Source organism: Arachis ipaensis, chromosome B2, assembly GCF_059453495.1.
Source record: "Arachis ipaensis isolate K30076 ecotype BB chromosome B2, ASM5945349v1, whole genome shotgun sequence".
NCBI lineage: Eukaryota > Viridiplantae > Streptophyta > Magnoliopsida > Fabales > Fabaceae > Arachis > Arachis ipaensis.
This window is the reverse complement of record NC_142437.1, coordinates 8,740,188-8,884,366: the sequence shown is the minus strand read 5'-3', so window position 1 is coordinate 8,884,366 and position 144,179 is coordinate 8,740,188. Positions and strand designations below refer to the sequence as shown.

At 34.0% G+C, this 144,179-nt stretch overlaps 8 protein-coding genes, 2 long non-coding RNA genes, 1 other non-coding gene and 4 pseudogenes across 16 annotated transcripts; 5 read left to right on the top strand and 10 right to left on the bottom strand.

The window, feature by feature from the left end:
• The first annotated feature begins 6,011 nt into the window (after positions 1-6,011).
• Positions 6,012-9,029, top strand: LOC107628156 (GDSL esterase/lipase 5-like). The gene is made up of 5 exons (XM_016330951.3): positions 6,012-6,401; positions 6,483-6,604; positions 7,271-7,507; positions 7,597-7,849; positions 8,624-9,029. The coding sequence occupies exons 1-5, from the start codon at positions 6,146-6,148 to the stop codon at positions 8,857-8,859; spliced, it is 1,104 nt and encodes a 367-aa protein (XP_016186437.2). The 5' UTR covers positions 6,012-6,145; the 3' UTR covers positions 8,860-9,029.
• Positions 9,030-19,603: 10,574 nt separating this feature from the next.
• LOC107624784 (glucose-6-phosphate 1-dehydrogenase, cytoplasmic isoform) lies at positions 19,604-24,627 on the bottom strand. Of its 2 annotated transcripts, none has more exons than XM_088504735.1 (17): positions 24,353-24,627; positions 24,146-24,249; positions 23,920-24,055; positions 23,700-23,785; positions 23,371-23,437; positions 23,063-23,249; positions 22,715-22,872; positions 22,556-22,624; positions 22,357-22,415; positions 22,073-22,109; positions 21,852-21,923; positions 21,429-21,576; positions 21,210-21,338; positions 20,914-20,984; positions 20,432-20,544; positions 20,176-20,221; positions 19,604-20,097 (listed from the first exon to the last, which is right to left on the bottom strand). In XM_088504735.1, the coding sequence occupies exons 3-17, from the start codon at positions 24,043-24,045 to the stop codon at positions 19,936-19,938; spliced, it is 1,530 nt and encodes a 509-aa protein (XP_088360861.1). In that variant the 5' UTR covers positions 24,046-24,055; positions 24,146-24,249; positions 24,353-24,627; the 3' UTR covers positions 19,604-19,935. The 2 variants fall into 2 exon arrangements, with proteins under 2 accessions (XP_088360861.1, XP_088360862.1); XM_088504736.1 differs by having other exon boundaries at positions 24,146-24,252; positions 24,353-24,610.
• A 5,639-nt stretch (positions 24,628-30,266) lies between these two features.
• On the top strand, positions 30,267-34,694 carry LOC110269157 (glucose-6-phosphate 1-dehydrogenase, cytoplasmic isoform-like; annotated as a pseudogene).
• A 23,410-nt stretch (positions 34,695-58,104) lies between these two features.
• Positions 58,105-60,632, bottom strand: LOC110268680 (uncharacterized). 2 transcript variants are annotated; one of them, XR_015905292.1, is made up of 5 exons: positions 60,260-60,632; positions 59,745-59,858; positions 59,025-59,108; positions 58,562-58,744; positions 58,105-58,432 (listed from the first exon to the last, which is right to left on the bottom strand). It is a non-coding gene; the product is annotated as an uncharacterized LOC110268680 (long non-coding RNA). The 2 variants fall into 2 exon arrangements; XR_015905291.1 differs by having other exon boundaries at positions 58,594-58,744.
• A 763-nt stretch (positions 60,633-61,395) lies between these two features.
• Positions 61,396-62,190, top strand: LOC107626754 (uncharacterized). The gene has a single exon (XM_016329658.1). It carries the CDS (start codon positions 61,396-61,398, stop codon positions 62,188-62,190), a length of 795 nt encoding a protein of 264 aa, XP_016185144.1.
• An 8,886-nt stretch (positions 62,191-71,076) lies between these two features.
• On the bottom strand, positions 71,077-72,684 carry LOC107626753 (putative disease resistance protein At3g14460). The gene has a single exon (XM_016329657.1). It carries the CDS (start codon positions 72,682-72,684, stop codon positions 71,077-71,079), a length of 1,608 nt encoding a protein of 535 aa, XP_016185143.1.
• A 7,402-nt stretch (positions 72,685-80,086) lies between these two features.
• Positions 80,087-82,515, bottom strand: LOC110268679 (uncharacterized). Its single transcript, XR_015905305.1, has 4 exons — positions 82,142-82,515; positions 81,627-81,740; positions 80,909-80,990; positions 80,087-80,335 (listed from the first exon to the last, which is right to left on the bottom strand). It is a non-coding gene; the product is annotated as an uncharacterized LOC110268679 (long non-coding RNA).
• A 5,230-nt stretch (positions 82,516-87,745) lies between these two features.
• LOC107626752 (putative disease resistance RPP13-like protein 1) lies at positions 87,746-102,080 on the bottom strand. The gene is made up of 4 exons (XM_088503728.1): positions 101,665-102,080; positions 100,269-100,277; positions 88,278-91,702; positions 87,746-87,847 (listed from the first exon to the last, which is right to left on the bottom strand). The coding sequence occupies exons 1-3, from the start codon at positions 101,882-101,884 to the stop codon at positions 88,296-88,298; spliced, it is 3,636 nt and encodes a 1,211-aa protein (XP_088359854.1). The 5' UTR covers positions 101,885-102,080; the 3' UTR covers positions 87,746-87,847; positions 88,278-88,295.
• On the top strand, positions 97,764-97,871 carry LOC148572981 (small nucleolar RNA R71). The gene has a single exon (XR_015906200.1). It is a non-coding gene; the product is annotated as a small nucleolar RNA R71 (small nucleolar RNA).
• Positions 102,081-105,261: 3,181 nt separating the features above from the next.
• Positions 105,262-106,376, bottom strand: LOC148572980 (putative disease resistance protein At3g14460). Its single transcript, XM_088505610.1, has 2 exons — positions 106,370-106,376; positions 105,262-106,322 (listed from the first exon to the last, which is right to left on the bottom strand). Exons 1-2 carry the CDS (start codon positions 106,374-106,376, stop codon positions 105,262-105,264), a joined length of 1,068 nt encoding a protein of 355 aa, XP_088361736.1.
• Positions 106,377-106,447: 71 nt separating this feature from the next.
• On the bottom strand, positions 106,448-108,659 carry LOC148572979 (putative disease resistance RPP13-like protein 1; annotated as a pseudogene).
• A 1,544-nt stretch (positions 108,660-110,203) lies between these two features.
• On the bottom strand, positions 110,204-115,572 carry LOC107624780 (putative disease resistance RPP13-like protein 1). The gene is made up of 4 exons (XM_016327233.3): positions 111,963-115,572; positions 111,332-111,545; positions 110,801-110,979; positions 110,204-110,361 (listed from the first exon to the last, which is right to left on the bottom strand). The coding sequence occupies exon 1, from the start codon at positions 115,570-115,572 to the stop codon at positions 112,147-112,149; it is 3,426 nt and encodes a 1,141-aa protein (XP_016182719.2). The 3' UTR covers positions 110,204-110,361; positions 110,801-110,979; positions 111,332-111,545; positions 111,963-112,146.
• Positions 115,573-119,859: 4,287 nt separating this feature from the next.
• Positions 119,860-122,886, top strand: LOC148572978 (TMV resistance protein N-like; annotated as a pseudogene).
• A 1,983-nt stretch (positions 122,887-124,869) lies between these two features.
• Positions 124,870-133,054, bottom strand: LOC107624781 (putative disease resistance protein At3g14460 pseudogene; annotated as a pseudogene). Of its 3 annotated transcripts, none has more exons than XR_015905171.1 (4): positions 129,222-133,054; positions 128,576-128,788; positions 127,912-128,129; positions 124,870-125,636 (listed from the first exon to the last, which is right to left on the bottom strand). The product of XR_015905171.1 is annotated as a putative disease resistance protein At3g14460 pseudogene, transcript variant X2 (transcript). The 3 variants fall into 3 exon arrangements; XR_015905172.1 differs by lacking the exon at positions 124,870-125,636 and adding an exon at positions 127,092-127,394 and having other exon boundaries at positions 129,222-132,924; XR_015905170.1 differs by lacking the exons at positions 124,870-125,636; positions 127,912-128,129 and having other exon boundaries at positions 128,655-128,788; positions 129,222-133,051.
• A 957-nt stretch (positions 133,055-134,011) lies between these two features.
• LOC107626750 (cyclin-dependent kinase F-1) lies at positions 134,012-136,247 on the bottom strand. The gene is made up of 2 exons (XM_016329654.3): positions 135,475-136,247; positions 134,012-135,144 (listed from the first exon to the last, which is right to left on the bottom strand). The coding sequence occupies exons 1-2, from the start codon at positions 135,595-135,597 to the stop codon at positions 134,263-134,265; spliced, it is 1,005 nt and encodes a 334-aa protein (XP_016185140.3). The 5' UTR covers positions 135,598-136,247; the 3' UTR covers positions 134,012-134,262.
• Positions 136,248-144,179: the final 7,932 nt, after the last annotated feature.

The window sequence follows — 144,179 nt, the reverse complement described above, 5'->3', positions numbered from 1 at the left end:
TAAGGGAGACGACAAAGATTGATCTCCCAAAGTCAAAGGAGTTCAAGGGCGTGAGGGATGCTCGAGAAGTGGAGAACTTCCTATAAAAAATGGAGAGGTACTTTGAAGGCCAAGGGGTGGTCGAAGAAGCAATAAAGGTACACAGTGTAACTCTCTACCTTTCTGATAATGCTACTTTGTGATGGAGGAGAAAGTGCGCAGATATAGAAAATGGTACTTGCAACATAGCCACATGGAAAGATTTTAAAAGGGAGTTGAAAAGACAATTCTTCCCTAAAAATGTGGTATATGAAGCAAGGAAGAAGTTGAGGGAGTTGAAGCACAAGAGTACGATTGGTGACTACGTAAGGGAGTTCACTACTCTTATGCTTCAAATCCCCAACTTAGCATCAGAGGATGCATTGTTCCTCTTCATTGATGGACTCCAATCTTGAACAAAGCAAGAACTACAAAGAATAAATGTTGAGGATGTCGACGAGTAGACCATTGTGATGGCCGAATCACTTACTGAGTATCATATGGGAGACTCTAAACCCAAGTTTTCCTCTAAGTCTAGTTCTACTAAAGGTAGGGAAGACAAGGGAAAGAGTTTCTCCACCAAGAAGAAAGGAAAATACTATTCAAAGAAAGAGTACGAGGAAAAGAAGAAGGCTTTCGTACCCAAAGGAGGATGCTTCGTGTGCAAAGGACCACACCAAATGAAGGACTGTTCCAACCTAGGGACTCTGGCATTTATCATCGAGGAACGAGATGCTCAATATCAAGTAATTGAGTGTGTTGGACCTATCCAACTCATGAATGCTGTGAAGAAAAAAGAGGCAAGTACTACAGAAAAGAAAGGCTTGATGTATGTCAAAATCTTTATCAATAAAAAATCCGTCATGGCTATGATCGACAGTGGTGCTATACACAACTTCATCACGCCTGATGAAGCAAAGAGGCTTAGGTTGAAGATTACCGAAAAGAATGGCTGGTTCAAACTCGTGAATACCAAGAGTTAACCCCTTAAGAGAGTAATAAAAGGGGTTGACATGACTCTTGATTGTTGAAAGGGCCTTATGGATTTCTCAGTAGCACCCATGGATAATTTCAAAATAGTCATCGGGCTCGATTTGCAAAGGAAGGCAAATATAATACATATACCATACTACGACATAATATGCATCATGGAGAAAGGGTCTCCATGCATGGTCCCTACCGTCTCTAAAGTTAGAGGACTACCGATGCTTTCTGCTATGCAACTCAAGAAAGAGTTCAAGAAGGAAGATATTACATATTTAACTATACTACAAGAGGAGTCAATATCCGAAAGAGAAGCCGTTCCCCCTAGAATCAAGGAAGTCCTTGAAAAGAATAAGGATGTGATGCTTCACGAGTTGCCAAAACAACTACCACCTAAGAAGAAGGTGGACCACAAGATTGAATTGGGGTTAAGGGCGGAACTGCCTGCCTTAGCACCATACAAGATGGCAGCCATTTCCATGGTCAAAGGAGATATGTTTCATACCATCAAGGAAGAGTTGCATCATGATCCATTAGCCAAGAAATTGGTAGAATTGGCTAGAGAGGGTAAGAATAAACAATTTTGCCTAGAAGACGACCTTCTCTACACCAAAGGGAGAAGACTATACGTCCCTAAGTGAAAAAATCTAAAGAGAAAGCTAGTGAAGGAATCCCACGACACTAAATGGGCTGGTCATCAAGGCCAACAAAGGACCTTGACACTTATTGAATCTTTCTATTATTGACCTCAAATGAGGGATGAAATAGAGAGTTATGTGAATACTTGTCTTGTGTGCCAACAAGATAAGATTGAAAATAAGACACCAAATGGATTGTTGAAACCTCTGCCGCCGCCAGAGCGACCGTGAAAAGTATATCTTTAGATTTCATCTTTGCCTTACCGAAGTTCGAGCTATTCTTGTGGTAGTGGATCGATTTTTGAAGTATGCTACTTTATACCTGCCCCTACTGACTGCACTGCAGAGGAAGCAGCACAACTATTCTTCAAGAATGTGGTGAAATACTAGGGATTGCCTAAGAGTATCATTAATATGGTTCTAAAAACTGAACCGGACTGGCCGGTTCAACCAGGTTAACTGGAAACCGGTCCCCTAGCCGGTTCTGTTGAAGTGAAAAATCATCTGGTAAAAAACCGGTGAAAAACCAGTCAAATCGGCGGTTAATCGGTAAACCGCTTGAGCCAAACGGTTTTTTACCATTTTTAGTTAAAATATATATATATAAACCCCTCCCTTCTCTCTCGCACACACCCACAACCCACTAACTCAGTCACCACTCACCATCCAGCCCCTCTCTCTCTCTGTCTATGATCTCCACACGAAACCCTAGCCGCTCTCTTTTTCCCAGACCGCCAGCAACAGCAGCCAGCGACAGCGCCGCCGTCACCAACGAACTCTTCTCCTCAGCCAGCGTTGAGCCCCGCCATCGCGATTCTCTTCTCCTGGATCGCTTCACCTTGCGTCGCCAGGTATGCTCGCTATTGATGTCACCGCCTCTGTCTTCGTCGTCGTTGGCCACCTTGAAATCGTGTCTCCATCGGTCCATCCTCATCGTCGATCCCTCTCTCTCGCGCGTCAAGCCTGTGTTCAATCCCCTCTGTGCCCGAGCTCACTTCCCCTCTTCCATCGCCGTCACTTGGATTCCTCCTTCGCCGCCAATCTTCAATTTACTTTTGCTTGCTTTTGTACTTTTATTTGGTTTCTGATTTCTGATTCTGAGTCTGCTAATTTCTACTTAGCTTGAGTTTCTGAATTTCTGAGTTTGTAAGCAGATCCCTACCCTGCTTCAGTTTTCATTTTTGGGAGTTAATTGTTGTTTTTGAATTTGATTATGTTGATTGTTGTTTGTTTGTCTAGGTTAATTGTTGTTTTTTCATTGCTGTCTTCTGCATTTGATTTCTGTTGAGTGCTGCTGTCTTCTGCTTTTTTTTTTCCTCCAAATGTACTTGATACCCTAACAATTCTTGGATCCTTCAACCTTAGCCATTGTGATGATGATGATGAAAAAGCCTTCGCTGCTGTTGATGATGCTTTATCTTCTGCTTTTTAGCTTTTTTTTTATTTTGTTAATTAAATGAATTAATCAGATTTTTGTGATTCTATTTTTGTAAGTTTTAAATTATGTTTTTGTTCTGTTTTTAATTTGTTACTGTAATTTGATTTCATATGTTTTTGTAATTCTGTTTGTTTGTTCCAAATTATGATTATGTTTGTTCCAAATTTAAATTATGATTATGTTTGCAAATTCAATGGTTAGTGGTTATTAGTATTACTGATTTGTTTGTTATTTTTTATTATTAGGTTATAAATTAAAATTTTAAATTTTAAATTTTAAATTTTATGAGGTTAAATTTTTTATTGAAATTTAAATATTTAAAATTATATATTAAATTTTTAATAATTTTATTTAATATTTAATTAAACCTGTCGAATTCCGGTTGAACCTCGGTTGAACCATTGAACCAGTGAACCAGTGAACCAGTCACTTCACCGGTTTATTGATCGGTCCGGTTCTCGCAACCTTGATTATTAGTGATCAAGATCCACACTTCACAGGACGATTTGGAAAGAGTCCATTCGAGATTGTGACCAGACAACATCCGCTTATACCATACTCTATTTCTTCCTCTTACTCAGGAAGAACCCTGGAGCTTATCATATGATTAAGTCATAGGAAGAACAAGCAAATGCCACTCATTCTTACCTCGACAAAGCTACAAAGAAGATGAAGAAATAGACAGATAAGAAGAGGAGACTTGCAAGCTATCAAGTGGGAGATAAAGTAATGATTAAATTTCTTCCACAACAATTCAAAATCTTTCGCAAGGTTCATAAGGGCTTAATCCACAAATACGAAGGGCCATTTGAGATCATTGGACATGTTGAGGAAGTTGCTTACAAAGTACAACTCCCTCCCTCTATGAAGATCCACCTGGTATTCCATATGAGTATGCTTAAACCATATCATGAAAATCAAGATGAACCGAGTAGAGATGACTCGAGTCGTGCTCCGCCTGTGGTGATTAGATCCTTTGATAAAGAAATCGAAGAGATCTTAGCTAATCGCGTCGTGCGACGAAGAGGAGTATCACCAAGTATCCAATACTTGATCAAGTGGAAAGGACTCCCGATAACCGAAGCTAGCTGGAAAGCTCGTGAAGATTCGTGGTAATTTCAAGAACACCTAGATCGCTATCATGAACAGAATGCGACGAGGACGTCTGCCATTAGGTGGGAGAGAATGTCACGGTAAATTTTAGAAGGTTAGATTTAACGGTGTTTGTATAGTTTTCTAGAGTGTTTGAGAATGTTCTAGATGGTTCTGGAACGTTCTATAATGTCCTAGAAGATTTCGAAATATCTTAGAAAGTTCTAGAAGACTCTAGGAGGTCATAGAGTATTCTAGAAGAGTCTTGATGTATATAGAAGTATGAAGAGTAGTACGAAATAATCTAAAAGTATTTAGAAAGCTATGGTAGGATAGATATTTATAATGAAGATTCTGGATGATTAATCTGAATATTTATTTAGTGAGATCTAAAAAATTAAAACATTTAAAAAATAAATATAGTTATTTCAAAAAAAAAACTATATTAAAATATTAAGATTCAAGAAGTGATCCCACAAATCGATTTTTAATTATTGAGTTATATCATATAAATTAAACAATAATAAAAATTATAATTTTAAAAATTTAAAAAATTTAAATTTTAAAATAATTACTATATTATTTAGTGAGATTTAAAATATTAAATTTTTAAATATATAATCAACAATAATTTGATAAACTCGTTTAAATAAAAAAAATTCATTATAAAAAATTATAATTTGAAAATATAAAATTTTAAAATACAAATGACAAATTAACTTTATAATAATTTAATTATTTTTATTATTTTATATTAAAAAAATTTTGTTTATTAAGGTCTAAAAAATAATATTAAAATTAGTACTATCAAAAAATATTTTAAATTTAATATTATGAAGAAAAATAAAATAAATTTATATAAGGACTAATTTAATTAATTTTTAAAATTTTAGGAATGAAAATAACTTATGTATGAACTTTTAAGGAGTATTTTGATTATAAATAACTTTTTTACATGTCAAGTAACACGTGGTATGTTAGATGTCACCGACCTAACATGTCAATCAATCATCTTGTGACATGTGGCATTATGCCACGTGGCACTTAACGTAACAAGTTATCATCTAACTAATAGAAGGACCAATTTGACTTATGTTTTATCTTTCAAGGACTAATATGACTAAAAAAATTATTTGAGGACTAATTTAAAGAATGAATAATCTTTCAGGAACGAATTTGACTATTAACCATTGATTAATTGAAATGGGGTATTTTAAGTATAAAATATTATTAAAATTTCAGTCTCCATCCTCAAAAATTTTAGTCTCCTATATCCCTATTTTTTAAAAGTATTAAAATATTAAAATTTTAAAGACAAAAACTAAAATTTTAGTGTAGATCAACAAATATAATACTGAATTCTAGTCTCCCAATTTCTGTCTCAGAACTTCAAAACAAACGCTACCAAAATATAAATTTTGATACGTCTAAATGCAATGATATATAGACACTATAAAAATTATTATAGGGATAATAATTTAGACACATAATTAACGTAAAAAAAAATCTAAAAATCGAATAAAAATCATAGGTCAAAGTTTAAAAAGAAAATTTACTATATTCAAAATAATCACACAGTATATTTATACCACATTTTCTGGTACAAAAACTTGTATATAGTGTTTTCTAATAAAATACTACAATAATGACTAAAAAATAATAGGGATGATACTAAAAAAATATCTTTGAAGTATAAATAATTCACACCACACAATCCTTGTCATTTATAGAAATGTTCAACTTTGTTCCGAAATTGTTATTGTATACTTTTCAATTTTCGCTAGTATTCACCTGGACACCTGGTACCATATATATTTATATGTTTGCCGCCTTTGAAAAGTTCTCAGCATTTGAAAAGTTCTCAGCATGCAAGATCATGAATGTAATTAACTTTACAACAATGACTATGCCTCTATATCTATCTATCTATATAAAGCTACTTAGATCATGGTTAATACAAACATCATAGGATAATATGGATGGTTTAATGTTTTTGTTGGTGCTGTCTTTGAGTAGTGTTCTTATTATCCAAACAAGTGAGGCTCAGATATGCTTACCCAAGAAACATTCATCCTTATTCATATTTGGGGATTCATTGTTTGACAATGGAAACAACAATTATATCAATACAACAACTTCGTATCAAGCAAATTACCCTCCCTATGGAAAAACCCTTTTCAAGTATCCAAGTGGAAGATTCTCTGATGGACGTATGATTCCAGATATCATTGGTGAGATCTCTCATTATTAATTGTTTTACATAATTATTCATAAATGATTTGAGTAATTAGGAGTTAATTATTTATGTGTAGCTGAGCTTGCAAAGTTACCTCTGCTTCCACCATATCTTCATCCTGAAAATCCTGACTTCACCAATGGAGTCAATTTTGCCTCTGGAGGCTCTGGTGCTCTGCTTCAAACTGCTCAAGGATATGTAATAACCTCATATTCCCACAAATAAATAATATCATTTTTTAAGGATACTTTAATTATATAGAAGTTAACTTTATTTTGATATATTTTTTTAAATGAGATTTATTTTTGTCTCTGATGTTTGTGATTTTTTAAAAATATTTTTAATATTTTTTTATTTAATTTTATCGGTAACGTTTTCAATTTATTTATTTTTTTTTTACTATTTTTAATTTGTATCAAAATTACTCTAAGATACTTTTAATTTTGTCTTTAACGTTTTAGATTAAATTTACGTTTAGAGATAATTTTAACTCAAAAAAATATTAAAAATATATATTATAAATATTATATATTATAATAATTATATTATATGCATATTAAAAATCAGTGATCAAATTAATTATTATATCAAATATATGTTAAAATTTGAAATATATATTAACAATATTAAAATAATATATATATATATATATATATATATATATATATATATATTAGTGACTAATTTTTTTATTTTTTTATATTCTAATATCTTGACTTGTAAATTAAATTTTTAAACATAGAATTATAGAATGTAAAGGTACAAGTGGTGATATGGACCATATACCATGCATGATTGGAATAGAACATTATATTGATCAAGCTAAGGTTTTTAATTAATTTATTTGTTGACATATATATATAGGTGATAGACCTTCACACTCAGGTGAAATATTTCAAAAATGTAAAGAAAATTTTAAGGGAGAAAATAGGAGAAGAAGAAGCAGAGGCACTTCTCAAAAGATCTGTGTACTTTCTGAGTGTTGGAAGCAATGATTATGGTGAACTTTTGAATGTTACAAACTCCACTGTGAGCCTATTGCCGGTTGATAAACAACAATTTGTTGGTTTTGTCATTGGAAACCTTACAAATGCCATTAAAGTATGTAAGCATATATTTTCATTATTGCTAGGTAGATATATCTTTAGTTATAAACTTATTCATAATTCTACACTTTATTTAATTTATAGGAAATTTATGAGCAAGGTGGAAGAAAGTTTGGTTTTGTAAATGTGGGTCCTATAGGGTGTTCTCCAAGCGTAAGGATTCTGAAAAACAATGGAAGCACATGCTTTGATGAGATTTCAGCAGTTGCAAGGTTACATAATATTCAACTTTCAAAGATGACTCTGAAGCTTAAGAAACAGCTCAATGGGTTCAAATATTCAGTCCATGATTTCTATGCTTCACTTTCTCAAGTTGTCACATATCCTTCGAAATATGGTATTATTATTCATCCATTCAGTCCTTTTAATTTGATTCAATAATAATGCACAATTATTAAAAACATTAAAATTTTTATACTATTTTCTAATAATACATTTTTTTTTTTTTGAGAATTGATGACGATTAAAAATATCTTATCGAAATAACTATTTCTAGTCACCGTGAAAATTGCTTGTTTTTCTTAACACGAGGGTGTGCTAGTAATTGGATAAGTCAAAATTAGCTTAATTACTAAGCAAATTCACTAATTCAGCCACATGTGCATAATGCCAAAATCTAAAATATCATGATTATCTATTAGTATATGTCATTAATTATGTTGGAAACGAAAAAAAAAGATTTAGAAAAGAAGATATGTATTTTTTAAGTGTCAAATAAATGAAATAATACAAGCTATAATTTCTTCATAGGTATTAGTTAAGTCAAAAAAAAAAATTAATAAAAAATATCTATTAAGTTAAATTCTGTCGTAAAATTATTTTTTCTTAATTTAAAGAATATCTTTTGAATTTGTGTAAAATTTTTTGTATAGATTTTTTTTATGTTTTTTTTAAATAACAAAAATTAAATTTTAAGTTTTTCGGTTATAGAAATTTTAATATTATATTATAAAGTTATTTTTTAAAAAATTCAAATTTATAATAGAAGAGATTTGAATGAAGAGTTAATCTTTATCAAATTCAAACACGAATTGAAGTATCTAAACATACTATTGTAATTAACATTTAAATAATCTAACAAATAGAAATGCATGTTGGAATTGAATTGAAGGTTTCAAAGGAGGGAGTGGGGGATGCTGTGGAAGTGGACCATACAGAGGAGAAGACACGTGTGGGGGGAACAAAGGGATCAAAGAATATGAATTATGTCACAATCCAAATGACTATGTTTTCTTTGACTCCCATCATCCTTCCGATAAAGCTTGCCAGCATTTTGCTCACCTCATATGGAATGGCAACTACACTTTCAATAAGCCTTACAATCTCAGCAAACTCTTTCAACTCTAATCTCAATAATAATAATAATTTTCAATATATATATATATCGTCATTATTTGCTTTACCAAGTTATTTTGTTATTGTTGTGTTTTGGTCATTATATCGTCATTAATTGTCATTATATGAATAATTATTATTTAAAGCTTGAAATTTGAGAACGACTTGAATTTGTTGTGGTATGAGAGTGATACAATAACAATTTTTAACTTTGTTCTTATATCATATGAGAAATTAAATCGGTCTAACTTATTTCTAAATGAACTTGTCTGCCACTTATAAGAATTATTAGACTTTTAATTTTAAATAATGTGAGACTTAATAATTTTTTAACTATCACATCCCTGCCTTAAAAACTTTGGAAAGATGTATTTATCACGTAAGTTTTTCTAATGAATAGACTTCTTATTAACGTTTTTTAATCAATAATTCATCATTCACCTCTGGAACTTCAACTACTAGTCTATCTAATTCTATTCCTACAAGAGATTAGGAGATTGGTTGTGGTTTTATTAATTAGTTGGTTAGTGATAATAGTTATCCTCTGTAATTATATTCTATTATATATATATGTGTGTGTGATTTGAGCTATAATTTGTTGGTTTGTAAAAATTAAATTTTGATATGTTATAAAAATATTATCTTTATTTAAAATATAGTCAAATAAATAAATTATACTTTTATATAAAATATATTCATAAAAAAGTAGATGGTGCGTACACGTGCATGATGCGCAGACAAGCGACGCGTACGCGTGCATGATGCGTACACGTGCATGTCGCGTACGCGTGCATGAGCCACGTGCTAGACGTATCAAAAATCGATGGGGGTGATTTTTGGGCTATTTTTGACCCAGTTTTTGACCCAGAAAACACAGATTAGAGGCTGCAGAGTAGAGGAATCAGGGAGACACTTCTCATTCACATAATTTTAGGTTTTAGATGTAGTTTTTAGAGAGAGAGGCTCTCTCCTCTCTCTACGTTATAGGATTTAGGATTTCTCTTCTACTTTTATTTGTCTTAGCATTCTAGTTTATTGATCTCCCTTGTTGATTACTTTATTTTATGAATTCTCATATTAGACTTGATTTTCTATTCAATACAATTTGAGGTATTTCATGTTTATTGCTTGCTTCTTCATTTGTTGTTATTGAATCCTTGCTATTGGTTGTTTAGATCTAATACTCTCTTATCAATTTCCTATGTTTTTATCATATGCACTCCAAGTGTTTGATGAAATACTTGGGAGAGTTTTAGTTTAGACTTTTATGTTCTTGGCTTGGGATAGTAACTTTGGAACTCTTGAGTTACTAATGTCCAAGTAATTGATGATTGGAAGCCATTGACTCTAGTCATCACTAATTGATTTAGTGGATAGCTAGGACTTATGGACTTGGATTAATATAGCTCATTTAACTTTTCTTTACTACTAGTTAGAGGATGATTTAATGGGATTGATCCTTGCCAATTCTCACGTTGTGGTTAGTGATAAGTATAGAGATCCTTGACCACCAAACCTTGCCAAGACCTCTTTATATCATTTAAATTTCTCTGCAATTTACTTTCCTTGTTCTTAACCCAAAACCCCAAAAACATACTTTTTCCATAACCAATTATAAGCACACCTCCCTGCAATTCCTTGAGAGACGACCCGAAGTTTAAATACTTCGGTTATCAATTTTATTAGGGGTTTGTTACTTGTGATAACTAAATTTTTGCATAAAAGGATTCTTTATTGGTTTATAAGCTATACTTTGAACGAGGACTTATTTGTGAATTCTAGACCATGCGAGGAATCCGTTCATCAGGCGGCGATGACAGAGCTTGAAGAAGAAAGTAGCGTTGGAGGCTAGGTTTTTTTGAGAGAGGGAAGTAGATGCGTAAGTGAGTGAGAGAGACAGACAGAGGCTTCTTTTTATTTTTTTGGTTGAAAAGTGAAAACCGGTTCGGTCCGATTGGCCAGTTTTCCGCTGGATCAGTGGTTCGTCACCGGTTTTTGGATCAATGGTTTCAGGAGGCTAATCGGACTGTGATTGTTGCTAGTTCACAGTTAGACAGGTCGGATTGGTCGAATCGGTCCAGTTTTTAGAACTATGATTATTTCAATATATCCGTAGTTGTCAAAATCGAAAAATCGAACCGGTAATTGAATCGTTTAGGCTACTGATTCACTAATTTATTAATTTAATCGGTGGGTCACTAGTTGAACTGTATAAATTACAATTAATATATATAATTTAATTTATATATATCTATTCTATTATATAAAAATCAGGTTTTGCACTTAATAATAAAGCTGGCGTGGCATGCTTCTATGGGTGTTTCTTAATTTATTTTTTTAACTCATTAAATACAATTCATTACGATGGCTTAATTATATCAACTAATTGATTTGATTAGATATTTAAGTATCACACAATTTAACATTATGTATACCAATTAGTTGAATATAGTTGTTAGAGTATAATTATGGTCAATTAGATCATTTAACATTATTCAACATATCTGAATATTTATTATAAGATATTACGTCGTTATTATTTCGATTCTCTTATCACCTATAAATACCCTTCTATATTGTATCATTCTAAACAACTTGAATACTTACAAATATTTTTTCTATTGCTCCCTCTTCCCTTTCTAACATGGTATCAGAGCCATGGTATCTTCCTTGAAGAGGATAAGTTGACTTTCTTCTGGTGAAATCATCATACTTTTCATACTTTTTTTTGTGTCATTTTTTCCTTTCTCTTTTGTCAATGCTTTGATGTTTTTTTGACCTCACCGATTAGCTCATCCACTACTTACTTATTCTCATGGAGAAACCATATATCTTTTGTCACCTTCCGATAGTTTGTCATCTCTTTGCACTTTGTCACTTTTCAACAGTTTTCCACCAGTTCACCATCTTTTCATCAGTTTTTCGATAGTTGGCCACTCTTGCGGCAGTTCCGTCTACGTTCTCTTCTGGCAGTTCCGTCTGTGTTCTCTTCTGGCAGTTCCGTCTGCGTTCCCTTCCGGAAGTTCCGTCTGCACTTCCTTCCGACGGTTCCGTCTACGTTTTCTTGTGGCAGTTCCGTATGCGTTTCTTTGTGGCAGTTCCGCGCTTCCTTCCGGCAGTTTCGTCTACGCTTTCTTCCGGCAGTTTCGTCTGCACTTTCTTTCGATAATTCTGTCTGTGCTTTTATCAGGCAGTTCTGTCTGCACTTGTTCTATTAGTTTATGCTTTTTTTATTTAGTTATTTCAAATAAGTTTCAAACTCAAGTTGTCACTTGAGTTTGAGGAGGAATGTTAGAGTATAATTAGGATCTATTTGCATTATTTAACATATCTGAATATTTATTATAGGATATTATGTCTTTATTATTTGGGTTAAGTATGATTTTGACCCTAATGTAGAGACCGAAAATTTATTTCGTCCCCAGCCCTTTTTTTGCTACAAAATGGTCCCAAAGGTTTCAGTTTATTTTAAAATCATCCTTCGGACGAAAATACCCTTCCCCTTCTTCCCCTAAAATCAACCAAATGCAGGAACAGAAGCAGAATGTAGAAACAGAAGCAGGCAGAAGTAGAATGCAGAAGCAGACAGCTGAAGCAGTGAAACAACAACAATGAAACAATAACAACTAGAAGACCAACACCAACAACAACAATGGATAATGAAGCAACAACAAAAACAAAACCAGAAGAAGCAAAAACAGAAACAAAAATAGAGGCAAAAACGGCGAGCGGCGACACTGAACGCAGTTTCCCCTTCTCCATCACAGGCGGTGCGGGCACAGCGGCGCGGGGATCAGGGCGTGGGGCACAGCGGCGCGGGGAGCGGGGAGCGGGGTGCGGGGCACAGATCGTAGGGCGCAAAGAGCGGCGGCGCTACCTTCCCTTCTGGATTCTCTTTCTTCCCTCCCCCCACCCACCTTCTCTTCTCGATTCTCTATCTTCCCTCCCCCCAATTCTCTTTCTTCCCTCACCCCCTTCTCTTTCTCCCCCCTTCTCGTGTTCCCTTTCTTTCTTTCTTTTTTTAATTTTATTTTATAATTTTTTTAGGAAAAGGTAATTTGGTAATAAAAAAAATTTTGGTAAAAAAGACGATTTTAAAATAAATTGAAACCTTTGGGGCCATTTTATAGCAAAAAAAAGTCTGGAGATGAAATAAATTTTTGACCTCTACGTTAGGGACCAAAATTGTACTTAACCCTTATTATTTCGATCTCTTAGCACCTATAAATTCCTTTTTATATTGTATCATTTTACACAACGTGAATACACACAAACTTTTTTTCTACTGCTCTCTCTCTTACCCTTTCTAATAATAATAAATACAATTTAATTTAGTTAGAAGTTCATTGTTTTATAGTCCTATATATATATATATAAACATGATAGAATAAAATTGTAAAAATAATATTTTTATCACTTTGGATATTTTAACTCTTTTTTTTCTCTTTACGTGTAATTTTGTTTTGCGCTAACTTTGTTTATTTAATGATAAAATATACTCATATTAATTCTATCATATAATAGTTTATTTTTCTCCTATGTATTTTGATTTGCATAGTTACTATTGATCTTGCTGTTTTAGTTTTCTTGAATTGTTCTTTATTTTTTTATAACTTGATAATTTAAATAAAAAAGCAAAGAAAGAAAAAAAAACAATGGCCGAGGGCAGAGACTAGAAGCCTAAAGTAGCAACATCATTCCTCGGCATTATTATTATTAATACGAACTTTGTTATTTCTTTTCTAACATTCTTTAATATGAACTTCATTTCTTTTTCTTTATTATTATTAATATTTTTATTATTTTATTCTCTAATTATAAATCTCCTTATAGTTATAATCATTCTTTGATAGAATATTTTTTTGATCTAATAAAATTTTTTCCTATTTTTTGTCAAAAATAATTTATATTAAAAAAAATAAGATACAAATTAAAATTTAAAATTTAAATTTAAATAAAATGTGCAAAAAGGGTAACTATCGAATTCATTTGGTAGATTTAAACTCTTCGTATTTTTTTCATTGAAAATTTAAAATACTATTATAAAATTTTAGATATTTTTTATCTTATTGTTCTTAAATTATACATTATACTGTGTATTTGAAGAGTTTCATCTTTTTTGAAATAATAAGTGTGACATTATATAATTTTTGGAAACAAAGGAATAATGAAGTTGAAGTGAGTAACAAAATTGATTATATAATAAGATACAAATTTTTTGAATTTCTAGCATAATTGACAAATTTTTAGTTTCAAAATAAATTTTTACTTTATTTTTTTATCTTTTATTTGATTTTTTATAATTTTTTATTTTCTTAATTAATTATGATTGTAATAATTCATTATAGATTTGTGTTTCGTAGAAAAAATTTATCAATCATAAAATACAGAAGACTAAACCAAAAAATTTAAAAAATGTTGATTAATCACAAAATAAAAATGTATGAATTATACTTTAATTATGTTGTAAAATACAAATTGGGGCTATTTAAAATTAATTTTTTTACCATTAATGTTAACTTAAATTATAATAAGGTAATAAATAAAAATTGTATATAATAATTTAATTTAATTATTTATACTATCAAAATTATTCTTTATTATATCTCATTTATTTTTGTTCATTGGTGATATTTAATTGTCTATTTTAAATAAAAATTTGAATGGATTGAATTAATTTTTTTTAAATTAGTAATATAATTATTGTGACATTTGCTTTGCTCAGTAATATTTTTTAATTCATTTAATCTGATTAATCATCTCTTTCTTATTTTATGCTAATTTAAGTAATTAAAGTTAATAAATTTCAGTTATTTTAATTCTTGTAACTTTTTATTCTAATAATGTATTTCAATTAATGCAACAATTTTAATATTTATATGTCATTAATAATAATAATCTCATTTTAAAATGACGTTTTATCCCCAATATATATATAATATGTTTAATTGTAGAAAATTTACTTTTTTTTATACGATTAGATTAGACATATTTATATTCAATTTATTTGATTACTTAATTAGAATTAATTATATTAAAAGATTAGATTAAGATTATAGTAGACTAATTATATTGTTATTAATTAATTATATTAAAAGATTAAGATTATAATAGATTATTATTATTTTTTTACTTTTTATTTAGATATTAATTCAGATATTAATTTTATTATTATTTTTTTTATTCTCTTATTCTATGTGTTTATTTTTATAAATCTTACTAAATTAAATAATGTATATCTTCTTTTTATTCCTCTTTTATATACACATAAAATTTATTAAATTATTTTTCTTCTGTCTAATAATTTGTTTCTCTTTCTATTTATATTTCTTTCTTTCAATATTTTATTGGTTCTTATTTTTCTAAATTTTACGTTAATAAATGTATTTGTTCTTATTACACCTAACATTTTTTATTTATGTGTAATATGCATTCTTATATATATTATAGAAATATGATTTGATTCTATTAACTTGCCAAAATTTTTTGAAAAATCTAAAGCTAAAGCACAAAAATATATTTATAGATATTTTATTTTTTAACTAAAAAATATAATATTTTTTGCTATATTTGTTGAAATCTTAAGTTAAATATGAATATTAATTGTTGAAATAGAATAAATATATTTTAAATTTTTTTCATCTAAAAAGAATTTTCTATCGATGTTAAAATAGATAGAAGTAAGTACATCTTTATATTGAAAATACGAATTTAAAAATATTATATTCAATTCTCAATAGTCAACCTCTCATTTAATCATTGTATGTTCAAAATTTTTTTGAAGAACTGAAATAATTTTAGGTATATAATTTTTTGTAAAAATTTAATTAATTCAAGATATTTATTGTCGTTGATTAAAAAAATAAATTGAAATGACAATTTGATATTTTTATACTCTTAAAATATAATTTATTTATTTTTATAACATTCTTTATCATCCAATAATCACATTAATATAATTTAATTCAATAAAATTATTTATCATAATTTGATTGAATAAAAATTCTGTTTTATTTGAAAATTTTAGGATTTCTCAATCTCAAGTTCATCCATGTTAAATCATTAAAAAATATAATTGAGAGCGCAGAAGCATCCCTTCATTCGAGAGCATAATTGAGATCAGAGAGCTTAACTCTTGTGGTTATTTGATCTTTGTCAACCAAAATCTTCTGTATCCCTAATAGGGATGAATCACAACTACTCCACTGTGAAAAAAGAACTACGGAAGCGGGTTTGATGTGTTGGAGACCAAAATTCTGAAGTTATTATTTATATTTGAGTGTGACAATCATTAAACCCTAAAACTCAAATAAAATAGTATATATGATTTTAATCTCATTTATCCAAATAAAAAGTAATAATAACTTATTTAATTCAACATTTATAACAATAAATGAGATCACCGTTATATAAGTCATTTAATGTGAAATTACTTAATTTGTGATTATAATTAATATATGTATTGCTCATAAATATATTAAGAAATAATAATTTCCTAACAATTTTTTACTTGGGCTATACACATATATTTTCCTGAGATAATTACATATTATAAATTTATGCGCAAATCTGAATGTTATTTCTTAGATTAGTTTAATAATCTGGTCTGTCTCATATATTAGTTAGGGTTAAGTACGATTTTGATCCCTAATGTAGAGACCTATAATTTATTTCGTCCTCGGCCTTTTTTGAGCTACAAAATGGTCCCAAATATTTAATTTAGTTTTAAAATCGTCCTTCAGACGGAAATACCCCTCCCCTATGCTTCCCAAAAGCAACCAAAAGCAAGGCGCAGAAGAACCAGCAAATAAAGCAGAAACAAAAGTAGCAAGCAGGAGCAGAATCAATAACAATCAAACAACAACAACAACTAGAAGAAGAACAACAACAATAACAATGAATTATGAAATCAGAGCAAAAACAAATGGGAAGAATGAAACTGAAGGAAAAAGATTTTGCAGTGAACCAAATGGGAAGAGTGATCATAATCCCTGAAGAACGACTTATGGATCCTCTACAACATCATCAACCCCAGCGATTATGTGACGGCCGATACCTCCCGAAAGGTCGACCACCAACTCAACGACGGCAAGAACACCACCGCCTCACGTGTCAGGCTCTCCATCCACCTCAAGGTCACCTGCCGCGACTTCCACAAGGACTCTTCCACCCTTCGCATCTACGGGCGCAACCTCGAGCCCAACGGTTACGTCGCCGTCCGATCCTTCCACACCCTCACGTTGGAGTGCAACAAACCCTTCGAGCTCCACAAGAAGCTCTGGAATCACGACGTCGTCGATGTTCTCTTTCTCTCTCCCTCTGCTCTCTCCTCTCTTGCCGTTAGTGTGAATATGTGTTGAAGAAGAAAGGAGCAGTGACAAGGAAGCAGCAGTGGCGGCAACGGCGTGGAGGTTTCCCACTCTCCATCACAGGCGACGTCGCGACGGCCACCTTTCCCACACCCCCTCCCCCCGCGACTCTCTTCCCTCCCCTTTCTCTTTCTCCCCGGCCCCCATTCTCTTTCTTCCCCCACCCCGTCGTTCCCTTTCTTTCTTTCTTTTTTATTTTATTTTATAATTTTTTAGTTAGGGATAAAATAGTAATAAAAATAAAAAATTAGGTGAAAAGGACGATTTTAAAACAAACTAAAATTTTTGGGACCATTTTATAGTGAAAAAAATGCCGAGGACAAAATAAATTTTTTGCCTCTACGTTAGGGACCAAAATCGTACTTAACCCTATTAGTTATGAAATGACCGCAACTTTTATCACATTAGTGTCGCAACAAAACCACGATGATCGTCATACTAAAATACTCAACCACATAGATCAAATTTGGATGAGAAAATTCAGAAATTACATGCAAAAATGATATCATGCATGCCTATTTTCAACTAGTCCAGTTTGAATAAAAATTCTATTTTATTAGGTGATAGACTCAGAAGAAAATGCAACGACAACACCCGGGCTCATAGCGATGACAACTAAGTGATGAGTCTGCGGAAGAAGAAGAGAAGAATTTAACAGACTCACAATGTGTGTGTGTGAGAGAGAGAGAGAGATGGGGGGAGATTTACCTAGAGAAAAGGGATTTGGTAGGAGAAAGGTGGCGACGGACTCAACAACGACGGTAATGGGATAAGCAGCGATGGCGACATGTGCTGTGAAGGAAGATGAGAGTTGTGAAAGGGTAGGTGGCGATGGGCTCAGCAACGACGATGACGGGACCTATAGGGTTCTTTGTGAAGAAGCTGAGAAGAAGAAGACTCTGGGTGAGAACGACTGGGTTTCTCTTGCATGGCTACAGAGTATGATTGAAGTTGTGAATCACTAAATCCGTGATGTGAGGCAAATCCTAATCCCTAAAAAATGTTTATATGTATATATCCGGGACGGGTACACTCTAAACCTGACCATGCCCTATCCTAAGCAATATCTACCCCGACTTAGGTCAAGTTATTACCCTCCCCAACCGGGTATGAATGGGTTGGGTACCCGTGTATTCGGGTACTTCTGTTAAGTCTAATCACGTATTAATACTCCATTTATTAAGGTTCTACCGCTAGCCAATAGATTGGTAGACGCACAAAGCGAGATTCTAATTTCTAATAGTTGTTTAAGCAGACGAATGAAATAATTACTTAACAAACTCAAATTAATTAAGACAAATACTAATTATTTTTAATATTTTAATATTAAAAATCTTAAAAATTTAATTTTAATTATAACTTTATAAAATATTTATAATAATAATTACTAAATATTTTTTATTTAATTTTTTAATAAAATTTTTTATATAATTTTATGTATTATCCCGTATAGAGTACGGAAACATATACGGATTATATATTAAAAAAAGACAAATGTAATGAAAAGAAGTTGCCAGCCACTATACATGCAAGAAGACCCAAGTTTGAACCTAAAGATTAGTTTTTTTTTGTTAATTGTTGATTTGCGGGTCTAATTGATTCACGCTGGTTTTGGTCGGGTTTTTTTCTTAGTCAGTTAGAATATTAAATCAGACCGATTTAAAACTCCGTTCACCAATTTTTCGATCAAATTGCCAAATTCAATCTGATTTTAATAACTATAGTTATATCTGTTTTTATATTTTATTCTTATTATTCTTGATATCTTGTTTTATTATCATTAAATCACTAGTTAAGTGATTACTTAATAATTATACCTTAAACATTCTTCCTTCTTTTACTTTAATTATTCGAATATTATTTATAAAAATTAATATCTTTTGAATATTTTTTTCGACAAAAAATAAGTATAATTTTTGTTACGAATTTTAATATGATTATCTTTTCTATTTTTATTATTATATAAATATATACACTAGAGATTTAAATTTTTCTAAAGTGAAAAATTAAAAACTTAATTACCCTTAAATTAAGATAATAAAATTTACACGGATCACACCTAATCAAATTTACGAATACAACATGAATTAGTGATTAATTATCTATTTTGTCATTTTACAATTTTTTTTTTCATATATTAGTATTAGGACAACTATTTTGTTGTGATTTCGTTCTTCCATCATAATACCTTTTGTGGACATTTTATTCCTCAAATTGGATAGTAATTTTCAAAAGTAATTTATTAAAAGTAGTTTTTAAAAATAACATTTTAAATATTATAATGGAATGAAGATGAATGGATTAACTTGCCCCACATTACACTAAAGACAAACATAAACATGCGTATGCAAACCAAATCCAAAAAAAAAAAAAAACAATAAATAACATACCCAAGCAACTCGACTTTGAAGATAGTACAGTTCTTAGAAAATCCATAAACTAGTACCCACCCAAGTCTTAGAAATAGGACATGATAAATTAAATCGTACCTTTATTTCTTGCAACTACTAACATATAACAAGCTGAGAACACCTAGTAAATATCATCTTTCTCCTTCAATTCTTTGGCACTCACAAGGTTTACACATTTAAACTTCTTCCTAAGAACCCTAGCCAAACACACCGCATCAACTTTTCCAGTCACCACCAATTTGTCTCTATCATCACCTTCCAATGCCACTGAGCTTACACCTGAATAATAATAATAATGTTGATGATGATTAGTGGTCGTCAACTAAAAACCCGGGTGTTTCAGCATAGCCCGCTTTTCGCAGCAATTCAAAGGCCTCTTTCGGGCCATAACCGTATGCCTCATAAGGGAGTGGCTTGAACTCCCCTCTATCAATTCTGTGCAATAACGGGGTGAAGATCTTCCATGATGCCTGATATAGTTAAGCACATTACATTAGTCTTTCAAGGATATATGAAACATTGTATCAAACCATGTAACAATTTGTTACCTCTAATTCATCTCTACGAATGAATTGTTGCTGATCGCCTCTAATCCTGCAAAACGTGATACAATTGCCATTATTATTCAACTCAAATCTGTTTCTTTCGAACTATCGAACTGATTGGTAAGTCATCCGTTAGTGTTATTATGTGGCTTCGATGTATAATAAAAGAATGCTAGAAAAAATTGATAATTCATAAAATAAGAACTGGGAAAGTGAATATTGATAATTCATAAAATAAGAACCGGGAAAGTGAATATACGTGTCGAGAATGAGATTCTCATAAGCATCCTCAATGGTAACCCCTTCCTTCCGCCAGTAGAGCAATTCCTGTTCACTTTGATGTGTGGACATATCCAAATTACCTAGCTTGTACTGCAACAACAGCAGATATCATGGATTTGTAAAAGTCTTATGCAGCAAATGCATAATCTAAAATTCTAATATATAATGGTTTTAAAATACACTACATTAAATTATCAAGAGAATGAATACAAGAAATCAATAGATGGAGTGCACTTCTTCAGTGATTCGGCAAGAAGATTTAGTCTGATTATTACAAGTTGAGATAAAAATAAAATAATTTTGGATTTAACCGTGCCAATTCCGCATTTAGATATCCCGAAATTTGATTCCAAACAGTGTATTGGGAGATCTATATTTGCTATATGAACATCAAACTTCCAATCTCAATAAATGTATCTGACAATATAGAGAATCGTCGAAACGTAGGCGATCATATACCACAAGCTTCGTGTAAATAGTTTCTAAAGGCTGTAGGCAGATACGAAACCCATTTCTCCGATGCTTCTGACCTAGACATGCACAAGTTTACAGTGAGGATTCGTTTTGCAGACATCAATATTTTGATGAATGAGGTAAAGTATTTACTAGAAAACATTTATATTCACTTTCAAAGCCGATAAAGAACATGTATCTATGCTTGTCATGTTTGCGATTATGGATTATTGAGATGATCAACATCTCAATACTTTTTATGTATGAAGAGATAACACCCAAAAATGAAAAAGGTACGGTACCAGGAAATATCAGGAGAATTTCATGAGGAACATCCTTGAAAATATCATCAGGAACATCCTTGAATTGAACTCGTATCTCTGTTTTTCTAGAATCTAAGGCCTTCCCTGCTCTTAGTATGAAAGGAACACCTGATGCCAAAAAGAAAATCATGGAATGCATGACGACATAATTATGTTTATTTTCCTTTGGGAAGAAAAATGCTAAAGATTTTATCATACCTTCCCATCTTTCGTTGTGTATGCGCAGAATAACAGATGCAAAAGTTGGAGTGTTCGACTCATCAGGTACGGCTGGGTCATCTCTATAGCCCTCATATTGTCCAAGAACAACCTCATCGTCACTAATGGGTACTACTGATTCAAGAACCTGCATTTTTTGTGACCAATAGAAAACACTTTAGACTTTGATTGCATGCTATGGAACATCTCAAAATCTACATAAATATTGAAGTGCAACAACGAAAGGTTCCGGTTATGAAAATATCTCATTGATTCAATTGAAATTTGCAAGTATGAGAACCCGATTTAAAAGGAGAACAAGGATTTTCTGTCTGATATTGATGGCCTCATATCAGAAAAGTCAAATGAAATAGCAGCATAACATGATAATTTTGGCATAAATTGAAGGGAAAATGCGCACACCTTCACTCTCTCATCCCGAATGTGCTCAGGATTGAGAGAAACAGGCCTTTCCATAGCAACCAAGCAGAGAACCTAAACGGTAGAAAAGTGATGAGAAAAATTCAACATATTCGCTATCTTATGAGCTATGATTTAACAGAAGCGTCCACTTGACAAGACAAAATAATTATAACAATGTCAAAGTATATTATTCTATATCATTATGAAAATAAAGAGCTCACCTGAAGCAGATGGTTTTGAATAATGTCTCGGATAATTCTGCCAAATTAAAAGTTGTACACTAATGATTTATACTTCCACAGGCGTAATAAGAGAAATTCTATACAAAACGAATAATAGATATTCAATATTGATGCATATAAAAAAAATGAAAAATCAAAGTTCAACTTTCAATATCATCAGTGAAAGTAAAATTGCTATACAGAAATTCTTTTCATTAGTATCTCTCACTCATCATTTGAAAGCATCATTGAATAATTTGACTAAAGCAAAATTCTACACATACCCATATTGATCAAAATATCCACCATGGACTTCAACTTTAAAATCCTCTTTGAAAATTATCTGCAATGAAATCAGCAGCCAAATGTTCATTTGGTGTGCACATCCAAAAAAATGTTGACAAGATTAACCCTTAAAAGTTACAACCTTGGGTGAAACCATTAAGCCAATTCCGTAACTTTGACTTAAAAAAAGAATCTCACCTGTACATTGTCGATGTTGTCACGGTTCCAAAGAGACGAAAACAATTGATTTGCGAAACGAAGTACCAACTGCCGATATGAATAAAATGAAAAGGGTTAGATAGAGCTCATGGAGCAAACAATAAGTATTAAGTACATCATCATGTAACCACTTTTTACCATTTTCTGCACTAGTTCTTTTCCCAAGTAGTGACCAATACGGTAGATTTGTGGCTCCTCAAACAACTCTCCAATCTGAGTACTTAGTTCTTCTGCAGATTCTAGGTCCTTTCCAAAAGGCTTCTCAACAACAATGCGTGTCCACCCACCAAGATTGGCTAAGAAAAGGCAGCAAATGTAACATCAATAGAAACAAAAGTTAGACATTATTCTTTCCTTTTTAATCGATACATAATAAATAATAACGCATGCAGTCACCCTGTAAATCCAAAATCTACACCGGCAGCAGCTGTATTTATAGCATTTAAACATAAAATATATGTTAGAACCATAGATTATAACTCTTACATTTATTCATGCAACAAGCCTTGATCATCTTGCAAACAGATGGATATACTGAAGGAGGAAGTTCAAGATAGAAAAGCCGCCGAGACGAACCCCCTCTGCTGTTTTTCGAATATTCATGCTCTGAAATCTCTTTCTCCAACAAGCGAAAACCTTCCTCAGAATCGTAAGAGCCACTTATGTATTTGATCTAAATGGAAGAGAAAAAATGAGACAGAATGAACATTTTAGGCTGATCAGAAGTGTTTTTTAGTGAGACTAAAATGAAATTTATATACAAGTACAACAACGCAAACAAGGGAAATGCTAACCAGATTCAGAAAATCCCATACATCTTCCACCTGTTCCGGGGAATCATCTTCGTCAGGAATAAGATACCTGCACGAGTCATGTTTGTTATGCTTATAAACAGTTTAGATACTATAAATTAAAATCTATGAACTAATAGGATAACGCAGTTTCTATAGAACAACTTGGTGAAACAACCCGCGAACAAGAATTCATGAAATGTTGACCATAGAAAAAAGTGTATAGTAAAGATTTCTTGGCTAATTCAAAGGAAACAATTGCAACCATAAACTCGTCTCCATAAATATTTGGAAAAAGGAAGATGCACTTTTCTCTCTGGAAAAAGCCTCACTCTCGCAATTGATCTCTCAGTTCGTCATCAGAGACTTCTGTCCTTGCATAACCAAAAATTTGAACTTCTGTTGGCGGTAGTAATCCCTAAAAATAAATTCACCAAGTGTAAGAAACAAATCCTTCAAGAAAAAGGAAACAACTATTAGAAAATATCCCATCTACAAAAAGAACAATAGCAAAGACTTTGATATATTGCTCTATAAACAGAAGGCACCAACCTTCTCATACAGGTGGAAAAGTGCCAGAAACAACGACTTCTTCTCAGCCAGATCACCAGAAGCACAAATCAAAACAATGGAGAATGAGCCAGTTTCAGATACATTTGAAGACTCTCTTGTTCCCATCCTTTAGCAACTATTTATCACGTATCAAATCAGAAGAAGAACTTAGAATCTCTTCCCCAGAATCTCCCTCATCTTTTTACAAAAAGCCCACTCTACTTACTCAAGAATTAGGGAAGTGCTTTTCGTACGATTCGCTTGCCCAAGTTCAAACTTTTCCCGTGGAAGGACAGGAAAGGGGAAAGCTCAGAGGAGAGAGTGATTCAGCTGCTAACAAGCGCACCAAAGAAAAATGAAAACACCCCTTTTAACTACCAAATTTATCAAAATTGATCCAGATAGAAACAAAAATAAAAAGCTACAAACTTACTTTTATCAAGCAAAGAATATTAGGATCCAAGTGTGAATCCAGAGCAGAACTGCAGAAGAGAGTAGCAAAGTCAAGTCATCAAGATGAACACTACCTTCTTCTTCTTCTTCTTGCAAAAGCCTAAACCTCGATTGATTCTTGGTTAATTATACCGTAAAGATCAAAGATTACAGATATTCCTTTTCAAGTAATGATATATATCGAGTATCGACATGTATCTAGAAGGTGATTGTCAAGCTTTGCATTAGTGTCATTCAGGATTGGATGTGATGGAAGGGCCGGCTTGTAATGAGCCATGGCTGGAGTTGTACCGCGGATCAGGCCTAAAATGGGTATGGGCCTATGGGTGAGTGGCTATGCTCTTTTTGGACCTTGTAGTTTTTTATCCCGAACTGATTGACTGTATTTTTATAAAGCTGTATTTATTGTAATATTAGAGTTAAACAAAATTATAATTTTAAATTATTTTATTAAAATTAATTTGAATTGTAATAATTTAATTAATAAATAAGTAATATGATATGTATTGTTCGTATTTTTTTAGATATGGTATTAAATGATGAGAAAAGAACAAAAAGGTCCTTAACTTTTTGCCTTGCAGACATTTTTGTCCCTGACCATTGAAAAATACTTTTAAGTCCCTGACCTTCACAAAATTTGGACAGATCAGTTCCTAACGAAGGCATTTGGACGGATCAGTCCCTGGCGGAGGCATTTGAACGAAAATGTCTGCGGAGCAAAAAGTTAGGGACCTATTTGTCCTTTTCTCTAAATGTATTAACTCGAATGTAGGTATTAAGTATATAAGAATTATGTTTGAATTAAGAATTCTTTAAATGAAATTATCCCGTTTAAAATATTTAAATTATGATTTCAATCATAAATTACAATTATGATTTAAAAAAATTTCTTTGATATGATATTACATTTTTTTGCACTTTACTATTAATATATTGATATTGCAAGTCTAAATTACAATATTTTACTAAATCTTGACTGAAAAAGAAAATAGTTACGTGTTTCTATCATCTAATTTATCTATCTATTCTATCTATTCTTCTATTCTATTATATAAAAATCAGATTTCTGACACTTAATGATGGAGCTGACGTGTCATGCTTCTGAGAGTGTTTCTCGATTTATTTCTTTTAACTCATTAAATACAAGTTATTACGATAAACTAACTATATCAACTAATTGATTTGATTAGATATTTAAATATCATATAATTTATTATAATTTATATCAATTTAATTTAGTAGTATTTTTTAATTTATTTGTTTTAATATTTTGTTAGTATTTTTTAATTTATTAAACTAAATTTATTGTGTGTACTAATTAATTAATTTGATTAATTTATTAGTCATTAAAATAATAAATCTATAAATAAAATAGGCAACTGAGATATTTTCAACTAATAATCAAATCAAATTAAATCAAATATATTAAGCTAAATTTAAATCATGTGAATTAAGGACTAAATTAAAATAAGATAATTTCCTACTTATTCAAGTTGATTGCAATAAATACAAATTAATTTTGTTAAATAATCATAGTTGTCGGGTTTACTATATATAGATGGCCACACAAAATTATAAGAATCGTGATTTTTATCATTCTTGCTATTTCAATTCTTTTTTTCTTCTTCTTTTTTTTTCCTATATGTATAATTTCTTTTATATATAAATGTACCCAAAATGAGAAAATACGGATGAGTATTTTATTGATTATTTGTTTGATGAATATATCTCAATTTAAGCATTTTACTACTATAGATGGAAGTTGACCTGTAGCAATTCAAAGTAGCCAATGTATTTTTTTATAGTATTAGATAGCAATTCAAAGGTATTTAAAGGTATTTTTATAGCAATTCAAAGGTATTTAAATTATTTTCATATAATAAAAGTGATACGCTTCAAAAAATATTTATATATAATTTATTAACAAATATATGAGATATTTATTATAATTTTTTTTTTAATAAAAATATCATTGTATTAAAGTGATGCATTTTAAAGATGTATAAATGAGATTTTTATTAAAAAAATTACAAGATAGCAAATGCTATTTTATTTTAATTTTATCCTTAATATTTAGTTTTAATTTTACCTTTACGGTTTTAATATGTTTCAATTATATCATTAGTGTGAACAATATTAGTTATAACTAATCAATTATATTATTTGATTTGACCAAAATTAAATAAACATCAAATTATTTAATAAATTATAAATAAAAAATAAAATAAATGAATTTTATTTAAATTATTCTCTTATTATTTTTTATATCTAAAAATCAGAATGTACTTTTACGTATTTTGATTAATAGTTCTTAAAGGAGTTATTATTTTATTTACTAATATTTTAAATTTTTTATAATATTTTCATAAAACTTGATTAATAAGTTCTTTTTCACAATTCTTTTCTTGAATTTTTTAACAAAAATATAACTTAATTTTTGTCTTTCATCTTTTATATTCATTGATTATACAAATTTTTTTGTAGTGTTTTTTTACAACTACATGTATTATTTTTCTGTCTTTTTTTACTTTTTTAAAATTATTTTATTACCTTATTTTTAATTATTTATTTTACTTTCACTCCTCGTATGTTTATTGTATTTCACTTTATTTTTAATTTTATAGTTAACTTTTAATTATATAAAATTTAATAGTTTCTTTTAAAACATGCTTAAATATATTATCTATTATATACAATCATTAGGATAAACAATGAAATATAAATTGAATATATAATTTAATTTTAATTTAAACTAAAAACTAAATGAATTGTCCGAAAAATAGCAACCAATTTTGTTTTTAATTTCTCTATAATTTATTTAAAGGTAAAAATCTCTCTATAACCATTAACATCGCCGATACAAAATTATAAGTCTTTATAAAATAAATAACATATATATAGTTTTAAAGTTATTAATTATAGATTATGGAAAAATTTTTTTAAAAATTATGGATTAACATGTAATTTTTTTATATATATTTTTTAAATTTTCAGACTTATCAATATTTAAGTTGTCTATACATCACTTTTCAAAATATTATGATTTCACAAGTTATAATATGTGGGGTAAATCACCTTTATAAATCATTTGCAAACCAATTTTACGTATATTCCCCAAAGTAAAAAAGGCTATGCGCATGTCTCAATTTACATATCTATGTAAATTAAATTTATGGAGTTTGAATTATGTGTTTTCGTAGTAAATCGAATCTATAAGATTTGAATTACTTGAATACTATCTATGCTACTAAGTGAGTATAAATCGAACCTTATTACTTCAATTTAGTATGCACTATATAAATCGAAATTTATAGATTCGATTTAGTAGGGATGACATCATTCGAATTCTTTGAATTCAATTTACTCTCAAATCACAATGTCAAGTAATTCAAATCCTATAGATTCGATTTACTACTTATTTCCCTAATTTGAATTCATTGAATTCGATTTATGTAAAAATATAAATGGATACAATTAGTTAACGTTTTTGGATTTGGGGGATTTAGGTAATTTTGGGGCGGTTTTGATTTATCAACGTAAATTAATCTAATATGTTATATTAGTTATTGTTATATATATGAAAAATGTGACTTATTTATGCATTATCTAAATTAGAAGAATTTGTAGGAAAATAAAATGTTGTAGAAGAAAATGAATGGAAAAATCAAATTTTCATTATTTGGATCAACAAAAAATTGAATGGAAAACATACAAGTGTATGTGGAGCTCATGTAAATTTTTTCTCTTTGAGAAGAAAACTTACGAAGAAGTGTATACATGGATAAAAATATAGAGTTACCATTTGAATTATAATTTATATATAATATATAAAAACATTAATATAATTTTAGTCTATTTTTTTTTTCTCTTCTTACTTTTCCTTTCCATCCAAGCAAAAGAAAATTTTTCTTCTATTTTCTTTCCATTCATTTTTTCTTCATCTAAACAGCACACAAAAAAATATACTTTTCTTTCCTCATTTTTTTTCTTTCCTTTTATTTTCCATCTTATATCCAAACAATAGCTCAGTGTTTATCCATTTATCTTCTATTAATATTGTTATAACAAGGATACATGTAACTTTATAAAAATGATATAACCTAAACTTTGATTATCTGAGAATTTATTAAGTGGCTAGAATAGCTCCACGTCACGAACCAATGAATGCTAGCAATGGGGATGATCACAAAAACAGTCAAAACAGGTATTTGCAGAGATTACTCCCATTTTGGAGCTAGATTGAGACTCGTGAAATCTTCAAGACCTGCCACGCGAAAATGGATGGGGACTAGGGATGGCAAATGGATCGAAATCCGTTGGGCTGACTTGCATAACCCGCCAAAAAGGCGAGTTGGGCTGGAAATTTGAGACCGTCAAACTTAAAAAGCCTGCCTACCTCGCACTGCCTAATCCCGCTGGGCCAATCTTTTATTTTGTCAAGGTCATTTTTTTACAAACTTCTATGATGTTATTGATCTACAAGAGGATGAAGATGATAATTGAAGATGTTCTAAGTTATATTTTGGATTATGTTTTATGTTTGATTGATTATAAACTTGAAGATGTTTAATTATATATTTTGGACAATATTTGTTTTGCTTTGAACAATGTTGATTTTATTATTTTGTTTCAAAAAATTTGGTTTATAATTATAAAAACTTTAATGTGTGTGAATTTAAAAATTATAATTTTTTTATATCTTTAGAAATTATTATATGTATTGTTTAATATTTAATGGTTTATAAAAAAAAGGAGAGCCCGCCAGCTTACTATTAGGCGAGGTGGGGCGGGCCAATCCGTCAGATAGCAAGCTTTTGGCAAGACAGGGCGGACTTTTCCGTTTGCCACCCCTAATGGGGACACGAACATAAGTACCCATCCCATGGAACCTATTAAATATACGCGAATATAAAATTATTAATTTATCCTAGTTTATATATACATCAATCAATTTATTGAATTTAGTAACCCTAATTTCTGCCTTCAATTCGAATTCTTCCTTTTTCTTTCGGACTCATTTTTTAGTCTCGATCCTCTCTCTCTCTCTAACTCATTTTCTCTGCCTCTCAAGTCCGTCACTACGTCGCTCAGTATCGTTCCAAAAATTATGTTATGTTATTATGTTGGAATATATTTTTATGTTTTCTCTTTTTGAAATGTTATTTTTCATGTCGAATATGTTATAAATTGTGTTGAATTATATTGAATTGATTATTTTATGATTATTATATTATGTCTTTTTGTATTAATTTTTTTCAAAAGTTTTCAAAGAATATTCGTAGATAACTGAGGAGATCTGCATATTAAACAAGAACTTACAATGATGGAAAAGGAACCAGGACATTTTTTCTTAAATAGGAGTGAGGGATGAGAAGGGGACTTCTCACGCTCCGCTGAGTACTCATTACCATATCTAACTAACAACGGAGATCCAACTTGAACCGATTTAAGAGGGGATGCATGGACTTCATCTGCATTGGGCCTTAAGGTAATAAACCTAAGTCGGATTTAGGAACCTAACAATATATTTTAGTTGATCTTGCTTGCATTGAATTCTTACTAGATCAAAATATATCTTGGATTAATATTTTGAGTCATTGTGATAGCAAATACTATACTATTTAATATTATAACACTTAGTATATGTAAAAGTTGGATATATTTACAATACATTTTTTAATTCAAATTAAAAAATTAATTATCTCTTTTTTAGTTTTAAATATTATTTTTTACTGTAACGAAAAAGTGAAAATAACAATAATCACTCACGCAATTAAATTAGATAATCTTAATATATACATGACACTATATATATCAAGAATTATTATATATGATATATAATTTTTTTTCTTTTCTGTAATGACTATTTATATAATTTATTGAATACTTTTTTTATCTTAATATTTAATAAATTTAACATACAAAATATTATTTAACATACAAAATAAATAACTAAAGTCATTATCTAAGACAATAAGTATAATAGTACAAATATTTATTTATTTATTAGTAGTGAAAAATATGTAAATAATATAAATTGATATTTTTTTAGTATAAAAGTAATAATAAAGGTTATTAATTAAGTTAATTACATAATTAAAAAATTATGAAAAATTTCTTAAATAATAATAAAAAATAAGATCACTATTTTTACATATTACAAATTTTATGAAAAAAAAATTTTGGATAATAAATCAATCCTCAATAGATTATACATTAATTCTGTCAAAAAAATTAAATAATTAATATATTGGATATTATTATTTACGTACTAATATAATATATATTATCGATTACTAAGTTTATAATTAATTTTTAATCCAATTTTCGGTAATTAAAATTTAAATGATTGAAATTATTAAATACTAAATATTTTGTATCTAATTAATTTATTTTTTATTAAAATTAAAAAAAAACTTGTTAATTAAATTTAAATTTAAATTTAAATTTAAGTAAGAAAATAAAAAAATATTTTAAATTTTATCTCACTAACCAAAATTAATTTCATAATAAAAAATTACTTTGTACATCATATATATTATAAAATAATATAGTCATTTGCTATTTTTTAATGGTAAATATTATCATACATCTTGTGCTATTCTTGATCATGATGCAGAATCTGTCCCTGAAAAGTTAGTTAGAGGGATTTACAGGCGATTGGACCTGTGGATACTCAGGCTAGAAGGAGTGTACCTTGATGTCATCCTTTTCGAGGACACCCCTTTCAAGATTATCGATGGTAGAGAGCTGGTGGCTAACCCATGGGACATGCCTGCTCCTTATCCAACAAATTTCGCAATCCTCTCGTCTTCCTCTTCATCCTCGTCACATATTCTGACATTGCCTTTGAAGAAGAGTGAGCCCTTGGACCTCTACCAGTCCTTGCGCAATTACTTTGTCCTCAAATACTCCGAGAGTGTGGCAAAGCGACTAGAAGGCCTTCTTGAAAATGGTAAACAAATTGCGTAGTGAAATGCTGCGTGATGACCTCCCTCTACCCATGCGCCGGGACTGCCTCATCCGCTATTTCAAATGCCTTTGCATGATTGAGCCTTTGTTCCCCATGACTACCTCACCCAACCCACCTATCTTTGTTTGGTACAATGCCTTCAACCCACATCAGGACTCCTCTCAGCACAACATCCATTTGGAGAAGGCCTCTGTTCTCTTCAACCTGGGAGCCTTTGGCTCCCACATTGCTCTCTCCTGCGATCTCACCACCCTCCAAGGCCAGCGCATTGCCATAAACGCTTTACATGATGCTGCATATTGGTTCTTAATACTAACGCATGAGGCTGAGAAGGCATCTGCCACCATTGACTTGACAATAAGCTGCGCCCAGATTCTGCGCTAGATAATAACAGCTACGATTGCTGACTTGGAATGCAAGTTTCCTCAACCTCGTTTTGTATCACATTCTGTTGGATGTCCTGTATGAATCGTCATCTACCTTTTCAATTGATCTTTTCTTAGCACATTTGATTTTTGTCAATCTTGATTTGTTAAATTGTTTGATTGCGATGATGTAGGTTTCTCTGCTTTATTGGAAAGCTTTTGAACTGTCGCCATTGGGGCCTTTAGCTGAGACTTGTCTTGTTAAATCCTTGATACCTAATTATCTTGGGTCTAATTTGAGAACCTGCCATAATGAATTTATACCCAAGGTTGTAACTTTTAAGGGTTAATCTTGTCAACATTTTTTTTTATGTGCACACCAAATGAACATTTGGCTGCTGATTTCATTGCAGATAATTTTCAAAGAGGATTTTAGAACTAAAGTCCATGGTGGATATTTTGACCAATATGGGTATGTGTAGAATTTTGCTTTGGTCAAATTATTCAATGATGCTTTCAAATGATGAGTGAGAGATACTAATGAAAAGAATTTCTGTATAGCAATTTTACTTTCACTGATGATATTGAAAGTTGAACTTTGATTTTTCATTTTTTTTATATGCATCAATATTGAACATCTATTATTCGTTTTGTATAGGATTTCTCTTATTACGCCTGTGTAAGTATAAATCATTAGTGTACAACTTTTAATTTGGCAGAATTATCCGAGACATTATTCAAAACCATCTGCTTCAGGTGAGCTCTTCATTTTCATAATGATATAGAATAATATACTTTGACATTGTTATAATTATTTTGTCTTGTCAAGTGGATGCTTCTGTTAAATCATAGCTCATTAGATATCCAATATGTTGAATTTTTCTCATCACTTTTCTACCGTTTAGGTTCTTTGCTTGGTTGCTATGGAAAGGCCTGTTTCTCTCAATCCTGAGCACATTCAGGATGAGAGAGTGAAGGTATGCGCATTTTCCCTTCCATTTATGCCAAAATTATCATGTTATGCTGATATGAGGCCATCAATATCAGCAGAAAATCCTTGTTCTCCTTTTAAATCGGGTTCTCATACTTGCAAATATCAATTGAATCAGTGAGATATTTTCATAACGGGAACCTTTCATTGTTGCACTTCAATATTTATCTAGATTTTGAGATGTTGCATAGCTTGCAGTCAAAGTCTAAAGTGTTTTCTATTGGTCACAAAAAATGCAGGTTCTTGAATCAGTAGTACCTATCGGCGACAATAAGGTTGTTCTTGGACAATATGAAGGCTATAGAGATGACCCAACCGTACCTAATGACTCAAACACTCCAACTTTTGCAGCTGTTATTCTGTGCATACACAACGAAAAATGGAAAGGTATGATAAAATCTTTAGCATTTTCTTTCCAAAGGAAAATAAGCATAATTATCTTGTCATGCATTCCATGATTTTCTTTTTGGCATCAGGTGTTCCTTTCATACTAAAAGCAGGGATGGCCTTAAATTCTAGGAAAACAGAGATACGAGTTCAATTCAAGGATGTTCCTGATGATATTTTCAAGGATGTTCCTCATGAAATTTTCCTGAAATTTTCTGGTACCGTACCTTTTTCATTTTTGGGTGTTATCTCTTCATACATAAAAAGTATTGAGATGTTGATCATCTCAATAATCCATAATCGCAAACATGACAAACATAGATACATGTTCTTTATCGGCTTTGAAAGTGAATATAAATGTTTTCTAGTAAATATTTTTGGGAATAGATCCTCTCAATTGTTAAAAAAAATTGAGGGAGTAAAGTATGATCTCTAACCCTTCATTGCTCTCTCTCTCATTCTTTTTCTTGGTCTCACTTATAAAATTAATGGGGAGATATCACACTTTACTCCCTTAATTGTTAAAAAAATTGAGAGGATCCATTCCCAATATTTTTTCCTCATTCATCAAAATATCGATGTCTGCAAAACGAAACCTCACTGCAAACTTGTGCATGTCTAAGTCAGAAGCATCGGAGAAATGGGTTTCGTATCTGCCTACAGCCTTTAGAAACTATTTACATGAAGCTTATGGTATATGATCGCCTATGTTTCGACGATTCTCTATATTGTCAGATGCATTCACTGAGATTGGAAGTTTGATGTTCATATAGCAAATATAGATCTCCCAATACACTGTTTGGAATCAAATTCCGTGATATCTAAATGCGGAATTGGCACGGTTAAATCCAAAATTATTTTATTTTTATCTCAACTTGTAATAATTAGACTAAATCTTCTTGCCGAATCACTGAAGAAGTGCACTCTATCTATTGATTTCTTGTATTCATTCACTTGATAATTTAATGTTAAGTGTATTTAAAAACCATTATATGTTAGATTTAGATTATGCATTTGCTGCATAAGTCTTTTACAAATCCATGATATCTGCTGTTGTTGCAGTACAAGCTAGGTAATTTGAAGATGTCCACATATCAAAGTGAACAGGAATTGTCCTACCGGCGCGGAAAGAAGGGGTTACCATTCAGGATGCTTATGAGAATCTCATTCTCCACACGTATGTTCACTTTCCCAGTTCATGTTTTATGAATTATCAATTTTTTCTAGCCTTCTTTTATTATACATCCATGCCACATAATAACACTAACGGTAGAGTTACCAATCAGTTCGATAGTACGAAAGAAACAGATTTGAGTTGAATAATAATGGCAATTGTATCGTGTTTTGCAGGATTGGAGGCGATCAGCAACAATTCCTTCGTAGAGATGAATTAGAGGTAACAAATTGTTACATGGTTTGATACAATGTTTCATATATCCTTGAAAGACTAATGTAATGTGCTTAACTATATCAGGCATCATGGAAGATCTTCACCCCGATACTGCACAGAATTGATAGAGGGGAGTTCAAGCCACTCCTTTATGAGGCATACGGTAAAGATAATTGCTGCGAAAAGCGGGCTATGTTGAAACACCCGTTGTTGTAAAGAGCCCGCGATATTAGAGCCCGCGATATTAGTTGCTTATATAATGTATATACAATAAAAACCTTATATGGAGCCCTCCTATATATAATGGGTGGTACTAGTTTATGGATTTTCTAAGAAATGTACTCTTCAAAGTTGAGTTGGTTGGGTATGTTACGAATTTGGTTTGCATACACTTGTTTATGTTTGTCTTTAATGTTGAGCAAGTTAATTCATTCATCTTTGATGGTTTCAGTGGCTAAGAGAAGGGGGGTTGAATCTTAACCCCTTTTTCGCTTGCTAACACTTGCTGGACTTTGAAGAAACTTTTCTGTTTTTAGCTCGTCCCTAGCCACGAGACATTTTCATTTTGTCTCGTCACTTGACACGAGACATTTTTGATTTTTTATCTGAACAGTAAAAACAGAATTGAAGTAGGAAGAGAGAGAGAAGATTACACCCAGATATATCCTGGTTCAGCTGCTAAGTGCAGTGCAGCCTACATCCAGTCTCCATCACAACAATGATGGAATTTCACTATAATCATTCAGATTACAAATTGTAAAGTGCTAACCCAACTTACAAGGGGATTCCCACAGAATCATGAAACACAACATAGACGTACAAAGGAACTCTAAGACATCTATGGCTTTTTCTTTTAATTTTGCACTCTCTGCCTTTTTCCGCTTATGGCTTTTTCATACAAACCTTACTGTTTGCCTTTTTTCATGAGACTCAAGACATGACAAAATTAAACAGAAAAATACAAAACAGAAAATATTGAAGGAGAAGAAGAACTGCTAGCTTAGGTAGCTCTGAGAACTCTGTGCCTTGCACTCTCAAATCTTACTCCTTGCTTCAAACCATGACTGTTCACCTCTTTTATAGAGAAGTGAAGCCTTCACAGTTGAAACACAAACCCGAGCTCAGCTTCTTTTCCTTCACAACAAAACCGGTTCGGCCACAAAGAGAGAAGAGGTAACTCATGCAAAAACCAACATGCAAATACCTCTAGTCCTTCCTTGGTCATCACTCTTCATCAATCCGAGCACTCCATCCTTGGCTTCCTCTCCAAGATGGATTTCTGGCCCTTGATGCTTCATGATGATGATGACTTCATCTGCTTCAATCTCTGCCTTCAACCATCACTTCGCCACTCTAGCTACTCCCTGTGGTGGTTGAGCAGAATCAAAGACAAGCCACGCCTCCAAGATCTTCCTTGCTGGCCGAATCTTCTTCTTCCTTTTTGAGCATGAAGAGCTCGAGATTACCTCACCAAATCTAACCATTCTTGGTGAAAATCTCAGCCACAGCTCATTTTTATTTTAGTATGTTTTCTTGCCATCATTAGCTTGATGGTCTTGATGCATGCTTTCCTTTCCTTTCGGTAGCTCCAAGTAGCTTCCATGGATTCCTGGTTAATAACCGAGGAAGGAAGAAGAAAGAGATGAGAGATAAGAGAGAAAATATTCAATGGATTTGAACAATAATCAATGAACAAAGAGAGAGAATAAAAGTGAATTAAAGTTTCCCACTTCCCTTTGTTGAGTAGCGTGAAGTGTCATAATAGCCATCAAATCAATCTTCTCTCTTTTTCTTATGTTTCCAATGCATTAATTAAGTTTGAATTCCATTCAAAGAAAAGAGATGGGATCCGTTGAGAAGCATGAAAGCACTTCATTTGCTTCATGGATTCGAATAAGGCATGGAAACATTCATCAACATTGGGCTTGGTAGCAATACATTTCATTTTTGGCCCAATATCATTTTCTTCTCAGACCAAAGCATGCTTTAAAACACATTGGGCTTACTGGATTTTAGCCCACTAAAAGCATTTGCTTTCCTGGTAAGTTTGGTTTCGGATCAAACAAGTTGGTTATACACCAACAATATATTTGGGCTTGCATATTCAAGTCTGGTCCAAACCAATTCAGCCTCAATGATTAAAACCATTTGTATGAATGCTGAATAAATTTTTAATCAAACTGGGCTTGCTGTAGATTTCCTTTATTTTCGGCCAACAAAAATCTGCACAACAAAATTATTGATTAAGCAAGTGTGAATTAAGATCAAACTAATAATTTTGTAATTAATTATTTTTAATAATATTTGTTCATCACAAATATTAATTTGAAGTTTTCCAAACTCATCAATCTTCATTCCATTATAATATTTAAAATGTTATATTTTGAAAACTACTTTTAATAAATTACTTTTGAAAATTACTATTCAATCTGAGGAATAAAATATCCACAAAAGGTATTATGATGGAGAAATGAAATCTCAACAAATAGTTGTCCTGGTACTAATATATGGTTATTTTAAATTGTTGATTAAAAAAAAACGAATAATGTGGAGAGCCCACAAAAAGAGCATTTAAAACAAAGTGTTTTTTATTTTTATACCGCATAACAAATATATTAGCACCAAGAAAAATTAAATTAACAAATATTAGTATACAATGTGTACAATAGAATTAAAAAATAAGATAAAATTAAAATGTGCACAATTGAATTAAAAAAGAGCATTACTAGGTGGCCAATGGTCTAACGGAAATTTAAGTTGATTTTGGAATTCACCAAGGATTGAACTCTTAACCTTTTGAATCTAAAACTCTAATACCATGTTCTGAAACCACTCATCCCAAAAGCTTAACTTGGTAGGAAAATGTAACACTAATAGTTATATCTCTAATACTTCCTAAACCTCCATTATACACATTGTACAAAATTTCCATTGGCTCCCTATACTTCTTCATTAAAAAATGAAGATAAAATTAAAATTTTGAAAAATTAGGATTAGCATTTAAATTCATTTAATTATTTACTGTTATTTCTAATCTCACCATAACCTCCAATACACGTCTAAAACTCGCTGCCATCTTCTCTAGTTCTCACATCACGGTGCTGCACTACCTGTCGGCCATACCGACGCCGCCACAGCCTCCCATCGACACCGCCTCCACCTCCGCTGGTCAGCCCGACGCCCCTCGCCCTCTGCTGCTGTTTTCGCGCCACTCTCCCGGCAGCCATCATCGCGGACAGTAAGTCCTACCTCCCGGTTGCGCGTTTGTTGGGCTAGGCTCGTCTTTCTCACCTGCGCCGTTGCAACCCTCGGCCGACCATGCCGCCGACGCCGCCACAGACTCCGGTCGACGCCGCCACGGGTTCCCGCATATGCCGCCAAAAGCTCAATGACGCCACTGTTTGAATTAATCGTGTGGATGATTATTTTAATTTTTATGTAGATGATTATTTTGATTGGATTGAATTTAGTTATATATAATTAAAATATATTGGATGTTCAATTTATTAGGTATGCGGATGATTATTTTTATTTTAAAGTGGATGGTTATTTTTACTAGGGTGAGTGGCGTGTGGCAAGCCAAGCAGTAATGATGAAGTGATGGGATAATTATTGATGAAGGTGGGATGGCTAAATAAGAGAGTTTTGGAGTGAAATGTTTTGGTAAATTAAGATTTTGGATGGTTATTTTTTTTGAAATAACTAATTGGATTTTTTTTTAATTTAAAATTTGTAATTGGGAGATTTAAAATTTAAAATTTGATGTGAAATAATTGAATAAAAATTTTTGAATTTAGGTAATTTGTGGGTGATTTTTATTATTTATCCTTAGTGAGATTCATATATAAATCATATATACACGGTCTGTAGGAGACGCTCCATTAACCTAAAACGCACCGTTGGAGAGACTGCAACGGACAATTCCATTATACTAAGAGGATGCTTTGTTGCAATTACACGTAGAGTGCAGCTAGATTTTTGAATGAGTGAGCAAATGGGTTTGTATTTTTTAATCAATTCAACTAGGCATTCTTTAAAAATGGTACAATATTTAGCATTTTATTACAATAATTTAAAAAAATTAAAACAAACACATCTAAAAATTATAAATAAATTTACTGTCTTTTTAAAATTAAATACACATTCAAAATACAATCTAAAAAAACTAAAATTTAAAATTTAAATTTTAAATTTCTATTTCAGATTTAATATATTTAATTATTAATATATTATAATTTAAATACATATCTAAAAATCAAATTATTCAAAATTCAAAATTTTGATTTTAAAATTATAAAATAAATCTTAAACCATCAAATTATTAACTAAACCCGTACAAATCACTCAAAGAAGCAGAGAGAAGTCACGTTTGCCCCCACATCGAAAACCCAGAGGCGCACATTGAGAAGTCATCCTCCGCCATCGTTCATCCGCGCCATCTTCCTCTTCTGCGCTCATCCTCAACGCTGCCTTCCTCCTTCTCGGCGTTCATTCGCAACGCCACATTTCCCTTCGTCAACACTCATCTTCGTCACCGTCTTCCTCCTTCTCGTCACCGTTCGTCCACGCCGAAAACTTACCTAAGGTAGTAAGGTTTGAATGGGTCTCTGATACCATTACTTTTTTTTATTATTCTGTGTAAATTTTGATTTTTTCTGAAATAAAAAATCGAATAAAATGGCCTAAAGAGATTTTCATATATATTGCAATGTTAAATTATTTTTGCACGTGCAATTTTTGTATTTTGGGAGTGTTTTTTAGTGTTTAAATTTAAATTTTAGATTTATGATTTTGGATGTGTTTCAAAAATATTTTCTTTATAACTTCATAATTTTACATGTGTTATAATTATTTTTTAATGTTTAAATTTAAACTTTAGATTTATGATTTTGGATGTGTTTTAAAAACATTTTTTGTATAACTTAATCATTTTAGATGTGTTACGATTGAAAAAGAGACTACAATTGAAAATATTTTAGTTTGTGTATATAATTATATTCGACTATTCATCACTAGAAAGTCGTAAAATAGATCCTATATTTTATCAAAGGTACAATAAGTAAGGGATTAATATTTTTCTAAATGCACTGACTTTGAATTCTTTTTTTTTTGCAGATACAAATTGGAATATTAAAAAAGAAAACCGTGTTACATAGAGAGAAGAAACGTAAAAGAAGAAAATAATAACTAACTACAAAGTAGGTAGGAAGTTAGAGAAATTTTAGTTTTTAAAATTTAAATTAATCTTAATTATAAATGTGTATTCTAAAAAATAAGAATATGTTTTAATTAAAAAATAATTAAATAATATTAAAGGCTGATCAAAGGCTGAATTTTGTTGTACAAGTAGTATTTTTCTTTTTTAATTTGGATAACACACTTTTTTTATTTTGTAGGAACTCTAAATTCAAAAGAAAGAAATATTGGAAAAAAGTTGACATGTTAGACGGTAGCGTGGATCACAATAGGAAGATTGTTGAAAAAAAAAACAGGAACAAAATTTTAATTCAATCTCATTTTCTTTCACACACACAATTTTTTAAAAATATATAATTATAAAAATTTGATAAAAATAATAAAAAAATTTATTTTATTAATATTTTTATATCTTTTCTATTAAAAAGACATAAATACACTAGTTTAATATCCCAAAACAAAATCTTTACGTTCATATTCTATCCGTTAAAATCTCAATGTCTGGTACTAGTAAACAACCACAACCTTATATCCAATTTTCTACGTTAAATACAAAGGGTCAAAATAAGAGTAGCAAGATATGAAAAGTCTTGCAATATACACCAAAATTTGGAGAAACAATTATATGAGTAAATCACACAAGATCCAAAGTCCGAACAGAAGAATGGCCTTTGACACGCCACAATGCAATATACAAAATGCATAGCCTTTATGATTAATCATGTGAAGGCAAATATATCACAAGATGATTTAAATAGAGTTATATCCTTTAATTTGGTCAGGTATGGTTAGAGGAGTGCAAGTCCTACATGGCTGACAAGTATGGTTATAGGGACCTGTTGCTCCGTCGGGCCAGCATTTCATTCCACCTTAGAAAATCTGATTAAAAGTTAAGCATGTTAGAACATCTTTATGCTAAGCCAATGGAAATATACAAGAACCACAATTATAGGGAGAGTCAACGGCACTAAGAAGCAGTAATACCTGTTGACTGTTGTAGTAGTCAAACAGAAATGGAAAGCATGAGTTTTCAATAACACTCGCACTCCTTTGCCAAAGGCAGAGGTAACGATAATAGCAATATCGATAATGATTGTTGACTAAAGAAATCAAAACAAGGATAATAGCATTGTTTTGAATGTTTGTGGTGTCCAAAATAGATCATTGGTTAGATATGCTGAAGAACCAAGGAGCTAGCCATAGGAAATACAAAGAAGCTACAAAAAGTTCATGTCTCTACACAAAATTGAAGAATAACACACCGTCAAACATTAAAAAGTAATCAATAAAAAAAAGATCAAATTGTATCTCCCACTTTCATGATATATTTCTCTGTACAACTATCTCATCAATCAGAAATGAGTTTGGAGGGTCATATACCCTTACATGTGTTTAAAAATTTTGGTTTAGAGGATGAAAGGGCATACTCTTTTATGTATTTTACAATAACATATTAAGGGCATGAAATTTATAAACAAGATCTATTGTGAAACATAATGCAATGCCAATCCTTTCCATAGATCAATAAATATGCTAAAAATAATTTAAATTATAAAGTAGAACTTAAGAGTTGTGAAGATTACCAATCATTTTGCATGGCAGATATCACTGCAATATTTGACGGAGGCAAAACCTTGGAAATAATTGCGATAAAGAAGTACACGATAAAGTAAAGAAAGCCAATTGACACGAATAACCATCCCCAAACTTTTCTCTCGTCATATGCAGCCATGTGGCATAACCTCCAAGAACTGAAACTCAAGGAACCAAGTACATGCCAACCTTGACCAGAATCAATGCACCTAAATTATAAAGCAAAATAATTAGTGCATCAAATTATAAATCAATAATATCAATTTATCAATTGCAAATTCACTTCTTTTTATATAATACTTTGAACACTATAGATATAAAACCAAACCAAACAAAATTCTGCGGACCTTGTCAAAATCATCCTAGACAAGTCACAATTGAATTTCAAAAGCAAAATCCTAGAATCACCACCATTTTTTAACAAAGAATTAAAAACACTTTTGAAAACAATGACTCTGACAACAACATTCACTCTATGAATCTGTCCATTCCCAAAGGACGAAAAAATTAATCAAATATCAGCATTTCAAAAAAATCAATAGGACATTATTCTGCATTACACTGTTCAGGTTTCAATAAAAAATTACAAATTTTCAGATCACAAAATTCTGTAAACCCGTGCCTGTGCATGAAGTTAAACTTTAACTTAACGGAAAGAGGGTAAAATCATTTGATTTTAATAGTGAAAAATGGTGTGACTTTCTTTTGAAACTTGAAAGGAACTGGAATTGTGTGATTTTGAACTTTTTTTTGCTGAAGTTACACATTCAAAAGCAAGTGCTTCCAAAGACGAAATATTACACAGTACAAATATTGCCTTTTAAAGAAACTAATACTAACCAAGAATGAATTTAAATCTTGGATGTGAGTAAACCTGTTATCTAAAGAAAAAGATAATGCAGAATTTTGATTTTTCACACATTTATGAATAAAATGTGTCCTGCCAAATGTAACATGAGATGTATGACTCACCTAAACCAAAAAATCACCCAAGTAGTGAACATGCCAGCAATAACCTGAAGAGAACTTCTAAATTCAAAGCCAAATATAAAATCCAATCCAAGATTAACAAAATCACTTACTCTAAATGCAAAATAAGTTAACACAATTTAATTAACCACACATGTGATTTATTTGAGAATGTTGGGATATACTCTGTAATTATTTAGTGTTAGAGAGGGTGCATTATTGCCTGCGCCTGTCTAATTGGGTTTAAGGGAACACCTGGTAGGGACTGATATAGTCTGATATAGGTTTATTGGTTTATCATGAAATTGCGTTGGAGCCATGAAAGTTTCACATTTTGGAAAAGGCACATTATAGTATTTCCTAATAATTTAATAAATGATTGGACTCGCCCCCAAATATGTAATTTATCATTAGGATCGGTCCAATTTATTGTTATTAAGAATGTTTGTTGAACTTTTTTTTAAATATTTGATAAAAAAAACGAATGTTGTGCAGAGCCCACAGAAAGACCATTTAAAACAGTTTATTTATTTTTATACCGCATAACAAATATATTGACACCAACAAAAATTAAATTAACAAATATATAAATCATATATACACCGTCCGTATGAAGCGCTCCATTAACCTAAAACGCACTGTTGGAGAGACTGCAACCTGCAGTTCCCTTATACCAAAATGGGTGAACAAAATTTTATTGGCACTCGTTTAAAAAAAATAATCTATTGAGTGATGATGTTATAAATCTATATACAGTTATATATTAACAATAGAGAAGCTAAGCTATTTTCTTGTTAAATTGAATTAATTTTATTTGACTTATTGTATATTAAAGTATACAACTAATATCTTTTGGTTAACAATACTAACTAATGGATATACATGTTAGAGAATCATTCGAAAATTATTTTAGATTAGTTAGTATCGTTTATATTTATATAGTATATCTGTATATTAATTGTAGGATTCTATACTTTTATTACTTTAATTCTTCTGGCACCTATATATACCCCTTATACATTATACTTTTGATCAACCTGAATAATACACAAAACACGTTTCTCAAATTTTTCTCTTGTTTCTAACATGGTATCAAGAGTTTAGGTTTTTTTTTTTTTTTTCAGAAACACTTGGTTTCTAGCTCCTTTATCTTGTTTCACCAGCAGTATTTTGTGCTCAGTTTTCGACTTCCTCCCGACGCCTTGGTTTGTCATTGCCGCCACCCTCGCCTTCTCCTCGTTGCAAGCTTTCCAATGCTGCCACACTCGCTGCCTGTTGCCGCCAGACGCTCCTTCACGCGCCGCCAGAAGGCCGATCACCGCTTCAGTCAATTTTTCGTTCATAAGTTTTTGTTTCTTTTCCTTCTCCAGACAGCCTCTTTCGTCCTATTTTGCTCGCCTTCCCAATTTTTTTATTTGTCATAGACCATATCATTGTATTCATCTCATCTTCACAAGTACAAAGAGCTCTGCCACGCCGCCAGAAACATCAGCATGCCCCTCCACGCGCCGCCGGAACATCGCTGGCCGCACCCATTCTTCTCTACCCAAAAGCTTCAGCAGCCGTTGGATCTTCGCACAGATCGCACGCTCCGCAAGCCTCCACGTGTCACGCCGTTAGCCTCCAGCAACCCGCCCCGCATTCTACCCGGCCCAACCCGCATCCAGCTCAGCGCCAGCGTGCCTCCTCTCTCCAGTCAGACGCTGCCACGTGTCATCGTTTTGCTGATGTGGAGCCGACGTGGAACTGATGTGTCGCTGATGTGGCAGACAATTGGGACCCTCTCTAAGGTTTTTTGGTGAGCTGTTTCCGATTTTGCCCTTCGTTTTCTCGTTTTTGACTCCCAAGTTGCAGTTTTTTCTCCTCTCCGTGATCTTTGTATCTGCTATTATGGAAAAGTCAGCTGTTTTTGCTACCACACACAGAAAGGATAAATTCTGTTGAAATTGTAACCGTTTTGGACATCTCTTCTCTGTCTGTCCCTCTATTGAATGTCGCACATGCCACCAGAAAGGTCATATTAGCTACCATTGTTCACAACTGTTTTGCCATTATTGCAAGCTCTCGGGACATTTGATTACTACCTGTCCTACTCGCCCACCATGTCCTGAGCCTGCTTCTGCTGTTGATGCTACTCTTGAATCTACCACCTCTGCTCCTCTCAACCCATCTCCTGTCTCTCTATCTGATATTGCGTCTCTTCTTCATAATCTTCTCTCCCTTTCTGGTAATACCCCTGCTGCTCTTTCGACTCCTCCAGGTAAATTCTAAATGGTATTTTGACTCGGGATGCTTTAATCACATGTCTTCATTGCGTAATCTCTTCTTGTCTCTGTTTACCACTACAAATGCACCTTTTGTCAATACTGCTAATGGTTCCCTCTTGCACGCAACACACAAGGGTTCTATCTCCCAGTCGACTCTTGATCTTCCTGATACTTATTTTATTCCCAACTTAAACTTTAATCTTATTTCTGTTGGTCAACTTGTTGATCTGGGTTTTGATGTCATCTTTTCTATCTCTGGTTGTCGTGTACAGGATCGTCGGACAGGACAAGTCATCGGGACTGGACGTAAGGTTGGAAGATTGTTTGAAGTCGAGAATCTTCATATTCCTCCTGTACCAAATTTCTGTGCTGCTTCTTCTCCATCTACCCTTCACTTATGGCATCAACGTCTTGCCCACAACTCCTTAGGAAAATTGCATCCTCTTGTGTCTCAAGGTGTTTTGGATAAGGTTCTTAATGAATCTTTTGATTGCATTTCTTGTCAAACTGCCAAACAACCTGCTTTATATTTTCACAATAATTCCTCTCTTACTTGCTTTCCTTTTGATCTCATTCACTCTGATGTTTGGGGTCCCGCTCCCACCGCTTCTATGGGATGAGCTTGATACTTTGTTATTTTCATTAATGATTATTCAGGCTTTACTTGGGTTTATTTGATGACCAATCGCCATGAGTTACCTCAGATTTATATTAACTTTGCCACTATGGTTAAAACTTAATTTTCCAAGGTCATTAAGGTTTTTCGCCGTGATAATGCTATGGAATACCGTGATTCCAAACTCTTAATCTTTCTTGCAGAATAGGGTATCTTGTCTGAGTTTTCTTACCCTAGTATGTCTCAACAAAATGGCCGAGCTGAATGCAAACACCGTCACATTCTTGACTATGTTCGTGCAATATTTCTTTCTTCTTCGTGTCCTGAGCGTACTTGGGGTAAAGCTGTTCTTACTGTTGTTCATGTTATTAATAGACTCCCTTCTTCTGTTCTTGGTAATGTTACTCCCTTTGAGCGTCTTTATCATACCTCCCCATATTATAGTTCTCTTCGAGTTTTTGGTTGTGTCTGTTTTGTTCTTCTTCAGCCTCATGAACATAGTAAACTTGAACCTCGGGCTCGTATGTGTTGTTTCCTTGGTTATGGCACTGAACACAAGGGTTATCGTTGTTGGGATCCTCTCTCTAAACATATTCGTATATCTCGTCATGTTGTCTTCTGGGAGCATCACATGTTTTCTCGGTTCTCCTCCTTTGAGTCTATTCCTCTTACTCAGTCACCTTTTTTCACTAACCCCAATATTGATCTTTTTCCTAGTGATGATTTTACAGGTTCTATCTTGAGTCACCCTCCACAGCCTCCTGTTCTTCTGCCTTCTCCATCTCCCGATGATTCCGGACCGGACGACGCTCCTACTCCTATCGTCATGCCTCGTCCTTCCACTCGCTGTTCCAGGGTGAGAAATCCACCTCCTCATCTTCTTGATTATCATTGTTTTTCTACTATTTTTTTATCAACATGAACCTAAGTCATTCAGAGAAGCCCCACAAATCCAAATTGGCAACAAGCAATGCAGGAAGAAATACAGGCACTTGAAAAAGCACACACCTGGGACTTGGTTGATTCTCCTTCTAATCAAGAAGTTGTGGGAAGCAGATGGGTATACAAGATCAAGACTCGCTCTGATGGTTCTATTGACCATTATAAGGCATGATTGGTAGCTCAGGGTTGTACGCAAGAATATGGTATTGACTATGAAGAGACTTTTGCTCCTGTTGCTCATCTCACATCTGTTCGAGCTCTTCTTGCCATTGCTGCGGTAAAAAAATGGTCTTTCAGTCAGATGGATGTAAAGAATGCATTTCTTAATGAAGATTTGAAACAGAAGGTCTATATGAAACCCCCTCCGGGCTATCCTTGTCCTTCTGGCAAAGTTTGTCTCCTTCGCAAGGCACTCTATGGGCTTAAGCAAGCTCCTCGTAAATGGTTTGACAAGTTCAGCACTACCATATGCAGTCTTGGCTTTACTTGCAGTCCTCATGAGAATGCTCTCTTTATTCGTAAAAGTGAACGTGGAGTTGTTCTTTTACTTTTGTATGTTGATGATTACCGATAGTTGCACTGAGTCTACTCCTCTTGAGCCTAATGTTCGATTTACTCCTATGGATGGCACTGTTTTGGATAATCCTACTCTCTATCGACAGCTAATTGGAAGACTCGTCTACTTAACTGTCACCCGACCAGACATCGCCTATCTAGTTCATGTACTTAGTCAGTTCTTGTCAGCTCCTCGTACTACTCACTATGCGGCAGTTCTTCGCATTTTCTTCGCTACATCAAAGGCACTCTATTTCATGGCCTTTATTTTTCTACCCATTTCTCTTTGTCCCTTCAGGCATACTCTGATGCTGATTGGTCTGGTAATCCCACTGATTGTCATTCTACTACTGGTTACTGTTTGTTTCTTGGCAACGCTCTCATTTCTTGGTGTGCTAAGAAGCAAACATTCACTACTCGATCAAGCACAGAAGCTGAGTACCGTGCTCTCGCTGACACCACTGTTGAGGTTATCTCGATTCGTTAGCTTCTTGAAGATTTGGGTGCTCCTCAGTCGTCCCTTACTGATGTTTTTTGTGACAACCACGGTGCTATTCAAATTGCCCATAATGATGTCTTTCATGAACGCACCAAACACATTGAGATTGATTGTCACTTTGTTCGGCAACGTATCCTTATTGATGATGTTTGTCTCATTGCTGTTGGAACACTGGATTAAACTGCTGATATCTTCACGAAAGCTCATCACCCGACTTGTTTCCGGACTTTGTTATCCAAACTCAAGATGGTATCTTTAACTCCCACTTGAGTTTGAGGGGGGATGTTAGAGAATCATTAGAGAATCATTTTAGATAAGTTAGTATCGTTTATATTTATATAGCATATCTATATATTAATCGTAGGATTCTATACTTTTATTATTTTGATTCTTCTGGTACCAATATATACTCCTTGTACATTGTACTTTTGATCAACTTGAGTAATACACAAAACACTTTTCTCAGATTTCTCTCTTATTTCTAACAATACAAATGATCTTTTTGTAAGCTTTCTAATAATCAATAATTGCATAGATCTTGTTCGTAAATATTTTTGTTACATTGAATAAATTGATATTATTTATATTTATTTAACTTGTATTTTATAAATTGAGTGTATGGTTTATGACAATGTAAAATATGTTAAAATTTTAAGTTTTTCTAAAAATTATATTTAATTTGAAAATACTTTTTAACATGGAACACATCAATATTAGTTTAAGTCTTCTATAAGTTGTAATTATATATAATCAACTCATTCATTTATCAAATGCAAAGAAAGTATATGATTTAAGAATAATAGGGGTGTCCATGGATCGGATCGTATCCGCAGATCCGCGGTAAATATCTGCATCCGATCCGAAAATTGCGGATACAATCCGATTCGCAAATTGATCGGATCTCGGATATCTGCTCTACATCCACGGATCCGCAGATCCGCACTATAATAATAAATAAATAAATAAATAAATATATATATATTTGGTATTATATTTACTTGTTTGTATGTTTTAGTTAGCAATTATTATTCATATATTGTATTATTTTATTTTTGTTATTTAGAAAGAGTTTGATTAAAAATATTTTAGAAATAAATAAGTTTAAAAGTATGAAAGAAATATTTTTATCAAATTTTTTTACATAGAAATATGATTAAAAAGAGAAGGTTTAATTATGCGGATATATCCGATATCCGATTCGATTCGATCCGCAAATATGCGGATCGGATCGGATCCGACACTAAAAAGTGCGGATATCATATTCGATCCGATCAATCCGCGGACACCCTTAAAGAATAAGGTTAAATTTAGGTTTAGAATTTAAACCTGATTTGTTAAATTTTTTTTGAGTAAATAGCCAAAATCGTCCCTGAAAGATACCCCGATCTCCATTTTGGTCCTCGAAAGATAAAGTTAATCGAAATCGTCCTCAAAAGATACACGATTGGTCACGTTAGTCCTTCCGTCAGTTGGATGATGACGTGTCACGTTAAGTGCCACGTGGCATATGATGTCGTGGGGGGTTAATGCCACGTGTCACAAGATGATTGGTTGACGTGTCAGGTCAGTAACACGTGGCACTTGACATGTAAAAAAGTTATTTATAATCAAAATAGTCCTTGAAAGTTCAGACGTAAGTCATTTTCTTCCCTGAAATTTTAAAAATTAATCAAATTAGTCCTTATATAATTTTTTTTTATTTTTTCTTGATAATATTAAATTTAAAATATTTTTTGATACTATAAATTTTAAGAGAAATGTAATTGACAATCAAAAAATTAGTAATTGTATCTTTTCTTCTTAAAAATTTTTTCAATAAAATTATCTCCTTTAATTCTTGTCAAAATCTCTCTTATTCTTTTCTATTCTAAAACCTTTTTCTTACATTATTATATTTTGCTGGAATATATATATATATATATATATATATATATATATATATATATATATATATATATATTCAAAATTGAAATGTAGGTATTTGTTAACCTAAACAAAGTTATATGCTCAAAATCAAAATTTATGTATGTTAACCTAAATGAAATTAATACCGTAATGAAAAAAAAAAGATGTATAAATTTTTATTAACTTTGTTTAGGTTAACATACATAAATTTTGATTTTGAGCATATAACTTTGTTTAGGTTAACAAATACATACATTTCAATTTTGAGTATATATATATATATATATATATATATATATATATATATATATATATATATATATATATTACAATTTTGTTTCATCTATGGTTTAACACCAGTTTCTGAACGAAAGTAAAGCTACTCACTCAGCCTTTAATTGTTTGATCTGAGTTGGGCTAGGTCTTGGAGATAGTTCAATGAACTTGCTTGTCCATTCATACAAGAACGTTGATTCAAATAGGGGTGTTATCGGTTTGATTTGGTTCGGTTTTGGATCAAAAACCAATCGAACCGATCTGTTCAGTTTTCACAGAGTACCAACCAATCAGTTTGCTGTCTATACAACAACCGAACCGAATCAAAAGCAGTTTGGGTCGATCAGTTTTTTCGATTTTTAAATTCTAACTAATAGAAAATTAATCTTAGTAAAATGATGTTCAAAACAATCAATAAACTGAAATAACATTACATTATATTCAAATTCAACACAATTTCAATTCATTCCAACAACTAAATATAAAACAAACACATTTGTTAAGTCTAAAATTTCCATTTCAATGCATTACTAAGCCACTTCTTCGGTTCGGTTCGGTTTGATTAGGTTTCTGCCGAGCTAACTGAAAACCGAACCGGACCGATTGGTTTACTTCAAAAAAAACTAAAAAAATCGATTTTTTCGGTTTTTTATTCGGTTGTTGTAAATTTCGACTCGGTTTTGCGGTAAATTTCAGTTTGATTCGGTAACTTACACCCCTTAGATTCAATTATGGAAAAGGCTTCAAAATGTCATCTTAATTAGTATTATAGCATTTTGAATCTTAGTTTGAATTCTAAAATTGTGGTTTGGATAAAAGTTACTTTAGTTATAATAGTGATCATTGTATATCACAAGCAAGTGCATTATTCTGAACTTAAGGAAAAAAAAGGTTGCCAAGAGTTACATTTATTCTACTTTAAATTAATATTTTTACATTATCAATTTGAATAGAATTTAAGAGAAATGTGAAATCATAATGAATAACCATCTCCTGTAACTTGTAGCTATTATGAATGTTATCGTTCTAACTTTATTAGTTGGCATTTAACAGTATATAATTAATATGTTTTAAGAAGCAAAGTTAAATTAAACAATATATGTATTTATATATAATATATGATGATTAATTTAGTGACTAATTTTTAGTATTATATAATATTTATGATAAAAACTATATATAAATATTCTATATTCTATCGTAAAAAACTTACAAAGAGTTTTCACTTAAATTAATATATTTTAAACTAATAATTATTTAAAAATATACCTTGCTCCCACCTAAAGTCCCTTCGGCAAAGCCATCGAGACCTTAGATAGGACCTAGCCTACCACTCCTTCGGCATTGCCATCAGAGCAAGAGAGTTAGGGGATCAAATATTTCAATACTTACACCATTGTTCTATACATACCAATATTCCTACACCATTAATCAAACTAAGCCATATGCTACCCTCTACTAATGTTAAATTGGCATACATTCACATTTTAGAAAAGAAAAATAATTAAGGTAATAATTAAACCAAACTAAATATACTACTAAAACTTTTTGCTTGAGTAGTCTCCTTCTCTTTTCGTAAATTTTCTTTGCACATATTATGTTATAGTTCCTACATAAAATATTAATTAAAATAAGATAACTATCATGATTAAATAATTCAAAGAGTTTAGAGTAACAAATTAAATAATTTTAAGAATAGTGAAAAAATCACGTACTATAATCAGTTATGTCAAGCATACTCTTTCTTCCTAGATTTTCTCCTCTAGCTCTTTTCTCCTGGCGTTTAAAGAATTTTTGAGAGTGACTAACAACTTGTGAATAAGTTCTTGTTTTAACATATTCACTTGAAATTTTTTACCATTGTTTTCCTAATTCTTCGTAGCCTTGGAGAAACAACCTGCCAAAGAGATAGTTTGATATAATGAATGATTAGCAGAATTTATAGAAAAGTTTTTTCTGAGCTTTAAACGACGAACATATAATTAATACATGCTTGTGCTCTTGTAAAGTCCAATGAACTGTTTGTTGCCGTTTATTGTTGTTACTAGAAGCCGCATATAAAGGTTTATGTTGGATTATGTTGCTGTTGGCATGTTGGTTTTGTTCTCTTCTTGCCCCTGACATTGATGATGACAGTAAGGTAATATGCATTGGCACTGCCATGTCTGCCGCGGGCGCCATTGCCTGCATCCTACCATGATAAATTACCAAGATATATTTACATAACAGAAAAATAGGGTATCCATATATCTGTATGGGAAAAAAATAAATAAAGAAATAAAAAGAGAATAAAATATTTAGAGGAGCAACCTGTGATGCTGATGGTGAGTCCAATGAGGTGGTGGAAGTGGTGGTGTTGCATTGACGACGGGAATGGAGAGAAGGCTGTGTTCCAATGGGGTAGCAGACACAGGTAGCATGATGTTCATGTTCTCAGGATTACCATTTTTGATAGCATTAACGTCGGTCATCAGTTTCAAGAATCGCTCTTGCAGCTGTGCCGGAGTCTTTCCAGGGAGGCGAGCAGCCACGGTTTTCCAGTGATTGTGTATAGCATCCTGGAAACAATTGGCGATAACCGACTCAAAGGCTTTGTTCTCCTCCCAAGTCCAGACCTGATGTTGTTGATGACCACCCACTACGGCAATCATCTCTAACGGTGGTTGATAACCCCAAGTGTCATTGAAAAACTGCTCTGTCATCTTGCTTATATCCGTCTGTGACTTGGATTGATGCTGAGACTGAAGCGGAGATCCTAGCTGAGGCAGAGGCAGAGGCAGAGACTGGGAGCTAGGCTGAGGTGGAGGACATTCTAGCTGAGGCTGAGGCAGAGGCAGAGACTGACAGTAAGGCTGAGGCGGAGATTCTAGCCTGTTAGGCTATTTGACCAAAGCTAACTAAGTCAGTTGCACAGCTATACAAGCTGGATTTGTTTTTCAATTATTTTTCTGTTAGAGTTAGTTGTCACTCTGCACTATATAAACACACACTGCAGCATTTGTAAAACTGATTTTTCTGAATACAAAATTATCTAGGTCATTCTATTTCAGCCTCTCTCTCTCTCTCTCTCTCTCTCTCTCTCTCTCTCTTTCTTCGTTTGTACTTGAAACCAATTGCATCTCTGATATCTTACATGGTATCAGAGCTGGGCTTTCAGAATCTTGATTCTGGATTTTATTCGTGCATTGAAGTGTTCTTCTAAGACTTCTAGGATTTCATGTGCATAGCTGCATTCCACTACCTTGTTTACAAAGTTGCTGTTCATGGAGGAGAGCATCCACGCTACAAGACATTCATCATATTGTTCCCAATTTTCGAATTCTTGAGACACTTTACCTTGTTCTCGATCTGCTTCAGTGTTGAACATTTGTGGAATTGTGTTTCTGGTGAGATGATTTTGAAGTCGATTAGCTTTGACACACGTTAGTGCTTGCCGTTTCCAAACCTTGAAATTGTCGTCATCTAACTTTATTGTGGCTGGAAAGCTAGCAATTGCAGCCATTGTCGACATTGCAGTGTTGTTGATGGAAGCTATGCGGATCGCAGAAGGAATAGTTGCCATGGATCAGGAACGAGCTCTGATACCATGTAAGATATCAGAGATGCAATGGAAAAGGTATGACCATTGCTAATATTGGAAGATCAACTATGCATTCATTCATATCTAATCATTCTTTCAAACTTCAGAACTTGTTACATGTCCCTAGCATATCAAAGAACCTTATCAGTGTAGCAAAGTTTGCACTAGACAATAGTGTATTCTTTGAATTTTGGCCTTACCTATGCAATGTAAAATGTCAGGAATCAAAGAAGATTCTTCTTCAAGGCAAGCTTAGAAATGGATTGTACAGATTTGAGGGTGTTGAAATCCCAAGATCAATCTGCATAAATGGAAAAGAAAAGAAAGCACAAGATGCTGCAGTCCGATTTAATGCAAATGTGGCTATAAAAAGCTCTAGCAAGGGTGCAATTGTTCCTAGAAATAAAGACTCAGTATACAGTAGTTGTAGGTCTCCATCAATAAGTGAATCCAGTAGCAAAAGTGTAGCAAATACCAACTGTAAAAAGTATGAAAAGTGTGTTGATACATGTGATAGTAAAAATTTGGTTGCATTCAATAAGAGAAATTGTCTTCTTCATAATGCTGTGTGTATTGATACAATCCTCAATGCAAAAAGTCATGTTAATGAGCCTACATATTCAAAATGTCATTCTAGTAATTCTGCTGACATTTCAAAATGCTACTCTACTTCAGATATCTCCAAAAGAACTCAAGCTAGTGCGATGTTAAGTCATCAACCATGAAATACAAATTCCTCACCTAACCTATGGCACTATAGACTTGGTCACCCTTCCCACAAGGTCACCCAACACATACTGTCCACACTAAACACAACAGCCTCAACCTCAAAACCTAGCCCCTCCCTATGTCCTGCCTGCTGCACAAACAAAATGCATCAACTACCCTTCAGTCTCTCAACCACAGTGTACACCCAACCTCTACAACTTGTCTATTCCGACCTATGGGGCCCAGCCCCAATACCTAGCCAATCCGGCTTCAAATTCTATGTTAGCTTCATAGACGCCTTCAGCAAGTACACTTGCACTTACCTTTTGCAAACCAAATCACAAACGTTCCAAGCCTTCTGTCAATACAAAGCCCTCATCGAAACCAAAACCTGTCACAAAATTCAGTCCCTACAAACAGATAATGGGGGTGAATTTATATCCAAAGCCTTCACAAATTTCCTCACCACTAATGGCATCACTCACAGGTTAACCTGCCTATACACCTCTCAGCAAAATGGGACTGCTGAGAGGAAGCACCGACACCTAACCGAAACAGCCCTCACCCTCTTAACCCAAGCCTCTCTACCCATCTCTTTCTGGGATGAAGCCATACTAACTGCTACATACCTCATCAATAGACTCCCATCACCAAGCCTGAACTATAAATCTCCCTTAGAAATCCTCTTTCACCAAATTCCTGATTATAAATTCCTCAAAGTCTTTGGTTGTGCCTGCTATCCACTATTGCAACCCTACAACCAACACAAATTCGACCACAAATCTGAAAAATGTGTATTTCTGGGCTATGGACAAAACCAAAAAGGTTATAAGTGTTTAGCTCCCTCTGGCAGAATCTACATATCAAGAAATGTCCTGTTTCATGAGTCTGAATTTCCATATTCCACAATGTCTATTCACAACCCGAGTCACACTCAATCTGAGCCACAGTCAACAACCATACTCCCACCCACTACGTATCCCGTCCTCCACACATCCAATCCACCTCTAGACATAAATACGCATATTCAATCTTCCAATACTAGTAATGATCTATCTATTTCACTATCTTCTGCATCTGTTTCTCGTTCCACTAATATTCTTCCAAGTGCAGGTTCAGCTAACCCTTTAGAGGCTGTAATTGGCCCCGGAGCACTGCCTTCTCAACCTGCACCGTCTACCTCCCGTCCAATTGAAAACACCCATGCCATGCAAACCAGAAGCAAGAATGGTATCTTCAAGCCTCGAGTTTTCACTGCTGTTGCGTCTGAATCCAATGATCAGTTGCCAAAATCGATTACACAGGCTCTTGCTAGTCCCCAGTGGAAACAGGCCATGGAAGAAGAGTATACAGCCCTCATGAAGAACCATACCTGGAGACTTGTTGATGCTCCTTCTCAGCATGTACCAATAGGTTGTAGGTGGGTGTTTCGTGTCAAAAAACACCCTGATGGCACCATACAAAAATACAAAGCGAGGTTGGTTGCCAAGGGCTTCCATCAAAAATAAGGAGTGGATTATGATCAAATTTTTAGCCCGGTTGTGAGACCTGCAACTGTAAGAGTTATTCTGAGCTTAGCTATCTCAAAGGGGTGGAAGATCCACCAATATGATTTCAACAATGCTTTTCTCAATGGCGATCTTCATGAAGATGTCTACATGGTCCAACCCGAAGGCTTCACTTCCTCAAATCCCCAACAAGTTTGCAAGTTGCAAAGGTCCCTCTATGGCCTCAAGCAAGCCCCAAGAGCTTGGTTCACAAAGTTAAGTTCCACTCTTCAGAAATATGGGTTCTCCAGCACCAGATCTGATGTGTCTCTGTTCACCAAGTTCACCCCAACCTCCTCTACCTACATTCTTGTCTACGTGGATGACATCCTTGTCACAGGAACCTCTGAAACCGAAATTGCATCCCTTATATCACAGCTCAACAACATTTTCTCTCTCAAAGACCTTGGTGAAATGCATTACTTCTTGGGCATTGAAGTCAGAAGAAGCCCCTCTAACACCACCACCCTACACCAAACAAAATACATTAAAGACTTGTTACAAAAGGCTGACATGAGTGCTGCCAAGCCTATGCCTACACATATGACCTCAAACTTGAAACTCTCTGCCTTTGGAAATACCATCTTCAACAATCCGACACTATACAGATCCATAGTTGGTGGTCTCCAGTATGCCACTGTCACAAGACCAAAAATCACCTATGCTGTCAACAAAGTAGCTCAATACCTCCAAAACCCTCTTGAAACTCACTGGAAAGCCATCAAGAGAATTCTCAGGTACTTGGCTGGAACATTGAATCATGGGCTGCAATTTCGAAGCACCTCAGATTTTCGGATATATAGATTTTGTGACTCAGATTGGGGAAGTGATGTAGACGATCGAAAATCCACAAATGGCTTTGGCAATTTCCTCGGACCAAACCTGATATCATGGGCCAGCAAAAAACAAGTAGTAGTGTCTCGGAGCAGCACAGAAGCTGAATTTAGAGGAATTGCTGATGCACTCGCTGAGATCATGTGGCTGCAAAATCTGTTAAGAGAAATCAGACTTTTTTGCTCCACCAAACCTCTAATCTTTTGTGACAATCAGAGTGCAGTACTTCTCTGTGCCAATCCGATCTTACATAACAAGTCCAAACACTTTGCATTGGACCAATCCTTCGTCAGAGATCATGTGGCTAAGAAAGAATTCTTCATCTAACACATTCCAGCTCAAGATCAACTTGCTGACATACTCACGAAACCTCTGTCTGCATCTACCTTTCTCAAATTCAGAAACAAGCTCAGAGTGTACAAAACAGACCCACCAGCTTAAGGGGACATGTTAGGATATTTGACCAAAGCTAACTAAGTCAGTTGCACAGCTATGCAAGCTGGATTAGTTTTTCAATTATTTTTCTGTTAGAGTTAGTTGTCACTCTGCACTATATAAACACACACTGCAGCATTTTTAAAACTGATTTTTCTGAATACAAAATTATCTAGGTCATTCTATTTCAGCCTCTCTCTCTCTCTCTCTCTCTCTCTCTCTCTCTCTCTCTCTCTCTCTCTCTCTCTCTCTCTCTCTCTCTCTCTCTCTCTCTTCGTTTGTTCTTGAAACCGATTGCATCTCTGATATCTTACATAGCCCAGGTGGTTGATTAACACCGACTTCAATAGAACATTGCTCTTCAAAGTTCGTTGTATGCGGCTGGAGCTGAGGCTGAGAATGCTTGGTAGCTTCCGTCTCCTCCCAGTTCTCTTTCGTATCCATCATGAAAAAAGCTTCCAGCTCCTCTTTCATCTTTTCTGGGTTATACTCCATATCCATGTTTGAAAGAGTGTTATCCCAAGAATGCAGCTGTTGATTGTCGTCCAAGTCCGAGGCAAACAGATCTTCCATCATCTCCTTGGTATCCATCATTAAAAGAGCATTTAGCTCCTCTTCAATTATTGCTGCGTCATCTATTTCCTCTGCAATCATTCCTGCGTTCTGTAAGTCTTCCCTTCTTCTTCTTAGTTTCTTTGTTCTTCTTCTTGGTTCTTCTTCTTCTTGGTTTCTTGGAGAGTTTCTTTCGTTTGTTTTAATCCTTTAATAACACATTTATAGAATCCTCATTTTAGATTAGAGTTGTTTAGATTAAATTAAATTAAGGGAACTTCCACAAGGATTACATTTAATATAAGCTTCACTTCTTAAATTAAAGTGGTTTAGATTACATTAAATTATGGATAAAATCCAGAAAAATTTCATCTTCAAAATTTTATTTTAGAATCTTTTAATTTTTGTATAATGTAAATTTGGAAACTTTTAACTAAATAAAGAAAGTATTCTAATAGGATGTGGAGCTTCTTTCCTGGCTTGATGAAGTGAAGTTAATAGCAGCAACTCTTCGAACCCGAAAGAGATGAAAGCCAATGAAGAAGCGTATGAGTTGAAAGCAAAGAAGGCTTACAGGCAGAGGCAGGGACTTAGGTTGAGGCCATAAATGGCTTGATGAAGCGTTCCATTCTTGAGCTAAGAATTTAAAGAATGATGATAATGTGGGATTTGTTGTCTTTGGTAGTTATTTTTCAGTTCTTGATCTGATTATGAAACAAGCTCTTATGCAACTGCCTACCTTCTAATCAAAATTTGATTAAAAATTGTTTTGTAAAAGATATATTTTTTAATGTAAAACGAAAATTTAAAGTCAAGATTTTATTAAAAAAATCACATTATTAACTAATTTTGTTAAGTTTAAATAAGTAAAGAAAGTGAGAAAATAAATAAATCTTAAAATAATTTAATTTTTATGCACATGTTTTTATATTCAATTAGGATTTGTTACTAAAAAAAATCACTCATTCAGTAACTCTTGAAAAGTATAGCTAAAACTGAAAAAAAAATGCCTTTGTCAAAGGCTACGTTTTTTCGTTTTGGAGACGCTTTAGTGAAAAATGCCTACTCAGACATTGCCAATTCTCAGAGGCTACGCTTCTTAAATTCATATATATAATTCGGTATTTTTAATTAAATTAATCAAATATTATATAATAAAAATAAATGTATAATACAAAAGGCGGGTTACAAACAAGCTCTTCTGGCTAACTCTTCTCCCCCCTCCCTCCTTCCTACTGTGTTTGGACTAGAGCTTTACAAAGATAATTTAACAGAGGTTTTGCGAGCAAATATCCATTTGATCAGTTGAGGGACTGAGTTCATGGCTGAGACAAATCCTCCAATCCGGTAACAAGGTCAGGAGTCGCGCGAATTGGTTTTGGTGCAATGATTGCAGTGCCTTGACTTCCAGGCACAAATGTATTTCTTCTAGTCTTCAGTATTCTCAACCAGTGACCAGTCAGCATCGAGGAAGGCATTTCTGAAAAAATAATACATAACAAGTTCATAAAAGTTCAAATATCAAAGTTTATGACTAAAGAAGAAAAATAATAATCACTCATGCAAGAAAAAGATAACAAAACTTAACAATTAACAATGTTTATATTACATTGATACATGAGATAGAGTTTCACATCTAACCAATTCAGACAATTCTGAAGCAAGCAGATAATCTTATATTAGTAATTTTTGTTTTTTGAAAAATTGAAGCTGTTAACCCTTGTGTAAGCATGCACATGTTTTGTAGGAATTTATCAAAAACAACCACGCGCCTTCTTATGATGAGAAACACCTGTAAGTGGTAAAAAGAAAACCATATCAGGTTTAGCATGAGTCAGATCATCAAGGAAATTGAGCTTCTTCTTATCTTGATAATTAATATAATCTGCTTTTGTTAAGTTATGCTTAGCCAATTGGCTCATCATCCTCAAAACAATTAACCTATTGAAGCAGTCATCACTCATCAGCATATATAACAAGAAATAATATCAAACAATAAAAAATAACTCAATTAATTGAGAAGTCATAGAGTGCCAAAAAAAAAAAAAAGTCAAAGTGCATCCAAATCCAACCTTTTTTTTTATGAAGGATCATTTCAAGATATGATTTGGTGATCCAAGGTCCATTGATACCAAGCCTCGTTGCTTCAGTTCAGTCTGCAGAAAATTATTTTTTCCCCACTTTTGGATAAGTAACTCGGCATATTATTAATAAAAAAATGCATAATTGGAGTAGGCAGCAAGGATATACATAGAAATCCCTAGCCAAACAAGGTTTTTAATATAAAGTGAAGGTAAGAAAAGATACAACAATGAAAATGAGAATAACACAAGATCATAACTGACAGTTGAAATGCCAACGAGCTAGTTAGTATCACAATTGACACTAGGCCCAAGTTGTAAGACTAATTGTTTCCACAGAAGTGGCACACATCCGAGTGAATGCAGCTGACAGGATAATTTTACAAGTGATGGGGTGAAAAATTCAACAAAATACTTAGGAGAAAACAACAAGACTTTATGATCACTGATAAACCTGAACCGAACTTGCTCTTCAAAATCTCCTGAACAAGTAGCACATACAAGATAAAATCCCAAGGACCATTTATCAAACAGTGGAATAGAACACATTCGAATTTCAGGGGAAATTACATGAGAAAGCTGCCAGGAAATTGAATAAGTAAACAGCTCTGGTATGCATTGCTTAATCACGTCTCTGATAAAACTTGTGTTCAAGATCAATCATTGAGTTAAAATTGTACTGTCATAATAGAAAGACATATACTTAAGTACCTGGTGATCAATATGAGCCCCTAAAGGACAAATTCGATAGGAAGATGCCACAATTCGAACTTCCTCTTTCGTAACCCCTGCCATGTTAGAAACTCTCTGTCTCACTTCAGCTACCTGCAGGTTGCACAAGAATGAATCACGACATTTGAAAGAGTATTGAATCGGACTGGATGTTTAATCAAAAAGGCACTTTTCACTTTTCATTATATATTCTCATTATATATATATGTTTTTCCTCAATTATTCCACCTCCACTGAAATATACAATTCCTTACGAGTTTGACCATCTAAACCAGGGCATTCAGTTATTTATACCACAAAAATCTCAAATCCAGCACTTAATTATATATAAAATGCAGTTAAATATACCTTCTCTAACAATCAGAACCTAGAACCATAACAATCAGAAACATACCTTCTCTAACAATCAGAAGCTAAACCCCCAAACTTAAAAACCCTATAATCTCAGAACCTCCCCAATTCACAGAACCAAATTTAGGAAAAACGAAACATACCATCTCTGTCTCGTTTGGCCATTGTTGTTCATCATCATAGCCACACGCACCTTCTTCGACACTGAAACGAGAGAAGAAGTGAGGTAATGAGCAAGAAAGAGAAGATAGAGAGTGAATCAGAGAATGATTATCTAGTGAGTGCACGATGGTGAGCGACGAGGCGACGATGTGAGCTACGATGATGAGCCAAGGAGGCTTGCGACGATTGGGAGCAGCGACGGTGAGCGCGCGAGACGACGATTGTGAGCTGCGACGGTGAGCTCACGAGACGGAGATGGTGAGTGGCGGCGACGGCGAGAGACGAAGGAAGGTGAAGAAGAAAACCTCTGTGAATTCGAATGGCGGGTAAGTTCAGTAACTTGAAAAATTTTTATTAAGCGTATACTAAGCATAGGAAACACTTTTGAAAAACGTTTTTTAGTAAGAAAAGTATATTCATATGTATTAAAATAAAGTTTATTTTTAGGATTTTTTTTAAATAAAATAAAAAAATTATTATTCTAAATTTAGTTTCAGAAATGTCATTTTTTTTAAGAGTGAGTTCGCTTAAGTCCAGTGAACTCCGTCCAATTTTTTCGTGTATACTCCTATATATTTTGGAGACAATGATAATATTTGTCATTCTTAACCTTTCAACTTTTTTTTTCTTTATCCAATATGATATTTTTGAAAAAGCATTTTGAAGAGGTTAGGCGAAATCTATATAAATTATAGAATTTGCTAATGGATGTGGCGAACTTGTCTAAAATACAAAAAAAAAAAATCGTATTTAAGAAATTAAAGTTTAAAAATTAGGTATAGATAACTAATTATTTTTTTATTTTATTTTTGAAAAATTTTCTATCTTTTATAAATGATATTTTTAATATTCAAAATATATATAAGATAGTTATGATAGTTATCTTATCTCATCTTATCAAATACTTCACTTATCAAAGCCGGATAAGCCAGATAAGATAAGATAACTATCATAAGCTATACAAAGGAGAGCCAGAGTCCCTTAGGTACAAACTCATTCTTCATACTTTATACCTTTCAGACTGCGGAGTATCTTTTCAGATTTCACCACCCCGGCCACTCCAAGAAGACGATCCGACAACCGTTGCAAGTCCTTGATCCTACAACCACTAACAACAATGGTTCTCGAGATCAGCATTGAACCCAGCATGATCACCGAAGTCGAGACTTACGACATCACTTCCCGCCATTATCCTTACACCGTTTATGCCGACGACCAACGCATCCTCTGCATCAACACCACCTCTTCCCAAACGCTCTCCAAGTGGCTCACCAACCTCCTCAAGTCCACTCCCAAAAACACCCCGGTCATCGTGGGCGTAACCGCCGAGCACCAATTTACCAAGTACACCAAGCGCGGCGTCAAGGACCACGGCTACGACTTCATCTCCCTCTGCGTTGGCTCTCACTGCCTCCTCTACCCTCTTCTCCAACAAGCCGACTCTTACAAAGCGAAGCAAAACCCTAGGCCCCTCTGCGACTTCTTCGCCAACCCTAGGGTTATCGCGGTGGGAATGGAGATCGAAAAGGTGAAGGCAAAACTGAAGAAGCACCACGGGATCGAGCTGAAGAAGGTGTTGGACCTTATGGCGATGGCGGTGGAAGGGATGAAGGAGGTAGGGGAGAAGGTGGATCTGTGGCGGTACAACCTTGACAAGTTGGCGAAGACAGTGCTGGGGAGGCACTTTGACGTGGTGAGGCCGGAAGAGAAGCTGGACTGGTACGATGAAAAAAGCTCGTGCTGTTATTACAATGTGTATACGGATGAGAAGTCAATGTTCATCACCATTGATACTTATCTTTGCTACCTCATTGGTTTCGAGCTGCATGGTATGATCCATGGACATGAAGCGGGTAAGAGCCAAGATTCTAGTAAGTCTAAGAAGAAAGTTAACAAGAAAAAGAACTCATGATGTGCCTTTGATTATGCATCCATAGTTTGATTAGACTTTAGAGTAGTCTATCCTTGTTAATGATAGTAACTTTTACCCTTTCAATTCTTATCTGGATTTGGATATAGATTTTTATCATGGAGGCCACACAAATAAAGACGTTTAAAACGTCTTTTTTTAAAGATGTTTTCATATTATGTTTTAATTGATTTCTGTATAATTTATTTGGTATTCTTCATCACATATTATTAAATTCCTCAAAAGATTTTCTTTTCAAAAACAATAAAAAATATTTAATTTGGATTAAAACAAAAAGGTAATAGATTAACATCAAAATACATATATATATATAACAAGCTCAAACCTCTTAAAATTTAGTCACAAAAAAAATCTCTTAAAATTTTTATAAATAAAATAATTAATTTATATTCGTACAATATATAAAATAATTACTATATTATTATTATATTATAGATTAAGATTTACTAATTTAAATTTTCTTTTTATTTTTAATATAAGCATTAGAAATAATTAAAATTTTTATAACTAAATGTAGTGTAACAAAATATATATAATATTAATTAGTTCTTAAAAAATTCTAAAAAATAGTTTCTTTCATTTTAGTAAAATAACTATTTATTAAAGTAGACAAATTAATTATTTTCTTCTCATATACAATTTTTTTAAGACATAAAAGTAATTAATTAGGACATTGGTTAAGATAATTAAAGTCACTATTTCATTAAATTTTTAATTTAAAGAAAAATCCTAGTTAATTTTGGTATAGAAATTTTGAATTTGAAAACATTGATAAAAATTATGTTGAATTTTGATTTATTTGATTCTCATTTAAATTAATCACTACATAAGTTAAAGTTTTATTTTGAAGTTATATTCGAGCTTTAATCTGATTTTTAAAGTTTCAATTTACTTAGTTTGATTTTTTAACTTAGATATTCGTGACTCATATTAGGGTTTTAAGTGTTTAGTTAAAAAAAAAAGGTAAAAAAATTTCAATTGTCACATCAAATAGTCGCTAGAATGTATAATGTAGCAGTCGTTAGTCCATCTCAGCATGTCGTTAACGATTTTTTGAGACAATGACAAAAATAAGATTAGGAACCAATGTGAGTCATAACTATTAAGTTGAGAGACTAAATTGAGTAAATCGAAATTTTTGAAATTAGATTGAAACATAGTTGTTAGAACCGAACTAGTGATCGAACCGGTCAAGTTACTGGTTCACTGGTTTATTGGTTCAACCGATAAATCACTGATTGGACCGATAAAACTGGTCTCACGTAAATATAAAATATAAAATAGTTAAAAACTTAAAATTAAAATTTGAAATACATATCTTCACTAATATTTTATGAAGAATCAAGTCTCAACTTCTAAAAATAACTAATATAAAAAATCATAAAATTTTAATACTACAATAGTATCTTATTTTGACACAATAAAAAAATAATTAATTCACAAAGCCTATCATCTAACTATAATATCAGTAGATTTTAATACTAACATCAAAACAAATAACCTTAATCACAATACTAGCAATAAAATAGATCAAGTAAATTAATAAATTTTTAGTGAAATTTATATTTATATTAATAATGGTATATAATTAAAATATAATTAATTTTAAAAATAGAAAAAACAAAAATTAAATTAAATTAGATATTTATGTATACTATATAATTAGTATTTGTCAAATATAATTCTTAGAAGTGCAATGGCTTAGTGGCAAGTAAATGTTGCTTTTGCTCCAAGGTTCTTGGTTCGAGACTCTGTGGAGACATTTTAAAAATTTTTTCAAGTAGACCAGTTCGGTTAGACCGATTTGCACCAGTTCTTATCGGTTCACACCGGTTTTATTTCTTAAATGGTCTAAGGAGTAAACCAAACCGAACCAGGGTCCGGTTCTAGTCCAGTTCACTAGTTTTCCGATCGAACCAGCTGATCCAGTTTGATTTTTACAACTATGGATTGAAATATGAACATAATTTCAGAGACTAACAAGTATTATCTCTTAGTATTATCTCTTTGTTGACAATTAAGTTGTTTTAATGGTAATTAAGATCTAATGATGGTTTATAATAAAAGAAGCATTCTTTTGCAATACTGAACCTATAGTAGTAGTTATGGGTGTTTATAGATTAGATCATATCCATATAAATCCACAGTATTTATCCGTATCTGATCTGTAATTTGAGGATGTGATCTGATCTGTAATTGGATTGGATCGAATCTGATCCACACTCTAATTAGATAGAAGTAAATATGTTTCAAAAAGTAAGCAAAAAAAATTATTGACTTTTTTTATAAAAATAAAATTTTTTAATATTATCGGTTAGACCGATTTGCACCAGTTCTTATCGGTTCACACCGGTTTTATTCCTTAAACGGTCTAAGGAGTAAACCAAACCGGACCAGGGTCCGGTTCTAGTCCAATTCACTAGTTTTTCGATCGAACCAGCTGATCCAGTTTGATTTTTACAACTATGGATTGAAATATGAACATAATTTCAGAGACTAACAAGTATTATCTCTTAGTATTATCTCTTTGTTGACAATTAAGTTGTTTTAATGGTAATTAAGATCTAATAATGGTTTATAATAAAAGAAGCATTCTTTTGCAATACTGAACCTATAGTAGTAGTTATGGGTGTTTATAGATTAGATCATATCCATATAAATCCACAGTATTTATCCGTATCTGATCTGTAATTTGAAGATGTGATCTGATCTGTAATTGGATTGGATCGAATCTGATCCACACTCTAATTAGATAGAAGTAAATATGTTTTAAAAAATAAGCAAAAAAAATTATTGACTTTTTTTAAAAAAATAAAATTTTTTAATATTTTTTATTTTATAGATATATTTGATATCTGATCCAAACATAAAAAGTGCGAATATCGAATTTGATCTAATGAGTTTAGTGCGGATTGGATCGAAATTTCAGCCATATCCCATCTGTAAACACCCCTAGCAATAATAACTAAAAAATTATAATGATTATATTTTTAACTAAGAGGAAGTACAAAAAAAAAAGTACTAAATACAAGAACATTTAATCAAATATTAAAAGACAATTTTACTTTAAAACAATTGGACTTTTTTTGCTCATATATATATATATATATATATATATATATATATATATATATAATGTAATAATAATAATAATATGATAATTGTTTTATATATCACTCAAATATAAACGTTTTTTTCTATGATCTTAAGAAAGGTTTTGTAAGTCCCTAACCTTGTTATCGATTTTTGTAGTGTTAGCCCTCATATTATCAATTTGATTTATATATAATTCGGATGATAAATTATTTGGTGACGTGCTTTTTTTACTGTGATATTATTATTATTATTATTATTATTATTATTATTATTATTATTATTATTATTATTATTATTATTATTATTATTATTATTATTATAACAGGCCAAATTATTGCCATAACATAATAGAAGTATGGAAGTTTATCATTCTTCTCTAATGGAGGAAACAAAAATTTTTTCAATAGTTTATTTAACGTTTAGTAGAATAAAAATAATTTTATTAGAACAAATTTTAGTACGAGTTTAATATTTTTATTCATCATAAAATATTTATAGAATTACTTGTAGATAAATTTTGGAAAAAATAAAAAAACCATGATTTTTAATTTTATTTTTTAATAATATTAATTTTTTACCGTATATAATTATTCAATTATTTTTTAATCATATATAAATAAATTACTATTAATAAGACTTTTTTTGTGTTATTCAATTATCTTTTTAAAAAAATCATTAATTATTAAAATAATTAAACTTTTCATAACAAAAATAATAAAAAAAATTATGAACGAAAACCATCCTGATAATTTTTTGTATTTTTATTCATATTTTAATATAAACAAAAATATAATTTAATTATATTATTTATGAAATGTGACTATAGATGTAGATAAAATTTAGTTATATTAATTATATATAGTTTTATTGTATTGTATTGCTTATAAAGTTAGATTATAATTATGACAATAGAATTGTTCTTGTATTTTTATATGTGTGACTAATTGGTGGTGTTAAAACATTACTCTTAATTATAAATAAGGTTTATAATTTAAAAAATCAAAGACTCAATTAAAAAGATATGAAAAAATGTTGTTAAAATATTCTAACTCTTTAAAATAAAAATATTTAAAATTCAATTAAAAATTATTTAAAATTTAAACTCAATAACAATTTATATTCAATTTGTTTTGTATTAAATATATTTAATAACCTATTATATCATATTGGTTGAATTGTTGAAATTAGTTTTTATAATGTTAATTTTTTAATAACACTTTATTAGAAAAAAACCATCTTTTCAGAATTTTTTAAAAACTAATTAATATTATATATATTTTGTTACATTACATCTTGTTATAAAAAAATTATTTATTTCTAATGCTTATATTAAAAATAAAAATAAAATTTAAATTAGTAAATTTTAATCTATAATATAATAATAATATAGTAATTATTTTATATATTATATGAATAAAAATTAATTATTTTTTATTTATAAAAATTTTAAGAGCTTGTTTTATATATATATATATATATATATATTGATAAATGTGATATATTTTTTTATGTAAATAATCTTTTAAAAAAATCTAATAGTTAATCTATTACCTTTTTTGTTATAGTCCAAATTAAATGCTTTTTATTGTTTTTGGAAAGAAAATCTTTTGAAGAATTTAATAATATGTGATGAGGAACACCGAATAAATTATACAGAAATCAATTAAAACAAACATAGAAACATCTTTATTTAAAGATGTTTTAAGCGTCTTTATCTGAGTGGCCTCATTTTGAAAAAGTATTCTGAAGAGGTTAGCCGAAATCTATATAAATTATAGAGTTTGCTAGTGGATGTGGCGAACTTGTCTAAAATAAAAAAAAATCGTATTTAAGAAATTAAAGTTAAAAAATTAGGTATAGATAACTAATTATTTTTTATTTTATTTTTGAAAAATTTTCTCTCTTTTTATAAGTGATCTTTTTAATATTCAAAAAGATATTTTTTAAGTGATATTATAACTATATTTTTTATTTTACTATAAAAAAGTAATATAGAAAAAATATAACCTATTCTATAAACAGATTAGGCTTTTTAAATATAATCTGAATTGCTAAATGGGTGATTTCTTTGTAATATTATAAAAGTTTTAAAGTATTTTTTTTATAAAATAATAGATATGAAAATTAAAAAAAGAAATTAAAAAGTAGAAATAACAATGACAAAAAATTCGTTAAACAAAATAGTTAAAAAAATTAAAATATAAAAGAACAATAAAAAATCATTAAACAAACTGGTTAGCTCATAAAACAATATCTTATCATATGGTTTTAAGTTAATAGAGCTTATATTATTTGATATCTATTTAATCTCAAATAATATCCATTGCTTTAGTATATTATACGTGCGTAAAAATTAAAAAAAAGACTTGCGTGTAATTATTTTTATGTAAAATTAATAATAAAAAACTATTAAATAATTATAATATAAAAATTTTTTTCTTACCAATTCATATAAAAATAATTATATATAAGTTTTTACTGATAAAAAACTTTTATTAGTGATGAAAATTAATATTAAATTATGTTAAAAAAAACTTTTATTAGTGATGAAAATTAATATTAAATTATTTTATCGTTCTTCGTTTTCTGTTCTAAAAATCAATAGATGCTATGTCATGAATAAATATATTTATATGTTTTTGAAATAACCTCTTAAAAATTGAAAAGTGAGATTTTTCTAAAAAATAAAAAATATACAAAATATTATGTAAAATAACTTATAAATAAATGTATTTAACATATTAGTATTATTTGTAATTATAACAAGAAGGTATAATATATGGAAAAGTAAAAAAATTTATATTTATGGAAAATGAAATCTTCCTTTAATTTCCCATTTGTTTTGCATCCCACTTAGTGGGAAAATGCTTGATGGTTATTATTGTCTTTGTTGTTCAATTTATTATGCTGCAAACTTTATATATTGTAGTTTTGGCAGTTGTTCAATTTATTATGCTAAAATAAAGAGTGCACAAAATTGCATTTGCAGTCTCATATCCAATGTGCTGCATTTGTGCATGTGTGAAACTTTATAGTAATTTTAGTTATGAAGCAAATAATAACCTCAAAATTCATTGAAGTTATAGAACTAGAATTATATACACAGACATTATAATGGTACCAATTAGGCTAAAACAATTATCTTCCTTTGAATCAGTGCTATTATGGATTTTCATTCTTAGCATAATGGTACCAACGCACTACTATAGAGAGCTTGAATTCATTTCATTTTTACTTTAGAAATTCTTTGTTCTCTCTAATTCTTTCTAGAATTTCTCTTCAAGTTTAGTTCCGTGTATTTGTTCCTAGCCTCAGGATTAATCTTTTGTACAAGATACTTCTTAAGAAACACCTTCTTAGAAAACAGGAATCCTCTGAGGCAATAATTATTATATTTCTCATGAAATCTTATGAATGCATAGATAGTATCTCATATAAAATTGTGTAAGTATTTTCTTTCTTCTGCTTTGGAAAAGAAGTACTTTGCATATCATTTTCAAGTCATAAGTTAAAAATCTGGTAAAATTACAATTCATAATATAATTAGTTATAGACCGAAATTGGCAAATACTTCCAATATGAATAGTTTCTTGAGAAAATAATTGCCATAACAATACATAAAACAGTGACAGTAATTGAATAACAGAAACCAGAAAAAGTAAAAATAGAGACAAGACACCAAAATCTTAATGTGGAAAACCCTCTCAATATCAGAGATAAAAATTACGGGTCATTCAGACCAAAATAGAAGTACCACTATAATTAAGCAAGGAAACAAGAGAATCTCAAATATGTACACAAATCATACTTACAGACTTGCAGAAAGTCAAAACAACCAAGCACCAATGCATATAAATGTGAACTAAAAAGATGAAAATTTACAAAACTAGAGCTACTTTTCGCGACAAGCCATATCTGACCCTCCAAAATCTTAATCGTCCAACCATAATTATAGCTGAACCCAACATTGAAGCACTCCCCAACTGCAGATTTATAGTGACTGTATAATCAACCCAAAAAAAAAAAAAAGAAATCATTCCAGTAACAATATGGTAATGAAAATTGAGGTCCATGTCAAAATTAATCATACTAAAGTGCATGTTATTCGAGTATGATCACAAAATTGTAAAATTATCAATTTAATAAAAGTATGATCCTCTTCATGAAATGTTTGAACAAAAGGCAATCAATTATTGGCCTTGATGTGTGGTTTAAGAACTCACATAATTTTCAGAAGCGGAGCTAGTAAGCTTGACAATCCCAGCAGAATCCACAAGCCATCAAACAGCCAAAGCCCAGACCTAATATTTTGTTCAACAACGAGAAAGCTTATCAAGATTGTCTTTGATAACAGATTTTATTAATGAACCACATTACAGCTGTATTTATAAATTCATGTAATAAAGCTGAATGCATTATAAATGTTAGATCTTTTTGTTTAAATTTACAAGCTCCACCAGTGAATTGCAGTTTTGGCATTGTAACAGCTTTGGCAGCAGTTAAAGAACCAAAATTAAGTTGATATTTATAGTACATTTAGTTTAGCATATACATTATAACTAATTCCTTCTGAAATTGAAGCTATCATAATCTCTTTTTCTTTCTCCAGCAAAAATAGGAAAAGTAAATTGTAAGGAGGAATAGAGTAACTATACCAACCTGAAGCTAAAATTACAGAGCACCTCTTCTGAAGAACTTTTGATTGAATGAAGATAATTTAGATATGGTTACCAAACCTCAAATGTACTTCCTAAAACACAAATTAAAAAACATTTCAAGACATAAAGTGTTTGTCATCACAAAAACCACACACACAAGTATGTTGGATCATTGGTTTGATTTTAGAGTAAAAAAAGAAATGACAGCCATTGGTTTGATATATGTACAAACTGCACACACCATTGAGTGAAATGTTGATAGGAAGGAAATTGTTGCTGATAGAATCACTGCAACTTATCCTTCCAAAAATTATGTATTTATTTATGCATGATATTTGATGACGATGGCAATGCTAATAATGGTTTAGTTCAACCAAGTCTAACAAAAGGAGAGAAAGTTGAGTGATGAGGCATATATTAATATATATAGCCTTGAATGTTTCTTGGTTTTGATATGAAGGAGACACACATGAATACCAGATTTTGCTAAGGATCTGGAAAGTTGGGAAAATGGTATTAAGTGGCCAAAGGGACACCATGGAAGCATTCATCACTACTCTGAGTCTGAGTTATGTTTTATGTGCTGCCGCCACTTAGCTTTAATTAATAATATACTATATTTATCCAATTTGATTTATCCAATTGTTTTTTTTTTTTAAAAAAAAAAAAACTCCAATGTTGGATACACAAAAAAGATATTCCCTGTCTTTCCATTGTTGATTCATGGTAATTCTTATATACCTCTTTAAATATGATTTTTTTTTCAATAAAATATGAGAGTTAACAAGTATTAATTATAGATAACAATGACTGTTTCTCAGAGTTAACAATGGATATTTCTTTAACTACAACTGCAAACTAAGAGCTTCCCCATAAATGAAAGAAATGAATGCAAATTTTCCAGCTGGCATATCAGTTCAACTGGTTGTTGCTGTTTAAAGAAAAGAGAAAAAAAAATATTTGAAGGAAAAGGAAATTTACGCATGTGTAAATTTAATTGTGGTACCATGAGAAACATGAAGATGAAGGTTAGAGAATTACCTGCTAAGAAATCTCTACTCAGAATAGTTTCCATTGACTTAATGGTGGGGATGTAGGAAATTTTGGACCAAATTCATTGATGCTTGTTCTTGCATAATCCTCCCAGCAAAGGACAGTCTACAATTTGAAGTTGAAAGAGAGAGGAAGGCAGCTTTTCTACCGCCATATTCTTCAGCTTATAACACTGTTGAATGTGTAAACATTGGAGGGAGGTGAGGTGGAGAAGCTGGTTGCACTCCAATGTCTCCAGATTATGAAACTTACTGATATGTAGAGTGGTAAGGGATGGAAGGCGAGGCAGCGAACCCCAATCTGGAAATGACTTCACACTATCACAATCAGAACCATTAATGGTAAGATGAGTGAGGGCGCTCAAGTTGCTCATCAACCATAGACTGCTCAACTGTTTCTCACAACCTCCCACAGTAAGTGAGTTCAAGTTAGGCTTTAAACCTCTCCCTGGCAACCTACAAATGTTTGGGCAACCTTGTATGTCAAGAGACTGTAAATTGGGGAAAAGAGTACTCATGTCATGTGGCAATGCCTCTAACTTGTTGCAGAAGCTAACACTGAGACGTTGAAGGACAGTGTGTGGTGGCTCTGACTTTGAAACTGATTCCAGATTCTTACACCATGATACATCTAGATTCTTGAGATTGGGAAAGGCATCCAATGACAACGAGGTCAGTGAGTCGCAACTGTATTCTATTTGTAACTCTACCAAGTCATACTCGTGTTGTTGCTGGAGTAATTCCATTTTTCTGCAATGCCTGATTGTGAGTTTTTGCAAAGATTTGGGTAAATAATTGCCTTGCAAGTATATAGCAGATGAACAACCTGAAGTTAGATGGTGCATGATCATTGCCTTCAATGCATACTCCACCACAGATTCAAATCCCCTAATTGATAAACTATTCCCATTAAGTGACATATCTTTGCCCCATCCATCATTATCTCCTTGCATTTTTAGTTTACGAACTTTCGAAACATCTAATGAGGAAGAAATGATTCTCATTAATACGTGATTAAGCATATCTCCCTTTAACATTTGACAATCTGATATTCCAAGCCGCTTGAGCTGAGGAAAAGCTTGTGAGTCAGGTAAGTGCCACCCCTCCCAACATGCCATATCATGAAATTCCAATATCTCCAGTGAGGGAAAAGGAGCAATATGCAAAGAATGATTGTCTTCATTCTTGTAAAACTCATCACCAATACAGTTGATCTGACCAAAACCTTCAATGCGCAGGGACTTAAGAGATGGCAGTTGTCCAAGTGAAGGCAGCATGCAGCAATTTTTGCAATTCAAAAGATATACACGAGTCATGTTTTTGTAGAAGGAATGCCCAATCCAGTCTGGAAATATGTTACCTTTGTATCCATAGATTCTCAACACTTTCAAGCCAGTGTGCGGTTGCAACGCGTGGAGTATACCTCTTTCAGTTTGTGTGTCTGAAACCATATCATCGCCTGAAGACCATTCCAACAATAACTCGTCAATGTGCTTCTTATCTATTATCCTTGCACTCCTTGCCTGATTGACATCATTAACATTCTCCAACTTCTGAATCTCAAATGATCCTTGGAGATTTAAAAGCCCTCCTAAGTCTTGGATTCCATTCTCTTCGTGCTTGCCCACGACAAAGTTGCTTAAAATGTGCAACTGTTTCAATTTGCCCATTCCTTTTGGCATTTCTTTTAGAGGAGCCCCCCTTATATCTAGATGCCTCAAATTCACAATATTACACATGCCATTGGGCAAGGTAGTCAGCTCAAAAAATATTCTAGCTTTAATGTCTGTAAATTATACAACATGCACAGTGATTCTGGCAATGTCTCAACAGCACTTCGAGAGAGATTCAAATAGCGCAAGTGGATCAATTCGCCTATTGAATCAGTAAATGTACCAAGTTTATCAAAGGATAAAACTCTCAAGTATTTATTTTTTGACAATATGTGAGAAAATTCTCAAGTATTTATTCTTTGATAATCTGTCACAAGGTAACGTGCTTTCTTGCCTAATCAAAAAAGGACTATGATTGATATACAAGAATGTCCTCAAAGATTCTAATTTATTATAGGAGTTTATTTTAGAGATTGAATGATCGTAAGATAAATGGCAAGTTAGAATACTCATCTCTTTCTTTTCACCAAGTTCTTCTGATAATCTACAATAAAATTCTCAGCAAGAAAAGCCAAGTCATGCACGAGATCGTGCATCACAAAATACTTATCATCATCATCGTCGACCTGCTTGAAAAATAGTCTTGAAGCCAAGTCATCAAAACACTCGCAACCAACTTCCTCTAAAGTCTCTCCCCCCTTTGGTTGTCGTAAAAGATCTTCACTCATCCATAGCATGATCAATTCATTTTTATCAAATTGATAATCTTTTGGATACAATGAAGAATAAATAAAACAGCGTTTTAAATGTGCAGGCAGATGATAGTAACTTATTAATAATGCAGGAACAACCTTGCTGTCTGTCACAGAAAATTCCCAAATGTCACTCGATAGTATTTTATTCCATTCCTTAACATCATGCTTGGAGCGCAACAAGCGTCCAAGTGTTTCTGCAGCTAAGGGCAATCCATCACACTTCTTGACAATCATTCTACCTATTCCTTCCAGTTCTGTACTCCCATTTGATTCAGGAAAGGATGAATTATCCGCAAAAATAGACCAGCAATAATCTTCTGACAGTCTATCGAGAAAATAAGAGTTATAATTTTGGACTATTGGACCAACATTTTCCTTGCGAGTAGTTAGAAGAACAGTACTATATAGATTATAGAAAGGGCAAGGGCTAGAGAAAACTTAGTGATTTAAAGGGTGTTTTCAGCTATACTTAACTTCTTAGAGTTATCATAATTTATCAGCTCTATCATACATGCAAGACTATCAAGAAATATAGTTCTGAATTATTAGAAATAGGATCATGTGGACAAAGAAATAAAAAAACAGATACTTATGAATAATAACATGAATATTTTACATAATTAGTAGAAATAGATTGGAAAAGAAAAATTGATTGCAAAGTAACTTATAAACTGCTCCAAACTAGTCAAGACATTCTTGAAAGTTTTGTTCAATACCATTAATTGTAAAATATGTGAGCCTTTATAGGACATGATTGTTCATTATTTCCAACTTTCCTTAAGTGATGAATGGCATGTAGCAAAACTTCTATCTTGTTCCCAGAGAATCTAATTATTTTGCACTATGGTTATACATGTTATTAGGTGGATAAGCAGACAGATCAACATTATTAGTTGAGCAGGGCACGAAGAGCTAGAAAATTAAATTGTGCAGGATGCTGTAATAAAAAGTTACACATACCGTCAACCAAAAAACAAATCCACGTAAGAGGGTCAGACGTTTAGGATAATCACCACTAACTGATTTTAGTTTTTTGTTCAGACCTGCAAGATAAGCATATAAGTATAACTCATTGTTGTTAGTCTTCTGAAACATCTAATGAAGCTAGACAAAAGCATCTTTCCATTTCTTGTATTTAAGGACCATCCTGGTAAGATAAGTACTCTCTGTCACTTATAAGTGATTCCATGTTCTATTAAAATAATTGATTGTAGTGAATGAATCAGTGCTAATTCAAATTGAAGGATACAGCTTTTAGCTTCATTTGGCGACTATTCAAGGACAAAAATACAAAGATACTTGCATATCAAAAGGAGGGACTGAAAATTCAACTTACCAACATGATGATTAAGAAGAGATTTCCCAAGATAATTTCTCTTACAGGTCCTAGGGCCGCTGCGATGCTCTTTATGGTATTCGACTAGCTTTCTATGTTTCATATATTTAAAAAGCTTCTTATACTCTTCCTCACAGTAAGGCTTCTCCAGCTCTTGCATGAGTTTTTCTCTGTACTTTGTGTATTTCGTTGCATTGGCTTTATCATCATGCCAATAATGTTCCAAATTCAACTGCAAAGCAACACATAAAGGCATAATATCAAATGCAAAGTAAAGGGTAAGGGTAAATTCATATATACATACACTTGGAACCTTTTGCCTTCTTTTGCAGAGTGCATCGTCATCATCCTCTTCAATCTCCTCCTTTACCTTTATTTCTATGCCAGATGGAGGGTGAATGTGATCATTCTTTTGTGGTGTCTCACCATCATTCTCCTTTGCCTCTGAAGCCCTGCCATTGCAGCTGCCATTAGAGTCCTTAACTGCATCATTTCTCAATTCTTTTGGTTTCCCACCCCTGCGCTTTCCGCTATATTTACCATCATTGTTTTGTGCCTTAGAAACCTCCACAACATAGGCATTGCCATCGCCATTGGAATCCTTGACAGCATGTTTTCCCAAACCATTTGGTTTCCTACCCCTGCGGTTACCAACATGATTTTGAGACACACCATGAAAATCCTTAACCACGACTAGTCCTGAATCTTTTGTGCCTTTGGGGATACATCATGATTCATGAGCATCCTTAACCATTTGTACTAAAGATTTTGGTTTCCTACCCCTGCGCTTCTCGCTATAGTCACCAACATTATTTTGTGCCTTTGGAGACACAACATGAGAATCATCAATTATTTGTCTCAAAATTTTTGGTTTCCTACACCTGCGCTTCCCACTATAGTTACCAACATTATTTTGTGGGAGCTCATCCATGTAAATTAATTAGTGTAATTTTAATTATTTAACTAGTTATCATTGTAAACTTATGAATGTCTATATATATATATATATATATATATATATATATATATATATATATATATATATATATATATTACAATTTTGTTTCATCTATAGTTTAACACCAGATTCTGAACGAAAGTAAAGCTACTCACTCAGCCTTTAATTGTTTGATCTGAGTTGAGCTAGGTCTTGGAGATAGTTCAATGAACTTGCTTGTTCATTTATACCAGAACATTGATTCAAATAGGGGTGTTATGGGTTTGGTTTGGTTCGATTTTGGATCAAAAACCAATCGATCCGATCTGTTCAGTTTTCACAGGGTACCAACCAATCAGTTTACTGTCTGTACAACAACCGAACCAAATCAAAAGCAGTTTGGTTCGGCCAGTTTTTTCGATTTTTAAATTCTAACTAATAGAAAATTAATCTTAATAAAATGATGTTCAAAACAATCAATAAACTAAAATAACATTACATTACATTCAAATTCAACACAATTTCAATTCATTCCAACAACTAAATATAAAACAAACACATTTGTTAAATCTAAAATTTCCATTTCAATGCATTACTAAGCCACTTCTTCGGTTCAGTTCGGTTTGATTAGGTTTCTGCTGAGCTAATCGAAAACCGAACCGAACCGATCGGTTTACTTCGAAAAAAATTAAAAAATCGATTTTTTCGGTTTTTTATTCGGTTGTTGTAAATTTCGGCTCAATTTTGCGGTAAATTTCAATTCGGTTCGGTAACTTACACCCCTTAGATTCAATTATGAAAAAGGCTTCGAAATGTCATCTTAATTAGTATTGATAGCATTTTGAATCTTTGTTTGAATATTAAAATTGTGGTTTGGATGAAAGTTACTATGGTTATAATAATGATCATTGTATATCACAAGCAAGTGCATTATTCTGAACTTAAGGAAAAAATAGTTGCCAAGAGTTATACTTATTCTACTTTAAATTAATATTTTTACATTATCAATTTGAATAGAATTTAAGAGAAATGTGAAATCATAATGAATAACCATCTCCTGTAACATGTAGCTATTATGAATGTTATCGTTCTAACTTTATTAGTTAGCATTTAACAATATATAATTAATATGTTTTAAGAAGTAAAGTTAAATTAAATAATATATGTATTTATATATAATATATGATGATTAATTTAGTGACTAATTTTTAGTATGTATATAATATTTATGATAAAAATTATATATTAATATTCTATATTCTATCATAAAAAAACTTTCAAAGAGTTTTCACATATATTAATATATTTTAAACTAATAATTATTTAAAAAGATACCTTGTTCCCACCTAAAATCTCTTCGACAAAGCCATCGAGACCTTAGATAGAACCTAGCCCACCACTCCTTCGGCATTGCCATCAGAACAAGAGAGCTAGGGGATCAAATATTTCAATATTTACACCATTATTCTATACATACCAATATTCCTACACCATTAATCAAACTAAGCCATATGCTACCCTCTACTAATGTTAAATTGGCATACATTCACATTTTAAAAAAGAAAAATAATTAAGGGAATAATTAAACCAAACTAAATATACTACTAAAACTTTTTGCTTGAGTAGTTTCCTCCTCTTTTCGTAAATTTTCTTTGGTCCAATAAAATACACATATTATGTTATAGTTCCTAGATAAAATATTAATTAAAATAAGATAACTACCATGAATAAATAATTCAAAGAGTTTAGAGTAACAAATTAAATAATTTTAAGAATAGTGAAAAAACCACGTACTATAATCAGTTATGTCAAGCATACTCTTTCTTCCTAAATTTTCTCCTCTAGCTCTTTTCTCCTGGCGTTTAAAGAATTTTTGAGAGTGACTAACAACTTGTGAATAAGTTCTTGTTTTAACATATTCACTTGAAATTTTTGACCATTGTTTTCCTAATTCTTCGTAGCCTTGGAGAAACAACCTGCCAAAGAGATAGTTTGATATAATGAATGATTAGCAGAATTTATAAGAAAGTTCTTTCTGAGCTTTAAAGGACGAACATATAATTAATACATACTTGTGTTCTTGTAAAGTCCAATGAATTGTTTGTTGCCGTTTATTGTTGTTACTAGAAGCCGCATGTAAAGGTTCATGTTGGATTATGTTGCTGTTGGCATGTTGGTTTTGTTCTCTTCTTGCACCTGACATTGATGATGACAGTAAGGTAATATGCATTGGCACTGCCATGTCTGCCGCTGGCATCAATGCCTCCATCCTACCATGATAAATTACCAAGATATATTTACATAACAGAAAAATAGGGTATCCATATATCTGTATGAGGAAAAAATAAATAAAGAAATAAAAAGAGAATGAAAATATTTAGAGGAGCAACCTGTGATGCTGATGGTGAGTCCAATGAGGCGGTGGAGGTGGTGGTGTTGCATTGACGACGGGAATGGAGAGAAGGCTGTGTTCCAATGGGGTAGCAGGCACAGGTATCATGATGTTCATGTTCTCAGGATTACCGTTTTTGATAGCATTAACGTCGGTCATCAGTTTCAAGAATCGCTCTTGCAGCTGTGCCGGAGTCTTTCCAGGGAGGCGAGCAGCCACGGTTTTCCAGTTATTGTGTATAGCATCCTGGAAACAATTGGCGATAACCGACTCAAAGGCTTTGTTCTCCTCCCAAGTCCAGACCTGAGGTTGCGGTTGAGATTGAAGTGGTTGATGACCACCCACTGCGGCAATCATCTCTAACGGTGGTTGATAACCCCAAGTGTCATTGAAAAACTGCTCTGTCATCTTGCTTATATCCGTCTGCGACTTGGATTGATGCTGAGATTGAAGCAGAGATTCTAGCTGAGGCAGAGGCAGAGGCAGAGACTGGGAGCTAGGCTGAGGTGGACATTCTAGCTGAGGCAGAGGCAGAGGCAGAGACTGACCGTAAGGCTGAGGCGGATATTCTAGCCCAGGTGGTTGATTAACACCGACTTCAATAGCACATTCCTCTTCAATGTTCGTTGTATTCGGCTGGAGCTGAGGCTGAGAATGCTTGGTAGCTTCCGTCTCCTCCCAGTTCTCTTTCGTATCCATCATGAAAAAAGCTTCCAGTTCCTCTTTCATCTTTTCTGGGTTATACTCCATATCCATGTTTGAAAGAGTGTTATCCCAAGAATGCAGCTGTTGATTATCGTCCAAGTCCGAGGCAAACAGATCTTCTATCATCTTCATTTCCTTGGTATCCATCATTAAAAGAGCATTTAGCTCCTCTTCAATTATTGCTGCGTCATCTATTTCCTCTGCAATCATTCCTGCGTTCTGTAAGTCTTTCCTTCTTCTTCTTCTTAGTTTCTTTGTTCTTCTTCTTGGTTTCTTGGAGAGTTTCTTTCGTTTGTTTTAATCCTTTAATAACACATTTATAGAATCCTCATTTTAGATTAGAGTTGTTTAGATTAAATTAAATTAAGGGAACTTCCACAAGGATTACATTTAATATAAGCTTCACTTCTTAAATTAAAGTGGTTTAGATTACATTAAATTATGGATAAAATCCAGAAAAATTTCATCTTCAAAATTTTATTTTAGAATCTTTTAATTTTTGTATAATGTAAATTTGGAAACTTTTAACTAAATAAAGAAAGTATTCTAATAGGATGTGGAGCTTCTTTCCTAGCTTGATGAGGTGAAGTTAATAGCAGCAACTCTTCAAACTCGAAAGAGATGAAAGCCAATGAAAAAGCGTATGAGTTGAAAGCAAAGAAGGCTTACAGGCAGAGGCAGGGACTTAGGTTGAGGTCAGAAATGGCTTGATGAAGCGTTCCATTCTTGAGCTAAGAATTTAAAGAATGATGATAATGTGGGATTTGTTGTCTTTGGTAGTTATTTTTTAGTTCTTGATCTGATTATGAAACAAACTTTTTCGCGACTGCCTGCCTTCTAATCAAAAATTGATTTAAATTTGTTTTGTAAAAGATATATTTCTTAATGTAAAACGAAAATTTAAAGTCAAGATTTTATTAGAAAAATCACATTATTAACTAATTTTGTTAAGTTTAAATAAGTAAAAAAAGTGAGAAAATAAATAAATCTTAAAATAATTTAATTTTTATGCACATGTTTTTATATTCAATTAGGATTTGTTACTAAAAAAATCACTCATTCAGTAAATCTTGAAAAATATAGCTAAAAATGAAAAAAAAAAGCCTTTGTCAAAGGCTACGTTTTCTTGTTTGGGAGACGCTTTAGTGGAAAATGCCTATTCAAACATTGCCAATTCTCGGAGGTTACGCTTCTTAAATTCATATATATAATTCTGTATTTTTAATTAAATTAATCAAATATTATATAATAAAAATAAATGTATAATACAGAATGCAGGTTACAAACAAGCTCTTCTGGGTAACTCTCCTCTCCCCTCTCTCCCCCCCCTCCCCTCCTACTGTGTTTGGACTAGAACTTTACAAGACAATTTAACAGAGGTTTTGCGAGCAAATAGCCATTTGATCAGTTGAGGGACCGAGTCCATGGCTGAGACAAATCCTCCAATCCGGTAACAAGGTCAGGAGTCGCGCGAATTGGTTTTGGTGCAATGATTGCAGTGCCTTGACTTCCAGGCACAAATGTATTTCTTCTAGTCTTCAGTCTTCTCAATCAGTGACTAATCAGCATCGAGGATGGCATTTCTGAAAAAATAATACATAACAAGTTCATAAAAGTTCAAATATCAAAGTTTATGACTAAAGAATAAAAATAATAATCACTTATGCAAGAAAAGGATAACAAAACTTAACAATTAACAATGTTTATATTACATTGATATATCAGATAGAGTTTCACATTTAACCAATTCAGACAATTCTAAAGCAAGCAGATAATCTTATATTAGTAAATTTTTTTTTAAAAATTGAAGCTGTTAATCCTTGTGTAAACATGCACATGTTTTGTAGGAATTTATCAAAAACAACCACGCGCCTTCTTATGATGAGAAACACCTGTAAGTGGTAAAAAGAAAACAACATCAGGTTTAGCATCAAGGAAATTGAGCTTCTTCTTATCTTGATAATTAATATAATCTGCTTTTGTTAAGTTATGCTTAGCCAATTGGCTCATCATCCTCAAAACAATTATCCTATTGAAGCAGTCATCACTCATCAGCATATATAACAAGAAATAATATCAAATAATAAAAAATAACTCAATTAATTGAGAAGTCATAGAGTGCAAAAAAACAAAGTCAAAGTGTATCCAAATCCAACCTTTTTTTATCAAGGATCATTTCAAGATATGATTTGGTGATCCAAGGTCCATTGATACCAAGCCTCATTGCTTCAGTTCAGTCTGCAGAAAATTATTTTTTCCCCACTTTTGGATAAGTAACTCAGCATATTATTAATAAAAAAATGCATAATTGGAGTAGGCAGCAAGGATATACATAGAAATCCCTAGCCAAACAAGGTTTTTAATATAAAGTGAAGGTAAGAAAAGATACAACAATGAAAATGAGAATAACACAAGATCATAACTGACAGTTGAAATGCCAACGAGCTAGTTAGTATCACAATTGACACTAGGCCCAAGTTGTAAGACTAATTGTTTCCACAGAAGTGGCACACATCCGAGTGAATGCAGCTGACAGGATAATTTTACAAGTGATGGGGTGAAAAATTCAACAAAATACTTAGGAGAAAACAACAAGACTTTATGATCACTGATAAACCTGAACCGAACTTGCTCTTCAAAATCTCCTGAACAAGTAGCACATACAAGATAAAATCCCAAGGACCATTTATCAAACAGTGGAATAGAACACATTCGAATTTCAGGGGAAATTACATGAGAAAGCTGCCAGGAAATTGAATAAGTAAACAGCTCTGGTATGCATTGCTTAATCACGTCTCTGATAAAACTTGTGTTCAAGATCAATCATTGAGTTAAAATTGTACTGTCATAATAGAAAGACATATACTTAAGTACCTGGTGATCAATATGAGCCCCTAAAGGACAAATTCGATAGGAAGATGCCACAATTCGAACTTCCTCTTTCGTAACCCCTGCCATGTTAGAAACTCTCTGTCTCACTTCAGCTACCTGCAGGTTGCACAAGAATGAATCACGACATTTGAAAGAGTATTGAATCGGACTGGATGTTTAATCAAAAAGGCACTTTTCACTTTTCATTATATATTCTCATTATATATATATGTTTTTCCTCAATTATTCCACCTCCACTGAAATATACAATTCCTTACGAGTTTGACCATCTAAACCAGGGCATTCAGTTATTTATACCACAAAAATCTCAAATCCAGCACTTAATTATATATAAAATGCAGTTAAATATACCTTCTCTAACAATCAGAACCTAGAACCATAACAATCAGAAACATACCTTCTCTAACAATCAGAAGCTAAACCCCCAAACTTAAAAACCCTATAATCTCAGAACCTCCCCAATTCACAGAACCAAATTTAGGAAAAACGAAACATACCATCTCTGTCTCGTTTGGCCATTGTTGTTCATCATCATAGCCACACGCACCTTCTTCGACACTGAAACGAGAGAAGAAGTGAGGTAATGAGCAAGAAAGAGAAGATAGAGAGTGAATCAGAGAATGATTATCTAGTGAGTGCACGATGGTGAGCGACGAGGCGACGATGTGAGCTACGATGATGAGCCAAGGAGGCTTGCGACGATTGGGAGCAGCGACGGTGAGCGCGCGAGACGACGATTGTGAGCTGCGACGGTGAGCTCACGAGACGGAGATGGTGAGTGGCGGCGACGGCGAGAGACGAAGGAAGGTGAAGAAGAAAACCTCTGTGAATTCGAATGGCGGGTAAGTTCAGTAACTTGAAAAATTTTCATTAAGCGTATACTAAGCATAGGAAACACTTTTGAAAAACGTTTTTTAGTAAGAAAAGTATATTCATATGTATTAAAATAAAGTTTATTTTTAGGATTTTTTTTAAATAAAATAAAATAATTATTATTCTAAATTTAGTTTCAGAAATGCCATTTTTTTTAAGAGTGAGTTTGCTTACCCCCAGTGAATTCCGTCCAATTTATTTTTGTATATTCCTATATACTTTGAAGACAATGATAATACTTGTCATTGTTAACCTTTCAACTTTTTTTTTCCCTCATCCAATATGATATTTTTGAAAAAGCATTTTGAAGAGGTTAGGCAAAATCTATATAAATTATAGAGTTTGCCGGTAAATATGGCGAACTTGTCTAAAATACAAAAAAAAAACGTATTTAAGAAATTAAAGTTAAAAAATTAGGTAAAGAGAACTAATTATTTTTTTATTTTATTTTTGAAAAATGTTCTCTCTTTTTATAAGTGATCTTTTTAATATTCAAAAAGATATTTTTTAAGTGATATCATAACTATATTTTTTATTTTACTATAAAAAAGTAATATAGAAAAAACATAACCTATTTTATAAACAGATTAGGCTTTTAAATATAATCTAAATTGCTAAATGGGTGATTTCTTGTAATATTATAAAAGTTATAAAGTATTTTTTTATAAAATAATAAATTTGAAAATTAAAAAAAGAAATTAAAAAGTTGAAATAACAATGACAAAAAATTCGTTAAACAAAATAGTTAAAAAAATTAAAATATAAAAGAACAATAAAAAATCATTAAACAAACTGGTTAGCTTATAAAACAATATCTTATCATATGGTTTTAAGTTAATAGAGCTTATATTATTTGATATCTATTTAATCTCAAATAATATCCATTGTTTTAGTATATTATACGTGCGTAAAAATTTAAAAAAAAATGACTTGCGTGTAATTATTTTTATGTAAAATTAATAATTAAAAACTATTAAATAATTATAATATAAAAAAAATTTTACCTTCCAATTCATATAAAAATAATTATATATAAGTTTTTACTGATAAAAAAAACTTTTATTAGTGATTAAAATTAATATTAAATTATTTTATCGTTTTTTGTTCTAAAAATCAATAGATGCTATGTTATGGATAAATATATTTATATTATTTTCAAATAACCTCTTAAAAATTAAAAAGTGAGATTTTTCTAAAAAATAAAAAATATACAAAATATTATGTAAAATAACTTATAAATAAATGTATTTAACATATTAGTATTATTTGCTATTATAACAAGAAGGTATAATATATAGAAAAGTATAAAAAAATATATTTATGGAAAATGGAATCTTCCTTTAATTTCCCATTTGTTTTGCATCCCACTTAGTGGGAAAATGCTTGATGGTTATTATTGTCTTTGTTGTTCAATTTATTATGCTGTAAACTTTATATATTGTAGTTTTGGCAATTGTTCAATTTATTATGCTAAAATAAAGAGTGCACAAAATTGCATTTGCAGTCTCATATCAAATGTGCTGCATTTGTGCATGTGTGAAACTTTGTAGTAATTTTAGTTATGAAGCAAATAATAACCTCAAAATTCATTGAAGTTATAGAACTAGAATTATATACACAGACATTATAACTCATGTGAAAGCCCGCTGAGCTCGGAACCATTATCTTCCTGTGAATCAGTGCTATTATGGATTTTCATTCTTAGCATAATGGTACCAATGCACTACTACAGAGAGCTTGAATTCATTTCATTTTTACTTCAGAAATTCCTTGTTCTCTCTAATTCTTTTTAGAATTTCTTTTCAAGTTTAGTTCCATGTGTTTGTTCCTAGCCTCAGGATTAATCTTTTGTACAAGATACTTCCTAAGAAACACCTTCTTAGAAAACAGGAATCCTCTGAGGCAATAATTATTATATTTACTCATGAAATCTTATGAATGCATAGATAGTATCTCACATAAAATTGTGTAAGTATTTTCTTTCTTCTGTTTTGGAAGAGAAGTACTTTGCATATCATTTTCAAGTCATGAGTTAGGCTTGTTTGGGTGAGCTTCTAAGAAAAGATATTTTTTTTAGTTATATTTTTTTAAATGATCTTATGAAAAAGTAAAAGTAATTTTATGTTTGGATATCTCATGTAAAAAGATCTTTTTATCTATCAATTATATTTGGGTATAACAATATAAAAGTACTTTTTTGTTTATTTATTACATGAAAAACATCTTTTTTAAAGGAAAAAAATCTTTTAAAAAAAATGTAAATTACAGCTTCTGAAAAAAGATCTTTCTTTTTATTTTTCTAGTGCTTTTACTTTTACTACTAGAAATTTTCCAAATACGTAAAAAAAATAAAAAAATATATTTTTTTTATCAAAATAATGGCGCCCAAACAAACACTAAATAATTAGTTATAGACCTAAATTGGCAAATACCTTGTCAATATGAATAGTTGCTTGAGAAAATAATTGCCATAACAATACATAAAACGGTGACAGTAATTGAATAACAGAAACCAAAAAAATAAAAATAGAGACAAGACACCAAAATTTTAACGTGAAAACTCTACACCAAAAAAATAAACATTTCAAGACATAAAGTGTCTGTCATCACAAAAATTGGAAAAACCAAAAAGTTGATAGGAATGAAATTGTTGCTGATGGCATCACTGCAACTTCTCCTTCCAATGACTATTTCATGTTTCAAATGTGGAAAGCATATTCTTTGAATGTTGACCGGATTAGCCACATTCCTTCATCACCTTGGGAATCTGTTTGATAACGTTTCCAAATCCAGAAACAAAGAAATTGTTATTATTACAGAACCTTTTCTCTTGGTATTAGAATAGCTTACTATAGGCATCAAATACTATTATTTTTATCCAATGGTTCAATTTATGGTAAAAAAGATTACACAACAATATAACTTGATCCTTTTATTTTGAAAGCTTACACAATTCATGCTGGTTCCTTTTACGATCCTACATGAATCTTCCAACACAAAAGCTTCTCTAAGGCATTTGATATAGGAAAAATAATATTGTATCACACAATATCATACCTCCTAATCATGTGTATTTTGAGCAACTAAATTGGTTGAGTATGAGTTAAACAGTGCGCATTTGGAATACAAAATTAAGTGCATTTTTTAGAACCAAAACATGTATTCATTTATTTAAGTATCATATAATAGCTTAGCAACTTCTGGGAAAATATTTGATGATGAGGCATAGATAGCGTTTGAATGTTTCTTGCTGTTGATATGAAAAAGGAGACAACATACATGAATACCAGATTTTGCTAAGGATATTGAAAGTTGGAAAAATGGTATTAAGTGGCCAAAGGCACACCATGGTTTCCATTAATTACTTCTTCTTTTTCAGTTTCTGGTAGCCTGGAAGATCCTCTGAGTTATGTTTTATGTGCTGCCGCCACTTTGCTTTAATTTATAATATACTATATTTAAGTGTGCGTGATGCACAAAAAAAATATATTAGAATAAAAATGAGAGCACTTTTTTTATTAAAAAAAAAAATGGTTTAATTTCAAGCGTATACTAGTCAATGCTGCATGCAGAAAAGACAGACATTGTTTTGTGATGAAGTGCATATAAATCAAGGTAATCATAATCTTGCATTCCACCTTAAGAATGATGGTACAATAAACATGTTCAAAATTGAACTACAAGCAAGATATCTTTCTTCTAACTAACTAACAAACTAACTGACATATTAAACTATTCTTTCACCTTAGTCCATGACAATAATAAAAATGTGTCGGCCCACAAATGCAGCCCAACAGAATACAAGAACAACAGGGAGTGGTGGAAGTCAACGCCGATAGTGGCTTTGGGGTTCGCTTTTTCCATGTCTTGAGTTCCAAATTCGTATAATGTTTAAGTGTTGTGATGTGTTCGGATCTGTGTTGATAACTGATAGTTAAATTTTTATGCTACTGTAATTGCAATTGTACATAATGGAACAATTAGTTCCACTTCTATGTTTATACCATTCTATTTCAGGTGAATTTTTTCTTAAAAAAAAAATACAATATTCTTCATCTTTTCTTATCTCATTTTTTCATGGTTTTATCATATTAAATTCATGGGTTAAGGTGGAAGAGTAGTTTAATATGACATGCATGTATACACGCTAAACTCATAAGAATGAGATCAATATTAGGCAGAAGCAGATTGTCTTACTCTTGCACCAACAGCAAAGAATTTGGTGATGACTTCAAGGGGCATGTCCTTGGTGTCTGGAACCTTCATATAGTTGCTTGCACATCAAGGAATCTGTTTTTGACAAGTTTGAAAACAAATAAAAGCAAATGGAAGATGCTTAAAAAAGTGTACTATTTTTCATAAAATCCTAAAACGCAATTCGAACCTTCGATTTCATGATACTAGTATATTAGCTAACTCTAGTGGCCAATTTGAAGGGTTAAAATTTGACAACTCCAGCGTGTCTTTGTAATGATAACAGACACATGCAAATTCAGTTAGCTAAACTGTTCCTTTGGTGTTTCTTGATTAAGAAGAAACAATAGTCCGAACTTGTGATGCGTGAGGAGCCTGAAACAGTTCCACCTGCTGTAGAAAAGCAATGTAGTGTTGCTGCGAAAGACAATCAATTGGAGCCTGAGGAGGTTCAATCTTCTGAGGAATCATCAGATGGTTGGGTGAAGGTTGAGTTCTCGAAAGAAGAGGAACTCAAAAAGATTTAAATATACATAATACACTCACTTAACATGGCAATAACCTCTTTAATTAAGTCCAAAAGATCAAATATTCTATCACAATACTTCTTGAATAATTTGAATTCCACCTCAGCTTAATATATGTACAGAACATTTACTCTTGGTATTAGAATAGCTTATTATAGGCATCTAATAATATTAACTTTATCCAATGATTCAATCTATGGCTAAAAATGATTACACAGCAATAACTTGATCCTTCTATTTTGAAAGCTTATACACCTCGTGCATGCTGATTCCTATTAGAATCTTGCAACACAACAACTCTGCGAATTCTTTCCACAAATTAAGCTATCATTTAGTTTTTCTTGTGGAAAATAGCAAAAATAAAATTATAGCAAGGAATAGAAAAATATACCTACAACAACAAAAGCTTTTCAATCATAAGTACCACTACTCTAACTTTCTCCATCATGTCCTTGCTTTTTAATAAGATTAAGCCAAAATCAGAAAACATAGTATCTGGTTCGCAACACCTTAATCCAGCTTAATTATCACCTCAAATGATCTTAGAATTAAATGAAGATATATAGCCAATAATGTAGAGGATTACATCTTGATATTTACACAAGCCACCTGCAGAAGATAGTAAAAACATTAAAAAAGTAAATTTAATTCATTCATTTGTTTAATACATCTAAAAACAAATCTCAAATGTTGGATACATGGAAAAAGGATATTCCCTGTGTTTCAATTTTTGTTTCATGGTAATTGTTATCATCGTCTTTAAATGTGATTTTCTTTTTAAACATGAGTTAGCAAGTATTACATATAGCAAAGACTGTATCTGAGAGTAATAAAGGATATTTCTTTAACTAAAACTGCAAAATGAGAGCTTTCCCGATAATTGAAAGAAAAGAATGCAAATTTTGCAGTTGGCATATGAGTTCAAGTGGTTAATGTTGTTTAAAGAAAGAGAAAAAAAATTGACTTGAAGGAAAAGGAAATTTTTGCATGTGTGAATTTAATTGTGGTAGCATGACAAACATGAAGGATAGAGAATTACCTGCTCAGAAATCTCTACTCAGAAAATATGTCTGCGATTGAGTTTAATGGTGGGGATGTGGGAAATTTTGGACCAAATTTGTTGATGCTTGTTCTTGCAGTGTTCGCCCAGCAAATCACAGTAGTCAATTTGAAGTAGTAAGAGAGAGGGAGGCAGCTTTTCTCCTTCCATATTCTTCAGCTTTGGACAGTATGAAATGTGTAGTTGTTGGAGGGAGGTGAGGCGGAGAAGCTGGTTGCACTCCAATGTCTCCAGATCATAAAAGTCATGGATATGTAGAGTGGTGAGGGAGGGAAGGCGAGGCATCGAACCCACCTCTGGGTATAACTTTATGCTCTCACACCAAAGACCAGAAATGGTGAGATGAGTGAGGTTGTCCAAGTTGCCCAACCATGATACACCCCTTACGTGTTCCTCGCATTCTCCTGCAATAAGCTCTTTCAGGTTAGCCGGCAAACCACCCTCTGGCCACCTACAAATGTTTGGGCAACCTCGTATGGCCAGAGTGTGTAAATTTGGAAGAAGACTATTCATGTCAGATGGCAATGACACAAATTTGGAGCATTGACTGATGGTGAGACGTTGAAGAGCAGCGTGTGGTGGCTGTGACATTGAAACTGATTCCAGATTTGAACACTCTTTTATCTCCAGATTCTTGAGATTGGGAAAGGCATCCAACGACAATGAGGTCAGTGAATCACAACTTTGATATATTTGTAGATCTACCAAATCATACTTGTGTTGTTGCTGGAGTAATTCAATTTGGCGGCAATTAGAGATTTGGAGCTTTTGCAAAGATTTGGGTAAACAATTGCCCCCCAAGGATACAACAGATGAACACCATGAGATTTCTATTTCTTGGAGGGAAGTTAGATGGTGAATGATCCTTGCCTTAAATGCATACTCCACCACATATTCAAATCCACTAATTGATAAACTATTCCCATATAGTCTCATCTCTTTATCCCATCCCTGATGACCATCTTGTATTTTCAGTTGGCGCACTTTGGAAACATCCGATGAGGAAGAAACGATTCTCATTAATACCTGATTAACCATATCTCCCTTTAACATTCGACAATCTCTTATTTGAAGGCTCTTAAGCTGAAGAAAGGCTTCTGAGTCAGGTAAGTGCCACTCCTCCCAACATGGCATGTTATCAAACTGCAAACTCTCCAGTGAGGGAAACGGTGCAATAGGCTTAGAATGTTGATGGCCTTCATTCTTGTAAAACTCCTTGCCAATGCTCTTCAGTTGATAAAAACCTTTGATGCTCAGGGACTTCAAAGATGGCAGCTGTCCAAGTGAAGGCAGCATGCAGCAATTCTTGCAAGAATACAGAGATACATTTGTGATATTGTTGTAGGAAGAATGCCCGATCCAGTCTGAAAATATTTTACCTTTGTATCTATTAACAGTCAACTTTTTCAAGCCAGTGTGTGGTTGCAAGCCCCCAAGTATATCTTGTTCATCAGTATGTGTGTTTGAAACCATATCACCAAATACAGACCATTCCAACAATAACTCGTCGATGTGCTTCTTATCTATTATCCTTGCACTCCTTGCCTCATTGGCATCAATCACATTCTCCAATTTCTGAATCTCAAGTGATCCATGAAGATTTAAAAGCCCTCCTAACTCTTCCATTCCATTGTCTTCTTGCTTTCCCACCACAAACTTACTTAAAATGTGCAACTGTTTTAATTTGCTCATTCCTTTTGGCATTTCTTTCAGAGGAGTATCTCTTATATTAAGATGCCGCAAATTCACAAGCTTATACATGCCATTAGGTAGCAAAGTCAGATTTGAACAGCCTTCTAACTTTAAAGTTTGTAGATTGCACAAGTTGCATAATGACTCGGGCAATATCTTAACATCACTCCGAGAGAGATCCAAATAGCGCAATTGGATCAATTTTTTAGCTATTGAATCAGGAAATATATTGAGTGTATGAACGGACAAAACTCTCAAGTATTTATTCTTTGACAATATGTCAAATGGTAATGTTGCGTGTGCTTTATGGAAATAAGATCCAGGGTTGATATACAATGATGTCCTCAAAGATTCTATTTCACGAGAGGAGAATGTTTTCTTGGAGATTGAACGGTCGTATAATAAATGACGAGTTAGAATACTCATCTCTTCCTTTTCACCAAGTTCTTCAAATGACCTACAATAAAATTTTCCAGCAAGAAAAATTGCCAAGTCATGCATGAGATCGTGCATCACAAAATACTTCTCATCATTCTCGACCAGCTTGAAGAATAGTCTTGAAACCAAGTCATCAAAACACTCGCAACCAACTTCTTCTAAAGTCTGTCCCCTCCTTGGTGGTTGTAAAAGGTTTTCAGCCATCCACAGCAATATTAATTCATCTTTATCAAGTTTATAATCTTTGGGATACAATGAACAATAAACAAAGCATCGTTTCAAATGAGTAGGCAGATGATGGTAACTTAATAACAATGCAGGAAGAATCTTACAATTTGCCAGACGAAATTCCCAAATGTCACTCCTTAGTATTTTATTCCATTCTTCAGCACGATGCTCTGAGCGCAACAAGCGTCCAAGTGTTTCTGCAGCTAATGGCAAGCCATCACACCTCTCAACAATCTTTCTACCTATTCCTTCCAGTTCTGAGCTCCCATTTGATTCAGGAAAGGATGCATTGTCCGCAAAAATAGACCAACAATGATCATCTGACAGTCCCTTGAGAGCGTAAGAGTTACAGTGTTGGACTATTCGACCAACATTTACCTTACGGGTTGTTAGAAGAATAGTGATTCCCTTTCTCCCATGTTGAAAAGGGGTGATAAAACTATTCCACTTGTCAACATCTTCATTCCAAACATCATCCAAAACAATGAAGAACTTCTTTTCTGACAGTTTTTTCTTCAAATCTTGTTGAAGTAAATCAAAGCTATCAAGACTACAAATACCTAAAGAGATCCCCTTTATAACATTCTTTGTAGTCTCAACAACATCATAGTTTTCAGAAACACAAATCCATGCTTTCAAATCAACCCCGTCCATCAAATCCTTGTTGTTGTAGAGCCATTGTGCTAAAGTAGTTTTACCAACACCGTCCATACCAACAATAGAGATGACAGACAAGTTATGATGATTGTTGTCATTGAGCATCTTGATTAGTGCCTGTTGGTCACCATCCCTGCTGAACACATTCCCCTTCACAAGAGAAGTGGATGGAGGTCTCCATGAAGAGCTTCCTGTTTGAATCTCTTTGAGACCAAGGGTATCTTTGCGTTTCTCAAGATCTTCTATTCTTTCAACCACCTCTTCTATCTTAGTCACCATCTTCCTACCAGACAGATCAAGGAACTGAGGAAGCCGAGTGCGTACCTTGTTGCGAATTTGAGCTTTGATGAAGACACGGTCCAGCAAGTCATCAGCAGTGTAGAGAGCATCTTTGAGACTATTGGTATGCGAAATTGTGATCACTTCTTTTCACAACTCAATTAATCCCCGGTAATGAGTCCAAAAACTTGGTGCTCAATACCATGGCATAAACACAAATTCGCACAACTAACCAGCAAGTGCACTGGGTCGTCCAAGTAATAAACCTTACGCGAGTAAGGGTCGATCCCACGGAGATTGTTGGTATGAAGCAAGCTATGGTCACCTTGTAAATCTTAGTCAGGCAGACTCAAATGGGTATAGATGATGAATAAAACCTAAAAGATAAAGATAGAGATACTTATGCAATTCATTGGTGGGAATTTCAGATAAGCGTATGAAGATGCTTTTCCCTTCCGTCTCTCTGCTTTCCTACTATCTTCATCCAATCCTTCTTACTCCTTTCCATGGCAAGCTTATGCAAGGGTTTCACCGTTGTCAGTGGCTACCTCCCATCCTCTCAGTGGAAATGTTCAACGCACCCTGTCACGGCACGGCTATCCATCCGTCGGTTCTCGATCAGGCCGGAATAGAATCCAGTGATTCTTTTGCGTCTGTCACTAACGCCCCGCCCTCAGGAGTTTGAAGCTCGTCATAGTCATTCAATCATTGAATCCTACTCAGAATACCACAGACAAGGTTTAGACCTTCCGGATTCTCTTGAATGCCACCATCAGTTCTAGCTTATACCACGAAGATTCCGGTTAAAGAATCCAAGAGATATCCACCCAATCTAAGGTAGAACGGAGGTGGTTGTCAGGCACACGTTCATAGGTGAGAATGATGATGAGTGTCACGGATCATCACATTCATCAAGTTGAAGAACAAGTGATATCTTAGAACAAGAACAAGCGGAATTGAATAGAAGAACAATAGTAATTGCATTAATACTCGAGGTACAGCAGAGCTCCACACCTTAATCTATGGTGTGTAGAAACTCCACCGTTGAAAATACATAAGAACAAGATCTAGGCATGGCCGAATGGCCAGCCTCCCAATGATCTAAGATAGCATAAGAACAAGAGTAGCTACCAAGATCCCCCAATACAATAGTAAAAGGTCCTACTTATAGAGAACTAGTAGCCTAAGGTTTACAGAGATGAGTAAATGACATAAAAATTCACTTCCGGGCCCACTTGGTGTGTGCTTGGGCTGAGCAATGAAGCATTTTCGTGTAGAGACTCTTCTTGGAGTTAAACACCAGCTTTTGTGCCAGTTTGGGCGTTTAACTCCCATTTTGGTGCCAGTTCCGGCGTTTAACGCTGGAAAATCTGAAGGTGACTTTGAACGCCGGTTTGGACCATCAAATCTTGGGCAAAGTATGGACTATCATATATTGCTGGAAAGCCCAGGATGTCTACTTTCCAACGCCGTTGAGAGCGCGCCAATTGGGCTTCTGTAGCTCCAGAAAATCCACTTCGAGTGCAGGGAGGTCAGAATCCAACAGCATCTGCAGTCCTTTTCAGTCTCTGAATCAGATTTTTGCTCAGGTCCCTCAATTTCAGCCAGAAAATACCTGAAATCACAGAAAAACACACAAACTCATAGTAAAGTCCAGAAAAGTGAATTTTAACTAAAAACTAATAAAAATATACTAAAAACTAAACCAAATATACTAAAAACATACTAAAAACAATGCCAAAAAGCGTATAAATTATCCGCTCATCACAATACCAAACTTAAATTGTTGCTTGTCCTCAAGCAACTGAAAATCAAATAAGATAAAAAGAAGAGAATATGCAATGAATTCCAAAAAACATCTATGAAGATCAGTATTAATTAGATGAGCGGGGCTTTTAGCTTTTTGCCTCTGAACAGTTTTGGCATCTCACTCTATCCTTTGAAACTCAGAATGATTGGCTTCTTTAGGAACTCAGAATCCAGATAGTGTTATTGATTCTCCTAGCTAAGTATAATGATTCTTGAACACAGCTACTTATTGAGTCTTGGCTGTGGTCCAAAGCACTCTGTCTTCCAGTATTACCACCGGATACATACATGCCACAGACACATAATTGGGTGAACCTTTTCAGATTGTGACTTAGCTTTGCTAGAGTCCCCAATTAGAGGTGTCCAGGGTTCTTAAGCACACTCTTTTTGCCTTGGATCACAACTTTATTTCTTTCTTTTTCTTTCTTTTTCTTTTTTTTTTCTTTCTCTCTTTTTTTCTTTCCTTTTTTTTCGAATTTTTTTTTTAAATACACTGCTTTTTCTTGCTTCAAGAATCATTTTTATGATTTTTCAGATCCTCAGTAACATGTCTCCTTTTTCATCATTCTTTCAAGAGCCAACATTCATGAACCACAAATTCAAAAGACATATGCACTGTTTAAGCATACATTCAGAGACAAAAGTATTGCCACCACATCAAGATAGTTAAACTGTTATAAAATTCAAAATTCATGCAATTCTTCTCTTTTTTCAATTAAGAACATTTTTCATTCAAGAAAGGTGATGGATTCATAGGACATTCATAACTTTAAGGCATAGACACTAAGACACTAATGATCACAAGACACAAACATAGATAAACATAAAGCATAAATTTTCGAAAAAAATAGAAAAATAAAGAACAAGGAGATTAAAGAACGGGTCCACCTCAGTGATGGCGGCTTGTTCTTCCTCTTGAAGATCCTATGGAGTGCTTGAGCTCCTCAATGTCTCTTCCTTGTCTTTGTTACTCCTCTCTCATGATTCTTTGATCTTCTCTAATTTCATGGAGGAGGATGGAATGTTCTTGGTGCTCCACCCTTAGTTGTCCCATGTTGGAACTCAGTTCTCCTAGGGAGGTGTTCAGTTGCTCCCAATAGTTGTGTGGAGGATAGTGCATCCCTTGAGGCATCTCAGGGATTTGATGATGAGAGGGGTCTCTTGTTTGCTCCATCCTCTTCTTAGTGATGGGCTTGTCCTCATCAATGGGGATGTCTCCCTCTATGTCAACTCCAACTGAATAACAGAGGTGACAAATGAGATGAGGAAAGGCTAACCTTGCCAAGGTGGAGGACTTGTCCGCCACCTTATAGAGTTCTTGGGCTATAACCTCATGAACTTCCACTTCTTCTCCAATCATAATGCTATGAATCATGATGGCCCGGTCTAGAGTAACTTCAGACCGGTTGCTAGTGGAAATGATTGAGCGTTGGATAAACTCCAACCATCCTCTAGCCACGGGTTTGAGGTCATGCCTTCTCAATTGAACCGGCTTCCCTCTTGAATCTCTCTTCCATTGGGCGCCCTCTTCACAAATGTCAGTGAGGACTTGGTCCAACCTTTGATCAAAGTTGACCCTTCTAGTGTAAGGATGTTCATCTCCTTGCATCATAGGCAAGTTGAATGCCAACCTTACATTTTCCGGATATTCACTCTTTTTGAGTGAAAAAGGGACCTCGGGGATCACCTTCTTCAAGGTCACAACTTCATAGAAGTGGTCTTGATGCACCCTTGAGATGAATCTCTCCATCTCCCATGACTCGGAGGTGGAAGCTTTTGCCTTCCCTTTCCTCTTTCTAGAGGTTTCTCCGGCCTTGGATGCCATAAATGGTTATGGAAAAACAAAAAGCACTGCTTTTACCACACCAAACTTAAAAGGTTTGCTCGTCCTCGAGCAAAAGAAGAAAGAAGAGAGTAGAAGAAGAAGAAATGAGAAAGAAGGGAATGGCTTAGTGTTCGGCCAAAAAGGGGAAGAAGTGGTGTTTAGGTTGTGGGAAAATGAAGGAGTGAAGATGGGTATATATAGGAGTGGGGGAAGGGTTATGGTTCGGCTATGGGAGGGTGAGTTTGGGAGGGGAAGTGGTTTGAATTTGAAGGGTGAGGTAGGTGGGGTTTTATGAAGGATGGATGTGAGTGGTGAAGAGAAAGATGGGATTTGATAGGTGAAGGGTTTTTGGGGAAGAGGTGTTGAGGTGATTGGTGAATGGGTGAAGAAGAGAGAGAGTGGTGGGGTTGGTGGGGATCCTGTGGGGTCCACAGATCCTAAGGTGTCAAGGAAAAGTCATCCCTGCACCAAATGGCATGCAAAATTGCGTTTTTAGCCAATTCTGGCGTTAAACGCCGGGCTGGTGCCCATTTCTGGCGTTTAATGCCAGGTTCTTGCCCTTTTCTGGCGTTTAACGCCAGTCTGGTGCCCCTTTCTGGTGTTAAACGCCCAACAGCTAGCCTTACTGGCGTTTAAACGCCAGCACGCTCTCCTCCAGGGTGTGCTGTTTTTCTTTCTGCTTTTCATTCTGTTTTTGCTTTTTCAATTGATTTTGTGACTTCTCATGATCATCAACCTACAAAATAAAATAAAATAACAAAGGAAAATATATAAAATATAACATTGGGTTGCCTCCCAACAAGCGCTTCTTTAATGTCAGTAGCTTGACAGAGGGCTCTCATGGAGCCTCACAGATGCTCAGAGCAATGTTGGAACCTCCCAACACCAAACTTAGAGTTTGAGTGTGGGGGTTCAACACCAAACTTAGAAGTTGGTTGTGGCCTCCCAACACCAAACTTAGAGTTTGACTGTGGGGGCTCTGTTTGGCTCTGTTTTGAGAGGAGCTCTTCATGCTTCCTCTCCATGGTGACAGAGGGATATCCTTGAGCCTTAAACACCAAGGATTCTTCATTCACTTGAATGATCAATTCTCCTCTATTAACATCAATCACAGCCTTTGCTGTGGCTAGGAAGGGTCTGCCAAGGATGATGGATTCATCCATGCACTTCCCAGTCTCTAGGACTATGAAATCAGCAGGGATGTAATGGTCTTCAATCTTTACCAGAACATCCTCTACAAGTCCATAAGCTTGTTTTCTTGAATTGTCTGCCATCTCTAGTGAGATTTTTGCAGCTTGTACCTCAAAGATCCCTAGCTTCTCCATTACAGAGAGAGGCATGAGGTTTACACTTGACCCTAGGTCACACAAGGCCTTCTTGAAGGTCATGGTGCCTATGGCACAAGGTATTGAAAACTTCCCAGGATCTTGTCTCTTTTGAGGTAATCTCTGCCTAGACAAGTCATCCAGTTCTTTGGTGAGCAAAGGAGGTTTGTTCTCCCAAGTCTCATTGCCAAATAACTTGTCATTTAGCTTCATGATTGCTCCAAGGTATTTAGCAACTTGCTCTTCAGTGACATATTCATCCTCTTCAGAGGAAGAATACTCATCAGAGCTCATGAATGGCAGAAGTAAATCCAATGGGATCTCTATGGTCTCAGTGTGAGCCTCAGATTTCCATGGTTCCTCATTAGGGAACTCATTGGAGGCTAGTGGACGTCCATTGAGGTCTTCCTCAGTGGCGTTCACTGCCTCTTTCTCCTCTCCAAATTCGGCCATGTTGATGGCCTTGCACTCTCCTTTTGGATTTTCTTCTGTATTGCTTGGAAGAGTACTAGGAGGGAGTTCAGTAATTTTCTTGCTCAGCTGACCCACTTGTGCCTCCAAATTTCTAATGGAGGACCTTGTTTCCGTCATGAAACTTTGAGTGGTTTTGATTAGATCAGAGACCATGGTAGCTAAGTCAGAGTTGTTCTGTTTAGGATTCTCTGTCTGTTGCTGAGAAGATGATGGAAAAGGCTTGCCATTGCTAAACCTGTTTCTTCCACCATTATTGTTGTTAAAACCTTGTTGAGGTCTCTGTTGATCCTTCCATGAGAGATTTGGATGATTTCTCCATGAAGGATTATAGGTGTTTCCATAGGGTTCTCCCATGTAATTCACCTCTTCCATTAAAGGGTTCTCAGGATCATAAGCTTCTTCCTCAGATGAAGCTTCCTTAGTACTGCCTTGTGCATTTTGCATTCCAGATAGACTTTGAGAAATCATATTGACTTGTTGAGTCAATATCTTGTTCTGAGCCAGAATGGCATTCAGAGTATCAATCTCAAGAACTCCTTTCTTCTTATTAGTCCCATTGTTCACAGGATTCCTTTCAGAAGTGTACATGAATTGGTTATTTGCAACCATTTCAATTAGTTCTTGAGCTTCTGTAGGCGTCTTCTTCAGATGAAGAGATCCTTCAGCAGAGCTATCCAAAGACATCTTGGACAGTTCAGACAGACCATCATAGAAAATACCTATGATGCTCCATTCAGAAAGCATATCAGAGGGACACTTTCTGATTAATTGTTTGTATCTTTCCCAAGCTTCATAGAGGGATTCTCCTTCCTTCTGTCTGAAGGTTTGGACTTCCACTCTAAGCTTACTCAATTTTTGAGGTGGAAAGAACTTTGCCAAGAAGGCATTGACTAGCTTTTCCCAAGAGTTCAGGCTTTCTTTAGGTTGTGAGTCCAACCATGTCCTAGCTCTGTCTCTTACAGCAAAAGGGAATAGCATAAGTCTGTAGACCTCGGGGTCAACCCCATTAGTCTTGACAGTGTCACATATTTGCAAGAACTCAGCTAAGAACTGATGAGGATCTTCCAATGGAAGTCCATGGAACTTGCAATTCTGTTGCATTAGAGAAACTAATTGAGGCTTAAGCTCAAAGTTGTTTGCTCCAATGGCAGGGATAGAGATGCTTCTCCCATAAAAGTCGGGAGTAGGTGCAGTAAAGTCACCCAGCACCTTCCTTGCATTGTTGGCATTGTTGTTGTTTTCAGCTGCCATGGGTTCTTCTTCTTTGAAGATTTCTGTTAGGTCCTCTACAGAGAGTTGTGCCTTAGCTTCTCTTAGCTTTCGCTTCAAGGTCCTTTCAGGTTCAGGGTCAGCCTCAACAAGAATACCTTTGTCTTTGCTCCTGCTCATATGAAAGAGAAGAGAACAAGAAAATATGGAATCCTCTATGTCACAGTATAGAGATTCCTTGAGGTGTCAGAGGAAATGAAAAATAGAATGAAGAAGTATAGAATTCGAACTTATCAAGAAAGATGGAGTTCGAATTGTGCATTAAGGAATAGTGTTAGTCCATAAATAGAAGGATGTGAAAAGAGGGGAAGATATTTTCGAAAATTAAGTGAAATATTTTAAAAACATTTTGAAAAACACTAATTGATTTTCGAAAACCAAGAGTGGGAAAGAGATCAAGTGATTTTTGAAAAAGATTTTGAAATAAGAAATTAAAAAGATGTGATTAAAAACTCTTTTGAAAAAGATGTGGTTAAGAAGATATGATTGGTTTTTAAAAAGATATGATTGAGAAGATATGATTTGAAAACATTTTTAAAAAGATTTGATTTTGAAAATTAATGACTTGCCTAACAAGAAAAGATATGATTCAAACATTAAACCTTTCTCAACAGAAAAGGCAACATACTTGAAATGTTCAATCAAATCATTAATTGTTAGCAAGTATCTTTGAAAAAGGAAAGAAATTGATTTTGAAAACATTTGATTGAAAAGATATGATTTGAAAAAGATTTGATTTTGAAAAACTTTGAAAACTTGAAAAAAATTTGATTTGAAAACAAAATCTTCCCTCTTGTGCCATCCTGGCGTTAAACGCCCAGAATGGTGCACATTCTGGCGTTTAACGCCCAAACTACTACCTTTTTGGGCGTTAAACGCCCAGCCAGGCACCCTGGCTGGCGTTTAAACGCCAGTCTGCCTTCTTCACTGGGCGTTTTTGAACGCCCAGCTTTTTCTGTATAATTCCTCTGCTGTATGTTCTGAATCTTCAATTCCCTGTATTATTGACTTGAAAAGACACAAGTTAAAAATATTTTTGGATTTTTAATAATGAGGAAAAGTCAAAATGCAACTAAAATCAAATAACAATGCATGCAAGACACCAAACTTAGCAGTTTGTATACTACTAACAAAATGAGAATGCACATGAGAGACACAAAACACTCAAGTCAAGAGAATTTAAAGATCAGAGCAAGTAAATCATCAATAACAACTTGAAGATCACTTAAGACACATGAATGAATGCAAGAAGAACAGAAACATGCAATTGACACCATACTTAAAATGAAACACTAGACTCAAACAAGAAATATTTTTGGATTTTATGATTTTGTAATTTTTTTGGATTTTTCGAAAATTAGGTGGAAAAAAAATAAAGGTATCAAAATTCTTAATTAGAATTCCAGGAATCATTGCAATGCTAGTCTAAGACTCCGGTTCAGGAATTAGACATGGCTTCACAGCCAGCCAAGCTTTCAAAGAAAGCTTCGGTCCAAAACACTAGACATGGCCAATGGCCAGCCAAGCCTTAGCAGATCATTGCTCCAATAGCAAGATTGATAGAAATCAACAAGCTCTTGTGATGATAAGTTGAAACCTCGGTCCAATAAAATTAGACATGGCTTCACAGCCAGCCAGACTTCAACAGATCATCATGAAACACTAGAATTCATTCTTAAGAACTCTGAAGAAAAAATACCTAATCTAAGCAACAAGATGAACCGTCAGTTGTCCATACACAAAACAATCCCCGGCAACGGCGCCAAAAACTTGGTATGCGAAATTGTGATCACTTCTTTTCACAACTCAATTAATCCCCGGTAATGAGTCCAAAAACTTGGTGCTCAATACCATGGCATAAACACAAATTCGCACAACTAACCAGCAAGTGCACTGGGTCGTCCAAGTAATAAACCTTACGCGAGTAAGGGTCGATCCCACGGAGATTGTTGGTATGAAGCAAGCTATGGTCACCTTGTAAATCTTAGTCAGGCAGACTCAAATGGGTATAGATGATGAATAAAACCTAAAAGATAAAGATAGAGATACTTATGCAATTCATTGGTGGGAATTTCAGATAAGCGTATGAAGATGCTTTTCCCTTCCGTCTCTCTGCTTTCCTACTATCTTCATCCAATCCTTCTTACTCCTTTCCATGGCAAGCTTATGCAAGGGTTTCACCGTTGTCAGTGGCTACCTCCCATCCTCTCAGTGGAAATGTTCAACGCACCCTGTCACGGCACGGCTATCCATCCGTCGGTTCTCGATCAGGCCGGAATAGAATCCAGTGATTCTTTTGCGTCTGTCACTAACGCCCCGCCCTCAGGAGTTTGAAGCTCGTCACAGTCATTCAATCATTGAATCCTACTCAGAATACCACAGACAAGGTTTAGACCTTCCGGATTCTCTTGAATGCCACCATCAGTTCTAGCTTATACCACGAAGATTCCGGTTAAAGAATCCAAGAGATATCCACCCAATCTAAGGTAGAACGGAGGTGGTTGTCAGGCACACGTTCATAGGTGAGAATGATGATGAGTGTCACGGATCATCACATTCATCAAGTTGAAGAACAAGTGATATCTTAGAACAAGAACAAGCGGAATTGAATAGAAGAACAATAGTAATTGCATTAATACTCGAGGTACAGCAGAGCTCCACACCTTAATCTATGGTGTGTAGAAACTCCACCGTTGAAAATACATAAGAACAAGGTCTAGGCATAAGAACAAGAGTAGCTACCAAGATCCCCCAATACAATAGTAAAAGGTCCTACTTATAGAGAACTAGTAGCCTAAGGTTTACAGAGATGAGTAAATGACATAAAAATCCACTTCCGGGCCCACTTGGTGTGTGCTTGGGCTGAGCAATGAAGCATTTTCGTGTAGAGACTCTTCTTGGAGTTAAACGCCAGCTTTTGTGCCAGTTTGGGCGTTTAACTCCCATTTTGGTGCCAGTTCCGGCGTTTAACGCTGGAAAATCTGAAGGTGACTTTGAACGCCGGTTTGGGCCATCAAATCTTGGGCAAAGTATGGACTATCATATATTGCTGGAAAGCCCAGGATGTCTACTTTCCAACGCCGTTGAGAGCGCGCCAATTGGGCTTCTGTAGCTCCAGAAAATCCACTTCGAGTGCAGGGAGGTCAGAATCCAACAGCATCTGCAGTCCTTTTCAGTCTCTGAATCAGATTTTTGCTCAGGTCCCTCAATTTCAGCCAGAAAATACCTGAAATCACAGAAAAACACACAAACTCATAATAAAGTCCAGAAAAAGTGAATTTTAACTAAAAACTAATAAAAATATACTAAAAACTAAACCAAATATACTAAAAACAATGTCAAAAAGCGTATAAATTATCCGCTCATCAACTATCAAGCCACTCCCTGATGAGTTCGTTTCCAAACTGCTTCTGCTCAGCATTAGCAGCCAGAGCTTTGGCAGCCAAGATAGCAGTCTTCAGCCTGTCAACCAACTTCCGATCCAGCTTCTTGCCCACCACCAAGTTGACAAACTCAGATGAAATGAGCCGGTCAAGAACAACGTTGGCCAAGCCAGAAACTAAAGCTCCAACCACAAGTGCTTCAGGCATGGTATGATACAGATCTCAACAACAGCGAACTAATGAGTGAGAGATTGGAATTTTCAGAATGTAACAAAGAGAGAGCAATGTTTCAATAATGATTGCGAGGTATTCACTATGCAGCAATAGGCATACAGCGAGATTCAAATAATTCCCAGTTGTGGAGTGCATAGCTGGCTTTGCACGTTACTTCATTTTTATATTCTTCTTTGAAGGATGAAACAGAGTATTCAAATAGCAAAAGGGTGACCAACTTAAACTAGTCTGTGGAAATTAATTAACTATATAGTGTTTACTCATTGGCTTCACGTGCTAGCTGTCTTCAAGGTCACTTTTCTTAATGTTTTATTCTCTTTGTTTGGAACTCATCATTACAAATTAAAATTACAACTTGACCAAGGTTTCAAACCTTGTTTTTTTTGTCATCATTACCAATTTTTTAAGAGTAACTAGAAAGAGTCCGCGTTGCGCGGACAATAAATTAATAATAATATATAATAAATATTAAAAATGATTATGTTTTATATAATTAAATTAAATATGTGTAAACTAAAGTTAAATTTGAAAAGTATTTTGTTTAAAATGATTTGTAGTACAAAAGATTTGGATATTGGAGTTGTACAAAGTGATATTTTTATTTGGTGATTTAATTTTTGTATTTGTTTTAGTTGATGGACTTAGTCTTCTTATGTGGAGCTCATCGTCCTTTTTCTTTATTGGTTATTGTTAGAATTGTTGCTTTCTTCTTTCTGTGGTAGGTTCTTGTGAAGGCATGTTATTTATGAATTGTTGAATTGTATGCACTTTCTATTATGTTGTTTGTTCTATCTTTGCATGTATGTTTTTCTTCCAAAGATATGTCTTGAATTTGTATGGTTTTCTTTTTTCTTAATCTCTTGATGTAGTTTTTCAATGACATCTACAATAAAAAGAACAAAAATATGTAGATTTTTTTTGAATAAATTGTTTTTAATAAGAATAATTAAAATAGTATAAAATGAAATTACTTGTTAATATTTTTTTTATCCACTCTGTCAGACAATGTCCCAAGCGATGCAAATTTAAAATAGTCTTGGAAAATGTTCAAAATTGGATCTTTAATTTCTTTCACAAATGTGAGTAAAAAATTTGCTTTCATTGTTTTTTTAATTGGCCTATACAGATTATTTGCATCTTCTATTTTTAAATTTTTATAATATAGACTTTTTCTTCTTGTAACAAATGTTTGAATTTGTTCATCATATTTCTCTTCACAATTATACGAAGATGTGTTCCCTGTCGTGTTAGTAAATCATAGTTAATAATTAGTTAAAAAGGAACAATAAATAACATATTAAAATAAGTATAATTTAAACGATATTAAAATACAATTATATATAAAATAGTATAAAATAATATAAAAAATATAAAAAGCAAAAATAATTAAAGTATTTTTTTCGTAAATTTAATTTAAAAATATAATAAATATGTTTGTTTTGTACTTTTTCATCTAATATAATCATTTCTAAGAAAAATATTCTTCTTCATTTGTGGGTGTTAATGTTTCCCATAGATAAACTACGCGAACTTTGATAAATCAATTGTCTTTTTGTTTGGTGATATTGTCCAAAGAATGATGCTCCATTCAGGAAGTTTGAGATGTTGTGTAGTTCGAAAATAAATTTTTCGTGCTAAATTTGATGTCATTTGAAGGAATAGTGATTAAAAACTTATATAAGTAGTTGAATAGTATGGAATTTGAATATTTGTAATGTAAAATTTATTATGATTATTAATATTATTATTACATTTGTAATAATGAGTTATTTATAGAAATTAACAAATTAATTATTAGAGTTATAAATTTATTGTATTATTTATAATGGTGAGATATAATAAATATATGGATATGGATTGAATGTCTTTGTAGGTTACAAATTTTATTACAAATTTTTGTATATTTTATTTTTTTTGCTAATTTGGAAATAATAGTTGATTTGGCAAAAACTGAGTGGTTAATTCTAATATTTTGCCAAGTAAGCAATGTTCCTGACATGACATTAGTAGAAAGAAAAAGATGTTTTAAAAGTAACGTGGGTAAACTTATATATCTACTTTTATATATTAAGAATAGATGCTACGTGTACATTAAAATTAGCCACCAGTATAAAATACATGTTGGAATACAAATACACATTGAAAATAAATTAAATCACACATGTATTTATACACAAATATATTGGTGGCTGATTTTAGTAGCTGATTTTAGATACAAATAACATTTTTTATTTTTTGAATTGACCACATCATCTTAAGCTTTATTTTACTTATTTAATTTAAGAAACTAACTACACTCTTTTCTCCAAGAATATCTATCAATTTAGAAATTTGATATATTAATGATATAATATATTTGAAATTTATATCAAGATACCCTGAAAAATAAAGGTAGTGAATTATTTAAAAAGAAAACCACACAAATTAAAAAATATTTCAAGACTTAAAAGTGTTTGTCATCACAAAAACCACACACACAATTATGTGAATCCTCATGAACACAATGTTGGATCACAGGTTTGATTTTAGAGTCATCAGTGAAAGGAAATGAGACCCATTGGGTACAAACTGCACACACGATTGAGTGAAGTTGATAGGAACGAAATCGTTGCTGATGGCATCACTACAACTTCTTCGACTACTTCAGGTACATGATTATCATCTTCAAATATGGAAAGTATATTCTTTGAATCTTTAATGAGTGCCACCAACTTTCTCCATAGAGAGGAATAGAAAAATATACCAACAACAACCAAAGCCTTTCAATAATGAGTGCCACCAACTTTCTCCATCATGTCTTTGCTTTTCAATAACTTGAAGCCGCAATCAGAAAAAAACACAGTTTCTGTTTCCCAATACATGAATCCAGCTTAATTACCACCTCAAATGAACATTGAATTAAATGATGTATAGCCAATGTATAGGATTACATCTCGATATGTGCACAAGCTACCTGCAGAAGATTGTAAAAATATTAAATTTGATACATCCATTTGTTTAAAAATAAACACCCAACTGTTGGATACACAAAAAATATGAATTTTTTTTAAAATGCGTTTTTTTTTAATAAAATATGAGAGTTAACAAAGTATTACAGATAACAATGACTGTTTCCTAGAGTAATAAAGGATATTTCTTTAACTAGAACTGCAAACTGAGAGCTTTCCCGATAACCGAAAGAAAAGAATGCAAATTTTGCAGTTGGCATATGAGTTCAAGTGGTTAATGTTGTTTATAGAAAGAGAAAAAAATTGACTTGAAGGAAAAAGAAAATTTATGCATGTGTGAATTTAATTGTGGTAGCATGACAAATATGAAGGTTAGAGAATTACCTGCTCAGAAACCTCTACTCAGAAAATTTGCTTGCCATCGACTTGAATGGTGGGAATGTGGGAAATTTTGGACCAAATTTGTTTATGCTTGTTCTTGCAGTGTTTGCCCAGCAAATGACAGTTGTCAATTTGAAGTAGTAAGAGAGAGGGAGGCAGCTTTTCTCCTGCAATATTCTCCAGCTTATGACACCATGAAATGTGTAATTCTTGGAGGGAGGTGAGGCGGAGAAGCTCGTTGCACTCCAATGTCTCCAGATTATGAAAGTCTTGGATATGTAGAGTAGTAAGGGAGGGAAGGCGATGCAGCCAACCCACCTCTGGGTATGACTCTATTATGCTCTCACTGCCATGACCTGAGATGGTGAGATGAGTGAGGTTGTCCAAGTTGCCCAACCATGATAGACCCCTCACTTGTTCCTCGCATTCTCCTATCCTAAGCTCTTTCAGGTTAGCCGGCAAACCACCCTCTGGCCACCTGCAAATGTTTGGGCAACCTGCTATGTCGAGAGACTCTAAATTTGGGAGAAGAGTATTCATGACACGTGGCAATGCCTCCAACTTCCAGCACCTGCTAACATGGAGATGAGTCAAGTTGGGTGTAGCCAGTCCTTCTTGGGGAAATGACACAAACTGGGGGCAGTTAGAGATGGTGAGATGTTGAAGAGCATCCTGTGGTGGCTCTGACATTGAAACTGATTCCAGATTTGAACACCTCACTATCTGCAGATTCTCGAGATTGGGAAAGGCATCCAACGACAATGAGGTCAGTGAATCACAGCTGTGTTCTATTCGTAGCTCTACCAAATCATACTTGTGTTGTTGCTGGAGTAATTCAATTTGGTGGCAATTAAAGATTTTGAGCTTTTGCAAAGATTTGGGTAAACAATTGCCCCCCAAGGATACAACAGATGAACAGTCTGAGATTTGTATTTCTTGGAGGCAAGTTAGATGGTGGATGATCCTTGCCTTAAATCCACACTCTGCCACAGATTCAAATCCCCTAATTGATAACCTATCCCCATCAAGACTCATCTTTTTATACCATCTTTCAGCATCTTCTTTTGTCATGTTTTGGTACACTTGTCATTAGGCACGCAGCAATTCCAGCAACATTCTAGAGATACACTTGTCATGTTTTGGTACAAGGAATGCCCAATCCACTCTGGAAATATTTCACCTTTGAATCCTTCAACAGTTAACTCTTTCAAGCCAGTGTGTGGTTGCAAGCCGTGGAGTATATCTTGTTCATCAGTATGAGTGTTTGAAACCATATCATCACCTGAAGACAGAGACCATTTCAACAATAACTCTTCAATGTGCTTCTTATCTATTATCCTTGCACTCCTTGCTTCATTGGCATCAACCACATTCTCCAATCTCTCAATCTCAAGTGATCCATGAAGATTTAAAAGCCCTCCTAGCTCTTGGATTCCATTGTCTTCTTTCTTTCCCACTACAAACTTGCTTAAAATGTGCAACTGTTTTAATTTGCTGATTCCTTTGGGCATTTCTTTCAGGGGAGTACCCCTGATATCAAGATGCCGCAAATTCACAAGCTTACACATGCCATTAGGCAGCATAGTTAGGGAAAAACAATTTTTTAGCTTTAACGTTTGTAAATTACACAACTTGCACAATGACTCGGGCAATACCTCAATATCACTCCAAGAAAGATCCAAATAGCGCAGTTGGATCAATTTATCTATTGAATCAGGAAATATATCAAGTCTACCAAAGGATAAAACTCTCAAGTATTTATTCTTTGACAATAAGTCACATGGTTACGTTGCGGGTGCTTTCTCGTAATAAGACCAATCATTGATATACAATACTGTCCTCAAAGATTCTATTTTACTAGAGGAGCATATTTTCTCAGGGATTGAATGATTGTATGACAAATGACGAGTTAGAATACTCATCGCTTCTTTTTCACCAAATTTACAATAAAGATCTCCAGCAAGAAAAGTTGCCAAGTCATGCATCAGAAAATACTTCTCGTCATCGTTCTCGACCTGCTTGAAGAATAGTCTTGAAACCAAGCCCTCAAAACACTCACAACCAACTTCTTCTAGAGTCTGTCCCCTGCTTGGTGGTTGTAAAAGATCTTCAGCCATCCACAGTAAGATTAATTCATCTTTATCAAGTTTATAATCTTTGGGATACAATGAACAATAAACAAAGCAATGTTTTGAATGAGCAGGCAGATGATAGTAACTTATTAACAACGCAGGAACGATCTTACTGTCTGTCATAGGAAATTCCCAAATGTCACTCAACAGTATTTTATTCCATTCTTCAACACGACGCTCTGAGCGCAACAAGCGTCCAAGTGTTTCTGCAGCAAACGGCAAGCCATCACACCTTTCAACAATCTTTCTACCTATTCCTTCCAGTTCTGAGCTCCCATTTGATTCAGGAAAGGATGCATTATCCGCAAAAATAGACCAACAATCATCATCTGACAGTTGATTGAGGGTGTAAGAGTTATAGTGTTGGACTATTCGACCAGCATTTACCATGCGGGTAGTTAGGAGAATAGTGCTTCCCTTTCTCCCATGTTGAAAAGGGGCGATAAAACTATGCCACTTGTCAGCATCTTCACTCCAAACATCGTCCAAAACAATGAAGAACTTCTTTTTTGACAGTTTGTCCTTCAAATGTTGTTGAAGTAAATCAAAGCTGTCAAGACTACAAACACCCGAAGAGATCCCCTTTATAACATTCTTTGTAGTCTCAACAACATCAAAATTTTCAGAAACACAAATCCATGCTTTCATATCAACCCCGTCCATCAAATCCTTGTTGTTGTAGAGCCATTGTGCTAAAGTTGTTTTTCCAACACCGCCCATACCAACAATAGAGATGACGGACAAGTTGTGATCATTTTTGTCATTGAGCATCTTGATTAGTGCCTGCTGGTCAGCATCCCTGCCGAACACATTCCCCTTCACAAGAGAAGTGGATGGAGGTCTCCATGAGGAGCTTCCCGTTGGAATCTCTTTGAGACCAAGGGTATCTTTGCGTTTCTCAAGATCTTCTATTCTTTTTACCACATCCTCTATCTTAGTCTCCATCTTCCAATCATACAAATTAAGGAAGAAGCGAGGAAGGCGAATGCGTGCCTTGTTGCGAATTTCAGCTCTGATTAAGACACGTTCCAGCAAGTCATCAGCAGTGTAGAGAGCATCCCTGAGACTTTCAAGCCATTTCCTCACACGATCGTTTCCAAACTGCCTCTGCTCGGCGTCAGCGGCTAGAGCTTCTGCAGCCAAGAGAGCAGTCTTGAGCCTCTCAACCAACTTTCGGTCCAGCTTCTTGCTCACCAACGAGTTGACAAACTCAGGTGAAATGAGCCTGTTAAGAACAAGGCTGATGGAGCCAGAAACTAAAGCTCCAACAACAAGTGCTTCAGCCATGATACGATACAGATCACAACAACAGCAAATGAATCAGTGCGTGATTGGATTCTCAGAATGTATAGAGAGCAATATTGAAACACTGCTTGCGAGGTATTCAACAATAATAAAAGGCATATAAGAGAGAATATACTTCATTTCTATATTCTTCTTTGAAGGTTGAAAGTTGAAACACAATATTCAAATAACAAAAGGGTAACCAACCGAAACTAGTCTTTCTGGAAATTAATTAACTATATAATTTAATGTAGGATCACCATCATATGATATCAATGCATATCATTATTAATAACAATAATGGATAGTATGAGATTAAAATATGTTGGCATTTGGCAATATAGCATAGACATTGACTTCAAGTGGTAGATGCCTTCAAGGTCACTCTTCTGTGTTTTTAATTCCAAGAGATGCAACAAATTAAAATTGCAACTTGAGGATGGTTTCAGACTGTTTTCACAACCCAGCTAATATTTTAATAAATAGCTGAATAGTTGAAACATTTAAATAGGCAAATAATTGAAATGATTATTAAATTTAAATGTGATAGAAGAATGTGAAATACCTATTCAGTATTCACATGTATAAATAATATTTTTTTCCTTTTTACACTAGAGAAATGATATTCCTAGTCAACAACTAATATGTCATGTAGGCAACTCCGTTAGCGAATTAGCACTTGAATCATTTTGTCAAATATAATATATTTTTAGTCATTTTGTCATGACTATCTATTGAGACTATTTTTTGTCCAAAATCTGAATTTTTTGACAATCAAAATGGCTATTTACTCTATTTTAAATTACGAGACAATTTAATTTTCCAAGCAAGTAACAACGAAGTTAAGTCATTGCATAGTTGATGCAATTCTTTGAGCAGTCAGTTTAGAACTAGTTAAGGTCATGATGCTTGATAATTGCAGGTCCGTTGAAGAATACTTGTGGTGGTAGGCTTAAACTTGTACTAGAATGAGCTTGTGGCAATGTTGATGCAGATGGTGATGAACAAAGGTCACATTTTCAAATTTCAATCCCTATTCTCTGTAACAACACTACATTACTAGCCACTTGAAAAAGTTTAAAATACAAGTGAAGTTCAATCATTGAGAAATTCAGTGTTTAATTGATGCTCTAATACATGAATAAGGTTAACATAATCCATTATGCTTACTTTTCAATAATACATCCCTGGTACAGATCATTTCAGGGGAAAAAAAAAATTCATATCAATATTCTCACCACAGATTTGCCAGTTGAACAACACGCATGGCAAAGGCAGTCTAAAGATTTGCTCAAATCTACATTGCATCACACAGCAGTTCTTTAATTTGCGATGAAAGATTTGCTCCTTCCAATCATTCAGCATTACTCTATGTGTATTTATTTGAGTTACTTAGCTTCTATTTAGCTCACAGTCATTGCTTGTCATTGAAAGATATATCAAATCAAAGGCATCTCTTTAAAACATTGCAAAAGTATAGTATTGAGTTCATGTAGTTCTCTTTCTGGATGATGAGATAAAAGGATATGTAATATTCATAATAACATCAGTAATCTTCTATCTTATTTTTTCTTTGAAAAAACAAAAGTAAATGTGGAAAATGACTGCATTTCTGTTGCTTGTTTTGACTGAAACTGCCATTCAAGATCCAATCCAGAACTGCAATTCTCTCATGGCAATTGCCACTTGATCCTCAATGTATCTCCTGAAACACAAATTAAAAAACAATTCAAGACTCAAGTGTTTGTCATCACAAAAGCCACACACACCTATTGTTCTACATTCTCTCTTTTCTTGTTTATTTTTTGTACTCTTTTTAGTAATGCAATTATGTGAAAACCTCATGAACACATCTTTGGATCATTGGTTTGATTTTTGAATCAGCAGTGAAAAGAAATGACATCTCAAAAACAGGAACTCAAAGTAGAACTAGAGCAGTTATTAAAAAAAATTCAATAAACATAATACACTGACTTTACATGACAATAACCCTATATATTTGTAGCTATCCTCTTTAATTAAGTCTCAACAGATCAAATATTCTATGACAATACTTTTTATTGAATAATTTGAATCCCATATGTGAGAATAATATTATTTATTCCAATCTTATGCAGCTTAATATAGGTACAAACTACACATACCAGACAAAGATCAATGAGTGAAGTTGATAGGAATGAAATTGTTGTCTGATGGCATCTCTACAACTTCACCTTCTAACGACTATTTCAGGTACAGAATTGTCATCTTTAAATGTGGAAATCATATTCTTTGATGGCATTAGTTGTCACCTTGTGAAATCTGTTTGACAAAGTCTCCAAATCTAGAAAGGAAAAAATAGTTATTATTACAGAACCTTTTCTCTTACTATTAGAGATGTCTTATTATAGGCATCTATACTATTAATTTAATGAAATGATTCAATCTATGGACGAAATAGATTACACAGCAATAACTTGATCCTTCTATTTTTAAAGCTTATACACCTCATGCATGCTGATTCCTTTTACTATCTTACATGAATCTTGCAACACAAGACTCTCGGATCATAAAGAATTGGCAAAGACAGAAACACTATTTTATCACTCTTTTCTTCCACAAATCAAGCTATAATTTATTTTTTTCTCTGTGAAAAATGCAAAAATAAAAGTATAGAGAGGAATAGAGAAATATACCGACAACAAGAAAAGCTTTTCAATAATAAGTGTCACTCCAAATTTCTCCATCATGTCTTTGCTTTTCAATAACATGAAGCCAAGATCAGAGAAAACAGTTTCTGGTTCCCAGCACATCAATCCAGCTTAATTACCACCTCAAATGAACTTAGAATTAAAATGAAGATATATAGCCAAAGGTATAGGATTACATCTCGCTATGTACACAAGCTACCTGCAGAAGATAGTAAAGACAGTAAACTTGATTTGTCCGGTTCTTTAAAAAAAAAATCTCAAATGTTGGATATCCAAAAAAGGGTATTCCCTGTCTTTCAATTTTAGTTTTCATGGGAGTTCTTATCTTCTTCTTCAAATGCTGTTTTTTGAAAAATATGAGACCAGTTAACAAATATTACAGATAGCAATGACTGTTTCTCAGAGTAACAAAGGATATTTCTTTAGCTACAACTGCAAATAGAGAGCTTTCCTGATAAGCGAAAGAAAAGAATGCAAATTTTGTTGTTGGCATATGAGTTAAACTAGTTAATGCTGTATAAAGAAAGAGAAAACTTCTTTACTTGAAGGAAAGGAAATTTATGCATGTATGAATTTAATTGTGGTACCATGACAAACATGAAGGTAAGAGAATTACCTGCTCAGAAATCTCTATTCAGAAAATTTGGTTGCCATTGACTTGAATGGTGGGGATGTGGGAAATTTTTGGCCAAATTTGTTGATGCTTCTTCTTACAGTGTTCTCCTAGCAAACGACACTCTTTAATTTGAAGTAGTAACAGAGAACATGGCAGCTTTTCTCCTGCCATATTCTCCAACTTGTCACAGAATGAAATATGTAATTGTTGGAGGGAAGTGAGGCAGAGAAGCTCGTTGCACTCCAATGTTTCCAGATTTGGAAAGTGAAAGAGACACTGTGTTAAGTTGAGGCAGCGAACCCACCTCTTGGAATGACTTGATGCTTTCACAGTTAGAACCATCAATGGTAAGATGAGTGAGGGTGTCCAAGTTGCTCATCCATGATAGACTCCTCAACTGTTGCTCGCAACCTCCCACAGTAAGTGACCTTAACTTAGGCAGCAAGCCACCCTCTGGCAACCTACAAATGTTCGGGCAAGCTCGAATGTCAAGAGACTGTAAACTTGAAAGAAGACTATTCATGTCAAGTGGCAATGCCTCTAACTTTGAGCACCAGCTAACATCGAGATGAGTCAAGTTGGGTGCAGCCAGTCCTTCTCCTGGAGATGCCACTAATTTCAGGCATTTAGAGATGGTGAGATGTTGAAGAGCAGCGTGTGGTGGCCCTGACATTGAAACTGATTCCAGATTTGAACACCCTCTTATCTCCAGATTCTTGAGATTGGGAAAGGCATCCAACAACAATGAGGTCAGTGAATCACAGCTGTGTTCTATTCGTAGCTCTACCAAATCATACTTCTGCTGCTGTTGCTGGGGGAATTCCAGGTTGCTGCAATTCAAGATTGTGAGCTTTTGCAATGACTTGGGTAAACAATTTCCTGGAAAGGATATAGCAGACAAACACCCTGAGATGTGTATTTCTTGGAGGGAAGTTAGATGGTTGATGACCATTGCATACTCCAACACAGATTCACATTCACTAAATGATAAACTGTCTCCATCAAGTGTCATCTCTTTACCCCATCCTTGATGACCTTCTTGTATTTCCAGTTTGCTCACTTTCAAAACATCCAACGAGGAAGAAACGATTCGCATTAGCACACTATTAAGCATACCTCCCTTTAACATTGGACAATCGTTTATTTGAAGTCTCTTAAGCTGAGGAAAAGCTTCTGAGTCAGGTAAGCACCACTCCTCCCAGCATGGCATGTTATCAAACTCCAAAAGCTGCAATGAGGGAAATAGTGCAATAGGCGAAGAATGTTGATAGCCTTCATTCTTGTAAAACTCCATGCCAACACTCTTGAGCTTTCCGAAATCATCAATGCGAAGGGACTGAAGAGATGACAGCTGTCCAAGTGAAGGCAGCAAGTAGCAATTGTTGCAAGACTCTAGAGATACACTAGTCATATTTTGGTATGAACAATGCCCCGCCCAATTTGGAAATGTTTTACCCCTGTATCCCCATATTGTCAACTCTTTCAAGCCATTGTGCGGTTGCAAGTTATCCAGTATATCTCTTTCAGTTTGTGTGTCAGAAACCATATCATCACCTGAAGACCATTCCAACCATAATTCGTCAATGTGCTTCTTATCTCTTATCTTTGCACTCCTTGCCTGATTGACATAAATAACATTCTCCAGTTTCTGAATCCCAAATGATCCATGAAGATTTGGAAGCCCTCCTAACTCTTGGATTCCACTATCTTCATTCTTGCCTACGATATAGTTGCTTAAAATGTGCAACTGGTTCAATTTGCTCATTCCCTTTGGCATTTCTTTTAGATGAGTACCCCATATATCAAGATGCCGCAAATTCACAAGATTGTACATGCCATTGGGTAGCATCCTCAACCTTGAACAATATCTTAGCATCCTAACATGAAATTGAGCATTATTGATAAACAAGAATGTCCTCAAAGATTCTATACTTTTAGAGGAACAGAGTTTTTCAAAGATTGGATAATCGCATGACAAATGACGAGTCAGAATCCTCATCTCTTCCTTTTCACCAAGTTCTTCTGATAATCTACAATAAAATTCTCCAGCAAGAAAAGTTGCCAGGTCATGCATGAGATCATGCATCACAAAATACTTCTCACTATATTCGAGCTGCTTGAAAAATAGTCTTGAAGCCAAGTCATCAAAACATTCATGACCAACTTCTTCCAAAGTTTCTCTCCTCTTTGGTGCTCGCAAAAGATCTTCAGCCATCCATAGCAAGATTAATTCATCTTTATCAAATTTATGGTCTTTGGGATACAATGAACAATAAACAAAGCATCGTTTTAAATAGGCAGGCAGATGATAGTAACTTATTAACAATGCTGGAAGAATCTTACTATCTGTAACAGGAAATTCCCAAATGTCACTAGATAGTATTTTATTCCATTCTTCTACATCATGCTTTGAGCGCAACAAGCGTCCAAGTGTTTCTGCAGCTAAGGGCAAGCCATCACACTTCTTCACAATCATTTTACCTATTTCTTCAAGTTCTGAGCTCCCATTTGATTCAGGAAAGGATGAATTGTCCGCAAAAATAGACCAGCAATAATCATCTGACAGACCATTGAGAAAGTAAGAGTTATAATTTTGGACTATTGGAGCAACATTTTCCTTGCGAGTAGTTAGAAGAACAGTACTTCCCTTCCTCCCATGCTGAAAAGGAGTAATAAAACTTTTCCACTTGTCACCATCGTTACTCCAAATATCGTCCAAAACAACGAAGAACTTCTTTTCCGACAATTTTTCCTTCAAATCTTGTTGAAGTAAATTAAAGCCGTCAAGACAACAAACACCGGAAGTGATCTCCTTTATAAGATTCTTTGTAGTCTCAACGATATCAAAATTTTCAGAAACACAAATCCATGCTTTCAGATCAAACCCCTTCATCAAATCTGTATTGTTGTAGAGGCATTGTGCTAAAGTAGTTTTACCAACCCCGCCCATACCAACAATATAGATGACGGACAAGTTATGATGATTGTTGTCATTTAGCATCTTGATTAATGCCTGTTTGTCATCATCCCTGCCGTACACAATCCCCCTTTCAAGAGAAGTGGATGGAGGTCTCCATGAGGAGCTACCCGTTGGAATCTCTTTAAGACCAAGAGTATCTTTGAGTTTCTGAAGATCTTCTATTCTTTTAACCACCTCTTCTATCTTGGTCGCCATCTTCCTATCAGACAAATTAATTAAGCTAGGAAGCCGGGTGCGTACCTTGCTGCGAATTTCAGCTTTGATGAGGACACGGTCCAGCAAGTCATCAGCAGTGTAGAGAGCATCCCTGAGACTATGAAGCCACTCCCTGACGAGTTCGTTTCCAAACTGCTTCTGCTCAGCGTCACCAGCCAGAGCTTTGGCAGCCAAGAGAGCAGTCTTAAGCCTCTCAACCAGCTTCCGATCCAGCTTCTTGCTCACCACCAAGTTGACAAACTCAGATGAAATGAGCCGGTCAAGAACAACGTTGGCGAAGCCAGAGAGTAAAGCTCCAACAACAAGTGCTTCGGCCATGATATGATACAGATCACAACAACAGCAAATGAATCCGTGAGTGAATGGATTTCCAGAATGTAACCAGAGGAGAGCAATGTTACTGCAATAATGCATGCAACTTGCAAGGTATTATTACTATTCAACAATAATGGGCATATAACGACATATTATGAAGGTCCCTCAGCAAAAAGAAGTTGGCATCATGCGGAAACTTGTAATAATAGTTGAAAGTTGAAATATTTAAATAGACGTATAATTAAAATTACAAAAATACTTTTTGTACATTAAAATTGGCCACCAAAATCAGTTATTATATATTTATGTATAAATATATGTATTAATTAACACATTTTTAATATATATTTTATATTTTAATATATATTTTTTATTAGTAACTGATTTTAATAACTAATTTGAGTATACACATAACATGATTGTTAAAATTATTACTAAATTTAAATGCAATAAAAAGGGAGAAAGAGTGTGAAATACTGATTAACATGAACAAATAATATATTTTCTGTTTTTACTAGGATAACTAGAATAAGCCCTACGTGACGCGAGATAAGTTAGATTGATTATATTATATAATATAACTTTAAAATGTTATATTTTTAAGCATTAATTAGATAATATATAAATTAATATTTAAAAGTACAAGACATTTATTTAATAATTTATATATAATTTAATATAATTATTAAAAAAATATACAACAAGTTTTTTGTGAAGTTAACATCTTTCTCAGATATTAACTTAAAGAATGAAAACATAAAAAAATACAATATAAAATTATAAATAAAATTTATTAATCACGATATATTAAAATTTATACCTACTAATTGGATGTTGTGTTGGAATGAATAACTAGTGGATTGGATGTTGTGCCAATATTGAACTGTGTTTAGAAATACTTTGGGCATTTTGTTTGACAGATTATGAGATAGAGTAATATTAAAAAGAGTACAGTCGACCAAATAGTATATACTTTGAATATTTGTAATTTTATTATCAAAGTTTTAATGTATATGTTAATGGCATTTAACTATTATTTTTTAATTCAATTGACATGCATTAAATTTAATTGATTAAAATGATTAAAGTTTTGTTGTGTCCCTTTAGTCACATATCAAAATTGATTTAAATTTTATAACTCTGGATGATAAATGACATATTATTCCTATGTAAAATTCTAATTATTTTTTCTATTGCAAAATTGTGAAATTACCATCTATACAAAATTAATGACATAACACAATTACAAGAAGTAACATGGAATAAGCTGTGGCAATTTAGATGGTGATGAACAAAGGTCACATTTTCAACCTCTATAGCATCAGTAAGTTACTAACCACTTGAAAACATTTAAAACACAAGCCCAGTCCAATCATACAAAAATTCAGTCTTTAATTGATGCTCTAAATCTCTAATACATAAAATAAGATTACATTAGTAAAATAATCCATTATGCTTACTTTTCAATAATATATCCTTAGCAGAGATTATTTAGGGGGTAAAAAAATCATCAATTTCTCATCACAGATTTGCCAGGTGATATTCACAGGGCCAAAGTCCTCCAGGTCAGAATCAGAACCCATGTAATTGTAATCATGCCACGGGGAGAAACCAATACCAATTTCTGTCAACTATAGTTCCATGTGTTTGTTCTTAGCCTCAGGATTAATCTTTTGTACAAGATACTTCTTAAGAAATACATCCTAACAAATAGGAATCTTTTGAGTAATAATTATTATATTTATTCGTATAAAATCTCACGAATACAAAGATAGTGTCCCATATAAATTGTGTAAATTTCTTTCTTTTTTTTTTCGAAAAGAAATACTCTTTCTGTTGCAAAAGCGCTTTTTATTTTTAATATGAAGTTAAGTTTGGTGTCTTGCCTCGATATGGAATACACAGGTACTTGACCTGCACGTGGTGACAGTGAAAAGAGTTGTGGTAGAAGAATTCGGACGGTCCGATTAGGGAGAGCAACTAATCGGAGGCTCCTCCGATTAGTTCACCGTGAAATTAAAAATTTTTTCTTCCTCTCATTTCGAACCCTTCGATTTGGTGCCTCAATTTTTTTTGCACACAACTCTCTCCCTCCGATTTCTTCTTGCATGGTACATTCAAAAACTGCCCCACATTTATGTAAAGCATCCCCTTAATCCATAACAATGCGTTACACACATAGATGAAACATATCTAAATTAATAAACCTTGCAAAAGCACACAAATTCCAAATATTAAAGTTAAAGGTAAAACTTCCCAATTTTAGAAATAGAAAACATTGATTTGGCAAATAGCTCATCAATTGGAATAGCTGATTGTTAGAATAATTGGTGTACCAATACACAAAATAGTGGCAGCAATAACAGAAACATGAAAAAAAATAAGGACAAGACACTAAAACTTTAACGCGAAAAATCCTCTCAATATAAGAGGTAAAAATCATGGGTCATTCAGACCAAAAAAGAAATACCACTATAATCAAACTAGAATGAGACTCGCTTAATGCGCGGGCGATAAATTAATAATAGTATATAATAAATATTAAAAATGGTTATGTTTTGTAAAATTAAATTAAATATATGTAAACTAAAGTTAAATTTGAAAGGTACTTTGTTTAAAATAATTTGTAGTACAAAAGATTTGGATGTTGGAGTTGTACAAAGTGACATTTTTATTTGGTGATTTGATTTTTGGATTTGTTTTAGTTGAAACCAATTGTCTTTTTGTTTGATGATATTGTCTAAAGAATGATGCTCCATTGAGTAATTTTGAGATGTTATGTAGTTTAGAAATAATTTTTTTGTGCTAAATTTGATGTCATTTGAAAGAATAGTGATTAGAAACTTATATAAGTAGTTGAAATAGTATGGAATTTAAATACTTGTAATGTAAAATTTATTATAATTATTAATATTATTATTATATTTGTAATATGAATGTTTATTATATTGAATGAATTATTTATAGAAATTAACAAATTAATGATTGGAGTTATAAATTTATTGTGTTGTTTATAACGGTGAGATATAATAAATATATGGATATGGATTGAATGTCTTTGTAGGTTATAAATTTTAGTACAAATTTTTGTATTATTTTTTTCTGCTGACTTGAAAATAATAGTTGACTCGGTAAAAATTAAGTGGTTGATTCTAATATTTTGCCAAATAAGCGATGTTGCTGATATGGCATTAGTAAAAAAAAAAGATGTTTTGAAAGTAATAGAAATATATGCAAATTAGGCTGCATAATTACCAATAACAATAATTAAAAATTAATAGTATCTAACCAAATTTGTAACCTACAAGAATCTATATCCCTATATTTATTATATTTTACCGTTATAAACAATACAATAAATTTATAACCCCAATAATTAATTTATTAATTTTTATAAATAACTCATTAAATATAATAAACATCTATATTACAAATGTCATAATAATCTATTAATCATAATAAATTTTACGTTATAAATATTTAAATTTCATATTGACCTACTTATATAAGTCTCTTATCACAAGAAATTTATTTTTGCACTACACAACATTTCAAACTTACTCAATAGAATATTATTCTTTGGACAATATCATATCACCAAATAAACAGACAATTGTTTTATCAAAGTTCGTGTGGTTCGTCTATGCAAAACATTAACACCCACAAATGAAGAAAAGTTTCTTTACTTAGAAATGATTATATTAGATGAAAAGATACAAAACAAACATATTTATTATATTTTTAAATTGTATTTTTAAATTGAACATTTTCCAACTCTATTTTGAATTTGTATCACTTGAGACATTGTCACAGAGTGGGTCAAAGAAAAATATTAACAGGTAATTTCACTTTATACTATTTCAATTATTCTTATTAAAAATAACTTATTTAAAAAAAAGTTTTACACATTTTTATTCTTTTTATTGTAAATGTCATTAGAAAACTACATGCACATCAAGAGAGTAAGGAGAAAGAAAACCATACAAATTCAAGATACATTTTTGAAAGAAAAACATACATATAAAGATAGAACAAATAACACAATACAAAATGCATACAACTCAATAATTCATAAAAACATGCCTTCGCAAGAATCTACGACACAAAGAAAAAAGCAACAACTCTAACAATAACACATTTTAAATTTAACTTTAGTTTATACATATTTAATTTAATTCTACAAAACATAATCATTTTTAATATTTATTTTATTATATCATTAATTTACTGTGAGGGTCTCATTCTAGTAAATGTTTAACTCAGAGAGCACGTCATGTAAAGTCATCTTTATATTGTTTGACCAAGCATTTAGACAATTTGCATTCTCATTATAAACAAACATAAATCATCACTTTCTCATGGCTCTGCATTCTCCTTTCTCATACGATGTGTTCATTAGTTTCCGAGGCAATAGCTAAGCATGAAAAGAGATACAAAGATGACATGAACAACAAGGTGGACAAATGGAAAGAGGCTCTGCATCAAGTGGCTAATTTGTCAGGCTATCATTTCAAATACAAGTACCTCACCTTCTTAAATTTGTTTCATTTGTCTAATATTTCAAATTGAAATGTGGGTCAGAACTTATACATTTTTGTATCTATGCAACATTGCAACCACATGTATATGAGCTAGTCTTGATTGGGCAGGGATGGATATGAACACAAGTTTATTGGAAACATTGTGGAAAATATCTCAAAAAGGATTAGATGACATGCGGTTTTGCCTGTTGCTGATCATCCAGTTGGATTGGAGTCCCCGGTGTTAGAGGTCGCTTCACTTCTAGATGTTGAATCTAATGCTGGGGTTCACATGGTTGGTATTCATGGAATTGGTGGAATAGAAAAAACACACTTGTTCTTGCCATCTATAACTTGATTGCTGACAATTTTGAAGGCGTGTGCTTTCTTAAAACCGTGAGAGAAAATTTAAATAAGTATGGTTTAATACATCTTCAAAACAATCTTCTTTGTAAAATATTAGAGAAGGAGGGAGTACACATAGTAGGTGTTGAATTGAATAGGAAAAGAAAAGATGAAGAAATTTTATTGATTGTTGATTGATTGAATTAAATTGAAATGTAGTTTAATAAGCCCCCGCAAGCTGATGGATGGAAGATGTCAATAATCCACAGCTTGGATAAGTTTCGATGAAATTGTTGAGAAAAGCGCGTCTGATGTGGTGACGCGGAGGAAGATGCGCGCGGAGGAGCTTGAGCTGCCGGCGGCAAAAATATAAAAGGAGATGCTGTACTTGAGCTGCGATCTTCAAAAAAATGCTTGCGTATGACGCAATAACTTCAAATGGCGCGCATAGAGCGCGATAAAAAAAAGAGGGCGCGTGGAACGCAATAAGAGTACAGATGAAATTGCTAAAACATATGCAGATTAAACTGCTGAAACAAAATGCAAACATGACTGCTGAAACAGAATACAGACGAAACTGTCGGAAGAAAGGAGGCACAGACGGAATTGCTGGTAAAGAACTGGGGTAACCAAAACTGGGGTAGGATTTTCACTTGGATGCCTTTAACAAAGATTGGTTGGATCTTGAACTGAATTGGAAGATTGATTATTCATTGTGAGAGGAGATTGAAAAAGAAGCATAGTGATTTCTCGTTGGAAAGATGATAGCTTATGTATCCTCTTCAAAGAGGATACCAAGGCTCTGATACCATGATAAAATTGTGAAAGAATAGGAAAAGAAAATATGAAGAAATTTTATTGATTGTTGATTGATTGAATTGAATTGAAATGTAGTTTAATAGGTGTTAAAAAAAGAATTTCACAAATACAACATAGGCTCTGCCAAAAGAAAGTTCTTTTAGTTCTAGATGATATTGATGATCCTGAGCAGTTGACAGCAATTGCCGGAAAACCTAATTGGTTTGGTCGTGGCAGTAGAATCCTTATTACAACACGGGACAAACATTTGCTAACACTTCATAGCATTGAAATGACATATGAGATACAAGCTTTGAATGAGGAAGAGTCCTTAGATTTGCTTAATTGGAAAGCTTTTAAAATAGATATTGTTAACCCAAGGTACGCAAATGTTTTAACACGTACAGTAACTTATGCTTTTGTACTTTCATTGACTTTGGAAGTAATAGATTCTAACTTGTTTGGAAAATATTTAGAACAGTGGGAATCTGCATTGGATCACTATGAAAATTTCTTGATAATAAAATATGCAAGATACTTCTTATGAGCTTTGATGCTTTGGAAAAAGAAGAGCAGAATGTTTTTCTAGATATTACTTATTGTTTTAAAGGATATACATTAATGAAAGTTACACAGATATATTTCAAGCTCATTATGGGATGTGTATGAAATATCATATTGGAGTGTTAGTTAAAAATTCTCTCATAAAGATTAATTGGTGTGATGCATGATTTAACAGAAGACATAGGCAAAAAAATTGTTCTAGAAAAATCACCAGAAATAGCTGGAAAGCGTGATAGATTATGGTTTTGTGAAGACATAGTAAAAGTTTTAGAAAATATTTAAGTAAGTAATAAATTGAATTTCTCTACATAAGTTTATTAAAGACTTTGTTTTCACACGTGTTTTAATTAACTCATATTTTTATTCTATCTTAAAGGGAACTAGTGCCATTAAAATCATGTATCTAGAATTTCCCTTATTTGATAGGGAAATAAAATGGGATGAAAATTTTTTTAAAAAGATGCAAAATCTAAAAACACTTAATATAACAAATGGTTGGTTTTATTGCGCTCCCAAAAATCTTTCAAATAGTTTAAGAATATTAGAGTATTTTCCATATGCTTTTCAACCAAAAGATCTCTCCATACTCAAGTTACCTTAGTACTACCATGTGTCTTTCAAGTTGGATAGCTTATCCAAGGCAAGTGTACTAAATTCATTTTTATGATATTGCATGTTATTAACTTTATAAAGTTTATTTGCTTGACTCTTCTTTTTTTTTTTTCAAAAGTTTGTGAGTATAAAACTAAAAGTATTGAATTTCGATTACAGTAATTTTTTGAAAGAGATATTTGATGTGTCTAATCTTTAAACTTTACAAAAATTCTCTTTTAAAGATTGTGAGAATTTAGTCACAGTTCAAAGTTCAGTTGATTTATTAAATAAACTTAAAATATTGAATGCTGAAGATTGCGATAAGCTACAAAATTTTTCACTTGCTATCAAATTGCCCTTACTGGAAAAACTCCTTCTATCTGGTTATTCAAGCCTTGAGAATTTTTCAAAAAATTTAGAAGTAATGAAAAATCTTAAATGGCTTCATTTGGAAGGTACTAGCATAAAAGATTTGCCTTGTTCATTTCGTAATTTTTTTGGATTGTTGCTTTTGGAAATGAGGAAAAATGAAATGTGTAAAGGACTGTACATGATTTGGTTAATCCAAAAATCAAATTTGCTTTTTGATTAACCAAAAATTTAATTTTAGTTAATTACCCAAATTGATTTTATATGATAAAATTGGTTATTAACAGGTTAATAACCACATTATTCTTGTACCACATTACATTTTGAAAAAGGATGGAATCATGGGGGGTTTCTTATAGTACAAGACAACGTCACAAGTCCTACTACAAAAAGGTTCCAAGTGAATGAATTGCAAAAAGAGTAGTATCATGCATGATATTCATTCACTGGTCCTTACAGAATGACAGGACTAATTATAATGATGATCATGCTCTCAATGATATTGCCCAACCATAAGAAGCAACCCTTGCTCCTTGAATCATGCATGGGTTTGTGGACATTGCTGTTTCTAGCACTTGTGACTAAGTAAGAATGCATTGCTGTTTGTTTCATTCAAGGTGTGAAATGAAAGTATTAGGTCAAGGAATAGAGATGACTATTCATTCAATATGGTGCTGAATTTTTACAGAATAGTTGAGCAATTCTGTGTGCTGAACCTCCTAAGTTTCTTTGTAAATAGTTGAAGTTGTGGACAGCCAGAAATATCAAGTAACTGAAGATTTGGCAACATATCAATGTTTATAGGAAGTTCCTTTAGATTTGTGCAACATTTCAGCACTAAAACCTCAAGGCTACTGAAATTGATGATACAAGAAGGCAATTCTTGTATTGCAGTCTCTTCCACCTCAATAATTCTCAAGTTTTCCATTTCTCCCAACAATTCTGGAAACTTCTCAAGTTGAGAACAACCATTAAGAGCAATGCATCCTAAAGATGGCAACTTTAAGACACTTGGTAAGTTCTTCAGCTCAGTGCACCTTTCAACACCTAAATAAACAAGTTAATCAAGTGATCCAATAGATTCATGAATATCAACCAAACTTTCCTATTAGGACTTCTCTTGTATTTATCCAACACAGATTGATAGGGGCGGCAAACGGATTTAAATCCGCCGGGCTGACCCGCATAACCCGCTAAAAAAGGCGGGCCGAGCTAGAAAATTGGAACCGCCAAATAATAAAATCCAGCCTAACGCGCACCGCTTAAACTGCGGGTTTTGGCGAGCTTTCCCGCCGGACTTAGTATTTTTTTGGAAAGGGGTATTTTTATAATTTTTTGCCAAAATCTAACTTTCTCCAACCCAACTTACAAGAGAATGCAGATGAAAATTGAGTGTTTTAGATTATATTTATTTTGTTTTAGAGATAATATTTATAATTATGTTTTGAATTATGTTTATTTTGCTTTGGGAACAATATTTATAATTATGTTTTGGATGAAAACTTGATTTATAACTATGTTAATTAGATATTTATAATTACAAAGACTTTAATATTTGTGAATATAAAAATTATAATTTGTTTATACCTTTAAAAATTATAATAGTTAAAAGTGAAAAACAGAAGAATTTTTTTATACCTTTATATATATTATTATTTAATAGTTAAAAGTAAAAAAAAAAAATTTAGCGGGCTTAGTCCGCTGGCCCGCCAGCCCGCCATTAGGCGGAGTGGGGTAGGATTCTGGGACCGCCTCACTAGGCGGGGCGAGGCAAGCTTATGGCGGGGCGGGACGGACTTCCCATTGGCAAATGCTTCGACCACTCCTAACAGAGCCTAATACTGGCTTGTATTTTCTCTGACATTCGCAAGAAAACTCGCATATCGAAATTGATTACATAGTGTGTTAGAAACAGCTTTTACAATAGTTATTTTACCAATTTCGCCAATACCATAAATGCCAACCATTCTAACATCATGAGATCCAGGTTCTAACAGTGAGTATACTTCTGAATTCTGATACACGAGCTTGGAGTCCAACAGGGTGTCCAGCTACATTTAGCGGAATGCGATTCAACTTTTGGGATACTTCATCCACTACATTTAGCTATATATGTGTATGATTTGATCAATGTATCAATAGATATTATATTGGTGCATATGAACATAATTTAACAATTATCAATAGTTAATATAGAATTCAATAATTTTTCCAGAAATTTTGTAATTTCATTGAAATTGAGTATGATACATCTGAATAGTACATTGTTCCACCGAGATTGGTATAGACTATATGAATACTTGGCCTATGCAGGTTATGCCTCTTTAAAAAACCTCTATAGACCAAACCCCTGGAGCTTGGGAAAAAATCCAATAGAGGAAAAAGAGTACATCAACCATGCATAATTTAAGGAATAATAAAAAAGAACTCAACAACTTTTATAACCTCATATAACTAAACTCTAGAATAAAGAACACTCTTGGAGTCGGCAAGAAGAAGAACAGTGAGTTCTGGGAGAGGGTTGATCATAAGAGAAAACGTATAATTTGAAGAAGAACCCATCTTTGCCAAAAAATCAGCACACGAATTTTCTTCCCTTATGATATGATAGATAGTGACGTCCCACTCAAGAAGCATCAACTGATGAATTTCTTCGACAATGTGTGCGAATTCTGGAAAGTCTTCGGCATTGCCATGAATAATCTTCAGAGCCACCATGCAATCACTTTCACATTCCACCTTTCTGTACCCAGATTGCCATGCCAACCACAAACCATGCCGAATAGCCATTAGTTCGGCTTCGACACTGTCGGCAAAGCCAATATAGCTGACAAATCCGGCAATACAGTTGCCATCTTGATCTCTGAGCAAGCCGCCACATTCTGCTCTTCCTGGATTTCTTCTTGAACTTCCATCCACATTGAGTTTGATGGCCCTTCGGAAGGTGGAACCCAGCGAACCAGCATCTTTTGCCTACAAACACAGTAAAACGTCAAACTAAACATAACCAAAAGAAAATTTAGAAATAATTCACTGAATATTTTATAAAAGAACATAGTTCTCCAACATACTCAATGCTCAAATTTAAAATCACAGATTAAAAGAACCAGAAATATCGAATATTCAGAGTGCTATTATAATTTTGCAATGAGGTACAACCTTATTGTGTGAACAGACCACAAAAGCTAAAGTGAAGTATTCTATTGTGTTGTAAAGTATTGAAATAAATCTTGAAATTATTTTATATATGTTTAATGTCTTTGTGCCTGGGATTGTTATAGATTTTTTTCGTTTACTCCGTTCAGGTGCTATATGAAGCCTTTTGGAATCCCGTAAAAGATTGTTGAAACACAATCATCAATCATCAAACGAATCCCGTAAATTAGATTTAGTACGTTTCAATTTTTTAAAATAAATAAATGTTTTATTTAGTCTAGTAAACTAAAATAATTATATTATATAATATAAATTAAAAAATGTTATATTTTTAAGAATTAGTTAGATAATGTATAAATTAATATTTAAAAGTATAAGACATTTATATATAATTCAATATAATTATTTAAAAAACATATACGGCAACAAATTTTTTGTGAAATTAACATCTTTCTCAGATATTAACTTAAAGAATGAAAACATAAAAAAATAATATATAAAATTATAAATAAATTTTATTAATCACGATATATTAAAATTTATACCTACTAATTGGATGTTGTGTTGGAATGAATAACTAGTGATTGGATGTCGTGCCAATGTTGAACCGTGTTTAGAAATACTTTGGGCATTTTGTTTGACAGATTATGAGATAGAGTAATATTAAAAGGTGGGTACTCCAATGAAGATATTATAATTGCCTTCATGTAATAATTTTTCTTTTTGACCCTTGGATGATGGATTGAAGGGTTAGATTTTGATATGTTAAAAAAGTGTCCTTTTTATTTGAAATGTGGCCAAATCAATAAATCACACTTTTATACAAAGGATCTTCATAAAAGGATGTTTTTTACATCTTCATTTGAGTAGCTCCCTAATTAAAAAGAGTACAGTCGACCAAATAGTATATACTTTGAATATTTGTAATTTTATTTTTATTATCAAAGTTTTAATGTATATGTTAATGGCATTTAACTATTATTTTTTAATTCAATTGACATGCATTAATGTAATTGATTAAAATGATTAAAGTTTTGTTGTGTCCCTTTAGTGACATATCAAAATTGATTTAAATTTTATAACTCTGGATGATAAATGACATACTATTCCTATGTAAAATTCTAATTATTTTTTCTATTGCAAAATTGTGAAATTACCATCTATACAAAATTAACGACATAACACAATTAATTACAAGAAGTAAAACATGGAATAAGCTGTGGCAATTTAGATGCAGATAGTGATGAACAAAGGTCACATTTTCAACCTCTATAGCATCAGTAAGTTACTAACCACTTGAAAACATTTAAAATACAAGCCCAGTCTAATCATACAGAAATTCAGTCTTTAATTGATGCTCTAAATCTCTAATACATAAAGTAAGATTACATCAGTAAAACAATCCATTATGCTTACTTTTCAATAATAATCCTCCAGGTCAGAATCAGAACCCATGTAATTGTAATCATGCCACGGGGAGAAACCAGTACCAGTTTCTGTCAACTATAGTTCCATGTGTTTGTTCCTAGTCTCAGGATTAATCTTTTGTACAAGATACTTCTTAAGAAATACATCCTAACAAATAGGAATCCTCTGAGTAATAATTATTATATTTATTCATATAAAATCTCATGAATACAAAAATAGTGTCCCATATAAAATTGTGTAAATTTCTTTCGTTTTTTTTTTTTGGGAAAAGAAGTACTTTTTCTGTTGCAAAAGCACACAAATTCCAAATATTAAAGGTAAAACTTCCCAATTTTAGAAACAGAAAACATTGATTTGGCAAATACCTCATCAATTGGAATAGCTGATTGTTAGAATAATTGGTGTACCAATACACAAAATAGTGGCAGCAATCGAATAACAGAAATATGAAAGAAAATAGGGACAAGACACTAAAATTTTAACGTGGAAAACCCTCTCAATATAAGCGGTAAAAACTACTGGTCATTCAGACAAAAAAAAGTACCACTATAATCAAATAAGGATACAAGAGAATCTCAAATAAGTGCATAAATCATGCTTACAGTAAGTTTAAACAACCAAGCACCAATGCATATAAATTTGAACCAAAAAGATGAAAATTTACCTGAGAGAGTTATAGCCAAGGATGGCGCTGACCGTGGTTCCAAGAATGAAGAACAAAATGAGAAAGCAAAACAAGATTCATCGTGCATCTATGCACTAAAAGAGATTTCAGTGGAAGTGCAGGATGAAGATACAACTGAATTTGTGAAGGATGATGGGAAAAAAGCTTGATGATTTCGGTGGGATTGCTTGATGAAGAAGTAACATTAGAGTCCGAATCTATGAAGCATGATGAATATATGGTCATAATACTACCAAGTTATAAAGAAAAAGATTTCAATAGACATAATACACTCACTTTACATGGCAATAACCTCTTTAATTAAGTCCAAAAGATCAAATATTCTATCACAATACTTCTTGAATAATTTGAATTCCACCGCAGCTTAATATATGTACAGAACATTTACTCTTGGTATTAGAATAGCTTATTATAGGCATCTAATAATATTAACTTTATCCAATGATTCAATCTATGGTTGAAAATGATTACACAGCAATAACTTGATCCTTCTATTTTGAAAGCTTATACACCTCATGCATGCTGTCCTACAAGAATCTTGCAACACAACAACTCTGTGAATTCTTTTCACAAATTAAGCTATCACTTACTTTTTCTCTGTGGAAAACAGCAAAAATAAAATTAGAGGAATAGAAAAATATACCTACAACAACAAAAGCATCAATCATAAGTGCCACTACTCTAACTTTCTCCATCATGTCCTTGCTTTTCAATAACATTAAGCCAAAATCAGAAAACACGGTATCTGGTTCCCAACACCTTAATCCAGCTTAATTACCACCACAAATGATCTTAGAATTAAATGAAGATATGTAGCCAATGTATAGGATTACATCTTGATATGTACACAAGCCACCTGCAGAAGATAGTAAAAACATTAAAAAAGTACATTTAATTCATCCATTTGTTTAATACATCTAAAAACAAATCTCAAATGTTGGAATACATGGAAAAAGGATATTCCTTGTGTTTCAATTTTTGTTTCATGGTAATTGTTATCATCCTCTTTAAAAGTGATTTTCTTTTGAAACATATGAGTTAACAAGTATTACATATAGCAAAGACTGTTTCTGAGAGTAAGAAAGGATATTTCTTTAACTACAACTGCAAAGTGAGAGCTTTCCCCATAAGTGGAAGAAAAGAATGCAAATTTTGCAGTTGGCATATGAGTTCAAGTGGTTAATGTTGTTTAAAGAAAGAGAAAAAAAAATGACTTGAAGGAAAAGGAAATTTATGCATGTGTGAATTTAATTGTGGTAGCATGAGAAACATGAAGGTTAGCGAATTACCTGCTCAGAAATCTACGAATTTAATGGTGGGGATGTGGGAAATTTTGGGCCAGATTAGTTGATGCTTGTTCTTGCAGTGTTCTTCTAGCAAAGAACACCATTGAATTCGAAGTAGCAAGAGAGAGGGAGGCAGCTTTTCTCCTGCCATATTCTCCAGCTTCCAACAGCTTGAAATGTGCAATTGCTGAAGGGAGGTGAGGTGGAGAAGCTCGTTGCACTCCAATGTCTCCAGATTCTTGAACCAGCATATCTCAAGAGTGGTAAGGGAAGGAAGGTGAGGCAGCGAACCCACCTCTGGGTATGACTTTATTATGCTCCCACTGCCACGACCTGAGATGGTGAGATGAATGAGGTTGTCCAAGTTGCCCAACCATGATAGACCCCTCACTTGTTCCTCGCATTCTCTCACACTTAGCTCTTTCAGGTTAGCCGGCAAACCACCCTCTGGCCACCTACAAATGTTTGGGCAACCTTGTATGTCGAGAGACTCTAAGTTTGGGAGAAGAGTATTTATGCCAGGTGGCAATGCCTCCAACTTCGAGCACTTGCTAACATCGAGATGAGTCAAGTTGGGTGTAGCCAGTCCTTCTTGGGGAAAAGACACTAATTGGGAGCAGTTAAAGATGGTGAGACGTTGAAGAGAAGCGTGTGGTGGCTCTGACGTTGACACTGATTCCAGATTTGAACTCTCTTTTATCTGGAGATTCATGAGAGTAGGAAAGGCATCCAACGACAATGAGGTCAGTGAATCACAGCTTTCATATATTTGTAGATCTACCAAATCATACTTCTGTTGTTGCTGGAGTAATTCAATGCGGTGGCAATGAAAGATTGTGAGTTTTTGCAAAGATTTGGGTAAACAATTGCCCCCCAAGGATACAACAGACTCAGACCAAGAGATATATATTTCTTGGAGGGAATTTAGATGGTGGATGATCCTTGCCTTAAATGCACACTCCACCACAGATTCAAATCCACTAATTGATAACCTATCCCCATCAAGTCTCATCTTTTTACTCCATCTTTCACCATCTTGTATATTCAGTTGGCGCACTTTGGAAACATCCGATGAGGAAGAAACTATCCTCATTAATACATGATTAACCATATCTCCCTTTAACATTCGACATGCTGTTATTTGAAGACTCTTAAGCTGAGGAAAGGCTTCTGAGTCAGGTAAGCTCCACTCCTCCCAACATGACATGTCATCAAATACCAATCTCTCCAGTGAGGGAAACGGTGCAATTGGCGAAGAATGTTGACGGCCTTCATTCTTGTAAAACTCCTTGACAATGCTCTTCAGTTGATCAAATCTTTTGATGCTCAGGGACTTGAGAGATGGCAGCTGTCCAAGTGAAGGCAGCACGCAGCAATTCCAGCAATATTGTAGAGATACACTTGTCATGTTTTGGTACAAGGAATGCCCAATCCAGTCTGGAAATATTTTACCTTTGTATATATCAACAATAAACTTTTTCAAGCCTGTGTGTGGTTGCAAGCCGTGGAGTATATCTTGTTCATCAGTATGTGTGTTTGAAACCATATCATCACCTGAAGACAGAGACCATTTCAACAATAACTCATCAATGTGCTTCTTATCTATTATCCTTGCACTCCTTGCCTGATTGGCATCAACCACATTCTCCAATTTCTCAATCTCAAGTGATCCATGAAGATTTATTTAAAAGCCCTCCTAACTCTTCCATTCCATTGTCTTCTTGCTTTCCCACCACAAACTTGCTTAAAATGTGCAACTGTTTTAATTTGCCCATTCCTTTTGGCATTTCTTTCAGAGGAGTACCCCTTATATCAAGATGCCGCAAATTCACAAGCTTATACATGCCATTGGCCAGCATAGTCAGCTTAAAACAATATTCTAGCTTTAATGTTTGTAAATTACACAACTTGCACAATGACTCGGGCAATACCACAATATCACTCCAAGAGAGATCCAAATAGCGCAATTGGATCAATTTATCTATTGAATCAGGAAATATATTGAGTCTACCAAAGGACAAAACTCTCAAATATTTATTCTTTGACAATATGTCACCTGGTAACGTTGCAAGTCCTTTCCTGGCATAAGCTCCATGTTCAAGATACAACAATGTCCTCAAAGATTCTATTTTATTAGAGGAGCATATTTTCTCAGGGATTGAATCACCGTATGACAAATGACGAGTTAGAATACTCATCTCTTCCTTTTCACTAAGTTCTTCTGAGAACTTACAATAAAGATTTCCAGCAAGAGAAGTTCCCAAGTCATGCATGAGATCATGCATCACAAAATACTTCCTAAAATAGTCCTCGCCCTGCTTGAAAAATAGTCTTGAAACCAAATCATCAAAACACTCTTGAGCAACTCCTTCTAAAGTCTCCCCCCTCTTTGGAGGTCGTTAAAGATTTTCAGCCATCCATAGCAAGATTAATTCATCTTTATCAAATTGATAATCTTTGGGATACAACAAACAATAAACAAAGCAGCGTTTTGAATGTTCAGGAAGATGATAGTAACTTATTAACAATGCAGGAAAAATTTTACTATTTGGCATAGGAAATTCCCAAATGTCATTTGATAGTATTTTATTCCATTCTTCAACACGACGCTCTGAGCGCAGCAAGCATCCAAGTGTTTCTGCAGCTAATGGCAAACCATCACACCTCTTGACAATCTTTCTACCTATTTCTTCCAGTTCCGAGCTCCCATTTGATTCAGGAAAGGATGCATTGTCCGCAAAAATAGACCAACAATAATCGTCTGACAGTTCCTTGAGAGTGTAAGAGTTATAGTGTTGGACTATTCGACCAACATTTTCCTTGCAGGTAGTTAGAAGAATAGTGCTTCCTTTTCTCCCATGTTGAAAAGGGGTGACAAAACTATTCCACTTGTCAACATCTTCACTCCAAACATCGTCCAAAACAATGAAGAACTTCTTTTCTGACAGTTTTTCCTTCAAATGTTGTTGAAGTAAATCAAAGCTGTCAAGACTACAAACACCTGAAGAGATCCCCTTTATAACATTCTTAGTAGTCTCAACAACATCAAAATTTTCAGAAACACAAATCCATGCTTTCAGATCAACCCCGTCCATCAAATCCTTATTGTTGAACAGCCATTGTGCTAAAGTAGTTTTACCAACCCCACCCATACCAACAATAGAGCTGACGGACAAGTTATGATCATTGTTGTCATTGAGCATCTTGATTAGTGCCTGTTGATCACCATCCCTGCCGTACACATTCCCCTTTACAAGAGAAGTGGATGGAGGTCTCCATGAGGAGCTACTCGTTGGAATCTTTTCAAGACCAAGGGTATCTTTGAGTTTCTCAAGATCTTCTATTGTTTTAACCACCTCTTCTATCTTAGTCACCATCTTCCTATCAGACAAGTTAAGGAAGCTAGGAAGATGAGTGCGTACCTTGTTGCGAATTTCAGTTTTGATGAAGACACAGTCCAGCAAGTCATCAGCAGTGTAGAGAGCATCCCTGAGACTATCAAACCATTTCCTTACACGATCGTTTCCAAACTGCTTCTGCTCAGCGTCAGCAACCAGAGCTTCAGCAGCCAAGAGAGCAGTCTTGAGCCTCTCAACCAACTTCCGGTCCAGCTTCCTGCCCACCACCAAGTTGACAAACTCAGGTTAAATGAGCCTGTCAAGAACAACATTGGCGAAGCCAGAAACTAAAGCTCCAACAAGAAGTGCTTCAGCCATGATATGATACAGATCACAACAACAGCAAATGAATCAGTGAGTGATTGGATTCTCAGAATGTAAGGAAGAGAGAGCAATATTGCAATAATGCTTGCGAGGTATTCAACAATAATAAAAGGCATATAAGCGAGATATTTACTTCATTTCTATAATCTTCTTTGAAGGTTGAAACACAATATTCAAATAGCAAAAGGGTGATCAACCGAAACTAGTCTTTATGGAAATTAATTAACTATATAATTTAAAGTAGGATCATCATCATATGATATCAATGCATATCATTATTAATAACAATAATGGATAGTGTGAGGTTAAAATATGATGACATTGACTCTAAGTGGTACCTGCCTTGAAGGTTACTCTTCTGTGTTTTTAATTCCGAGAGATGCAACAAAGTAAAATTGCAACTTGATGAAGATTTAAGACTTTTTGCACAACCCAGCTAATAGCTAGTACGGGTCTCTAATATTTTAATTCTATAATAAATAGTTGAAACATTTAATAAGCAAATAATTGAAATGATTATTAAACTTAAATGTGATAGAATGGGAGAAAGAGTGTGAAATATCTATTCACATGTACAAATAATATTTTTTCTTTTTTCACTAGAGAAATGGTATTCCATGTCAATAGCTAATATGCCACGTACACAACTCCATTAACGAATTAGCACTTGATACATGAGACAATTTATAGAGATTAATAGCGTTCATTTGATCTATGTACGGCTTTATTGTTGTTGTATCTTTTAAGACAATATTGTCAAAATCTAAATCTTTTGACAACTGTAATTTTCCAAGCAAGTAACAACCAGCTAAATCATTGCATAGTTGATGCAATTCTTTGAGCAGTCAGATTAGAACTTGTTAAGATCATGATGCTTGATAATTGCAAGTCAGTTGCAGATTACTTATGGAATGACTTCACTATAGTGGTAGGCTCAAACTTGTACTGGAATGAGCTGTGGCAATTTAGATGCAGATGGTGATGAACAAAGGTCACATTTTCAACCTCTATTCTCTACACTACGTTACTAACCACTTGAAGACATTTAATAATACAAGCCCAGTCCAATCATACAGAAATTCAGTCTTTAATTGATGTCCTAAATCTCTAATACATAAAGTAAGGTTACATTTGTAAAACAATTCATTATGCTTACTTTTCAATAATATATCCCTAGCAGAGATTATCCAGGGGGTAAAAAAAATTCATATCAATTTCTCACCACAGATTTGCCAGGTGACATTCAGCAAATAAAATACCAGTTGAACAACACATATGGCAGAGGCAATCTGAAGAATACAATGTACCATAAATTCTTTAGTTCATGGAAACTGGATGGAGAAACCAGTACCAGTTTTTGTGATATTCACAGGGCCAAAGTCCTCCAGGTCAGAATCAGAACCCATGTAATTGTAATCATGCCACGGAGAGTTTTCATCTTCTCCCTTTCTGTTCAAAGGAACATGCAACTCTGAAACCGGAACAGGAAGAGGTTCTTCATTAAAGTACTTGTCATGGAGTAGCTCCGTTGCTGTAGCTCTCTTGGCCGGATCATAACAAACCAGCTTTTTTACTAGAGACACTTCGTCGAGGGAGCGATTGGGCAGGCAAGCTTCAAGCCCAGGAGGGTTTTCCACCTTACTAAATGAGATTATTCCATAATCGGGAAGTTTGGAACAACCTGGCCATGCTTTCTCGTCGAGGTTGCCCAAAACATTAATAATCCTACTAAGCTGATCAATATCGGCTGTTCCAGGAAATAAGGGCTCCAGTGTAAAGAGCTCTGCAAATATACATCCCAAAGACCATAGATCAATTTCTAAACCATAGTTTGTGGATCCATAAAGGAGCTCAGGAGCCCTAAACCAACGAGTTCCAACGCACGACGTGAGACAACCCGATTCTTCTCCTTCGTCCTCCCTTGCTTCATAAGTAAAGCTGGATTTCAAAGGGTCATCATCTATATCACTTGTTGTGCACGTTGCAAGACAGGAGGTATTTCCATCAGGAATGTTTGTATCCTTATCAATGTCATCTGCAGATCTCTTTGTTTTCAGTTCATCCAAGACTCTAAAATATTCTTCGCGAAGGACAGTTCCCTGCTCTTGATTTCCAGACCCTGCTTGGAGTGAAGAACCATCATGTTCATAAGCTTGTGGGTTCTCCTCAGAAGTATCAAATCCTGGCTCCCCAAGTATCCTTGCCTGAAAACACAGTGAATCAAAATTTCATGAAACCTTCCCTATACTGAAAAAATATGTAGTAATAAAGACAATTAACTTAATTGAGACTAGACTACAAATTTCTTATCATTTATCATCTTTTATTGCACTTGAAATCCCTAAACATGCAAATTGTGTGACATAAATTCACCCTCAGCATTCCTTTACAGAGAAAATTTGTCCCTCATAAATTTCATATCATTTATCATTTCTTAGAGGCTTAATCGAATCTAGTAATACTAAAAACAATTGTAATCAGATATCATAATCAGTAATTAAGCTGATAAACAAAAAGTAAACGGAATTAACTACCTGTCCAAAATCTGCCAACTTGAGAATTCCATCATCTCCGATCAACAGATTACCGGGCTTCAAATCCCGATGCACGATCATGTTCCGGTGACACGAGTCAACACCGCATAGGATCTGCATCATCCACCGCTTAATCTCCCCAACGGGGAGTCCATTCTTCTTCTTCTTCGCGTCATCAATAACGGTTGCGAGATCCGTCCTTAGGTACTCGAGCACGAGCACAGCGTCCTCATCTTCGCGCCAAAAGTACTCGTGCAAAACGACGACGTTTGGAGAACCCTGGAGAATCTGAAGCGCATCAATTTCGCGAAACGCGGACTGGTAATCGTGGATTTCTTTGAGTGCGACGATTAGATCGTCGGAGAGGCGTCGGCCGCGGTACACGTCGGCGTAAGCTCCGGCGCCAACGCGCTCCAGGATTTGGTACTTGGCGATTATTTCGGATCTGGTGTGGATGCTCCAGCTCTTAGATGGAGGATCCACGGTGACGTTACTCCAGTGTGCACGTTAGTCCCTCACCACCACGCTCATGCCACTGCCACGTGGGTGATGATCTAGAGAGAAACGATGTAAGTGATCATATTGGCGCGAGAAAAGGCTGTTGCCGCCGGCGAAGGGGCGGTGGAAGGCGCTGACCGGGATGAAGATGGATGGATAGAGACAATGAAGTGACTGCGATAAAATCCATAACAGATGATATTAGGTTTGAGTTTGAGAGAAGTGATAGGGGTAAAATAGGAATATTAAATGTTCAAAATATTAAATTAAGAATAATAATATAAGAAACTCACCAAACATTTTTATTAAAATTTAGTTAGTATTTAATTGAAAAAAAATGTATAATTTTATATTATTAAATATAATTTTATATTATTAAAAATATTAATGATAACTAATTAATACTTATAAATATGATGACTTTCTAGCGTAACTGTAATAATATAATATACAGTTAAATATCACCCTAAACAAATAAAAAGAGAAAATGCTAATTGCTTGCTTTTTGGTTTCTTCCACTTGAGTAGTTTTTACCTGAACTTTCTTGACTTCTCTCTCTATTGTCCATCATTATTCAACAACAATGCGAATTTGATTTCCATATCCGAGAATTCTTAGACAAAGAAAAGAATAGAACAAAGATGATTCTCAATCTAAGAGATTTAGGGTTTTAAAATTTATGATGAAATTGATTCGAGCACAAAGAATTAATTTAAAATCCTATTTTAAACATATTGTTATTGTTACGGTGGGTAACCGGAGATTAATGGATTGGATGGTGTTGGTTGGCCCAATCGTTTGAAAGAGGAAGCCTTCGAGTGGGTCTGCACCTCGAGGGCCTCCGTCCGACTTGTTCATATGAGGAGAAGGGGGTGGTACCTGCAAAGACACTCCGATGCCTAAGTTAGCAAGAGTGTGAGCAGGTCTAGAGAGTATTGGGACTTAGAGATACCTGAGGAGTGTCAGGGTATTTATAGTGGTGATCCAATAACCACCGCTGAAGTAGTTCCACCTTTTAAGGTGGATAACCGTCCCTTTATCTTAGGGAAGTTGAGATATGGCTCCTGGAAGTGGGTAGAGAGATTTTAGGGGCAGTTACTCATTTGAATGAGTGATTATCTGTCAGTTAATCATCGTCCCCGACTTCTTTAGGATTGGTCGTGATAGGAACCGACTTCATAGGGAGGAGGTCGGTTCAAGGCGAGGCTCAATCCTCCTGGATTGGGCCTTTTGTTGGGACCTGGGCCTCATCGTTGGGCCAGGGTATGAACAGTGCCCCTACTCGAGCCCAATTTCTTTTTAAGATTTGGGTTCGAGTATTCTACTCGGAGTTGTAACCGACTTGCGAGGGAACCGACGTGATTATTTTCGTGACTTTTGATTTTTACAGTTACGTCTAATCAAACGTCGCGTCCGTTAGGGGTTTTGAGTGGGTATTAATTACCTTGGTAACGGTGCATTCATGACCGCTTCCCTTTTTACCTTTATGCCCTTAACGTACTTATAAGTGCTTTCCCCTTCTTTCGTTGTTTCGTTTCTTCGATTTTTCAAATTTTCCCTTTCATCCGTTCGTGGAGCATTTTCATATCAGTTTGTGGGACTTCTTTCGTTGAAGGCTTTTATCTTCTCCTACCTTTTTCCGGCAAAGGTTGGTTCTTTTTTCTCTCCTTTTGTTAATTGCTTTTGCTTGCATGCTTTTTTATTTTCTTTGGAGAGGGAGAGGTGACGTTGTAGCCTTCTGTTGAGTTCCGTGTCCCTTTAGGGACTCTCATTTTTTATTCTTTTTCTTTTTCCTTTGTAGGTTTTCATCGTATTTTTAGAAAAAATGTCTTCTGTAGAAGTTCTTGTTTAATGGGTTGATGTTACGGTCCTGGGGGAGGAACCCTTGGCTGATGTCGAGTTCATCACCCATCTTCGCACTCATCACCGCATTTGTACTTCTCAGGAGGATGAGCCCAAGTATGAGTTGGTGGCCCCGGGTCTGGAAGACCGGGTTTGTTTTGGGAGGGATTCCGAGGAGGTCCCTCATTTTTTCTATATGTATGAGAGCATGATTACCTGTTTGGGTGTTTTTCTTCCGTTTTCTGAATTTGAAATGGCTGTTTTACGCCACTGTCGAGTTGCCCCTACCCAACTTCACCCCAATTCTTGGGGTTTTCTGAAAATTTACCAATTTATTAGTCACGCTTTGGACTTTCTGACCTCTTTGAGGATTTTCTTCTATCTTTTCCACATGACTAAGCCCTTCAGTGGGCTAAATAACAAGCAGCAAAGGGTGTCTTTCCGAGCCATACAAGGTCGGAGAATTTTCACCCTTTTTGACGAATCCTTCCACGACTTCAAAAATTATTTTTTCAAAGTTCAAGCTGTAGAGGGTCACCACCCCTTTTTCTTGGATGAGAATTCTTCCCCTCGCTTTTCCCTCTATTGGTTGGAGGCCTCCCCCTGTGAGAAATACGGTCTGGACAACCTAGACGAGGTGGAGGCGGCCATTGTGGGGTTTTTCCGAGAAGTGTGGGGGAGGGCCCCATACTTGGATACTAGAAAATTTCTCCAGGGATCGCCGACTTTTGTTCGGTTGCAACTAGGTAGCTTTTATATATATATGTATATATATTTCTTATTTCCGACTTGTATCTGCCGACTTGAGATTTGCCGACTTGTTGTTTTTGCTAATTGTTTCTTTTGCAGATATGGCGAGGAAGAATGCTCAGGAATCTTACCAAAGAGTCCAGGAGGCTAGGGCAAGGTCTTGGGCCAGGACTGGTGGCACCAAGGCGATCATCTCTCCTCCTCCTCCTCCTCCCCAGAACACAGGGACTCCTTCCCAGCCCATTGTGATTTCTTCTTCGGCTTTGTCTCGGCCGCTCCCCTCCGCCTGACTTCTTCCTAAGCCGGAGAAGAAGAAGCGCAAGATTTTAGAGTCTGGCTCTTCTTTTGACGGTGGGGTTAAGGCGGATGCTCTTGCATTCGTCCGAAAGAACATCTACCCTCATATAAGTATGGATGATGTCTCTGTTCGGAACCACCTTACCACTCTGGCTGAGGAGAGTCTCAGGGCGGCGGGTGTTTGTGGCAAACTCTTAGATATTTTTGAGAAGACTCCTCTCATCTCTTTGGGGTTAACCTCGAAGGTTGAGGAGCTGGAAGGAAGGCTTCTTACTTATCAAGAGCATGAGAGGGAGTTGAAGGAGGAGGTCGCCAAGCTGAGGGAGGAGAGAAATAGCCTTCGGGAGAAGGAGAGTAAGTTGCAAGCCCAATGCAACATGGAGGCGGGTTTGAGGAAAACAGCACAGGAGAGTTACCAGAGTTTATTTCAAGATCTTGTGTCTGTGAGGAAGGATCTGCTGAATTCTCGGAATGCATATATCGAGTTGGAGGACTCTATTGCTGAGGGGGCCGAGGAGGCTTGGAGGATTTTTAAGGAGCAAGTCGGAGTCATCGCTCCTGACTTGGATCTTTCTCCTTTGGATCCTGACAAAGTTGTTATCGACGGTGTCATAGTGGATCCCCCTGCTCCCGTGATCGTTTCCGAGTCAGAATTGAAGACTCGGGGGCAGAGGATTATTGAGTCCCCTCCTCGCTCAAAGAACGCTTCGGGTTCTTCCCAGGTTCCTCCGACTTCCTCTTCATCTCCTATGGATGCCTCTCTCCCTGGTTCTAATGCTGCTCCTACTCCTTTGAAAAAATGATTGGCTATATGGGGGCCCGGCCTGTGGGTTCCCTCTTTTAAACTTTTTATATTTGGTGGTGTTGATTGACATTTCCTTTGGCCTTTCAAGGCTTTAAACAAAAAATATTTATAAATACCCTTTTTTGGATAAGGGTTTAAGTTACCTTTGCGTGCATGCTTTTCTGCTTTGATATTTTAGGAAGTCTTTTCGACCTTTTCCTGAAAACCTTTTGTTCGACTTGTCTGTTCTTCTGAGCTTTTTCGCTTTAAGAACCTAGGACAGTATTTTCAATAGTTTTTCGATCTCTTTTTCGCTTATTCCTCTATACTCAACTCTGTGATTTTATTGAGTTTTTATGACTTAGGTTATTTTTGTGATGCGTTTTTTCTTCTACTCGGTTTTTCATTTCGACTTATGGGTCGGAGTGTTTCCGAGTTTCTTACGATCAACTTTTATAACCTCTTTACACCGACTTGTACCTTGTCGTTTTATCCTGACGACCATCTAGGTCGGTTCATGGGATTTTCACGTTTTGTCGAGCTTAAGTCGGCGCGTTTCGTAGAAAGAAAAAAGGAAACAAGAAGGAATTTATAAGAGATATTTGTAAAATGAAAAGATCTTTATTTATTGGGGGGATACCTTATTGCTACTAAGGGTTTTTGACAGCCTATTTCCCTTAGCCTCTACTGTGATGCCTCGTTAAAAACCCTCCTCCAGAAAAAACCCTTTATTTTTGGGAAAAGATCATGAAGTTGGGAAAAGAGTACATCAGGGAGTAGAGTTCGCTTTTAACTATAGTACCTTTTCATATTGCAAGCATGCCATGACCTTGGAAACTCGGTGCCGTTCAGGTCGGTCACTTTATAATAACCTTTTCCTAGGACCTCATTGACTTTGTATGGTCCCTTCCAATTAGCAGCGAGTTTTCCTTCCCCTGATTTGTTGACTCCAATGTCGTTTCTGATCAAGACCAAGTCATTCGGGGCAAATGTTCTTCGAATGACTTTTTTGTTGTACCTTGTAGTCATCCTTTGCTTCAATGCTGCTTCTCTTATCTGGGCTTCTTCTCGGACTTCGGGGAGCAAATCGAGCTCCTCTTTGTGCCCCTGTATGTTTCCGATCTCGTTATGGAGAATTACCCTTGGGCTTTGTTCATTGATTTCCATTGGTATCATGGCTTCTATGCCATAAACTAGTCGGAAGGGTGTTTCTCCAGTGGCGGATTGGGGGGGTCGTCCTGTAAGCCCATAGCACTTGTGGAAGCTCTTCAGCCCAGGCTCCTTTTGCATCTTGTAACCGTTTCTTTAGCCCTGCCAGTATGACTTTGTTGGCTGTCTCGGCTTGCCCATTGGCTTGCGGGTGCTCCACCGAGGTGAACTGGTGTTTGATTTTCATACTGACTACTAGGCTTCTAAAGGTAGAGTCGGTGAATTGGGTCCCATTATCTGTGGTAATGGAATAAGGTATCACATACCTTGTGATGATATTTTTGCAGAGGAACTTCCGACTTTTTTGTGCGGTGATGGTGGCCAATGGTTCTGCTTCTATCCACTTTGTGAAGTAATCTATTCCCACGATCAGGTATTTGACTTGTCCTGGCGTTAGGGGAAAAAGACCTAACAAATCCATTCCCCATTTTGCAAAGGGCCATGGAGAAGTGATACTGATGAGCTCCTCTGGGGGAGCCACGTGGAAAATTTGCGTGCATCTGACATGGTAGGCACTTTTTCACAAATTCTGTGGCATCTTTTTGCAAGGTTGGCCAGTAGAATCCAGCTCGGATCACTTTCCTGGCTAATGACCTCACCCCGAGATGGTTTCCGCAGATCCCACTATGTACTTCCTCTAATACCTCGGTAGTTCTTGAGGTCGGTACACACTTTAATAATGGCGTTGATATCCCCCTTTTGTAGAGAATATCTCTCACCAAGGTGTAGTGTTGTGCTTCCCTTCGGATCTTCTTAGCCTCTTTCTCCTCCTTGGGGAGGATGCCGAATTTCATGTATTCGACCAAGGGGTTCATCCATCCGAGGTTTAATCCGACCACTTCAAAGACTTCTTGTTTGTCTTCTACTTTTACCACTGAGGGTTCCTAGAGAGTTTCTTGGATCAGGCTTCTGTTATTTCCTCCTGGCTTGGTTCTTGCTAACTTGGATAGGGCGTCTGCTCTGCTATTCAAATCCCGAGTTATATGCTTGACCTCGGTTTCTGCGAAGCGCCCAAGGTGTTCCAGAGTTTTTTCCAAGTACCTCTTCATATTTGGGTCCTTTGCCTGATATTCTCCACTTATTTGGGAGGTCACCACTTGTGAGTCACTGTATATCATCATCTTTGTAGCACCGACTTCCTCTGCCAGCTTCAATCCAGCAATCAAGGCTTCATACTCTGTGATGAGCGGATAATTTATACGCTTTTTGGCATTGTTTTTAGTATGTTTTTAGTATATTTTAGTTAGTTTTTATTACATTTTCATTAGTCTTTAGTTAAAATTCACTTTTCTGGGCTTTACTATGAGTTTGTGTGTTTTTTTGTGATTTCAGGTATTTTCTGGCTGAAATTGAGGGACCTGAGCAAAAATCTGATTTAGAGGCTGAAAAGGACTGCAGATGGTGTTAGATTCTGACCTCCCTGCACTCGAAGTAGATTTTCTGGAGCTACAGAAGCCCAATTGGAGCGCTCTTAATTGCGTTGGAAAGTAGACATCCTGGGTTTTCCAGCAATGTATAATAGTCCATACTTTTTCCGAGATTTGATGGCCCAAACCGGCGTTGCAAATCAGCTTCAGAAATCCCGGCGTTAAACGCCGGAACTGGCACAAAAATTAGAGTTAAATGCCCAAACTGGCATAAAAGCTAGCGTTTAACTCAAAAAAAAGTCTCTACACATAAAAGCTTCAATGCTCAGCCCAAGCACACACCAAGTGGACCCCGAAAGTAGATTTTTACGTCATTTACTCATTTCTGTATACCCTAGGTTACTAGTTCACTATTAATAGGACCTTTTGATATTGTATCTGTACCTCATGACACTTTACACGTTTCTCATTGTATCTTCTACAGCATGAGTCTCTAAACCCCATGGTTGTGGGTGAGGAGCTCTGCTGTGTCTTGATGGATTAATGCAATTACTACTATTTTTCATTCAATCATGCTTGCTTCCATTCTAAGATATCACTTGTTCCTAAACCTGATGAATGTGATGATCCGTGACACTCATCATCATTCTCAACTATGAACGTGTGCCTGACAACCACCTCCGTTCAACCTTAGATTGAGTAGATATCTCTTGGATTCCTTAATCAGAATCTTCGTGGTATAAGCTAGAATTGATGGCGGCATTCAAGAGAATCCGGAAGGACTAAACCTTGTCTGTGGTATTCTGAGTAGGATTCAAGGATTGAATGACTGTGACGAGCTTCAAACTCCTGAGGGCTGGGCGTTAGTGACAGACGCAAAATAATCAATGGATTCTATTCCAACCCGATTGAGAACCGACAGATGATTAGCTGTGCTGTGACAGAGCGCGTTGAACATTTTCACTGAGAGGATGGGAGGTAGTCATTGACAACGGTGAAACCCTACATACAGCTTGCCATGGAAGGAGTCTTGCGTGCTTGAAGAAGAAGACAGTAGGAAAGCAGAGATTCAGAAGATAGAGCATCTCCAAAACCTCAACCTGTTCCCCATTACTGCAAAACAAGTACTTATTTCATGTTCTTTTCCCTTTTACAATCAACCCTGATAATTATTGATATCCTGACTAAGAGTTACAAGATAACCATAGCTTGCTTCAAGCCGACAATCTCCGTGGGATCGACCCTTACTCGCGTAAGGTATTACTTGGACGACCCAGTGCACTTGCTGGTTAGTTGTGCGGGATTGCAAAAGTGTGATTGCAATTTCGTGCACCAAGTTTTTGGCGTCGTTGCCAGGGATTGTTCGAGTTTGGACAACTGACGGTTTATCTTGTTGCTTAGATTAGCACTGTTTTATTTTTGTTGGTTTAGAGTCTTTTATTTGAGTCTAGTTTCATATTTTAAGTTTGGTGTCCTCTTTGTGTTTTCCTTTAAAATTTTCGAAAATTTGTGCTTGATTTTCTAAAAATTTTAAGTTTTGTGTCATTTTGTTATTTTTCTCTTTCCTCATTTCAAAAATCAAATCTTTTTCAAAATAATTTTCAATCATATATTTTCAATTGCTAATTCCAAAATCTTTTTAATTAACTAATTGATTTAGTTTTCAATTTGCTTTGATCTTATTTTCTTTTAGTTTTCGAAATTTGATTTTTTCCCATTTGTTTTATTTTATTATTTTCGGTCAAATCAAAAAAAAATTTACTTTACTTGTGAATTCATATCATATTCCCTTTCTCCATCATGGACCTAAGTGGAATTGAACAGTCCAGAAGGACTCTGGGGTCATATGCTAACCCCATTACAGCTGCATATGGGAGTAGCATCTGTATACCTCCCATTAAAGCAAGCAGCTTTGAGCTAAATCCTCAACTCATTATCATGGTGCAGCAAAATTGCCA

Excerpts from the sequence above, each read along its gene's own strand:
- LOC107626752 (XM_088503728.1), bottom strand. The coding sequence starts at position 101,884 with ATGCCTGAAGCACTTGTGGTTGGAGCTTTAGTTTCTGGCTTGGCCAAC.
- LOC107626754 (XM_016329658.1), top strand. The coding sequence starts at position 61,396 with ATGGTTCTCGAGATCAGCATTGAACCCAGCATGATCACCGAAGTCGAG.
- LOC107624780 (XM_016327233.3), bottom strand. The coding sequence starts at position 115,572 with ATGCATTATTGCAGTAACATTGCTCTCCTCTGGTTACATTCTGGAAAT.
- LOC107624784 (XM_088504735.1), bottom strand. The coding sequence starts at position 24,045 with ATGGGAACAAGAGAGTCTTCAAATGTATCTGAAACTGGCTCATTCTCC. Across the intron at positions 22,873-23,062 it reads GGCTTGTTGCATGAATAAAT|CCAATCTTGGTGGGTGGACA; the intron begins GTAAGAGTTATA and ends GCCTTTTCTTAG. Across the intron at positions 20,545-20,913 it reads CTATTTACACGAAGCTTGTG|TACAAGCTAGGTAATTTGGA; the intron begins GTATATGATCGC and ends CTGTTGTTGCAG.
- LOC107626753 (XM_016329657.1), bottom strand. The coding sequence starts at position 72,684 with ATGGGCAAATTGAAACAGTTGCACATTTTAAGCAACTTTGTCGTGGGC.
- LOC107626750 (XM_016329654.3), bottom strand. The coding sequence starts at position 135,597 with ATGATGCAGATCCTATGCGGTGTTGACTCGTGTCACCGGAACATGATC. Across the intron at positions 135,145-135,474 it reads AGTTGGCAGATTTTGGACAG|GCAAGGATACTTGGGGAGCC; the intron begins GTAGTTAATTCC and ends CTGTGTTTTCAG.
- LOC107628156 (XM_016330951.3), top strand. The coding sequence starts at position 6,146 with ATGGATGGTTTAATGTTTTTGTTGGTGCTGTCTTTGAGTAGTGTTCTT. Across the intron at positions 6,605-7,270 it reads TTCAAACTGCTCAAGGATAT|GTGATAGACCTTCACACTCA; the intron begins GTAATAACCTCA and ends ATATATATATAG. Across the intron at positions 7,850-8,623 it reads CACATATCCTTCGAAATATG|GTTTCAAAGGAGGGAGTGGG; the intron begins GTATTATTATTC and ends ATTGAATTGAAG.